At 59.4% G+C, this 139621-nt stretch overlaps 1 protein-coding gene and 1 long non-coding RNA gene across 3 annotated transcripts; one reads left to right on the plus strand and one right to left on the minus strand.

The window, feature by feature from the left end:
- Window positions 1–52242: 52242 nt before the first annotated feature.
- On the minus strand, window positions 52243–71938 carry LOC119254899 (uncharacterized). Of its 2 annotated transcripts, XR_008553689.1 has the most exons (4): window positions 71647–71938; window positions 59947–60138; window positions 56140–56261; window positions 52243–54205 (listed from the first exon to the last, which is right to left on the minus strand). It is a non-coding gene; the product is annotated as an uncharacterized LOC119254899 (long non-coding RNA). The 2 variants fall into 2 exon arrangements; XR_005127414.2 differs by lacking the exon at window positions 56140–56261.
- A 17669-nt stretch (window positions 71939–89607) lies between these two features.
- COPS8 (COP9 signalosome subunit 8) lies at window positions 89608–98955 on the plus strand. Its single transcript, XM_037524263.2, has 8 exons — window positions 89608–89740; window positions 90720–90790; window positions 92119–92167; window positions 93272–93404; window positions 94612–94719; window positions 96468–96530; window positions 97260–97301; window positions 97916–98955. The coding sequence occupies exons 1-8, from the start codon at window positions 89663–89665 to the stop codon at window positions 97993–97995; spliced, it is 624 nt and encodes a 207-aa protein (XP_037380160.1). The 5' UTR covers window positions 89608–89662; the 3' UTR covers window positions 97996–98955.
- Window positions 98956–139621: the final 40666 nt, after the last annotated feature.

The raw sequence follows: 139621 nt of genomic DNA on the forward strand, positions 1-139621 counted from the left end.
TTGTGAGTGGACTCTCCTCAGAGGTAGTCACAGAGCAAGGCCGCCATCTTGTGAGTGGGGCTCTCCTCAGAGGTAGTCACAGAGCAAGGCCGCCATCTTGTGAGTGGGGCTTTCCTCAGAGGTAGTCACAGAGCAAGGCCGCCATCTTGTGAGTGGCCAGTATCCCCACGGACCTGTATCTCCATGCCTCTCACAAGCAGGCAGGGACCTGACAAGATGATGGAGTGGAAGGAGCAGAGCAGGGATGCGGGAAGAGCAAAAAGTCCCTTCCTGAGGCAGCAGGGAAGACAGGCCCTTCAGAGGTAGACGCAGAAGACAGCAGACTGTCCTCTAGGCTGGTGCCTTCTGTTCTTTTGAGGTCAGAGTTGATGTCAGTCTGTGTGAGGGGGATGAGGCTGGAGCCACAAGAAGTTCTGAGGCGATGATGATGATGATGATGGCGACTACAGTGTAGCTAACAGAGCGACTGCAAGTCCTGTTTGCCCTTGACCCCTCTGCTATAACCTCAGAAAACTGCTATGACCCCCCGTTTCCCTCTCGTCCTGTCCTGGTTTGCACCTATTGTGAGATCCCTGCTGGAGGAGCGCCACGCACATTCCTGCCTCCTGCACGTCGGCCACCGGGAGCTGGGGAAGGACCACAGAGGATGGAGATGTCGCGGATCCGTGGGAGGGGTTGTCTGGGGGGGGCAGATGGTCATTTGGGCCCCAGAATGGCAGCAGCACGGTGACACTGTCACCTATCCCTCAGCCTGCGGGGGCATAGCCAGAGGGCCGGGGGCCCTGAAGCAGGTGGCCAGGCCCCAAGTGGTGAGGGCCCTGAAAGTAAAAGGAGGAGCACACTCCGACACTTCTGAACCCCCTTCCTGTCCTTCTGATGGGCAGGAGCCGGCTGAACTGACCGCAGGGTGGACCAGCAGGTAGAGCTGCCATTTACAGTATTTTCCGGGCTCATATCGTCAGCTGCTCCGATGGAATGGGGCGGTGTGGCTGCGTTTGCGGGGTACACTCCCCCTCACCCACACCTTCTGCGAAGTTTTTCTTGTATGGCGCATAGGCCTGTGGGATCTGCACTAGAGACAGTTTATAATTTTTTCACGAAGAATGATGACTCTGACAGGGATGAGGTTGAATAAACATTTATTTATCTCCTGTTTGCACAGCACAGACGGAGCAGTCATTTTATGCTCGGGGAAAAGAAATGATTTTAAAAGCTGCTGTTGGGGATATTGTTCCCAGTTCCTGCTCCGAGCTGTGTCACCAGCCAGATGGTAAATGTCTCGTTTCAGTTTTCCTTGAGGAACATCTGGGAGGCCGCGTGTGCGCCAAGTCCAGCGCTGTGGGTGACGCCGGGGTGGGGGGAGCCGGGCTGTCCCCGGAAGTACCCCCTCCCTGGGCCGGGACGTGGCCGCCTGCAGGCCTGCAGGCCTGCAATTCAGGGTGGACACCACAGAACTCGCAGGCCCCCCGCTCACCTGGTGTTGGGTTTCCGGCACCCGGGGCCGTGCTCTGTGACTACGGCTGGTTTGTGGGTGCCGGGGAGGGCGTTCACCTCATGGCCCCGTGGACACAGATGCCTTGGCGAGTGAGGCAACGAGCAGACAGAGGCCGCGGGGTCACATTTTTGTTAGATGCCCTCGCACCGTTGCAGGAAAACGTAAACCATAAAACAAGCCCCGGCCGCCGGGTGCAAGGCAGCAGGGGCTCACGGGAGCGGGGTCCCTGTTGGTCCCGGGAGGAGAAACGGCCCCCGCCCGCGAGGGTCATTTGAGGGTGGTGGAAGCACGTTGGGGGGACACCTTCACTCCGGGCCCACATCCCCACCCCAGTGTCTGTCTTGTCGTTTTGGAACCGGCATGTGCTCCTGCGGTCAACGCGGCCACATCCTCCGTCCCAGACGCAGCTGTCCCGGCGGCACTGAACACTGCACAGCCCTGAGGACCCCATGGTCCGCCCCCAGCTGATCGGCGCCCCTGGGGAAACTCCCCTCCCCGCCACCCAGCCCGGCCGCCACTCCCGTCCTGGCAGGAGCTGTCAGTGGGGCTGCTGCTTCCTGAGGGCCGTCACGGGCTGTTTACCCCCACCCCAGGGACGCCCCTCTTCTGTCTCTGAGCGAGGACTTTTCTGTGTTTCAGTGGGTGGGAACGCGCGGCACGGGCTCTGCGCTCTTGAGTCGCTAAAGGCACAGAAGCAGCTGTTCCTGCAGACCCGCGTCTGGCTGCAGAGCTGCGGTGTTCCTTCTCCTGAGCGGGCCCCACCCCCACTTCACCTGCTGAATCTCTGACTCTGGTCACTGACCCGAGGCCCCTCGTCCAAGGCCAGACCTCAAGCGTCGTCCCTCCATGGCTGGTTCATCCCACTGGTGCGCCAGCACGTCCCTCGAGCCCGGCCCTGTGTCACGCAGGAGCCCAGGAGCCTCTCCAGGCCGGGCACCAGTCACTGCGTGGGCCTCAGTGGTCACTCCCGTTCGCCCCTCAGTGGGCGGTCAGCAGGTCCTTGGAGAGACGCTCAGCTCTGCTAACTGGCAGCAGCGCAGATCACTCTCCCTGAGGTATGGCCTCACTCATGCATGTGTGTGTACATAGGAGTGAAAGTGTGCATGAGCGTGCAGGTGTGTATGTGTGTGCAAGCATGTGTATGTGAGTGCAAGTGTGTGTGTGCGCACATATGTGTGTTTATCAACAGAGAAGCATCGTGAGGGCGTGGCGAATTGGAGCACCGTCGGTTTGCCAAATGGTGCAGCCTTTCTGGAAACAGCACGGACAGGCCACGTGACGTTAGTGACAGAACCACGCGGGACCCAGCAGCCCGCCCTGCTGGAAACCGGGGCCTGGAAGCGGGTCAGCCTGCCGGGCGCCCTGCAGCACGACCGCAGCGGCCGGGGAAGGGCCTGCGAGGGTCTCCCCGGAGTCACCTTGGGCTGCGGGCTGCGAGCTCCTCCACGTGGCCCACGGGCTCCACCGGCTGACGGCGGCATCTGCTGCCCAGCTGGACTGTCCCCCCGCGGGGCCTGGGCCTCCGAGGCCGCCCACGCTCTGCTGTCAGGAAGGTGCTTGGTCCGCCGCGCACACGGACGCTTAATGGTGCGGAACGCCTCGTCTCCCCTCCGCAGCTGGTCCTGGTGCTCCTCAAGGGTCCGCAGCACCCCCCGACCCCAAACTGGATCCCCCAGAATCCTGAAACCCACCCGCCACTCGCCACCTCACTCTTCTCCTTCCCCCGCCCCCTCTTTCCTCTGCACCTGTGCCCAGGGACTGCCGCTCTTCGCGTCTGTGCTCAGCGGTGCTGTCGGTCTTGGCCGGGCGCCGGCCCCGCAGGAGTTGCTGTCTGTCTGAGCGTGCGGTTCGGGGCGCAGACCCCAGGAGGAGGCGCAGAGAGGGGCTTCCAGGGACGCGGAGCAGACCGGCGCCCCCTTCCAGGCCTCTCCAGACCGCGCGCGTCCTCGGCTTCCTTGCCTGAACGAACGCATGACCGCGGGCCTCGCGCCACGTCCAGAAGTGGAAGCTGGAGCCACCGGGACAAGCCGGAAACGAATCCCACGTGAACGGAGCAGCGTTATCGGACCCGCCCCGTCAGTTTTGTTCCCTCAGCCAGAAGCCAGCCCCGGTGCCGGGGGTTACAGACAACCTAGGGCGACCCCAAACCCTTGCTGTGTCCCGAAAAAAATGAAAAGGAAGTTTTTTTCTCTGTTGCTGAATCCAGACCCCAGGGCTGGCTCCATAACCAGCAGTTCCGGTGCTTTCCAAATAACAGCCCCAGGATCAGCTCATCCGGGACACCCGCGGTTCTCCTGAGAGGGGCAGTTACTGCCATTCTCCGGGGGGAAAGCTGAGGCTCAGATGTGGAAACGGCTGACCCGGACTGCAGAGTGCTCAGTGGCCGGGTCAGGCCTCAGTCAGCACGTGGCTCCCCCCCAGGTTCCACAGCAGCGGGCGTTTCACAGGCCCCTCTGAGGATGCCAGCCGCACCCCCAGGCTCCCACGGCACCCCAGGCTGACCCTGCACCCCAGGCTCCCAGGCACAGGTGGCCTGAGGCCTCTGGAAACACTCAGCAAAGGGCCAGGCCGGCCCCTGCCCACCTGCTCTCCCACCTTCTGCAGCCCTGTCACTGCAGCCCTGGCTCAGCCCGCAGGGCTAGACCCTGAGACACAGAGCAGTGGGGGGCGCCGCCGAGGCCACAGACGTAGCCCGGCCCTGGGGTCTCCCCCACACGCGCCTTACAGACTCACTGGGCTGTTGGCTCCCACAGGAGGCCTTAATCTGCGTGTTCTCCGCGAGAAGGGGGCTCCTGGCAAGCCCGGCTCAGGCCGCTCGCTGAGACATTGCTCCTCCTCTCTCCAGGAAGACCGTGCAGACCGCTCTGGCTGGGCGAGGTGGGCAGGACGCAGGTCCTGGGCACGGCTCCCCCACCCTCCTCACCCCACTCCCTGGAGGACACCGAGCCTGCCGGGGCCGGTGGGGACACTCGTGTCCAGGTCCCCGCTCCCGGCCGGGCTCGCCACTGTGGGAGCACAGACAGCTGCCCAGGCGGGCGTGCGGACGGTCAGCAGCCCCCTCCCCGGAGCGGCACCTGAAAGCCCCAGGATGGGGGCGGGCAGTGGTCACGAGGCTCAGTGCCGTCCGGTGTGGCACCAGAATGAGGTTAACTGGGGAAAATGAAGGAGGCTCTTGTCCACGGGCCTGAGAGCATGGACGGAAATTCTAGCTGCCTCGTGTGGAGGGAGGTGGGGGCCGGTCAGCCCCACAGGCTCTGCCGAAGCTCCATCGGTCTCCTGGTGCCAGTGACGGCACTTTGGGTCCACCCCATGGGGGGAGGGCCGGGATATTTTCGGTCACTTATTTTATTGAAAATAAAGGAAGCATTTTGGCTTTTACTCCTTTTTCCCCCAAGTCAAGTGAGGCCGCCGACAGCCCCCCAGCCCTGTCTCTAATTTTGCTTCCGTTGAAGCTCAGCAAACCACAAGAACAACTCTTGTTTTTTGCACCAAAAATTGCAAGCTGTACTGTCTCCAAAATAGCAGCCACCAGAAAATAATGAGGCCTCCTGAGAACTGGCTTCCTGCTTCCAGAGAGCGAATGCGCTACCGGCTACCGGGGAGCAGTGCTTCCCGTCCCAGCTGGCTCCAGCGAAGCCAACTCCCGTCCAAGTTCGTGGAGGGGTCTTGGCCAGGAAGTCGAGCAGCACTTATCTGGAAGGTGCCCCAAGAACCCATGCAAGGCCCAGAGTCCCCAAGGGTGATTCCCAGCAGCGACGGGCAGGACCCGATGGGCAGCCGATGCCGTGAAGCCCAGCTGCCTCCCTGGACTTGATGCACCAGCCCTGCGCAGCCAGCAGTGGAGAAATAGAAGGGGCCCCTGTGATGAGGGGGGCACTGACACTGTGTCCCTAGAGTGAAATCCTCAGTCCTCTCAGAGCAAAAGCACAAACCCCAGAGCTAAGCAGACAGGTTTTGATCCGATTGGTTATCATTTGACATCATTCCTGTGACCTAGTGGGTGATTTCTCAGAAACCTCCAAATCCTTGGGGATGCTGGGTAATTGTGCTTAGAAAGCTGAACTGGAGAAATGAGCAGGAACCCAGGCCTCCGTGAGAACATGGGCCAAGAACCCCCGTGTTGACTGCAGCACCGTTTGCGGCAGGCAAGGTGTGGATGCAGCCGAGAGCCCAGCGACGGGGAGCGGGTAGAGAGACGTGGCCTATGACACCGTGGAATACTACTCAGCAATAAAAAAGGTGAACGCTCACGATTTGTAACAGCATGCATGGAACTGCCGGGGGTGATGCTGAGCAAAACAAGTCAGAAGGAGAATGACAAATACCAGACAATGTCACCCCTACGTGGGCCATAAAGGGACACAAAAAGGAATGAGCAAATCAGGATTAAAGCTAATCCTTGAAACCCAACTGCGGAACTGAGGCTCCCAGAGGGGAGGCTGGGAGGTGAGGAGCAGAGGGTGGTGAGGCCCCGTGGGCCATGATGCAGGACCTGGGAGAGTTGTGGTGGTGGGTGTGGTGTGGAAAAACTCCTCTGAAGAGGGGTGAACCTGTACCCCTAAAGCATATCCAGTGTTGTAAGCTAATGTTACCTCTATAGAAAAATGCTTTTTCTTTAGAGCTGAGAACAGAGCCTCTGGCGGTCTAGGACCGGAGCTGCAGGTGGCATTCTCAGGTTTCCCAGCTGAACTGAACCTTCTTTCAGGCCCGTGAACAAAATCTGGGCTTTGCACTTTGAAACCCATATGGGCTTTTGTGGCTGGAAGCGGAGAGTCAATTTGTCAGGGAGGAATTACTCAGAACTGTCTCCAGGCCGTGAGAGACAAAAGAAGAGCCTTTGCAACGGGAACAGAGGCCCCTGAAAGGATGCCTTTTAGACCCAGAGACCGGGGCTGACCCTCTCCCTGTCCCCCCATTTGCATTTTAATGGCTTTTTTCAGGCCAGGCCATTGTGAGCACAAGGAGCGCCCTGGACACACGGCCGGCCGCAGGTGTCTGGGGAGACGGATGGGCTCGGGGCTCTTCTTCAGTTTCTTCTGCTTCATGAGCATCTTCCTCTCCTGTGAGAGAGTCATGTCGACAAGGCATTCCTGCTAATAGAGATAGAATTCCAAAGCACATTCATTCACCTACTTGAGAACAGTCATAATAACTGGAGTGAGAACACCCGGTCTCTGCGTAGCTCACCAGGTGACAGGTGAAAGCTTTACAAACCAGGGAACATTCTGGAAAACATGACAAACTGATGTCAAGTATCGTCACCATGTTCTCCACATTGAGTCATTGACATCACCGTCCTGAGCGCCGACTTGTCACGAATCGACAGATTCCACAGGAGGGCGGAGGGACCGGGGAGAGGGCGCTCAGGAAAGCTGGGGTGACCCTCCCGAAAACCCCATTTCAGCAACGATTCTCCCACAGTTTTCACAGAAAAGAAATGATGAGAAAAATCCCCCAACACTCAGAAACAAGGGGCCGTGACTGTCCTCCTGTGTCCTTAGAACAACATCTCGTGACCTAGCCAGCAAGCGTCCGAGCAGCCTCTGCCATTCTAGCCCCAAGTTCCGCTCTGCGGCGGGATCCGGCCACTGACGTGGGGTCGAACGAGGCGCACCCGCTGGTGGCCGTGCAGGGCGAGTCGTTTCTGCCCAACAGAAAAGATAATCAAACCCAAACAGGGTTTTACTTGTTTATTCGTTTTCCAGTCGCCCTTTGCCTTTTGTTCTGTCCCGGAAGCCAAACCACTTTGGCGTCTGACTCGACAAGCTCGCCCGACTCTTGCCCGCTTGCCTGAGGCGCCCGTCTCGCCCTCCGCGGCCCTCGTCCTCCTGGCTTCCTCGCTGGTGACTTCACTGAATCTTCTGGACTTGCTCACATAAAACTGTGTTCCGTGGTCATCCGAAAGCAGCGCCGACGGCTGCGGGCAGCATTTTCAGAAAACATGGATGGTCTTTGCTCAGGGTTGCAGCAACAGACGCTGACAGAGGCGGCGTTCCTGGCGCGTCCCCGAGAAGCGAGCAAAACAGTCTCCGAGGGAACCTGACCGGGGGACGAGTCCCGCAGGTGGCCCCGGCAGCGCGTCCGCGGTGCGCTCACATCAAACACGACTTTATAGGTAACAGCTGAAAGAAATATTATCTCAAGTCTGGAAAGAGAAGGAAGCCGTGGCCGGTCCTCTCTCTCTCTTCATGGGATGATTGCTTAGTCACGGTCTCCACTGCCCTCTCCTCATAAAGTCATGTTATTCTAGAAGGAAAGTAAACAGTAAAAAGAAAGAATTCAGTAAAAACCCCACCTCAGATCTTTTCTATATGGAACAATCGGCACTTTTTTCCAGGAACACGCGGCTTGTCTGCAGTGGCCAACGTCAGCCGCCGGGCGCCAGGGCCTAATGGCTCTAGGAGAGGAAGCTGAGCTTGGCGGTGTCCTTCCCTGGCGTGGAGGGGGTCGGGGCGGGGGCGTCTTGAGCGCATTCCCAGGGTTCTTTTGCTTATCTGCTGCAGCTGTAGAATTTACAGGGTCAGGAAAGTCAAACCACCGGGGCCTGCTCCAGGCCAGGGCCCTCCTTGCTGCTCCCTTCCTATGTGCACCCGGAGACCTGGATGTTTTCTCCAGAGTGTGGCCACGCAGAGGGTAACGGTCTCACGATACAAAAAGTAGGTTCCCCGGGAGGGCCCCTGAGGACAGCGAGGGCGTGCTGAGCCGCCATCTCCCCCAGAGACGGGCGGTGCTGGGGCCAGCCTCGGGCACCCGCAGCTTCATACGAGGTGCGACAGGCCGGCGTCCTGACCACACCAGTGGACTGGAGGCGCCGTCAGGAAGGTCCTCGGCTTTGGGCTGAGGCATCTGCGCGTCCGTGGAGGAGCAGTTCCACCCACCAGGGCTTAGGGCTGAGTTCTGGTTAGGGAAAGGGCACAGGGGTGAGAAGCCAGGTGGAAAGAGAGGGCCGGACACGTCCAGGTGTGAAGGGTGCCCTCAAGGGGCTTTGGGGTGGGACATCAGGTCCTGAGTGACTAATTCTCGCTGGCGGCACCGAGAATAGGGTCATAGCTCTGGGAGGCCAGCCAGGGTCTTGCCTTGGCCCCAGACTGTCAGGCCACTTCACAGCTGCTGCCCACAGTGCTGAAGGCCCGGGCCCGTCCCTGCCGGCCCACGGTTGCCAGCCTTCACCCCTCGTGGGCTGCTGTCCACTTCCTTTACCGCAGCTGTCCACAGCACACACCGGGGGGCTGGGGAGTGGGGTGGGGGCTTCTCCCTCAGTGGACATCACATGTTGGCCAGCCTCCTGTGCCAGGAGTGTCCCCAGATGAAGAGCAGTGGTCAGAGGACTCGTGAAGGCTTCATGCATGAGGCGTCTGCGGCCTGCAGAGCAATTCTGCTGCCCTCTGCCCCCACGGGGGCACCTGGGGTGGGGACGAGGCGAGGAGCCACCCCCGTGCCATCCAGAGCCTCAACATGGGGAAGTTTCAAGATCCAGGACTTCCCGAGCAGGCAAGGAAAACCGATGTCTTTCATGAAAAAAGCTTGGGCTTCCGACAAGACCACATGGTTTGCTGCACCTGTGGCAGCGCACAGATTCTGTCAGAAAAGATCACTTTCTTGGTACTTTCTTCAAAAGTGTGGAGAAATAGCTTCAGAAAAGCTTAGCTCATCCAAACTTACAAAACAGCTGGAAGACCGTCCAGGCGAGAGCAGGGCAAGCACGAGGGCAAAGTGAAGCGAAGGTTTGAGAATTCCTGAGGAAAATTCAAGGGTCTTTTCCATTCCCAGGGTCATCAACGGCCTCCGGGCTCCTCCTCCTCTCTGCCATCACCGCTGTGACCTCAGGGGGCACAATTTGGGATCAAAGTTCAATGGGAATCAATCTAACTGCCATATTTTTGTTTTATTTCAGTGAGCACAGTTTCTCACAAGCACAGGGATAGGACTTCTGTCGTGGTGTGGAACCAGAGCTCCCCAACATGATTTTCTGTGCAGAATCGACCAGTTCACAGTCAATTTTAGAAAGAATCATTACACACGCGGGTGGTACCGGCTAATTGCTTTAAGTAAAGCAAATGTGGGGTTTATCTTTACGAACAACTTGAAATACTTGCTGAGAAGCTACTGAGAGAATGAATATTTAGACGAGAGATGTTAACTAATGAGGGGAAAACATTCGAATTTAGAAAGTCATATGCCTAGCAGTCACCTGTTGCTAAGTTTTAATAAATGCCTACACGGTCCAGAGACATTTGGAGACTTAATACTTAAGATTTATAAGCACAGGGATTTCTTTAGTTTTGAAAAATTTTGTGAATCTTGTTAAGTTCTCACACCGTAGAGGCTGGATCAGTTATTCCAAGCCTTCTCGCCACTTGACTGACATAACATGCTCCTAAGTTTGCATTTGGAATTAAAAGACATAATTTGATCAACAATTTTGTACTTTCTAGAAGAGGAAATCGTGTATCGAGTAGCTTTCATCAAAAAGACAACACAATCCCTTTTTTTTTCCATGCCTTCGAGGTGTGTGAGGCCTCATTTCCCATGGAGTCAGGATTTGGGACATTCGTAGGTTGTCACTTAATGGGGTTTTGTAAATTAGATTTGCAAATCCCACAGACAGGCAGGACCATCCCCAGGCAGGCCCCTATCCAGGACCGTGTGGTTCTCAGCCCGCCGTGCGGCTAAGCAGTTTCACTTGAAGCAGCAGCAAACTTGAAAACCACGTGAGCATTTGGGCATGTTTCGGTGGCAAGAGCGGCCTTTGTGGGGAATGTGCACCCCGTGCTGTTCTAAGTGGCCTCCACGCTCAACTCATGTCGTCTCCCCTCAAATCTGCAAAGTAGGAGGTGGCGCCATCATCGCTGCCACCGTCACCATCACACCATCCTCTTCAACGCTGTCCTAGAGGGGAGGCGGCTCGTGCTCCCAGTCTCCATAACCGCCCAGGACTAGGCAGCTGTGCAGGAGCCCGGCGTGGGGCGGGAACCGGCTGCTGTCCGGCTCTCACTGGCTCCTGCGCGTGGCCCTGCAGGCAGGCACGCCGGGCCGGGTCTCCCTTCCGAGCGCCCCTGGGCTGGGCAGGCGTCCAGGCTGGGAGCAGGGCCGTGGCGGCGGCGCAGACACCGCGGTGTCGGCCCCTGAAGCCCGTGGACACTTTCCTTCCTAAGAAAGACATGACTCCTCATGCCGGGCTCCACATCGTGTCATTTGGGCCTGAAATGTAGGGTTGGGCTCCGGGGGAGTCTGCTGGCGGCGCCCTGCGGTGGGCACGCTCCGTCCTGGGGAGTGTGGGTTTCCATTTGCGTTTTCAAATGACAGGTTTCTGCGGAGCCGTGGCCCACTCTGCGGTGTGGCCGCATGTTAAATTAGACCTGCTGGAAATAGAGGCTGGAACTGGATCGTCACGAGCACTTCCAAAGTGTGTTTCCCCTGTCTTCTTCTGCTCTCAGTGTATTTTAGGGTAAGAGCATGGAGAAAGGAGACAGACCAAACTGTCATTTCCCTCCACATGCCCCTCTTTTTCTGTGTGAGTGGGGCTCGTTAAATTACCTCATTTATTTTTATTTGACCAAACATTCTATAAGTGGTCACGGCTATTTTCTTTTTCAAGATTCTGTCTTCCAATGCCAACATTATTCTCATGCTCGTTCCTTCTCTTACACTTAAAGGTAGACAATTCTCAGTCCACAGCTTGAAATCTGAGAAACGTGGTTTAAGAGTAAAATAACCCAAGACCCACTCAAAGAGCAGTGGGATTATTTACCGAAAGATGATCTGATGCTTTTAAGCTGTTGACCTACTTTCACACATTTATTTTCAACTTGCAAATCTTAAATCCAGAATTAGAAATCTCTAGCTCTGATTGTCACTAGAAAAAATAATAATGGGGGGGCCTCCCTGGTGGTGCAGGAGTTAAAGACACAGCACTATCAAGCTGTGCGCAGCCTCCGCAGCATGAGTTCAATCCCCGGCCAGGGAGGTGAACCACACGGCACAGCAGACCCCTCCTGTCTCCCTGCTGCTCCCCTCAGAAATGGATTTCAGTCAGTCTGCCTGTTCTGCTCCCCACTCTGTCTCTGGTGGATCCTCTCACCCCCCACACCTCTGGCCTGCACCCCAGTTCTTGTATGCATGAATAAGTAAATCTTTTTAAAAGAAAAGAAAAAATAATAATGGAACTTATTAGATGTTAATGATTGGGGTTTTTCCAGTGGATTCAATGACACTGTGGAAGGAGGGAGATGAGTTCAGAGGAGTAGAAATAAATCACGTGGATTCCACAGCTGGTTTAATATGGCAGCTGGACATGCCACACCGAGGTGAGTCAGCTGAGTGCTGCGCCCGGGAGGGCAGCGGGCCCCTGAGCAGAGCGGGAGCTCCCGGGCCAGGGGAGCAGCCAGGAGGGACGAGGGCGGTGAATCGTGTGACCGAGATGCTGTCCAGCCCGCAGCTGGGGCGGCAGGCCCTCCCGCCAGCGAGATTTAGAGAGTCACGAGTAATGGAAAGTGTGTTTCAGTTGTCAAAATAAGTGAATAAAATACATTTTATGGGGTGTTATTTTTAGTTTTATAAGACCAGATGTTCCAGCTGTGCACCGCTTGCGTGCCTGCAGACCCCGGGACGCGCAGCCTCGCTCTGCTCCCAGTCGGCAAATACCGGATTTGGGGTCTGTTCTCCAGAGCCAGCTCTCCTAGAACATCACTTATTTGAACCCTGGAAAAGAAAACGGGGGACACAACAGTCTTCCGAGCAGCCGAAGCAGATGTCAGCGTCCCGCGGACTTTCCCCACTGAACACGGCCCACTGGGTTTTAAGGCAAAACTTTAACAAAGATGATTTGTTTGGTCCGACCCCAGAGCAGCACGCGGGGCCTGCATGGACGTTAAGAGGCAGAGGGACCATCAGTCCCGAGGATGCAGCGCGAAGGGCTGGCAGAGCGCGAGGGGCCGAGCTCCGCGGGCAGAGGAGCGGCCGGGAGAGGACCCGGGCGCCGGGGAGCAAGCCGGGAGCCGCGGCCAGGCCCCCTCAGTCCCGGGAGCTGTTGCCTTCAACGGGCCCTTCGCCCGTCGCCTGAAGCCGGCCTGCGTGCGACCCTGGGCCTCCAGGCCCCGCCTCTGTCATCTCCCCTGCGTCGCCTGCGTCCCTCCCGCAGGTGCAGGAGTGGGACAGCCCCTTGGCGGCCACCGCGGCCTTCCTGCCTCCTGGGCCCACTGCAAGCTCAGGGGACCTTTAAAGGTTTTTACTGTGGTTTAAGGTCAGAAGGCGGAGAGAGAGGGCTGGGAGGGGGAGACAGGGGACGGGAGAGCAGAGGGCGGAGGGGGAGGGAAATAGTGCAAGTTTCACAGACCAAGAGGCTCTCGAAGCAGCCGTTGTTTCTGGCCACAGGAATCGTCTGGTCAGTGAACGTTCGTTTAGGATAAACTCAGCTGCCTGCCCTCCCCAGCCCTCCTGAGCCGCAGCCTCGGCGGCCCCTGCATGTCATGGTGCTTTATTTCTAGACATTTGGGGACATCTCTGGACATTGGGGTGAGGGCGCTGGAGCCCAGTCTCGGGCCCGCACGTCCACCCGCCCTCACCGGGTCCTCCGCCCGGGGCTTTCTCGGCCCCTCCCCAGCGCTGATGCGGAACTGGCTCCTCTGAGAGAATAACTGGCCCCCCAGAAAATCCCTGGCGAGCCCCGACCTGGTCCAGCCTGGCTGTCCCTGGTACCAGGGAGTCAGGTGAGCGTCATGTCTACTTCAGATGAAAGCCTGTGGCACTATTTGCATGTCACTAGGGGGCCACCACCGCGGCCTTCCACGTGGGGAGCGGATGCCGGGGGCCCGGGGCCCAGGCCTGCGGGACTGAGGGAGACGAGGCCCCAGGCACCCGGGCGGGCATTGCCCTGGTCTCGCCCCCGGAGGAGCACAGCCCGTCTGTGTGGGCAGAGTGGCCTCGCCCCGTCGCCTCTGGCTGAGAGAGGGAGCCCCGGCGGCTCGGCGGGGGTCGAGGGCCCGTGACTCTGCCCTCTGGGCGCCTGGAGAGGGCTGGGGGCTCCCCCACATCACAGGGACCCTGAGGATTTATTTATAGCTGATTTTTCTATAGAACCAGAACACACACAAACCACACCCTTTGTGCTGCTGTTCACGTATCATTTGCCTTAAATAAAGCCCATTTATCACGCCCCGGCCAGCTGTCTCCCGACATCGCCCCGCATGTCTGCTGCCTAGTTCTCACCCATCGCCTCACCCGCTCGCGGGGGCGTGAGCGCGGCCGTGTCACAGGGCAGGGCAGCGACAGCGAGGCCGTTGCCGTGGTAACCGCGGGACCACACCTCCCGGCTGAGCGTGGGGTTTGCTTGATTTCAGGTTTCTGGGTGGCAGAGCCGGGGCGGCTGCCAAAGCTGGGCGCGTCCTCTCCCCGCGCGCCACAGCGTGGGTTTGGATCACGTGGTGATCTCAGCGGCCATAATCCCTGATCGTGGCCACCGGCCGCCCCGGGTCTGTCCAGGCCCCAGAAGCCTGCATGCGGGGTGCGTCCTCACTGGCCTCAGGCCTGGGGCTTCGCCCACTTGCAGGGAACTTGGACTCCCTGTCCCTGGCTGTCCCTCCCTGTTCCTCGGCTTCCTTCTCGGCTCCCCCGGCTGCGGGGCGGGGTGGGGTCAGGGAGGCCACCAAGGCGGGAACGGGGTGTGGGCCTGGTGGGCCGGAGAGGGGCATCTGTACATGAGACCAGTGCTGGGCACAGGAACACGGACAGGAGTTCCGTGTCTGCAGCAGGTGTGAGCACAGCCCGGAGGGGTGACCCCCACCGCATGCCCGAGCCCAGGTCCCTCCGGCCCCCGAGGCTGTGCGAGGCTGGGCAGGCACCTGCGGGGATGGCACCGCGCCCCCGACCACGCTTACTGGTAAACATGCTGTATCATCCCCGGCAGGCAGCCGGGCCTCGTCCTCCCACCATCCCGCCGCCGCTGACAGCGGGCAGCCGGAGCGGGGCTGGGAGCAACAGTGGATACGCTTTCTGTCTGGGAAGTGCTGCCGTGAGGAATGGCCATTTCCTTGTGATACACCCACGTGTCCCTCGCAACCCGCTCCGGGCGGCCCTGGCCACGGCCACTGTATCTCAGGATACAGTGGGGCGCAGGGCGAGGCTGGTGCAGAGCGAGGCTGGTGCCGGCTGAGGCCAAGGACAGGGGTGCCCAGGGCATGGCCTCCCTCTGCAGGCTAGCAGCAGAGGCAAGCGTGGTGGGGCCCGGGGAGGTCACGAGGGGTAGGGGGCACCTGGGGGTCTCGACAGGAAGGAGGCGGCCCCTCCCTCCAGAGACATCGTGATGGTGGGAAGCAAAGCTGAGCCCTGTGTGCCGCCGGCGCCCGCCCTCCTGGCATGTGAGGTGTCCCATTTCTTGACCTGCTCTCCAGTGGCCCGGAGCTGCGGGTGGGGCGAGGAGAGGTGGAGCCATGAGCCTGAGGCCTGATGTCCCACAGCATCCGGGACTCCTGCCTGTGCCCCCGTGAAGCCGGCGCCCCCAAGGTCCTGCTGCCGCCAGAGAGGACCCTGCTGCTTGGTGGTGACACGGCCCGGGAAGGGGTCTGTGAGCCAGGCCAGCTCCGCCAGCTCGCAGAGCCCCACAGGCCACCCCACAGCCTGCTTCTAACACAGTTCCCAGGGCGGAGGGCACGCAGGCCCCTCACCATCGAGGGGAGGACTGTTTCCAAGGTCCCAGAGACTGAGCTGTGGGGAGCACCAACCCCTGCCTCTGCTCTAGTTTCACCCGGGCCTCCCCTGCCCTCCGCCTGCCCCCCTATGTCCTTCAAGCCCCGCGCAGACACCCCTTCCCCAGGGACACCGGCTGACCCGGGCAGGAGACACAGCCTCCTCTCAGCTTTGTGCCTGGCTGCCCTGAGCGGCCACAAGTTCAGGGATTTGCAGGAATTCTGCTGCTTAGAATACGGGGTCCTTGAAGACGGGGGCGGGGGGTTTCACTCCTCACTGGCACCTCCTGCGAAACACTCCGGGAGCCGGGATGAGTCGGAAGACACCGCAGGCCAGGGGAGCTCAGCACCGAAGTCTCCTTTTTGGAGAGCCCCCCGGTCCACCCCCCCTGTGTAGTGACCGCCGATCACAGGCAGAGCTAACCCTGGCCCTGGGATGACCCCTTCCCGGGGATAGTTCAAAGCCCAGAAGACGGGGCCAGTGTTTGAATCCGTGGGCTGAGAAAGCCGCTGGGAGGGTCGGCCAGCGCCCCGAGTCAGGAGGAAGGAAGCCTGGTGTGAGCAGAGCGAGATGGGGCCGGCCTGCGCCCCCATGGGGCGGGACCAGGTCATCCCTGGGGTGGACTCCGGGGCTCTATCTGGGTTTCAGTTTTGTCTCCAGTTCTCTGTGCGCCTGCCCGTTTCAACATCCCTCTGGCTCCCCGACCTTGAGTGGGGGAGAACCGGGTGATCCTGGAAGTCGTGCCCCCGCCTAATCCGCCGAGCAGCCATAGCAGATGTGGACAGAGCGTCGCGCGCCAGTGTGTTACCGCTGCGTGACCACTGACTCCAGGACGCAGATCACCTCCCCGATGGAGCCCGGGATAAAATCCTCCTTGCGTATTCTATCTTGAAATTCAGCCAGTTCACGGAAGTACAAATACATGTTTTACATCACACAAGTAAATGCTGTAATAAATAACATTTGAAGCCTGTTCCTTCTAAACAGCAGCATCATTACGTCGTTCCTGTAGTTAGATAAGGAAGGAGACCGGCGGGTGCCGGCCAGGAGGAGGCCAGGTGGTATCAGGAACGAGGATGTTGCAAAGCTTTTGAGCCAAAAATGCCCCCAGACACGCAGCCAGACGTGAGGGCAGGACAGAGTCGGGTCCGTGCCGCCTCCAGCCTGTGTGGAGGTGTGTGGGCGCCAGCGACCACGCCAGGGAGCGAGTCAGTCACTGCCCGAGTCCTGGCTTAACTGCTTCCCACCCGGTCGTGAGTTTTGCTAGGAAAAGTGTCTCTTGAGAGCTCTTCACGTCGCTCGTGGATGAGCAACGCTGGGTGTCGACATTTGCCAACTAAAAATGCCCCATAGCTCAGCCGACGCGAGGCCGTGGGTGGAGGGGCGGCTCTGGGGCGACGGGGTGGGGCGCCCCGCGGTCGCGAGTGGGGACAGGGCAGGCAGATGTCACGTTACACACACGCCGGAGGCGTACAGAATGTTATCAGGCAACGTTATCTCAATTAAAATAATGCACGTCACGCTCTTCGGCTGGTATAATTAATCGAGACACGAAGCGTAGGAACATGAAGGCAGCAGATCCGGCCTGGCCGAGGTCAGTGGGGGGTCGACGCACTCCAGGGCCCCCTCCCCGCTCAAGTCCCAGACGCGCCGCGGGGCGCAGGGAGGGGCTGGCTGGCAGAACGGGGCTCTTCCTGCGGGGGCATCCGCCCCTAACACTACGGCTCCCACCCGTCCATGAAGCGCAGCAACACGTAAGCTTTCATGTGGAAGTGCAAATAGACTTGAATTTGTTCTTTTAACCATCAAAGCCCAGAGGCGTCCATCTTCCCAGTCAGCTGTTCATGGTAACACGAGCCGGCGTGGCCTTTGCCATCACATGGACGCCTCGTCGGTGTGCCCGCGTGAGCATGGGTGTGCCTGTGCACGTGTGTGCATGCGTGTGCATGTGTGCGTGTGCGGGTGTGCTTCTGCTATCTCAGATAAGGTGAACACCTGGGCCAGTGCGCCCCGACAGGCTGCAGGGACCCCTCCTCTTTGACACGGCCGGACCTGCGGTTCTGTTGCCAGAGGTGGTGGCTGAGGGGTGGAGCCCCCCAACCCTCAGGAATCACCATCGAGGTGACCCCAGAGGTCTCCTTCCCGTCCTCATGGTCCTCCACTGCCCCCTGGCCGAGGAGCGGCTTCCGGAGTCTGGTGTGTGGAGCACACACCGCTGCTCATGGCAAGAGAGTTGGGGGTCTGAGGAAGTCTGGGGAGGGCCCGGGAGGGTTCTGCACCCCAGATACAAGGTTGGTTCCCCGGGTGCCCCAAAACCGTGGGCAGAACGTTGTGTGACGATGAGCGTGTGTTTTAAGAGTCTCGTAGCTTCCGTCTCTTCCCAAAGTGGTGAACGACCCAGAAATAGTCAGAACCCACCGCCCAGAGCTGTGACAGGCTCCCCCTTGCCAGCTCGAGGCCGGGACCGGGAAATGCCAGGATGACAGGAAACGCCTGCTCTTCCCTCTGTCCCCGGCAGCCACCAAGACAATGAAATCGTGCGTGGAGGAGCCAGCTCCGGGCCAGGCTGTGGGCGGGGTCACACCCTGGAAGGGACTCACAAGAGCCGAGGGGCCTGTGGCCTGCCGGGGGTCCAGGGGGCCAACCGCTCTGACCCGGCAGTAGGAAGGGCACTCGTGGCTGGGAGCAAAGAGGCTGGGGCTTGGGCCAGACCCACGGGGCAGTAGCTCCGTCCATTCTGTGTCACATGACACCCTGGCTCCCCAAAGAAGACGTGCCAGGGTGGGGCACCCCCCGGCCTCACCCTGGAGGAGCAGGATGGCCCCCGAGCCTCGTGCCCTCTCATCTTCATGGCGCCTGGGGCCCAAACTGGACCAGAGCCTGGACAGCTCACCCACACGACATCATGCAGGTCGTGAGCCTGGGGCTGGCATCGCAGGAGCCGCCCCAGGAGCCTGTGACACCCAAGGGCTTCGCTCAGGGAACATGGCCGTTCGCGGCAATGGAAAGAGGCCAGAGCCGGCAGCAGCAGGCCGGGGCCAGCGCGACGGGCAGCCTGCCCGTGGAGCAGTGATGTCCGGACGTCAGAGACTCTGACTGGCCCATTTGGGCTGTGTCCCCGCGTCCACGTGCGATGCGCTTGGAGCAGGACCGTGGGCGTGGGGGACGTGGGGACGGTGAGAACCAGCCGGTCGGGTCCTCCGCCAGGAGGGGGAGGGCCCTGGGCAGGGAGACGGGCCGCGCCCTCACCACGCCCCACAGGCCACCCCCGTGGGCAGGGCGGCCCCGCACACACCGGCCGCGGCAGCTGACAGGCTCCTGAGTGGCCGTGCCGAGCCTGCCCAGCGCATGGGACGAGGGAGCGACGGGTCTGTTTACGGGAACGGGCAGCCCCGCTCCAGCGCCTGTCCTGCAGGATGTGAGATAAGACCCACAGCGTGTGGGAGGGCGAGCCCAAAGTGCACGTCACCAGCGAGGAATGAGAGAGAAGCAAGGAATTTCCAGTAAGCCCTGAGGCCAGCTCCGCTCCAAAGCCAGCGAGAGTCAGCGGCCAGCCGAGGCCTCCAACGGTCACCACCTTGCGCCTCAGTGTTCTGTTAAGGCAACAAATCTCAGAATTACAAGGAAATCCGAGGCCGAACGACCCAGAAGGCCAGCCTGGGGCTGCCCAGCTGGGAGGCTCGGGCTCCTTGTCCTCGGCGGCAGTGCTCACGCGCGGCTGGATCCAGCGCCCCACGGCCAGCAGCTGGCCCAGCAGTTGCTTTCTCTCTCCCCAGCTTCCTCATGCCCCCTCTCGGGAAAGCAGTGAGCACCTTTACGGAATTTGGGGGTGACATCCTCCTCTTTGGGGACAGGCTGCCGGTTCTCTATGTTGGACCCGATGGCCAGCAGCTGAGATGACCCAGCCCCACGTCCTTGCTGGGCCCCCGGGAGAGTCTGCAGCTCTTGGGGTGCCGAGAGGACACACACTCGGGGTTCCTTTCACAGCAGAGCAGCAGAATCATTCTCAGATAAAGGTGTTAAATGCAAGAAGAGTCCATGCAAATCAATACTTGCTGGAAGCTCCCCAAGAGTCAAAGTCAGGGCAGAAATAATAAATGGACACGGATAAGCTTGACCTCAGTGGACATAAGGCTCCTAAATAAAAAGGCAGAACGATAAATGCATAGAAGACTCTGGAACAAATCTACATCCCACAGAACTGGCTTCTCCCTCTTATGTAAACACTCAGACAAACCAATAAAAAGCTCATGACATCTGAGAACAAAAGGCAGCCCACCCGCTGCCCTCGCAGCGAGATAGGAAAGGCTGGTGTGGACAGACGCCCCAGCTGACGCCAAGGTGCGCCTGATTGCGCAGATGTCACGGGACTGTAACCAAATGCCAGGGCTGGCAGGTCGTTGTGATGGGAGAGAGGAAAATTGTCTGTTTTCACAGAATTTTGTATTTTGGAAAATCTTCTGAAAAGCAATTTGGCGACAACGACGCTCTTCTAGCAGGCCGTCCAGGTCACACGGAGCTTGTTATCAGATTTACTTATCAATATAAAAACCCGACAGTGATCTAGACGTCCAGCAGCCACTGAAACCCCCACACGCTGGCGCACCACGCAGGCCCTACGCATTAAGTCTTGGTGGATTTAAATGACAATTGTCAACATTCACTTACAAAGTAATGTTAAGAATGTTCTGTATGCACCAGGATTTATTTATAAATGAGCACATATATTTATTTAGCAAAACTGGAAGTATGCTGAATCAACTGGAAATCCATATGGGGAAAAGCGCATCATCTAAAAATCACTTCCAGATTTTATAGATTTCAATGTTAGGGGAAAACTCAGAGGACATAGAAAAAAGAAAGGTTTCAGGAGCACGAGGTAGGCAGAGCAACCAGGCAGACCCCAAAAGGGCTGATCTGTGGGGGATGGAAAGACCAGCACGCTTTGGTTTTCCCCAGAGAGTGGAAACACGAGGCCGGCGTCGGGGAGAGACCGGCAGGCATGGGGGAGAGGCTGGTGTTGTGCTGTCTAAAGAGGGGATGTGTAGGAACGCCCGCCATTCAAGAAGGGAAGCGCGAACGCCAGCGCAGCGGCAGCCTCGGGAGGGCGCTCCGCAGCGAGACGGGGGGGGGGGGGGGGGGGGGGGGGGGGGGGAAGGGAGCGGATGGGGTCAGCGTGGCGGGCACCGTGGGTGGCGCGGGCCTTGTGGGGCCACTTGGGAGGCCCCGACCCCTACAGCGTCCACCCCCAGGGCCACCGGCAGGCACGGAGCCGGCTGAAGGACCAGCCATGTGCAGTCACAGCCCCCCAGGGACCGTCACTCCGCAGCCGGGGGCAGCCGTGGGCAACTGGGGCGTGAGCCTGGAAACACGGGCGGAGTGTGGGTGCCCGAGCGCACCCGCAGTTCCAACATAGTGCTGGGGCGAGAGGGGAGGCAGAAGGGCTGAGCAGGCTTCTGGCCACGCGGTCTCCGGGTCTGGGTGCCAGGGGCCCCATGTGTTCAGCCCGTCTCCATGGGCTGCATCCTCAGGACGAAAGCGAGAAGTGGAGCTTGTCCCCTGCGGGACCCGTGGGACGGTCTCCTCCAAGAGACTCCGACTCCTTCTAAGCAAACGACGCGGGCCCCGTGTGGCATGCAAGGCTCCGGGCTTGAGAGGAAAGGGGTTCGCACGAGAGCTTGGGGACCTCTGGGGACCTGCCCTTCCCGGGTCCAGCCCCATCCTTCGTGAAGGCTCCGTGTCACGGGGCAAGGTCTGAGGGGTCTCAACAGCAGGCCAGGAGCCAGGGTGGGCTGTGGGGGGCTGCCTCAGTGCCCAGGGCAGGGGACCCCCTCAACCCCCTTCCTCCTGGGCCTGGCTGGGACAGGCTCTGCGGGTGTCCTGCTTGGCCATCTTGCCTGGTCCAGGGACGTAGCCCCGTGAGGGGCATCTTCTCTCTCTTTAGGTCCCCTGGGAACTACTGTCCACCCCTGCCCCCATGGGCTGAAGAGGGAGGAGGCGGTTTGCTTGGGAAAGACCACGTTATGCAGCCTCTGATCGTCTCCCTGAGTGACCTTTCCTTCCACAAGTTTGGCTTTTTCCACGGTCTGGAGAAAATAACCAGGCACAGCCCGGGAAAGTTCCCTTCAGGAGCCGACCCTGCCCCCTTGCACGCAGCGACAAGGCCCGTGGGGCCCTAGGGTCAGCCTTTAATGGCCAGGTTAACGCAGGCCAGAGCAGGTGGGCCACCCAGGCCCTGGCTGGGGTTATTCCAGCCCCCGGGGTCCGTGGGTCCTGCCCTCACCTTGTCCTGTTGCGCGTTCACAAAGGGCTTAGCAGCAGACACAGCACATCATCCCTACCCCGGGGTGCTGGAAGGGGCTCCCGCCCCAGACTAGTAGGTCCAGCTCCCAGAGGGTGAGGGGCCTCCAAAGCCACTCCTGCCCCGCTGGGATGTGCCGGGGAGGGCAGAAGAGGGGGCCCCTGCAGTGTCAGTCCAGAAGTGGGGCACCAAAGGGGTGAGTGACATGGGAGACCCCAGTGAACGGGCTCAGCATGCTTCCGGGGGCAGCTGTGGGGCAGCTGTGGGGCTCAGGGTACCCTGCAGGCGGGGGGCCGGGAGTGTGGGGAGACAGCTCCCAGGAGGTCTCTGCTTCCAAGCCAGGCCACTTCATCCTGGGGTGACCCCGCCGGTGACCGGCAGGACCGCAGTACAAGGGCTGTTTTCCCTGGACACATCTCGCACTAGCAAGCCTTGCTCCGGAGCTCGCTGAGGCAGGGGAGACCCTCATCCGCCCAGTCTGATGGCACCTCTGCCTGCTGCCACCCCCTGTCCTTTCAAAGCCATGCCCCCGACGGGCACCCGCCCGCGTCTCAGCTTCTGCCTCCCAGAGGGCCCATCGCATCCACCGGAGGCGCCAGGGCCCCGGGCCCACCGGCTTTCTTGTCTGGCTCTCTCAGCAGGACAAGTTCTGAAGTGCCCGGCGCCGGGGGATGGGGCCACGCTGGTCTCAGGTCTGCACTCGGCTTGGGTGGGACACAGGGTCGGACCTCGGGGACCCGTGTCTGCCCCCCGCTCCCCCAGCTCCCGGAGCCGTGGCAGGCCCGGTCCATCACCCCCAGGCTCTTGTGTGCAGTCTCCACCCTCCAGGGCTGCCTCGGGGGCCCCCCCACTTGACCTGTCCCTTGAGGAAGGAGACCCGGGGCAGGGACAGGGTTTGGGGCTGTTCAGAAACTGTGGGGGAGGGGAGGTGGGAGAGGCAATCCCCCGGACTCCAGGCCCCCCTGATTCTCTTCCTCCACGTGGATTCCAGACGCCTCCGGGGGTTCCCTACAGAGGCTGCGTGCGAAATACTCTGGGGTCCGCAGCGGCGCCCCGTGTTGCTGAGCGCACTCGGAGGACCACGATGAGCCTGAGACCCCAGACCAGAAATATCAGACCCGGCCAGGCCGAGGCCTCCGCAGACGCCACCGTGGAGCCCATTTCTGCGTGGACAGAAGCACCAGCAGGGCAGCCTCTGTCGGGGACCCGCGCGGCCAAGTCCCGTCTGCCTGATGGGAGCCGGCCCCAGAGTGTCCACCCCGGAGCCCAGCGCTGCGCCCACCTCCTGTGGAGGGACCCAGGGCACCAGGCACCTCTACCGGCTCTTTGGAGAATTTAGTAATTAGGAAGAGGCTAACATGGGGGAGTTGGGGAGAGCTTTTACCTTCAAGCTCAGCACTTAAGTGCATCAAAATCAGGGGCCCCGCAGCTCAGGCCTGGCTCTCAAATCTAACCCTAACGCGACGCGTGACCCCAAGGCAGGTTTCTTGAACCTCAGCCAGGAAAGAGAACATAAAACCACTTCTCTCTCCGCTGACATTTCTTCGGGGCCTTGGGGCTGTCTTTGATCTGGCAAGTTACCCCGTGAAAATATGTCTCAAAACCAACCAGATAATGGTTTTGTTTTATTTTTATAGGGGGCGGGTTGCAGAAAGCCAGAGGAAATTCTGATTTCTCGACTGCTTATTTTACTTGGAAAGGGAAAATGCCTTTCGATGGGTGTCCTTGAAGGGAATCAAAGCCAAGAAAGGGACTTGCCAAGTTTAAATGGGTAAATATTCCAAAAAGTAACATTTAGCAAATTACGTTCAGGAACAACGCCCATCACCACCATAATTATTTATTAAGGCTTGGAAGTCGGGGTCACTGTAACATTACAACAACATAGGAAACAGGGTAAAATACAGCATAGGCGAGGGGAAAATATTCTTCACAGATAATGCCAGTTAAGAATGTGCTTGTCGCTAAAAACAGCCGAGTTAAGTGGCTTTAAAAGACCATGCTGGCCCCACCGCACAAGCTTTCTGTGCGCAGCCCTGGCTGGGGAAGGCGCGTGACCCTTACTCACCCTCAGATCCGACTGGAAGTTACGAGAGACGATTCATTTGAGGGGAGAAAAATATTTCCAGAGGTAAAAATGAATAGTTCAACAGGAATTTCATATTTTGGCAAAAACAGCTTTGAAAAAGTTCCCCTGAAAGAATCGTGGGCTTAGACTTCCAAGGCGGTCTGGGCGGGGAGGGCTGGGGTGGGGGTGTCTGTGACCCTGGGGGACGTCGAAACGTAATTTAAGAGGGACATTAATTAGAACATTAGGCCACTGGCTGGAAAGCCGAGAGCGATGCAAGGGACACAACACGTCAGCCTGTGCTAGAGGCAACCGCGTTTATTAGTCCTCATGTAAGGAATTTCACATTTTCTAGCACCACATTTTAAGAAGTACGAGGAAATAGGTAAAATGATTTTTAATAATGTTTTATTGACCATATATCAAAAATCAAAAAATACTATGGTTTCAATATAGCCCAATCCAAAGAGAGAGCGAGCTCCTCTACATTCTTTCCTTGTGCTGAGAGTTTGACCCTGTCCTACGCACACTGCAGGTGTGGCTGGTGGCTGACCCCCCAAAACAGCTCAGCACTGGGGGTGCTCTGCTGTGACGGCTGTGTATGGCTCCAGGGAACAACAGTGAGGAGCCTCCATATCTAATACTGGGGGTGCCACAGCACTTGGCACCTCTGGATGTGGCTCTACGCGTTCTTGGTGATCAAAACGATTTTAAAAACCAAACAAAGTTGGCCAAGTCGGCAGCGTGGCCACCGGGTGGACCTGGCCCCTCGATGGTGGGGCTGAGAGGACGTGTGACCTGCTCGCTGAGGCAGGCGGGGCGGGAGGCCGGGGCCCAGCCCCCTCCCCAGAGCAGCACGACTCTGCAGCCAAATCCCCAGCGTGACTCGGGGTCGGGCGGCTGGGCGGGGACACTCAGCAGAAGTATCCAGGCGCACGAGAAGTCCAGAAGGGCATTGACCAGGGCGGGCAGTCTGCCCTCCGTGGACAGGGAGCCACCCTGCAGCGGGAGCCGTGCCCTGGGGGTGCGTGGGGCTCCCTGCAGAGGGAGACGTGATGGAGGGGACGAGGTGGAGGTGGGAGTCAGACGAAATCCTCAGGAGTGTAGGGTGCTTGGGCTGAACCATGTCCCCAGCCTCCTCCCCCTGATAGAAAGCAGCTGCTTTGGAGGCGGAGGGGGGTCTATGAAGAGGGCTCTGGGGTGCATGAGGCATGGGGTGGGGCCCAATTCTGTATGCTGGTGTAAAAGAGGACACTTGGGCCGCAGAAGACCCCGTCAAGGGCAGCGGCCTCAGACACCCCCGCCCTGCCCGTGCTTAGATCTTGGGTGTCTGGATTTCCAGAACTGTGAGAGACAAAGCTCTGTTGCTTAAGCCTCGCAGTCGGTGGGACTCTACTGCGGCCCCCAGGGACCGGCACGGATGCAGGTGGTGGCCGGCTGGGCTGCCGAGCGGTGGCGGGGCGCCCGGGGCCAGCCGGGACCCCTCTGGTCCTAGCCGGGCGGCACATAAGGACTGAGAGTGAATATTAAACGTGCCTGGGGCACTTCACAAGGCAGGAGAGGGGGTGACCCAAAGCAAGGGCTCCCCCAAAATTCAGGACACCCAGTTACATGTGGATCTCAAATAGGCTCCGTGTTTTCCAGGCGGTGTACCCCGACACAGCACAGGGCGCGGGGGTTGCAGGACAGCACGTACCGTCTAAGGCAAGTCCAAAGTCGTGAGCAGCTTGCGGTTTGTCCACTGGTGCAGACAGCCTGCCCTGGGCCCGGGGGGCCAGCAGTTGGCTTTCGGGGACGTAGCTCAGCTGGGAGGTCAAGGAGACTTTCCCTGTCATCGGCCCCAATACTGCACAGGGTCTCCACGTGTCCCCTCACAGCACGGGCCCACGCAGTCCCCCAGAAAAGGTGGGCAGCCGCCCACCTGCCTGCCGCTGCCCAGCGTGGAAGCAGCATCCTTGAGGGTCTGTCGTGAACCTCTTAGGACGGGAGCCTCACGCCAGGCCCTGCCCTGAGGCCTGCCGGGCGGGGAGAAGGTTGTCTCAGTTCCCGGCTTCTGGCTCAAGAGGGTCAGTCCGGAGAAGACGCTCGGCCCAGGTCCCCACTCCCCTGGGCACGGCTGTCCCCCTCCTGCCAGGCCTCCGGGCTCGATGCCACCTCCATCTGCCCTGGGGGCTGGAGAGCCTCATGGCTCCCAGGCCTGGCTCAGTTTCCTTCTAGAGCCATAAGGCCCCTCGATTCCCACCTGTGCCGGCGGCCTCGGGCAGCCCCCCCACACCTGGCCTGCCCAGGCCTCTGACCCCCTCCAGACTTTGCCTCCCATGTTGGGGGGATTCAGACCTGCTCCTTCACCTCCCTTGCTCCCCACCATGGGGTCCCTGGAGGGGGCTCATCCTCTGGCTTCCTTCCCTGCACTTTCTCCTCCAGCTGCCAAGGGCTGGGCTGGGGAGGAGGCCCAGGCAGGAGAGCGGAGCAGCTGCAGCAGAGTGCCCGGGGCAGCCCACAGGGGGCAGGGAGGGGGCAGCTTCCTCCTGCTCAGGGTGGGGGGTGGGCAGGGACAGGGCCCCCCGTCAGGATCCTGTGCTCTTGGGTCCTTGTGAGACCTGGGACACGGGTCAGGAGCCAGCCTGGAGCAGGAGGCTGCACGGCCCCCAGAGGACACGGGCCAGCTCTGTCCGGGTGTTCACTCCGCAAGGAGGTCGGCAGATGTTGTGCAATGTCTGCAGCTGGGAGGCGATTTCAGAACCACGGGAAGCAGGCCAGGCTGTCGCGGTCAGCAGCAGGGCGCGGGCGAGGCGTCGCCCCTCTGGAGAACACGCACCTGATGGATGAAGTCAAGCCTGCCGGGACGGGCTGGGCTCCGGCAGACCGAGGGGCTCTCCAGGCGCCCACCTGCACAGGAGGGCGCGCGCTCTGGGCCTCCCTCACCCGTCTTCATCAGCACAGAGGCTCTGAGACGGCCGATAACATGGCCGTGACTCAGGGGCAGGTGCTGTGACCTGCCACCGGCCAGCGAGCTAGCAGAGACCCGCCCCCCACTGGGAGCCTGGCTGGTGCGCCCCAGCTGGAGCTCTAGGGCAGCCGGGGCGCCCCAACTCCCTGGCCTCCCTTCCTCCTGCTCACTAATCATGATCATTTCTAAAATGAACCAGCACTGGAAAACAGGGGCATGCAGAGAATCGAAGATCTGAGTTCGGCAGAAGGACTGGGGAGCAGACGAGGCCAGGACAGAAGGACCAGGCTGAGCGTGCAGGCCCCGCTCCTGTCCACCAGCTCCCGGAGCCCCTGCGAGCCCCGGCCATTCAGGAGGAAGGGCGAGTTTTGGGGTGCAGTGGAGCTGACCTCTGGCTCTCCCACTGGCTTGGTTGGAGAGAGCCCGTCCCAGCTGGAGAGCTGCCCCCACAGCCCCGCCCCACTCCGGATCCCCTTGGGGGGAACGTGAAATAGAGAAGATCCAGCAGCGGCAGGCGAGGGTCTCCAGGGTCCCCGGAAACTGGCCAGATGTGCAGCCGCCTGGCCCCCCACCTTGGGCTCAGACTCTGAGGGTGGGGCCTTGAAGTGACAGGTTGCGCAGACGCTGCAGACCACCGTCCCGGGTCGCAGCGGCCGAGAAATATGACCCTAGGCTCTATCACTTCGGTTCTTGGCCTAGGGCAGGAGCCTGCGCTCCAGCACCCCCGAAACGCCAGCAGCAGGAGGGTCTGCTCAAGCCCCCACCCCGGCCCTGGGCCCCTTCCAGGGCCCTGCGTGCAGAGAGGCCGGGCTCGGGCCTTTCCCGAGAGCCTTCCCGAGGCCCATCTGTTCTCGGTGAGCACACGTGTGCGGTGACAGCCTCCCTGCGGCCGGGCGGCGGGGCCAGAGGCCGGGGGTTTGCTCTTGACAGGTCTGCGGGAGAAGCACAGACGCCCCATCCAACAAGCCCACCCTCCTGCACAGACAGGCCCCGGAGCTGGGTTGCAGCCCCCGGTGGCCTTGTCTCCAGCCAGGAGCCCTGAGGAGTTGGGACCCCGCCGTGGGGTGGCCTCTCCCACCCCCGCTGTGGGGCCTGCCCGGGCTCCCCTCTCTTGTGGTCTCCCCAGCATCCTGCTGGCTGCTCGGCCAACAAAGGACATAGCTGCCTGACCCTGGGCGGGGGGCCCGCGCCCACACCTCGGGGCTCCCTCAGCCACTTCATCCAGTAGTGCCCTGGGTGCAATTCCACTTGGGGAAAAAAGCTTTGAAAGTTCACTTCTGTAAACTGTGAAATGCACAGAAACCCCATTTTAAATGAGGTCTGGAGGCCCCACATGTGCAGCCAGCAAACCACAGGCCCCAGCAGGCCTCGGGTCTCCTGCAGCTCCCGCCCCGCGGAGGACCCCAGAGCCTCGTCCCCAGGCACAGCCCCCCGGCCACAGCAGGGGTGTGGCCCGTCCCAACAGGGACCCTCGCCCCAGCCTCCCCTGAGCTTGCGCTCTCTAAAGGGCCTTTTTATTGTTGTTTCCCAATAAAGCCATTTTGTTGCTGAGAAAACTAGTTGCTTTTTGTTTGGGTCAGGATCCTCACCTCCAGACAGCCAGGGCACTAAGGAACAGACGCTTTGCCTGGAAACAGGTACACCTGGCCGTGCTGGGCCCTCCAGACCCTGGTGGCTGTCGGGGATGGGGAGAGGGAGAAGGACCCGGCCCCAGGGGGCCCAGATGCTTTACAAACCTGGATGACGCCCCCTCCTCACCCGCAGGAGAGGAGCCGCCGCACCTCCTCTCGGAGCAGTGCTCGTGGCCTGCGCTGGCCTGACGTCCCGGCCGTGTGTCTGGTCAGCTCCGCTCCCCCCAGGCCCGCCCGGGAGCCCAGGCTGAGCCCGGCCTGTGCTGGCCGGGACTGGGCAGGGCAGCTGCCTCGGTCCCCAGCAGGTGGACGCCAGCGAGCACGGGGTGCACTGGCCCAGGGGCCCGGAGCGGGTGAGGACGAGCGTGGCCTCTGGGCAAAGGTGAGCATCAGTGCGAGTCCACTGGGTCAACTCACGATCGTTTTCAGCTGAGCTCTTCCTTCCACCAGCGTCATCACAAAGTAGTTTTTCCTGAAATATGAGTTTTTAGGGCAGAATGTGGGTGGGGGATTATCAGAGAGAGAAGCATTTGGGGGATTCCAATATCGAGGCCCTGGATTCATCTCTTGCTTCACAGTCCCTCGTCCCCCCTGCCAGCCCTCCAGCACCGATGAGCTCACCGGACTTTGACGCAGCCCAGGCCTGGGTGGAAACATCTGCCATTTGCCCTTTGTCTTCCCGAAAGCCTCAGGGGATCACAGCGGCCGCACCCCTCGGGGGGAGGTGGAGAGGCAAAGCGGCCACCCCCTGCACCCTCCTAGTCAGCGCCCGTCCAGCAAGAGGCAGTGGAGCGGGGCCCCCACGCCGCCTTCCAGAAGTGTGACCTTTTAGTCTCCAGAGCAGACTGCATTTCCCATGGTCAAGGGGTACGCCTCCTGGACCCCAACTTGCCCCAACATTTCCTTCATTCCGGTCCGCCCCTCTCTCACGAGTGTGATTCATTGTCTTCAGTCAGAAGTTGGCTCTCAAAGAGAATTTTATTACTGGAGTGGACACACACCCACTTACGTTCACACAGGCGAGCCAACCCCAGTTCCCAGAGCCCCTCTGACTGAAGACAGTAGCCGCGCCGTGTCTTAGCCGTGCCGTCCCCTGGGTGGGAGGCCTCTGGCCACGGAAGGCTCTAGGCCGAGGGCCCGAAGTCCGGAGGGTCACGCGGGATGCTGAGCCGGCCTGCAGCACATGCCGCTGTCAGAGAGCAGGCAGCCGGCTCTTGGGAGGAAGAACCGGGGAGCGAGGGTCGGTATGTGGGGTGCCGGACCGAGGAGCAAGGAGAGGTTCCGGCTGGGGGGCGGTCTGAGCCCGGGGGGGCCGCGAGCTGGACTCCGAAGAGTCGCCTCCGAGTCTGCTTCATGAATCTGCTCCATTTAGACATCCTCCTCGGGCTTCGGCTCAGGCACAGCTGTTTTTATCCGTCGTGCACACTCAGGGTGTGGACGCAGCCACGCTCACTCACGCTCATTCACGGCGCTTGCAGGCACCTTAACACAGTCTTAGTCTCACGTTTAGCCTGTGTCTTCATATTGCTCGTAAGCTTTGTATGTTCATTACACCCTCCCCACCTTGAGGCCCACGCAGCCGGGGGCGCGGTTGGGTCGCAGGACTCCCTGGCAGGCCCGGGACTCGGAGCACAGCTCCTGGGTGCTGCTCCCGGCAGGTGGGCGAGGCTTTGCCCCTCCCCACCCCCCACCAGCTTCCCCAGCACCTGCTGGGTGCTGGGGACCTTTTGTGTTCTTGGGCCCCAGATATAGCGCAGCCTCCTGGGAGGCTCCATCACGGCTGTGACCCACCTTTCCACACCCCGCTCTGCCGCTGCACCCCGGCCCCCTTCTCCTGACCACTGGGCAAGTTCCCGGCTGCAGCCCGCAGAGGCCTGTCAGTGGGTTTCCCACAGAACAGGACGCGAGTCAGCAGCCCGGGCCTCTTCCCTGTGCTTTCCATGTCCCCGCAGTGAACGCCAGCGGGACCCCCGCCCACTAGAGCTTCAGCTCCGTCTGCATTTTCTGGGAGATCAGATCTAAGGCGAGGCCCCGGCCCCCACGGGCCCCACTGGCCCGGCTCACCAGAGCAGAGAGCTCCCAGGTGCTTCCTGTGTGTGGGGTCCAGGGCAGCCACAGGGAGAGGATGGAGGAGCTAGGGACCCCCCACACGCCTGCCAGCCGGAAGCTGCTTCAGAACCACCCAGAAGCCCCAGCCTGGACCATCGTCCCTTTGTTATCTGTTACTGGTCCCCCTTCTGCACCCCTGTTCTTTTCGGGCTCACTGAGTGGAGAAAGTCAGGAGATGGGAGGAGGGTATGTTGGGGGAGGGTATGTTGTGGGGCGGAGGGTATGCTGGGTGCGGGTACATTGGCAGACAGGGCTGGGCTGGCCTCCAAGAGGCTGGGCTCCAGACGCTTCTCTGCCACCGGCCAGGCCTGAGTGGATCACCTCACCGTGCTCTCTGGGGGTCCGTCTCCGCGGCGGACTAATGAGCTCGCAAAGCCAGCGGGTCCCCCTGACGCACAAGGTGAGGCTCTTAGAAGCCAGAGGCCTGACATCTTACTGAGACGCCAGGAGAGCCCAGGACTCCCCGGCCCGGGAGGCACTGGCGACTCTGCCACGAAGCTGCCTCCTGCTCGGGGCTGGTTCAGGTGGGCGAGGGTCCCCGCGGCTGCTGTCACGGCCGCGGAGCTGCGTGCGGAGCACACGCGCTTGTTGATGTTCTCTTTACCCTTGAATCACAGTCAAGGGTTTCAAAAGGGGTCAGACAGGCCATGGGCAGGGGCTGCTGTCCAGCGCAGGCCGCCATCTCGGGCCCATCTGTCATCAGTTCTTGCCCTCAACACCCACTGGGTTCCCGCCCAGCCCGGTTCTGCCTGGCCCGGTTCTGCGCGGCCCCGGTGCAGACCTTGCACAGAGCAGAAGGGAGCTGTCCCTCCGGTGTCTCCCGTCTGCACAGGTGCCCAGAGCCGGCACGGGGCTTCTTTTCTGTGATGAAAGAACCGATAAAGAGATAAGCCTCAAACCTGGGAACCGAGGTGAGTCCTTCTAGGGTGGCTGGTTCCTGTCGTCCCAGGGGAGGAGAAAATCTCGGTTATCTCTGCAGACGGAAGGCCCTGGCTGGGGTGGGTGCACCCCATTTAAGGATGGGCGGCTACTTCCTTCTGCAGGCAGCGCACGTGAGCCCAGAGGTCAGCCTAGAGGCTCGAGCACGCGGAAGGCAGATACTCTTGGCAGACAGAGCCACCTGCCCCCGCCTTGCTGGTGCAGAACAAGTAGCCAGTGGCCTGGAAACAGATGAAGAGCAGAAGAGGCAGCTGCCATCCCTGGCCGGTATATCCTCGTACACCTCAAAGTGTGACCTCAAGGACTTCCTGGTGTCCAGTACAACACCTGGTTTAATGGACGTCCAAAGTGCTTGCTGGGTTATCTTGCTGTAACTCCCTTTAAAACAATCTTCCTTTTTATATTACTTTCTGCAGAGGGAATCTCTTTGCTCTGAGGTCGCCTATTATTTGAGATCGTAGAAAGGGGACTAGACCAAGGGCTGATATGGGACCTGGAGCGGTGCAAACCAGATCTGAATCCTGGTCGGTTCCACACTTGCTGTGTGGCCTTGGATGTGTCTGAGATGTGATGGTTTCAGCTGGAAAATGGGGCGACAGTAGCCTACGAAGTACAGCGCTAGGAGGATTAACCAGTGACTGTGACACAGTCTTGGGCACAAGGAAGCCTCAGGGAGGGTCGCTGCTGGCAACATCAACAACACTGCGGTCGTCATGGTCGTCACCAACAGTGTCCACACACCTTCAGCAGCCTCTTCCCCAAGGCCCTCCGCATCCCGGCAGCCTCAACATCAGCAGCCTCGTCCTCACTGTCATCAGCATCAACGTCATCAACTCATCCCCTTCCATATCAGCAGCAGCACCCCCTTGTCAGCAGCAGCATCGACCCCACCCCCGCTGTCATCAACCTCGGCCTCACTGCCATCAGCGCCGCCGCCATCAGAGTTATTTTATAATGATAAGGTCCGCGCTTTGCCGCTTTCAGTTGTGGGAACTGCTCTCTTCATCTGGATGGCAAGGAGTCACCGTCTCTCCCTGAGACTTCTGGAAGGATACAGCAGGCCCTATTTGTGGGCAAGGTTTAAAAGGGTGGCGGCGGCTCTGGTTTTTCTCATGATTCTTCAGCTTCGCAGCATTGAAAACACATTTTTGAAAGGGAAACAAAGAGACGGGCTTGGCTGCAGAAGACGGAGCTATCCCTCAGCCGAGCTAGAGATAGAGACTCCCCGATACATGTCCCGGGAGCACGGCTCCCCCTCCCCGGGATAACCTTCCAAGCAGGATTTATTAATCCCATTTTGCAAATGAGGAAAAGCAAGCTCGGGGAGATCAAGGAACACACCCAGGACCGCAGAACTAGTAAATCACAGAGCCCAGCACCGAATTCCACCCCTGGTGCGAGGAATGCTCTTCCCGTCTGTCCGCATTCACGCAGCCGCCGCCGCGCGGCCCGAGAGCCAGGCCTGGAGCCCCGCGCCCTGGGAACGTCGCGGAGCAGGGACAGTGCGGGCGCGTCCTGGCGAGGCTTTTCTGCGCTGGCCCCGTCCACCTGGTTTGGGGCTGTAAGTCAGCCTCGCAGCCACTGAGCTGAATTCCCAGGGTGCTCTTAAGATACAGAAATTCCAGCAGTAAATAGCAAAACTGTTAGGCCAGATTAAACCTGCCAAAGTGATTTGAGCAGAACTAGAGAAACGGGCCCCCTCGACAGATACGCTATCAGCCAACAGCAACATGACCCGGGGGGCCTTCCTGTTATTATTCCACACAGGGACGCATGGCGAGCAGGGGCCGGGCCAAAACCCGCATCCACAAGGGTGTGCAAAAGTGAGCTGCGCTTAATTTGCTCCCCTCCCCCTCCCACCCTCCTCCCTCATCGAGGGGTTGCGTGGGAATCGCCCTTGCATGTTTGACGTCTGCAGTGACCGGGTGGTGGTGCAGCGGCTGCTGCGGGGGCCAGAGGTGAGGGGCGCACGCAGACGTGGGCGGGGGGACTCACATGGGGAGGCAGCACCGACGTCAGGAGGCAATTTCGTCTCCATTTTCACTCCATTTTTCTTGTAACAGCTTCAAAATGGAAAACAAATGCTTTGTGGGACTTTATTTTTCTAGGGAATCGATATCACTGGCTTGTTTCTTTTTTTAAATCCCGACGCGTGCTAACACGTACTGCCAGCAGGCCCGCTCTCGCTTTGGTTTTTTTTTTTTTTAATGAGTTTTTAATTTCTTTTTAAAGATTTATTTATTTATACAAGCACTGGGGCACAGGCCAGAGGCGCGGGAGGGTGAGAGGATTCACCAGAGAGAGAGCGGGGAGCAGAACAGGCAGACTGATGAAATGCACTGCTGAGGGGAGCAGCGGGCGAGACAGGAGAGGTCTGCCGCGCCATGTGGGTAGCTCCCTGTCCAGCCGGCTGGATTGAATCTGTGCTGAAGAGGCTGCAGACAGCTTCACAGAGCTGCGCTCAACCCGCTGCGCCACCAGGGAGGCCCCCGCTTTGGTTTTGGTGAGTGAATGCAAACCTTCCGAGCGTCGCACTCTCCTCTGATTTCACGGCTCTGGTACTGTTATAGGACAGGGAGAGGGGCACCCCAGACCCCCACAAACCTGCCTATTCTAAATGGGTTCTGCCATCCGCCGCATCAACACAAAACATATGACGCTTTAATGGGAAGGAACTTTAATAAAAACTAGGAAACAATACAGGTAAGGCAAAGAGTCTAGTTTCTAAATGAAGCACCCAAAGTTACCCATCCCCTCGTGGGTAAAACTCCATCCATATGGGGTCGGCCCAGAGCAAGGCCCCAAAGCCTGCCACAAGTCTAAAACATCTTCCAGTGGGGACCCACAGAAAAGGGTCACAAACAACCGGACAAGCCCGGAAGGAAAAGAGCAAAATCAACATCCAGATAAAAGCTGCCATTGTCACCTCCCCACGGGTCTCACCCACATCTGTGTCACCCAGTCCACAACCCAAAAGACAAGCGCAGTTTCTTCACATGTCTCTAGGCTCCATGTGCCTCCTCCAGGTCTCCTGGCTCCATCCTGCTTCCTTCCTCCGTCTCTTCTGCAGCTTCTTCTCTTGCTGCTCAGCTCCACCCTCCCTTGGGTGGGGCAGGGAACCTCCCCCTTTCCTGGGGACCACCCTGTTGCAGTACCTGGACTTCCACGATGCCCTTGCGCCAGGCTCACACAGTGTGTATCTCTCCATCCAGATGAAGAGCAGACACAGTCTCCTCCTCGGGCCTTTGACAGGATACAACAGGCCGTATGTGTGGCCCCTGGGCCTGTGTGTCATCTCTGAACCCTCCCAGGTGCCGCCCTGCGGAAGGGGCGCCCACAGGTGCAGGCACGGCCAAGCTGGACATCACCCTGCCCCGGCCGCCTGTACCTGGAACAGGCCCGCACCTGCCCAGGGTCAGGTGGTGCTTGCTGTCCTGTGGCAAAGACACCCCTTCTGGAAGCTAAGGGGCTGGGATTCCAATTGCGGGTGCCCCCAACCTCTATCAGGGTCTGGTGTCACCCAGTGGATGACAGTGGCCTGACACACCGCAGCCTGGGAAGTGGCATCCTGCTGAGAGATTGCTCGACCGTCCTCCTGAGGCCACAGCAGAGGGATGCTGGGAGGGCTGCAGAGAGAACAGGTGAGCCCCGGGGCTGCGGGGAGGGCCCAGCCACAGCTGAGGATAAGTAGCAGCAGGTGGGGTCCATAGAGGAGAGCAGGCTGGGCACACCCGCCCTCTTGCCTTGGCACCGATAGTGAAACAGACTCCCCACACGGGTTCCTGAGACTGGCACGCTCCCCGGCCGCCCACCCCCGGTGGGCAGGGCACGCCTCACCCAGTCAAGTGTCCTTTTGGGGGTCTGGAGGGTGCTGGGAGGCCCAGGAGGAGGGTGCAGGCATAGCCCCAGGTGCTGACACAGTGGAGGTCGCTGCCCCCTGGGGCGTTTTTGTCAGGAGCAGCGTTGCCCCGGCTCCACACCCTGTGCAGTCACCCAGGTGACCCCCAGGACACGGGACTCTGCTTCACATAACGCCAAGGGGTGGCGCCTCGGGGGCTCAGACACAGACACGTGCATCCGGCTGGCACAGGCGCCGGCACTTCTCCCCAAGCTCTCTGCAAGGGAGAGGGGTGTGGCGCCCCGGCAGGCAGCAAGCCTCAGGCCAGCAGCCAGATTGGAAGGACGCCAGCCCCAAGCCCAGAGGAAGCCAAACCCCCGCAGGCCAGGGCCGGGGTCGCAGTCCGCACAGCACAGCGGCCCTTGCTCTGCTCACCCTCTGCCGGCGCGTTTGTCGGGGTGGAGGACAGGCCGTTGTCTGGACCACGTCACCTTCGAAGAAAAGCAGGGTCGGGGCTCCTCAAGGGGGGCTCACTGCACTGGGCATTCGCTCCCAGCCCCCTAGGAAAACGCTGGGATTGTTATTTTAACAGAGAAATGCCACCGAGCTCCACGAGGCAGGCTCGCGGGCCCACGGGCTTAGTGAGCGCAGCGCTCCCGCTCCGCAGACCACAGGCCTCCTGGGTTTCCTGAGCCACAGCTCCCCTGTCCTTCTGCCAGCTCCCGCTCCCGCACCCGCAGACGCCTGCTCCGGGCGCTGGCTCCAGGCGCTGACTCCGGGCGCTGACTCCGGGCGGCAGCAAGGCTCCGGGCCTGCAGCTGTGTCCTTTGGAGCGGCGCGTGCCCTCCTGTGGCCTCGCTCACCGCCCCCCAGAGACGCGTCCTCCCAGCCCTGATGGCTCACTCGGCCCCGTCGGGTCCAGACCAGGCAGCACCCAGCGAGCAGCCTGCGGAGCAAGGAGCCCAGAAAACGTCCGCGCCACCCGCAGGGGCCCCGCCACACGGGCCCAGCGTCACCAGAGGTCATCGCGTGTCATTTAAGTAGAACCTTAGGCGCGGTGGCTGGGAAGCGCGGGGGGGCGGGGAGAAGCCAAGCCCTCGCTAATTAAAAGCACGTTTGTGCAAGGCGAGGCCTGCTGGGATAACAAAGGCAGCGACAGTTTCCAGAGTCAGGCCGTTCTCTCTGCAGGCTCTCCCCAGACTCGGCGCGGTCTGCCGCCGGGCGTCCCCCTCCGGAGAGGCCTGAGCAGCAGGGCTGGGGCGAGCCAAGTGCGAGTGCCCTCGGGGTTCCCAAACAAGGGCAACTTCCCCCCAAAGTGACCCCCTCTCCAGCGCAGGGCAGGACCAAGGCAGGTGCCCAGCCCTGCTGCCAGGGAGGGAAGGGCCTGACCTCTGGGCATCTCTGGGGGGCGGGGGGCGGGCCCCTGCTGTGCCTCCCGGGAGTCCTTCTCTCAGGAAACGCCTCCCCCCAGGCTGGATGGGCAGCAGCCAAGGGCTCTGGGTGCAGCCCGAGAGAAGGGCCGTCTCAGTGGTGACCACAGGCACGTCCACCTCTTGGAAAAAATAACAGCACGTTCTTTGTAATTCCAGAAGGCAGACCTCGAGCCCGCGGGGAGGGATGGGGGGCGGAGGGGGGCGGCCTTCTGATGAACGGCACCGCTTTCCAGCAACGGCCAGGCTGACGCTGGAAATCCCGGGGACTGAGGCTGCCTCGCCCCTGAATGTGCTGAGAGAGGGGAAGAGAGCCCCAAACCCAGGGACATTGAGGGGTTCGGCCACCGGGCGGGAAAGGGGCTCGTGAGCTTCCCCCGCTCTGTCCGGCTGCACCGGAGACAGCACTGCCCCGCGTGCGGGGAACACGCGCCCAGGGCGTGCCCCAGACGCGCCGAACCCGCCTCTGCATGGGCCCGGGAGAGCAAAGCCTCTGAACACCCCTGCGGGCCCCGGCCTCGCCCGTCCCCGGGTCCGCACCCGCGCCACGGCAGCTCTCCCGGCCCAGCAGCGCCAGGGCGCGGCCGCGCACGCAGTGGTGCTTCAGGCTGGCCGAGCAGAGATTATTTTTGCTATTAGGGAAATTGATTTCTTAAGACGCCGTGATTAATTATGTCTGTAAAACAGAAAATCCATCAAAGACAAAATACTTTTCTCTTTAGAAAACACAAACTCTTACACTGCTCTGACAGCACTCGACGATCTACTACAGGCGCCTGTCTCCACAGATGCGTCAGGCGGCTCCCCCGGCTCCCCCGGGGCTCTCGGGAGATGGAGGCCGGGACAACCCCCGGGAAGGCCCGCTGCCACGCTGCTGGTTCCGGAGCGTGTGTGCGCGGACGCGCCACCCGGCACCCCAGTGCCCGCTCCGCAGGCGGGGCTCTGGAGAGACCTGGAAGCTCAGCCCCGCCGCCGTCCCAGCTTCTAAGCGGGCCCAGACCCTGCTTCCTCCCGCCCACCTGCTGCCAGTTGCGGGCCCTGCCCAGCATCGCGTGCGCTGGGCGCCCCAGGGCTGTGCAGGCCGTAATCGCAGCACTGCCTCCCGCCGCGCCTCTCCCCTGCGCCACGGCGGCGCCTCCTTACTGGACACCTGCATCCTTCCTGCCCACCTGCAGTCTGGCCCCGGCCCAGCACCCCGAGCGCTCCTTTTAAAGCCCCACTCAGGTCAACGACGACTCGATCCTCCAGGGGCTTCTCCTCCCAACCAGAGCGAAGTCCAAAGTCCAGACCCCCAGCTGCTCCGGCCTGGCTCTCGCTGACGCACACAGCCGCGCGGATCCTCCACCCCGGGCGCTCCCTGCCAGCGCCGCCGGAGACGGCGGACATCCTCACGGCGGGCGCCGTCCCCTCTCGGTCCAGAGCGAGCATCACCTGCTCGGAGGAACTTCTTCCAAACCCTCTTGCCGAGGTGTCACTTGCCCTTCACACCCTGCCCGTCCCCCACCCAGGCACCCCGGTGCTCGTCCACACTGCCTGCCGCAAGCTGCCTGTCCTGGTGGTGTCCGCCTCCCTCACATGCACCAACGTTTTCATTATTTACAAGATTATTAAATGTTTGTTCACCATTTTGCCTCCGCTGCCGAGCAAGACACCTGGCATCTAGCAGGCCCTCGAGGAACACACTTGGAATGAATAAATGGGTGATGGATGGACATGGCAGATGTGGATGGTGGACGAATCGATGAGTGGATGGAAGGAGGAAGGAAAGAGAGAAGGAAATAGATGGCAGAACAGATGGATGGACGGACGGAGGGATGGAGGAGGGATGGACGGACAGACGGATGGATGGATGGATGGATGGGCATAAAGAAGCACAGGTTGGTGCATCAGACGAGACTAAACTTGGTGTTCCTGGGACCACCCAGCGGTGGAGACTGTGACTCAGTGGGTTTGAAACAGGGTCCGGATTGAAGGGGGTCTACAGAGGCTTCGTCAGCCCACATGCCTGGAGAAGTGAAAAGAGCTGTGAAGGCGGCTCCGGAACATTCTCTGGACCTGAGACGAGGTGACCGTGGGCCTCTTTCAACGCACATGGTCGTGTTCCTCCTTCAAGCTTCCTCAAAGTGCCCCCGCGGTGACCGAATTCCAGCTGGGAAAGTCAGAGCAGAGAGCGCCGGGGTGTCCCTCACCCATGCGGACGTGGCTCGTCCCCTCGCGTCCGGGCCGGGAAGGCGATGGTTTGGAAGCGGCGGGTTCCTCGTGGCCCGTCACATGATATCCCATCCCAGCCCAGCCCCTCACTTCACATCCCGCTAGGATAGTTAGGGCCTGCGCTCTGCTCGCACCTCTCAGTGTGCCACTGCATTGCCGTGGCCTGAGGAGGGGTCACTCCACCCGGGACGCTGAGGACAGGCCCAGAGCTCTCCCGGCCCCAGGCTGTGCAGCAGCACTGCGGGTCACTCACCAAAGTCCGTCCTCCTTCGTCACCGAGGCCTTCCTCGGGTGGACTCTCCACGAGCACTTGCAGACAGGGAGGGAGGGGGCCAGGAGCCCTCGGTGGTGCACAGAGTGAGACACAAGCGCCAGTTCAACAAGAAACACAGTACAGAGGAGGACAAGAGGAAGAGAGGAAGAGGCAGCCCTCTCCGCAGATGCGGCCCGAGCTCCTGCCGTCACCTTGGCGCCCTCCGGTCACGGATGTGCCCTTGACTTGTTGCGTGAGCCCCGGGGCCCGCGGGTGGGTTTCCTCTGGCTGCAGGCCCGGCCTGGAGAACCAAACTGGAGGGGAAGCCCCGGAGGATCCTGGGTCATTTGGAAGGGAGAGGGCGGGTGCGTGCCCAGCCTCACCAGCCTCTGGCAGACAATGGGAGGCATGTTCCCGGCGCCTTCCCAGAGTCCTTAGCGAAAATGGCCCCAGATGCCCAGCGGTGTGGCCCGCTCACTAGGACACCTCGAACTGGTTTCCTGCCCTCCCCTGGCACCCGACTCGCTGGCCGATGCGCTTCAGGCTCTCAAAGCTCATGACTTGCACACAGATCACAGTCATGGGTTCGGCTTCTGGGGGACCCCAACTTCGGATAGGGCCAGGCAGGAGTGAGTGTGGGTCATTTTGACAGATGTGAGGCATGGAAAATGTCCCCCCGCAGGGGTTCTACAAATGTGCAGAATTATCAAAACCCTTTCCACGACCAGGGAACCTGCAATCTGGCCCCACACCCACCTGTTGTGAAAACACCCGCTGCCGGTCACGCCTGAGCCGCACGATCCTTCCAGGCCCTGCTCTGCACGGAGGTTTCTTTGAACAGAGGTTTCTTCACCAGGAGGTTCACACATGCAGCTCAGCTCTTGTGTGTTCACCCCCTGGGCAAGGTCAGGACGAGGGCATGGGTGGCCGGGCGTGCCTGGGAGGTGGTGTCTCTGGGGGGAAAGCTAATATTCAGATCTGAAATGTACATATAATGGGTCACGCTCTAAAATCACGGGTGCATGTTGGCTAATTGGCCTGTTTCTGCATGAAATGTACCCCAGTAACGCAAAAGCCCGGTACGTGATGGGCCCGTGTGCGCGAGGCTGGCTTCATCCCAGGGCGCGGGGCTGGCCTGTGCTTCCCTTCACAGCCAGCGTCCTTCGTAGAGAGCCACCTCTAGTCACATCCATGGTCCTCCGCAGAACACCCCTCCTGGCAGCTAATGCGGGGCCGGGTCCCCCTCAGCACCCCCACAACCACATTCGTGCCTGGGGGACGTTCGGGAGATGCTGGTCAAGGAATGCAGGACGGGCGGATGGCTGGACGGAGGGATGCTTCCCTGCCCGCCGCGGGGTGGCAGCGCACACGTTCCTGCAGGGGACTCTCCTCAAGAATCTGTCTTTAAAGGAGACAGCCACGCGCCAGGGGTCACTTCGCAGGAGGTATAAGCTTGAGTCTGATTTTACATCATCTAAGGATCTGATTTTACATCATCCTCTAACAGCCGCACAGTTATTTTGCCAGATTGACTGGCTTCCTGGGGTCAGTTCTGTGTCCGTGGGTTTCTGGGTGTCCCCAGCGCTCTCCGCCCCCACGCAGCAGTGTTCACTCCTCTCCCCGCGATCTGCACATTTTCTCTTTATTTATAGCAGCCATAATGCCTCCGTTTATAAGGCTGGCAGTGATGCCCGATGTATTTATTTCTATCCTAATTAGTATCATAATTTGTCCATCAACATCCATACGCTCCAGCTCCCGGCTCCCCCGAGGATGGGCGCTCGCAGGCAGGAAGCAGCTGAGTTTTTTCTTTCACCCTAACTCCCTAACGCCTCTGCAAGGCGTTGAGCCACTGGGGTTTGGATTTCAGAGGATGATGATAAACATTATTAGATCATTTTTCTATAGCAGATCATTTCTTTTAGCACGGTTGTTGCTTTTACAGTAAGTGGTATGGTCTTGCAGTCAGTTCTTACTCATTGACTGTAACTTCACGCACTTTATTTTACAGCCCAACCCTTCCCACTGGCAGCGGCCATGTTTGATCACTGCCTGGCTTTCAAGACGGCTTTGCTGGCTCCTTGGCTGCGGGGAATGGGGCTCTCCCGAGAGCAGCATCTTCCAGTCTGGGGATGCCGGGTTCCGGCTCTGGGGATGCCTGCTTGGTGGGAAGGAGGCACTGTCCCCAAGCCCCAGACAGTGGGGACAGAGCAATGAGTGTCTTCTCAGCACCAAGGATGTGGCCCCACAGGTCCCAGAGGGGCACGGGGGCAGCCTCGGGAGAGCCCCCGGGAGGTGCACCCAATGGTGGGAGGGCCCCAAGATTCCACGGGACACTGCCTCCCAGAGAGCCCACAAAGGAGGCCCGAGGGCCAGCTGTGCCCCCATACCAGAGCAGGCCCTCGGGGAGCCCACAGCAGGCCCCCAAGGGGGAGCTCCGGGGCTCCCGGGAGGCCACTCTGACAAGCAACGTGGAGCAGGGAACTTGGGGGCTGGGCTCGAGGCTTCCTTTTGGGAAGTCCTCTGTGGGCAGTAAACTCCGAGGGGCCCTGACCCCGGAGTGAGTCAGGACTCCTTCCTGAGAGCCCTGGTGCCCGGCAGGCCTCCCCGCTGTTCGGGAATCTGCTGCTGGGGATTATCGGAAATCCAAGGTGAGGTGCCAAGTGCCCCTCCCCCCCTGTCCCAGGTGGGAAGACTCCGCGGGCCCTCGGGAAGCCCAGCAGCAGCATGTCAGGCTCTGGCAAATCTCTTCCCTGAAAAATGTGGCCGCATTCCTTTGTGTTTCTAATTCACATTTAAACACAGCAATAGCTCATCTTCCCGATTCATTTGAAGTTAGGAGAGTCGTTCCTGTGCGTGTCCTCAAGGAAGGTTACTCCCGGGACGGTCACCGCACCGACATGAGGCAGGACAACGGGCAGAACCAGGCACAGGTCCGAGGGCAGAAATGTGCACGCGGTATTTTATTGCGTCCTCCAGAGGGTCTAGAAAAGGTCTTGACCGCCCACCATGTTAGGTCATCATGTTACTAGCCGCCTCCTGACATTCCCAGGGAGAGACAGAAAGTGGCAGGTAATTAGGGGAGAGCCGGCTGCAGGTCCCGCACCCCAGCGTGGCAGGAGGGTGCCCGTCTCACCTCATTCATCAACGCCTGTTCTCCCGCCCCAGCCAAGTACGCAGACTCGCTCCACAAAGGGAGAGAGAAAGGAAAAGTCATTCTTCACCTTTTGCAGAAATGTATTTTGTTTTGCTCAATTTCCCAAATAAATTATGGTCTTGTCTTAACGGCTGCATTGGTGAAATTCTTGCGAGTGGTATTTAGAACATTTAAAGGCTGTTCGGAACCTAAGGGTGTTGAAAGGGTGGGGGAGTCAGCCGCACTGAACGCTGAATTTTCTGCATGGTTCTGCTGGCTCCAGTTGGAGCTTAATCGTCGTGACCTTTCCGTCCGCGGCGTCTGCTTCGAGGCGCGGCACAAATCACGATTTCAAGCTGCCTGTTTTGCTTTCGTGCAACTGATTAGGCAGCTCCCCGAGTGCGGGATACATGTTTCTCTCCGCCAGGAATTCTCACGCCTGTGGTCGTGACACTTGGTTGTCATCTCTTGTGTGGGGCCTTTCCAGAACCTGCAGGCGGTGGCTCTGAGGGCGCGGGGCGGGGCGGGGGGACCAGGAGGGCAGCCTGGCCCCGTTGTTATCATCCCAGATGTGGCGTCTCCGGCCTCCCGGAGGCTCTGCAGTGACTTCAGAACCCAAATCTGACTTCCCCTTGCAGATACTGAGTCTAAATTGTTCTCGTGGAAAACAAAACACTTTCCTGCCCAAGTAGCGTGTGCCCGGGCAGAACACTGGTTCCCAGCCCAGCAACTGCTCACATAAGACCTATGATGCCATGGACGTCGTGCCAGAACTGCGGCTGCCGCTGGGAAGTCTGGTCTGGAAACAGCTGACGTGAAGGGGGCGCCTGTGTTTTTCGATTGATAGAGATCCCTGCTGGGAAGGAAGACGGGGGAGGAGCGACCAGGAGGAGCAAACCAGGCCAGCAAACAGAGGGTCGCCTCTAAAGAGAAGGCAGAGCAAGGCTTGGCCGGCACGGAGGTGGGCTTCTGGGAGGCAGAGACAGGCCTGTGGCCTTCCCAGCCCTGTCAGCTGCTCGCTCGCTGGAGCACACCGTGAAAATGGATGTTTCGACCAGTAAAATATCTGCCAACTCCGCTAGATGTCAGGCCATATCGTAAGCAAATGATTGAAACAAGAAGGCGCTGGTTTTGTGAAGACGTAGAGCTGCACAGCCAAATAAACAACAATAAGATATCTAGTAAATAAACAGTCCATTTAGGGAAAAGAAGCGCTTACGTGGCACGTGGTACTGGGAAGACTCGTGAGTCCACACCCGGTTTGGACGAGGCTGATCGGGCACGAAGCCGGGCATGGGCGCACAGGTTCTTCTGCCCCGTGGCTTCCGGCTGGCTCGGCCCTCCCTGCCAGCGGCCCCCGCAGCCTGCGTCCCTGCCCCCACGGCCCGTGTGGCCTGGCCAGCGCCCGCCCAGGCCAGGATGCCCGCTCACCCGCGCCAGCCGCGCGAGCCCACTGCTCCTCCTCGTCGCACTGACACTGCGGTGAGGATCCGGAAGCTTCCTTCAGCGCCCCAGCCTAGGGGCCATCTGTTTCCTGAGGTGCTGAGAACACACCTGGGGGCCGCCTTCAGCGCTCCACATCATTTCAGAACCCGAAGCTCTCCCCTACTGCATGCAGGCCCTGGCAACGCCGACGAGCCAGAGGCCCCACTGATGAAGGGACAGCAGCGGCTTCTGCTTCCTGAACCCCTCGCAGCCCCAGGCAATCTGACCTGTCGACCCCCCGATAATCACATCTTCCCTTCTCCAGGAGGCCTGTAACAGGATGGGGTGCAAGGTGTGAGATGCCCGGCCTGGGGCCCGGAGCCCACAGGACATCCACCCAGGGTCAGGGGGCCTCAGAGGCGGACCTGCTCCCACGATGGCGCACTGCTTCACCCAAAGGGGCATGCCAGGAAGAACATCTGGATCCCTAGGCAAGAGGGGTGCTGAGCGAACCCCCCACCTCCTTTCCCCACAGAGACACGTCTAGCACCCGCTTTCCTGTCCTGAAGGGGCAGCTGTCTGCCTGTGGGGCGAGAGGCCTCGTGGAGACGTGCCACTGTCTGCACGCAGCTCCACGCAGAGATGGAAGACAAGGTTCTTGGAAACCTAGAGGTTAACACAAAGACTTGTGTGAAGGAGGCCGCTCTGAGAAAAACACAGCAGCAGCAAAATCATTAATCATGGAAAACAAACCCAAACCACGGTGAACTCAAGATCCCACTCACAACACCGACAGGCCGGAGCTCACAGCAAGCAGGGTCACTGACGGCCCCGCACGCCCGCACCCCCGCCGCAGAGGCCCTAGTCCAGCGTTCCCCACCAGTGGGCAAAATTATAAAGTTATTAGGAGGTTAAAGGAAGATGACAAAGTGAAGAAACTTGTATTCTGCTTTACCTGGATGATGTGACTCCAGTATAAACAGGGCCCGTCTAACGACTCAGCCAAATCCGACCCATTCAGCCAACAAAAGGATCGTTTCCCGCCAAGCTCAGAGGGAAGTCTTGGGACCCCTCATCATTTCTGGTTCTTCTGGGGGTCACTGGACACATACTGTGTTCGTAACTTTGTCTCAGTTTTCGGAACCAGGCCCACTCGTGTGCGCTCATGTCCCGCAGCGCCCGGCGAGCCCCCGGGGGTGCTTTCCCCGGGCAGGTGTAGTAGAGACTTCTCCAAGTAGAAGAAAATGAGCTGGAGGCAAACCTTTTTGGAAAATGGAATAGTTGCTCCCGTAACAATAATATAAAGCTGGGTGGGATTATGAAGAGTGGAAATAAGATGACAGGCTGGAATGGGCTAGCAGAATAGACGCGATCTGATATGACAGGATCTTCTGAAAGCAAAGGATCAGATGAATTATAAAGTAAACAATGTTGGGATAATCTGGTAGCAATTTGGACAAAAACCAAATTCATATCCACACTTTATACCATAATCCCCGAATAAAGGAGACGGCCCGATCATTACCAACATGGTAACAGAGATGAAGCAGTACAAAACACCCCGACTGAAGAAAAGCTAAATCGTGTTGTCTTCAGTACAAACGTGAGGCAGACTGGGGAGTGATTCGATTTTAGAAGTCCTTGACCAGACTGATGAAAATAAAAAGAACTAGAGTAAAATTGTGAAGCAGGGAACATGTCAGATGAAAGGTTTACATGAACTCAGCCAACAATGTGCCAACACCCACGGGGCCCTTTGAGAATGCCTGTGCGTCTTCAGAAGGACGATAAGACCCTCGGGAAAGAGCCGAGGCCAAGGACAAAAATCAGGCGCATGAAAAAAGGCAAAAATGATAAACCAGCCCTTGAAAAAGAAATGAAGATAAAAGCTAAGTGATCGGTGATTTTAAACATAAATCAAAAAACTAGTATAAGCAATAACACCTGCCACTGGGGAAACGGAGCTGAGACCATGTGAGACGCGCGTCCGTGCACACGTGCGTGTGCATGTGTGTGCGATCACGGTGGCTGCATCATCAATCAGCCATGCCTCTTTTACCTTGTTTTTCCATGTATAGAAACTTATCTGATGGGCCTCCCTGGTGGCACAGGCGGTTGAGCACAGCGCTCTGAAGCCGTCTGCAGCCTCTGCAGTGTGGGTTCAATTCCCGGCCGGCCGGCGAGAATCCCACATGGCGCACGGACCTCTCCTGTCTCGCCCGCTGCTCCCCTCAGCAGTGTGTTTCGTCAGTCTGCCTGTTCTGTCCCCACTCTGTCTTTGGTGAATCCTCTTACCCTCCCGCGCCTCTGGCCTGTACCCTTGTTCTTGTAAAAATAAATAAATCTTTAAAAAAAATTTATCTGGAAAGAATGATGGAAAGAAATTATCACATGGAAGATTGACAGTGTACAAAAAGGTACCTTGCTGCACCCTCTGTTAGAGAGACAAACAACAATTGAAATGTCGAAGAGCAGAGAATCAACAGGCACATCTGGGCGCTTTAACCTGGTGGGGGCAGATGGTCGTTAGCTTAACAATTACAGCCCCCACGGCAGGCAGCGTGGGCAGTGCTCGCCAGGCCAGGGGGTGGGCATGAGGGAACAAGTGCCCGCCCCACCCACCAGGCACCGAGCAGAGAGCAGGAGCTCAGTTCAGCATCTGTTGACCCGTGTGTGGTGTGTGGTGTGTGTGTGGTGTGTGTGATGTGTGTGGTGTGTGATATGTATGTGTGGTGTATGTGATGTGTGTGCTGTATTGTGTGGTGTGTGTGGTGTGTGTGATGTGTGTGGTATGTGAGATGTATGTGTCGTGTGTGTGATGTGTGTGGTGTATTGTGTGGTGTGTGTGTGGTGTGTGTGTGATATGTATGTGTGGTGTGTGTGATGTGTGTGGTGTATTGTGAGGTGTGTGTGTGGTGTGTGAGATGTATGTGTGGTGTGTGTGACTGTGTGGTGTGTGTGTGGTGTGTGAGATGTGTGTGGTGTGTGGTGTATGGTGTGTGCATGTGCAGAGGAGGGGAAGGTGCTCCCGACTAACGGGAAATTGCCAGATGCCAAAACCAGCCTGAGTCAGAGAGCAACGAATCCCCGCGCTGGCGGCATAATCCCTCTCCAGCTGCGGTTCTGCGCGCCGCGCCTGTTAGAACCAGGCCCTCTCAACTGTCAAAACGAGGATGGAAACAGCCGTTAGCTGCACACACGCCTGAGCCGCGCGGGCAGTTTTTAAGCATCAAAGGAAAGTCCTAAGAATTCCAAATAAAAACCACAATCTTACTTTCATCTGCGCAGACTTTTTCCCACTCGCCCCTCCGTCCCGGTCTCGGATCCTCACCCCAGGCAGAGCAGCTTCCTGGGGGCGGCGCTGCGGGGCGGGGGGCGGGGGGGAAGTAGTTCACTTTCACAAAACAGACTCGAGGAGACGCTCCAGGGGTCCTGGGCTTCCGTCCCAGCTGGAGGGGAAGGGCGGGAAACGCACCCTGATGCTTGCAGGCTCTTCCCCGGCCCTCAGGCCTGTCCGTGGGCGCGCCCGGCCTCGGCGCCCCATGGGCACCACCCACCAGGCCCGGCGTGGGGCCTCAGGCAGCGGGCGCGCATCCGCATTCAGCCCTTTTGCGCTTTACAACCCACAGAAAGTTCAAGACGGTTCCTGGTGAAAGAGCCGCCGTGTGGCCCCGGGGGGTGAACCACGAGGGCCTTGAGGTGAAGGACTTGCGGGGAGAGGCGGGGTGCGGCCAGCTACTGCCCTGGGCACTGGTCTGGCCCACATGGTGCGCAGCCTTGGCCGGGCCACCTGCGGGTAAAGCTGGCAGGGACCCGGGGCGAAGGGCCGCGTGGGAAGTGGGCGAGCAAAGTCGACTTTATAACCCTGGTTTTTAGGAGAAAGTGAGGCTGAGGAGCCTCGCTCAGCCCACTGCCCTGACCCTGGGGGGCTCCGCTCCCGTGTCCCGTGGGGCTGAAACGGCGGGCAGGGCAGCCGGGCAGGAGGCCAGAGTGGAGGACGGAGCAGCCACCCACTTGCCCGGGCTCCGGGGCCAGGGCCACCAGAGAGCCCCAGGAGGCCAAAGGCCAAACCCCAGGGGCTGTAGCACTGCAACACCCACATGGTAGGGGCCCGTGGGCCGTGGCCAGGACCCGCGGGCAGACAGGTCCCTGTATGTGGGGCTCACCCACGCGCACAATTGCCGGAGACCTCGGGCTCTAGGAACAACTACCCCAGGTTTATCTTACACACGGGGAGACATGGAGCTCACCGTGGCCACCGTGGGGCCGCCTCACCCAGAGAGCATCAGTGATGCCACCGGTCAGCAGGGGTGCTGGACAGCACTGAGGTCCAGTCTCTGCAAAGGTCTTCACTTCTCTTCCTCCTTGGAGGCCGGATGCTGGATGCTGCTTTTCTTCTCTCTTCGCAGCAGGAGCACAGTTGGCATCTCTCTCCCTCAGCTCCCTCCAACCCCGGCTTATCTCCTCTTTCAGGGCGCCCCACCTACATGTCTGATTGGACCATTTTCAATCCTGTAAGCTCACAGCTCGCCTCCGATTGGTCCATTCCACAGTCCAGGGGGTGCTGCTGTTACATGAAAGGGCTCTGAGGCGGCGCAGCTGCCACAACTGACTTGTGGGAGCAGCAGGGAGAGACCAGCCCAGCTGCTGCCTACCCCCTGCTGAGGCGGCGAGCTCCAGTGACACCAGGTGACTTGACCTTCCCCTCTGACCTGAGCACAGTCCGGCCAGGGGTGCGGGCTAGATGCCAGTCAGGAGACACCGAGCTGTGCTCACGCAAGGGGGTTGCTCACAGTGTCCCCCTGGGCCATGTGAGAATGGCCCCTCTAGACTCCTGTGGATGGTCAACAGGCTCCAGCCGCCCCATTCCAGGGGTCTAATATCGGGGTGTGACCAGAGGCATGGGGGTGAAAAGATTCAACAGAGACAGCATGAAGAACAGAAAAGGCGGATTTATCAAAATACCCCACAAGGGAGCAGGGGGCGAGGCGGGACACACCCACGTGTGGGGTGAAAGGTTTGGGGCTCCCCTTTATAACCTGTTTTTGCGGGCTCTCTCATGACCGGGGGTTGGTCTCTGCCAGTTGCTGTCTGGGGGACATCAGGTTCCAGGGGGTCGTCTACGCAGGTTTCCGCATTCCTCAGAATTCTCGGTAGCCCCCTAGTGGTCGCGTGGACCAGCGGCCGGGTTCCCATGGCAACCCCATCAGTATCCCTTTCTGATCCCGCTTGTGTCTCCCAGCATAGTTCAGCTGAGCAAACTGCAGAGACTAAGTTTTAACTCTTAAACAGCACCCTGACACCCCGCCAGTCAGACCAGCAGAACTGGGATGTGGGCTCCCAGCCACAATCACTGGGGCTGCCCAGGTGATGGACCCCCAGACCAGGCTCTGACAACCGTTCACCTCACCTCCTAAACACTCTAAAATCTGTGGCTGTCTCCCCATCCTGCAGTCACCACCAGGGTCACGCGTTCACTGAAAAGCGTCCGTGCAGCACTGCTCTGTCCTGGGTGCTGAGCCAGCCGCAGCCCCAACAGGGAGCAGGCTCCCCGGCGACTTCTGGGTCTTTCCGCATCAACTCTAGGGCACCTGGAACCCCATCTCCAAACCGCCTTCAGGGGACAGTTAATGCTCATGTCACATTGTCACGCCCACTCAACCCTCCTGTGCCCCCTCCTTGCCCCGGGGGCATCTTTACCATGGCCCATGGCGCCTGTCCCTTCATTCCATCTCCCACCACACTCCCCCTTGGCCACTGCACCTGCTGGGTACCGTGCTTCCTCGTAGTGCAGAGAATGTGTCTTTCTGGTCCCCCATTGGGAATGCTTTCCCTGCAGTCCTCACCTGGGTCACTCCTTCCCTGACAGGCTTAAGAAGCCCAGGTCGTCTGCTGACTGCCCCCTGGCGGGATGTCCCCTCCCCTCCGCCGAGTGCCTCCGTGGTTTTTCAGGACGATCAGATCAACCTCTGCCTCCCTTCTTGCCAAATCTATAAGCTCCATTATCTCCCCAGCATCTAGCGCCGTGCTCAATAAATATTTACTGCCCAGGAGATGGACAGGATTTATATTTCAAACGTGAAGAATCGAGAGCCAGGAAGGTGCCATCAGTTGCCCAGTGGCACTTGTCGGGTAAGTGGGTGAGTCTGAGCCGGAAGCCAGCCTGGGCCCCAAGGGCACACGCCGCGGGCTTCCTGCCCAGCGGGACACACCGAGCCCCTTCGGGCGTCACCCCCTGAGCCGCTGCCTCCGGCTCCGCTGCTGGCAGGGTGGGCTGGCCGGGGATGCAGGACGGTGGCCAGACTCCAGACGCTGCGGCGTGGACCACGCCCAGCCTCCGGGGACCGAGGGAAGCCAGGGGCATGTCTCCCTATTTCCACAAACCCCTCTGGTCTTCCATTTTCATTACCTGACACAGAGTCTCCACCACGGAGGAGGCCATTAAGTCCTCGCGTGTTCCGAGGGATCAACAGCTCATGAAATGGGATGTCTTTGTTGGCGCAGTGAAGGGCCGCGGCGGTCAGATTTCTATTAAAAGTGGGTAGTTAAGCCAAAGCCCGCGGCGAGCAAGGGAGTGATGAATGTGCTGACGCGGTGATAGATGATAAACATAATAGAGCTTGAAGGAAATTAATGATATTTTGAATCTTTAATCATGGTACATGACGGTCTAGAAGAGATATCTCCATCACAGCGCACTGCTTCCAAAAGCAGAGGGGGCTCGGCTGACGACGGAGCAAAACCTTGGCAGGAGCGTGGGCCGAGGTGAGCGCGGAGCAGAGCAAACGAAAACCGCCCGACTTGCCAGAGGGTCGAGGGACTTCGGCCTTTGGTCTCCTTCCACAGGGTCCCGACGGGCTGTTGTGCGATAAATTCCTTTAAAAACAAAAAGCAGCGCGAGTCCGTCCAGTGCAGGATTGGAAAGATCAGGTTCATGGGCGCCCCTCTCCCAGCCCCGGCAACAGAGCCGCTCCGCCCTGCTCGGGCCTGCCAATGTGGGTGCCCCGCGGGGCCACAGTTCTTGAGCCTTTGTCCATCGAGAGTCTGGAAAAATCCACACGCGCCCCAAGAGGAAAGGGCGAGAGGCCACCCGGGGGATGTCCGCGGGGACGCGGGCTCACGGTGACACCCAGAGCCCGGTGCAGTGTCCACACCTTAGGGACATGCCGAGCCAGTCCCCGAGATCCCGGGAGCTGGAGGCCGCCTGCCGGGGGGGTCGGCGCTGGGCGCCCGCGAGTGTCTCCCAGGACCACCTGAGCTGGGGGGCAGCAGGAGCCCCGACTCCTCACGCTGGCCGTGCCGCAGCCCAGGCCCAGTGGGAAATGACTTGACGTCGTAGAAAACCCCATGGAACCTCGCCATCCGCCAAATGGGACGTCGCCGATGGGGAGCAAAGCCCAGCAGCCACCAGTGGACCAGGAGCTGACCAGGGGCCAAGGCGGAAGAGCCCGTGGTCAGGCATCTCGGCGCTGTCCAGAAGGACCCACGCGCACGAGCTCACAAAGAGCCCCAGCGCTGCTTTCTGACACGGCAGCAGGCCGGGAGCCGGAGGCAGAGGGTGGCGGAGGCTTGAGGGCGAGGCGCCCACCCCTCCAGGAGGACCGCTCTGTGCCACTCTGAGCCTGTGGCGACCGGGAGGGGAGCGAGCCGTGACACAGCATCTCTCCACCTCGCCCGCGGGGCCCGGCGCCAGCAGCACAGCGGCGGACCCAGTGCAGCCCACATGGAGGGGCCCAGCGCGCAAAGGAGCCCAGTCTGCCGCTGGGGGCTTGGCCGGGGCGGCTCCGGCCTAACTCACCATCTTCTGAGCATCAAGGTTGTGCGCTTTCTTGATGCCAAAAACCACAAGCCGGAGCCCCAGGAAACCAGGCCAGCCTCCTGGAGGAGCCCCGCGGGAATCAGACAGCACAGAGAGAAACAACTGCCAGCACCAGCCAGAGGAAGCCCTCTTCAGCCCACGCCAGGTGGGGGGGGTGGCCTTAGGGCACAGCCCACCTGACTGCAGTCAGCCCAGAGCTGGGGGCGTGCCGAGGGCTCTGTAAGCGCGAACATTCTTCCTATGATGTCAAAAATGTACAACAAACGCTTGGCGGGTGTCTACCTACAATCCAGTTTTCCAGCGGCTGTCTCTGTGCCTAACCAGAGGTAGGAAATGTTTCTTTCACAGCTGCTGAAAGTTTGTACCTTTCACCAGGAGGACAAGAGCCCAGGCAACAGTGTCAGAAAGCGTCTTGTCTTGGTCGGGGACTCTCAGATTGTGTCAGCTTCCTCCAGAGAAGGCCCGCCCAGGACAGAGAAGGGCCTTGTAAAGCTTGTGCTAATCCAGGTTCAATTCGCTGGCTAACGTCCTTTAAGAAGTGAGACATTCCAACAGCTTCGTCTTGCCCTTTGCATCGGAGGCCTCCTGGCCAACACTCAGGAGTGCAGGGGTGCAGCAGAGCAGGGTGCCATCACCCCAACCCAGGAGACAGACTTTCACCCCAGAGCTGCCCTTGAGCAGCTGGACACCCGCAGCACCTGCTTCCCTGCTAAGGGCACCTCTCCAGCTCCGTCCAGAAACCCTGCGTGACTGCCATGTGCAGCTGGGTCTGCTAGCAAACTGGTTGCCAGGATGGCTGGGGCTTCCGCAGCCCCTCCAGCTCGCCCTCGTCCCTGCAGGTCCTGGCTCTGACTGTGCTGCCCCTCACTGGAGCTGGCACTGAGGACAGAGGCACACCCAGCAGGGACCCCTCTTGCTGGACCCTGGTGCTAACTCACCCTCGGCCACAGCCCATTCCTCAGTGGTCACCTGCCAGGAGTGGGATGCAGTGGGTCCAGTGGGAAGATTCACCAGCCACGCTTCCAAGAACAGGCAGCCTTTGCAGGTGGGAGCTCCAGGCAGTTGGGCCCAGTTGGACCGGGCTCCTGAGTCCTGTTGTCACTTTGTCTCCAGCAAGGGCCTGGCATGCTGGGCGCTGGACAAACATTCTTTGAAGAAAGCCTGGATGCATGCTTCAGAACATGGAAGTAGGAGCGGGCAGGGGGAGGTCCTAGAGCTAATTTAGAAGAAGCACTTGCCTTCGGAGCTTACACTTAAGGTAGCGTAGCAAATTAATTGGCTAAAATGAGCAAATGACAACAGCCACCCTGTTCCTTTGAGTTGAGGTGATGCCTTAATTCTAAATGTTGGGAAATATCTGCAAAGAAGGTGTTTGAGCTGAGCCTTACATTATGGATGGGAATTCTGACAGAGTGATGTGTGCTTTGCTCCTCCATCCCAGCCAGTGGCAGACATCATTAGCTGATCACTCAGCAGCAGTGACAGACATGAGTAATTGATGACAGCTCCCTTTCCTACTGAGCTTTGTAATCCTTCTCAACACTGGCTCCCAGGCTCACGTCCCCATGCATTTATTCACAGTCCTGTCCCTTTTCCAGACCAGCACCTGTCAGAATCCAAGCAATCCAGAAGGGGCTCAGTGCCCTCTCAGCCTTAGGCATCTTCTTCTCCTGGGTTTTGGTCTATACTCCGCATCAGCCCACACCCGGACACCTGTCCCTCTATGCCTCCAGCAGAGCAGAGAGAAGAGGGCGTCTCACACTGTCCATGTGACCAAGAGAGCAAGTCCACAGTGTCAATGTCGGGGCAGAACTACAGCCCTGGGGTCCTGGGGAAGGAGAAGGAGGGAAGGAGCCTATTAATCACTAGCTTTTTGGCTTACTTAGATCGGTGAGAGAGAGAATGTTTTAGCCAACAGGCCATTTGCAATGCCAGTACCTGAGCCAACTTGTGTGAGGACGCCACGTTGGTGCGTGTCCGACTGTGTCTCATAGACTTTGGCTGCTATTGTTAACTGCCCAAGGTACCCTCGTGGGCAGCCAGACCAGGCCTAAGATTAGAAATCCTTTGCGATTTGCTATTCAGTCTCTAAACAGCAGGTAGACATCAAATGGGCCATAACGATGATTTAAATACCACGAGATGCCTTTGTCCCTTCTGATTCCCCATTATACTCTTGTATTCTCAACCCAGAGTAACCGTTTGAAGTCCCTAACTTTCTTAACTTCAAAGTTTGCTCAGTGCCTGAGTAACAGGAGGCTCTTGGGGTAGAATAGTAAGTGGGTCTACTACGCGGGGTATAAATAGTGCACATCTGAGAACATCCGTCTTCAAAACCCTCGGCATTCACGGAGGCGGCTGCTGGAAGATTCCACCCTTGTGTGAGGCCCTATTATAAACATCAGAGTGGAGGAAACTTGGGGGGCGGGGGGAGTCTTGTTCATTCACGTGGGTTTTGTCAGTCTTCCTTCCACAATGCCTCCCACAGGCCGTCTGAAGTGCCCCGCAGTCCCTGGTGACCGCGCAGCCATCTCATCAAAGAGAGCTGGTTCTTCCCCCATTACTTTGTGGGGCTCATGATCCCAAATGCTCTCTCAAGGGCCCTCAGCCCCGGGGAGCTTATCAATACTCTCCATCGACACAGGACATCCAGTAGTGATCGGTGAGCTCTTGCTTTCCTTTTGAGGTGGAGAGTTTTCCATTCCGAAATCGAGGTGTGGTCACAGCCACGAAGGGGCCTCTCGCAGTGCCGGGCGCAGGCCACAGGCCTCATCTGCCTGGTCACCAAGCTCTGTGAGCGCCTATTTGCAGACACGCAAGCGGACTGCGGGCTCCGGCAGCTGCCCCCGGGTCAGTGTCCACCAACCGCTGGAGCCACAGGTTTTCCTCTTCAAATTCAGTCTCCTTTTCTTGTTTCCTGTAAACCAGACACACTCCTCAAGTGACATACACAGATACATCTATATTTCCATATTATATGTATTTATCAATAATATATATTTATATAATATACATAATATACTATATAATATGATAATATAATTATATATAATATAATAAGATTATATTATAGATAATATAATATCTATAAAATATATAATATAATATAATATGATATAATATAATATAATATAATATAATATAACAAATATAATTTCTCTAGTGTTTTAAAACCTTGGGCGGTCTCCACTACGCTCTATACTCAAGCAATTATTTCCTTCCTCGCGATGGGAGGCAGCCATAGTTTCGTCTCGCAGGTGGTAAACTCAGTCAGGCAGCATCAAATCCTTTCCCCCGTGTTCAGCCCGGGAAGGCTGCCTTGAGGAATAAAAGCCCCCTTCCTCGGTGTCCCCACAAGCACCCTCTGCCTTTCTACTGGTCCTCTCACGCCGCGGCTGTTCACGGTTTTGTCCCAGATGGTCTTGATTTGGGGGCCCTGCTCCCTGCATGTGAGCCCCGCAGCTCTGGAAATATTTGCCTTCGGTATTTTCCATCGCTCGGAGAACGTGATAGTGTTCACCTCAAACGGCGTTGCAGAATTTTCTTGCTCCTCAGGCGGTTCTGGAATTCGCAGCATGGTGGCGCGTAGCTGGCTGGGGCTGCGTGGTTTCTTCAGCTCTGCTGTCTGGAGGGACAAAGTGCTCTTGGTGCTGCAGGCCCGGGAAGGGCACCTTCCAGCACAGACAAGGGCGACTCACGAATGCATGTTTTTCCAGTTAATCTCTCTTCTGTGCCTGCACCTTCATGTCTGATTTCTGAAGGTTCTGCCAGCTGTCTTCAGTGGCGCCATCTTGATCCAGCCCATTGGGTCGGGGATGTCTCACTGCTCGCTCCCGCGGGCGGTCCCTGGACCCCGGCCCTCGCCACCCGGGCTCAGCCTGCCCCTGCCCGCCATCTTCCTGCCCCCCACCCTGCTTCACCCCGCCCCTTCCTGTAACGCCACTGCTCCCCAGCCACCTTCCCTTGGGTCATGTTAATTAATGTGCCCTAATCACCATGTTAATATTAATACATCATGTTAATCAGCAATACATCAATTGTGTGTCTTCTGAGGACATGCCCACATAACTAATCTTTAAAAAATTATGTTCATTTGAAATGGCACAGATTTTTCTTATTTAGCACTGATTTACGAATTGAGAGCGTAAAAGACAACAACAAATACCTTCCCGCGCTCATTCGCGGAAAGCAGGGGTCTCGCCTCGGGGTTGCATTTCACGTCGCATGAGAAGCGCATCCGCTGTCCTGTGAGAAGCCAGGAGAAGCTGCCGGGGCGCCGTCGTGTGAGTCGAGTGGACTTGGAGAAGCTCGGAGGCTTCCAGGCTGCAGGGAGCGGGGGCTCGAGCCGGGGATGGCTGTCAGGTCGCCCAAACACCAAACACCGGGGCGAGCAGCGAGCCACCAGAGACTCACAGGGTGGATTTTAATAACTTTCTTGGGAAATAATTTGATGTTCTCGTGAGCTTTGCCTGCTGCGAAGGGAGATGCCCCGGGACTCACCGCCGCCTCCTGGGAGGCGCTGGGCTCCGTCGGGGAGGGCCGCGGGGCCTGGCGTGCCCAGCACGGTTTTCACTTCTTCAAATCAGCTTCCACTGCGTCTCCCTCGTGTGGAATCAGGCCCCAAAAGGGAAGGAAGGCTAGTTCCGGATAACCGGGCTCTGAGTCTAGACTGACAGAAATAAAACTCCCGGACAAAGGAAAACTCTTGCAGGCCATGGCGCGCACAGGATAAATCACAGAACAGAAAATGTGAGGTTTTCGTGAGGGACAGTTTCTTGGGGGGATTCCTCTTGTGTCTGCTGAGAGCCAGAGCTCTCCCCGAGTCAGAGCTCGCCCCAAGTCAGAACTCACCCCGAGCCAGACAGCCAGGGCCGGGACTCCTGCTCCCGCGGGCGGCCTCCGCCGTGTTCATGTCTCCTGTGCCCTTCCCGTCACACCGCTGTGGGGAGCTTGAGACGTCTGGGAGCAGAGTTCTGAGCAAGAAATCAGAGAATCGTGTCTGAAGCCCGGAACTGACCGCACTGCCCTAAGGGCCCGGGACTCCAAAGCTTCCACCCGGTTCTGAGCTTGGGGAAAGCCTGACCCTCCACCAGCTGGAAAGACAAGACCACACCCAAAACCAGGCCTGCAGGAAATTAAGGATCCCTCTGGGGAGTGCCTCCTTGGGGTGCCTGGCCGGAGGGCCTTCACGCCCCCATTTTAATCACCCCATTGCATGCATGCTGCCCACCACTGCTGTAACAGGGTGGTCCCAGGAAAGGGGGAGGTTCCCTGCCCCACCCAAGGGAGGGTGGAGCTGAGCAGGGAGAGGAGAAGCTGCAGAGGAGACTGAGGAAGGAGCAGGATGGAGCCAGGAGACCTGGAGGAGGCGCATGGAGCCTAGAGACACGTGAAGAAACTGCGCTTGTCTTTTGGTCGTGGACTGGGTGACACAGATGTGGGTGAGACCCGTGGGGAGGTGACCATGGCAGCTTTTATCTTGATGTTGATTTTGCTCTTTTCCTTCCGGGCTTGTCCGGTTGTTTGTGACCCTTTTCTGTGGGTCCCACTGGAAGATGCTTTAGACTTGTGGCAGGCTTTGGGGTCTTGCTCTGGGCCAATCCCATATGGATGGACTTTCACCCACGAGGGGACGGGTCACTTTGGGTGCTTCATTTAGAAACTAGACTCTTTGCCTTACCTGTATTGTTTTTTAGTTTTATTAAAGTTTCTTCCCATTAAAGTCTCCTATGTTTTGTGTTGATGCGGCGGATGGCAGAACCCATGTAGAATAGGCAGGTTTGTGGGGTTTGGGCTGCCCCCTCCCTGCCCTATAACACTGCCAGGGGCTCCGCACGCTCTCCGGGTCCACCGCCCTGCGGGGCTGGCTGACTGGCGGCCCCCGGGGCCACACCACAGCGAGGTGTTTGAACAGGTGGGATGAGCCGCGCCAGCCTGAAAGCTGCTCGCCTATCTGCCCACCCAGGGGCGCGCAGCAGCGTGACGAAGCTGCCCGGCGGTTTGCTGTGGGTCGCTAGCTCCCCACCCACCCCCACCCCCTCCCCCCGCTCTGCTTTTGGAAAGGCAGGAGTCGGCGACAGCCTTTGGCCCAGGCACGTGTTCACGGAAGAGGAGGAGGCGGCCGGGGGTTGCCGAGGCATCAGCAGGTTTGATGTGAGCCTCTCGCAGGGCAGGGGAAGCTCCTGCCGCTTGGGTAGCAACTGCTCAGGTGCTTGTGTTACCGGGGAGCCAGCAGGCGGCAGAGCCCACGAGACTGTTGCTCGTCGGAGGGAAGAGAGAGGGGCCTTCCTGGGCTGCTTTTGTGACTATTTTAACCCGGGGGCTGGCCCAGGCCGAGGCGCACCCCGAGGCCGGCCCCGCACCGCGGCTGCGCTCTCAGGCCCCGGCACCAGAGCCGGCCCTGCTGTCCCGCAGCAGCTCCGCTGCCCCCTCGACCCCTCTCCACGGTGCCCGAATCCGACGTCCCTGGCTTCTGAGGATGGGGCCTCTGACAGCCCCGTTGACATGCGGCTCTGAGCAGAGAGCAGCGAGTCCCCTGCAGGCCGAGGAGAAGCTCTGTCCTGGCCCCGGTCTCCCCAGTAACTGCAGGAGAGGGTGCCCCACGCTGAGCCGCTGCTTCCCTGCTGGTCAGAGCAGTAATCATGCGCCCCCTTTCTGACCTGGAAGAATGGAGTCTGGGGGCTCATCCGACGGAAGTGTATCATAATCACGTCCTCTCCGTCTGAGAACCTCACCGCTGCTCCCCGTCAGGATGAGCCCCCCCTTCTCTCCCTGGCACCCCGGGTCCCTAAACGCAGGATAACTGCCCTGCCCCCTCCCCCCATCGTGCTTGAGTGCCCAGGCAAGTGCTCTTGTGTGTTACTGAGCTGACCTTTCCTGAGCCCCTGCCTGAGGCCGTTCCGGGGGCGCCCCAGCAGGCAGGAGCCCAGAGGGTGCAGGAGGGTTTGTGCCGCGACCACTTCTTCGAAGGGTAAGTGGGGCTTGTCTCGCTGGAGCTCACCCTCGTCCCGCCCTCCCTTGCTACGTCTCTTCTCTCTACCAATGGCGTTGGAGGGGGGGGGTGTGCGTGTGTGTGCGTGTGTGCGCGCGTGTGTGTGAGATCTACATACATGTGGATAGAAATATTTATCTTCTCCATACTGGAGGAGCCCCCCCCAGCTCCAGGCCGCCCACCTCCACTGGGGGGCTCCCGGCTCGGGCCCTCCCCGCCCACGGCCCGTCTGCTCAGGCTGCGGTAACCGCATCACAGAGGGAGCCGTCTACACCGCAGATACTGGTTCTCACATTTCTGGAAACTGCAAGTCTGAGGTGAGGGTCCCGGCAGGTAGGATTCAGGTCAGGCCCCCCTTCCTGGTCTCCGGGAGACCGCCTTCTCTCTGGGGAGGGGGTGTTCGCATGGCAAGGCAGAGCTTCGTCCTGTAAGGACCCCCGTTCTATGGGGTCAGTGCTCCCCCTTCTGACCCCTTATCCTCAACCACCTCCTTAAAGCTCCAACACAGTCACGTGAGGGGGGTGGGGTTCAGTGTAGGAATTTGGGGGGGACACAGTTCAGTCTATCCCACTCACCCACAACACACCAGGCATTGAGACCTCTCCAGGGTGAGTCAGACCACATGACCCTCAAATTCCAGCCAGCGGGGGCCCCCAAGGGCCCTTCCCTGGCCCCAGGTGTGCACCAACGGCCCCCCCATCCCTAGCAGGTGTGCGCGGAGCTCAGCCTCCTCCTGCACCTCCCGGGTCTCAGTCAGCATAGATGGGGGGACCTAGAGAGAGCTGCTGCCTCCCTCCTCCACGCCCCCTGCAGCGCCCCCCCCCTTCCTGCCGGACGCTGAGCCCCGCCCTGTGCACTGTCGCCTCTGAGCAGAGTCCTGTCTTCACCCCCGTGACGGTCGCATGCACCCTGGAAGCAACGCGCCAGATCATTGGCGTGAGGCTGCGCATCACTCTTGCTTCATTAAAGTACACGTCTGTGCAGAATAGATGCTAACACGGAGTGGATGGTAGAATCATAAGTGATTCTCGTTTTCTTTTTTGCTTCTCTGTATGGAACCGCCCCTCATCACCATGGACAAGTGTTTCCCTTATCATCACAGAAAAACACTGAAATGGTATTTTTCAAACTTGGAAAATGAAGCACACGGAAGACTGGCCTGCGTCGGGTGCTGTCACTCTAACCCGAGTAAGTTCCTTTAGAAGGAAAGTCGCTCTCCCGCATACCTGTGGTGGGCAAACCCTTTCATCACCGGGCTCGCCGGGCGGGCACAAACAGAGGGCGTGCCAGCCCTTTGCTCACCAGCGGCCGGCGTGCAAAAGGAAAGACCTTACAACACGAACAAAATTCACATCAGTGATGCTCATTAGGTGACAGATTGCGCTATTCTGCTAACATGAAATTGCCAGTTCTGGGTTTAATGGTGGAAAAATGTATGGGTGGCTTTTGCTCGCTTGTCATTGACCGGGTGTGTTGTACTGTTCACTTGATGGACCGTCATTTGGATCACCATAGTCTCGTCGTAATTCACCCTTCGGATTTTTTTCATGTATTCCCCTAGTCATTTTTAACTGCCGATCCATTATGTTGACAGACCCATCATTTAAAAAGTGTTTTCCAAAATGTAATAATGAAAAATCAAAACATGCCATTTAATGAACGCTTACCCTGGTCCGTCTCCTGCTTCATTTCCTGCTGAGTGACTGTCGCGATTTTTCTCGGTGGAGCGTGTGGAGTCAGGCCCCAGCGGACACGTGCTGGGAGGGGGCCGTGTCAGGACACCGGCCTCAGGTCCTCTCCACGCCAGGGGCGGGGCCCGATTCCCCCGCCAGGCTCTTCTGCCTGGCCTGCGACCTTCCCTGTGGAAGGAAAATAGAACTTCTCATTTGGGGGCCTGGCGGTGTTGCCTGAACAGCCTCTGCTCTCAGGCATTCAGCGCCGTGAAAAAGACTTCCCCTCAGCCACCCTCGTTTCTCAGCTCTGCCAAATAACTCAGGAAAGTGAGCTCTTTGTGAAAATGTTCCTGGCTACGGAGAAGTCTGGCCTTTATAACGAGTTCGAAAATTCCACTTGAGACAATGGCCAACAGACAGAGAAGCCGCCTGCCTCGTGTCACCTCAGGACACTGAGAGTCGAATGTGCCTCAAAATGACACAGCAAGAGTGATCTTCCAGACAGATTGCCTAGTTCTGGGCGATCTTTTAAAGGCACCATAACAATAAAACACTCGAGGAGAATCTGTGGGTAGCTATAAAATTTCCACAAAAATTTCACTTCTTCCTCATCACCACCCACAACCCCTTCCTCTCCCACCCTTGATCTTGGAGCCTGCGTGGTGTTGATTATGTCTGTTCATTTTTACAAGTATTTTTCTTGGTCAAATTGTTCACAGTGTAAATATGTGACATTTGTCTTTGTCCTTCTGACTTGCTTCACTGCACCTATCCCCTCCAGCACGCTCCGTTCTGCTGTAAGTGGCTGCATCTCATCTTTCTTTCTGGCTGCGTAGTACTCCCCAGCATGGATGTGCCACAGTGTCTTCACTGATCATCTGTCGATGGGCCTTACCTGCTTGCTTGTCCTGGCTGTTGGGAGTAGCACAGCAGTAACACGGCAGAGCACGTGGCTTTTGTGTTGTGGATGTTCTTTGGGTGGAGGACCAAGACCAGGATGCTGGAGGGTAAGATATTTCCAATTTTAGTGTTTTAAGGTAAATTCAAATGGCTTTCCATCGTGGCCGCACCAGGTTACACCCCCACCCTTCTTAACACGTGTGGTCCTCAAGGGTGTGAGGTGGTGCCTTGTCGTGGTGACCCCTGCATCTCTCTTATTGGAAGCAACAGTGGACGTTTCTTCTTTGGTCTATTGGCCTTCCAGATGTCCCTTTGGAGAATTGTCCACACAGATCTGCTGCCCACTTATTAGTTGGGGTGTTTGTTATTCTGTTGTTGCGCTGTGTGGGTTTTTATTTATCTTGGATATTCGTCCCTTGCAGGGTACACATGGTGTGAATATTTCCTCCCACTCAGTAGGATGTCTTCTTAATCTTACATTTTCTGTCACCTTGTGTACAGGATGCACCTCTGAGTTGCTGCCCAGCGCTGTGGGCCCTCGGGGTCCCTTAGCTTAGGATATGACTTGAAGCTCTGTCTTTGCCGTCACAGACCCGCCCTGTCTTTGGGTCCAGACTGCCCTCCCCTTGGAGGACATCATCACGCTGGAAGTAGGACCCGCCCTGTTCCAGAATGACCCCCTCATCCCCTGCACATCAGCCAGGACCCCACTTCCAAATAGGGGCCCATTCACAGGTTCCTTGTGGACATCAACGCTGAGGGAATGTTCTTCCAGACAGTAAAAATATCAATAAATAGTCCTGCTCACGCACAAGACACGGCTCCGCAGCTCTCTAGTCCCCGTATTTCACACTCCGCCGCGAAAGTTCCAAGAGGATGAATGTGAGGCCCAGCCCAGCTCAAGTCATAAAGCGCCTGTCCTGACTGGACAGCCAGCATTCTGGGCTCCTCTCCAGCCGCCACTCACTCCTCACCCAGTTAGCTGAGCACTGGATATTGACTTGCAAATACCTGGTGGGGGCAGGGCTTCCATAGTCATAAAACCCACTTCCTGTCCTTAAATCGCGCATTTTGGTTTAACAGCAACAAGGGGCCCCTCCCCAGGCGGCTCCAGGTCTTGCCCCACGTGCCCCGGGAAAGAGCCCTCCCAGCCTTGCATTTCAGGGCAGCAGAGACTCTGGCAAAGCAAGCCAGAAGGAGAGCAGAAAGCTGCTTCCTTTGGGACGTTGTTTTGCAAATGGAGCCTCTGGAAGCAAACCCCTGGCCTGGGACACTGGGGCGACACCTGGGGCCCCTCCGTGGGGAGAGGGAAGTCTTGCCCCCCTCACAGACAGCCGTGGCTGCTCAGGCTGAGCGCCCTCCTCTGCCGGGAGACTCCATCAAAGCCTGCTGCTCAGATGAAATTGGAGAAGGGGCAGCATGGAGGGAGCCCCGCTCGCCGTGAAGCCGGAACTCGCCCTGGGGAGGCGCGCCTTTGTGGGTTTGCTGGCCAGCTCACCTGCGTCGTGAATCACCCCCTGTTCTCCCGGAAGCTGGCTCAGTTGAAGATTTAATCACTTCATTCCCACCCTAGGCAATATCATCCACCAAAAAACTGGTTGAATGCTCCGATTATATTTTTCTTTACTTTGCATTAAAACAAATACATAACTAGAAAGTAAAAACATGGATCCATCAGCCATGCACAGTTTTCTCCAGCCTCACCCCTGGGATGCTGCCACCCCGAGATACACTGATTTTACACACGCTTGACAGTGCCGGGTTCAGTCTCCCCCCAGGGCCCTGCTGTGAGCACGGGCACTCACAGACGTCCATGGGGGCGCCTGTGGGGCTCCTGTGGGGGCCAAGCACCGTGCTGGGCTCCCAAGCCCACAGCCTCCGTCTGTCCACACGCCTGTGTCACCGGCCGCCTCTGAGTCACTCACACAGGCCTCCATGCACGTTCTCGTCCACGGTGGGTTTAGATACTTTCAATCCCTGTCCTTATTTCTAATTTTCCCATTAAAGATGGCAGAACACTCACTGCCAGAGGCTAATTTTCACATCGCTTCCTGGGCGAGTCCCCATCTCCTGGGGGAGCTGGCGAGGCACTGAGCACGGGCAGTTCCGGCCCTGCCACGCCCTGGAGCCCAGGGGCCGTGGCTCAGGATGCGAAGGCTGACCCGGGGCACGGGGTGAGCTCCTGTGCAGAACACCCTTTGGAAAAGCCACTGTCCCCCAAGCTGGGGGAGATGATGGCACAGGAGGAAGAGGAGGAATTCAAGTCTGCGTCCAAGACGAGGCTGAGACACTCCGGGGTGCCAGGGGAGAACCCCACCAGGTGACCCGTTGAAGAAGTTCATTGCTCCGTAACTCGCTCCATATGCATGGCGACCTGCAGGTCAGCGAGTTTCTTTGCACGAAATCTTTATTGCTACTTGCCCTTGGAAGGAACACTCTGGGGCGTTGTCAGTAGAACAAGGGATGACTGAGCCGCTCGGCTGGCCCTCTGGACCCAGCGCCCACCCGGATTCCCAGCCGCGCGGACAGACGGTTTCATCACACCCAGAACACGCCCCGGCTGCCCTGGGGGACGCCCTGCAAGTGGCCGAGCGTCCAGAGGACCGCTGACCCCGCGCTCCCGTCCCCATCCATCCCCCGGGCTGCAGGCGGGCAGTCAGTGAGTACAATAGTGTTTCAAAATATTTACTTTGCCCATGACATATCATTTACTCCACTGCGCTGCAGAGCGTCACCTGGGCGCTCCCTCTCGGTGGCTGCAATCACGCGATGTAAACACTCGGATTGTGTTTGGATGACCTCGTTTCTTTGAAGTTTGCAATATATTTTTAAATTTCCCTTTCACAAAGGAGCAGGAAATACAGTGCAAGTTAGAATCTCAGTCTCTGTCCAGGGGGAGTTAGGAATGTTTAATGACTTTAGATTTCACTGCTGCAAAGTCCACATTCTTCTCTGCTAGCAGCAGCGCCAAGAATGAAAATCACAGAGGCATCTTTGATGTCAAAGGAAAGTGCCTCGAATGGCAGGGAAGGAGGTCGTGGGTGTCACTTCCTGAGCAGAGAGGGGCGTGGCAGAAGCCGGGACGTGGCTGGAGGGTGCAGGCAGGCCTGGCCTGGGCAGGCCAGCACCCAGCGTTTATTTTATGAAATTCCAAGCAGCAGCCCTAACACAACAAGGCCCACAACACGCTTTGCTTTTCCTGGGGTGAGGTTAGTTCCGGCACGAGATATGAAAGAACCGACCTTCACGGGAGCGTCTAAACACCCAGCACAAACTACCTGTTGTTTTAAAAGAAAGAATCAAAGTAAGATTTGGGGCTCACTACCACCTCCCAAAGGCGTCGGCGGCGCGAGCCTGGTCTGTCAGCCGAGCACCTGGCGTTGAGGCTGATGGTCTGAAGCAGGCTGTGAGGACGCGGGCGACGAGGCTGGTGCGGTTGCAGGCCGCGTCGTGGACTGAGGGGCGCCAGGAAGAGCCCAGGCTCCTCAGCAGCCTCCTCCGGGTTCTCCGTCCTCACGCCCCCCACCCCGGGGCCGACTTTCCGGGAAGGAGGTCAGCCCCAGGAGAGGGGGTTCTTGGATCCCCTCTGTCTGGCCTACGTCACGCCCCCAGCCCCTCCTCTTGACTCGGGCGAGCACCAGGTGTGATTACCTGGCGGCAGCAGGAGCCGGCGGGAAGGAGGCACCGCCATGGCTGCCGGCACAGGTGAACGTTCTGGAAGACAGAGGGAAGAGCACAAGCAAGAACAGCAGCCGCGGCCCGGCCCCCTCTGGGCAGGCGACCGTGCGAGCAGCTGTCGACTGGCGCGAGGGCTGGTCTGACTCACAAAGCCAAGGTGAATGTCCCACGTTTCTGAGTCCTTCTCTGTCTGCTACATTTCAAAGCCCCAGAGAGGATTATGATGTTTACAGTTTTGTTCATAGAAAACTAAGTTCAAGCCCCTGGTTGCTGTTCTTAGGTGAGCTGACGCAGGCTCAGGCGGCTGCGGTCCTGCTGGGGTCTCCCCTACCCCGCCAACAACAAAGGAGGTGCCCCCCGAAATGCTTGCATGGCCCCCCACTAAGACAACCAATCCCAGCAAGTGCCCACTAAGAGGGGTGGGGGGGGGGCTCCCTGCCGTAGTTGGAATGATGTTTCTAGGAACTTCCAAGGGCAGCTTCTCACACATGACATTGGAGAAGCTATTTGGGGTGCGGGCTTGGTCGGGAGACCCACAAGAACATCAGGGAACATGCAAGGGGTAGTTCCTAAAGGAAGATAGGAAGGCTGGTACCAGAAGAAGAGGAGACACTGGCAAAGGCCGCACGTCCACCATGAGCACGATCCAAGGTGATGTCTAGATTATTCTGCCCCTTTCCAGAAGATTATCCCCTGAGGGTCACACTTGAGCCCAAGGACCCTTCCAAACAAGGAGAGAGGGGGACCGGACACCCCTGAATGAGGGGGGCAGGCACCCCGCCAAGCGCACCCACCCGCAGAGACGGGAGGCCAGGTGGGTGAGGGAGAGCAGCGCCGGCCGTGAGGAGCTGCGGCGTTGCTGCTCACTCTCCTCACACTTACTGAATAGTCCTCGCAGTTCTGTCTGAAGCTCTGACTTACTTTTGAGAAGATAAAAGCCATCAAAAGCCAGGGACTTGAAACAAATTTCAAGAGTCACCTTTACCATGTGGCCTTGGGGGTGTTTTGAAACCCTCTGTCGACTCACTAATTTCAGAGAGAGTGGCCTGGGCGCAGACACTGAGTCCTTCTTGTTAAGTGCAGCCGGCGCTGAGGGCGGGAGCCAGGTGCTTCTCTGCCCAAGAATTTGGCAAGGAAGGGAATACCCTGCGATTCACGTAAAGAGGGGGGCCGGCCTCCGTGCACACACGCAGGGGCTGTTTGCCTCCCCGGAGACACGCGGCCAGGCCTGCCCACGGTGACAGAGCCTGTGGCCAAATCCAAAGAGACTGAGCACGGAGCTGGGCCAGGGAGGGACCGTGTTTGTCCAGCGCTTTCCGGGAGTGAGGACACTACGGGGGGCAGGCAGGACAAGGACTGCCGGGGAGACGCCTGGGCCAGAGCGGGAGGGGCTCCCCTCGTGTCCACACGCCGCCCCGAGTCCACGCTGACTTTGCCGCCAGACTCTGACTCCGAGACCACTCCTCCTGAGCAGGGCCCCTGCTGGTAGTCTCTGAAAAAGGAATCTCACCTTCAGCAAACGCTTAAATTGGCTAATTTCATTCGCTCATGAGATCAACATTTATTCTAGCTCTCCTTGCACCAAGCGCTGTGCTGTCGTCTGATGGTGTCCACGATTTTATTGATACAACCCCAGGTCCCAGGAGCAGGTCTCCAAGCTGGGGACTCGTGCAGACACCAGGGCACGGGGCCACGTGGCTTCCAGAAGGGCCGGCCCGCCGAGCCCAAAGTTGGCCAGTGTCGGCGAGGAGGGTTGGATTCACCCAGGAGGTTTTGTGCGGGCTGAGTCTCACTCAACCCAACCTTTTGCAGGTAGAGGGTGGGGGAGGGCAGAGGAAAAAGGAAGAGGTCCTGGAGGCATGAGGAGATATTTGAGACATCTCCAGACCTAGAGCTTGAACTAGCAACTGGTGAGAAATGAGACTAGAAAATTCCGCAGGCAACAGAAGCTAACATGCAACAGCTTCGCAACCCAGGCTGTGGGAGGCCATGGCAGGGTCGGAGCAAGGAGGAAGAGCCGCAGGAAAGAGATCAGTGCAGTTAGGACGCAATCCATGCCTTAAGGTTATGCTTTATTGAAAGACATGAGACCCCCGAAGAAAGGACAGCTCTTGGCGCTTGTGACGGGGAAGTTTCAACACCACAAATAAGTCGTTTCTCCCACAGTTGGTGGCGTGACGCTGGTGGAAGTCCCCTGACTTTGCATCCTCGAAGGCAAGGAACTGGCCCCAGAATTCTGTTGGCTGAAGAACTAGGAAGAAGGTGGCGTGGAGCTGTTCTGTGCCACCTTGGCTGGCCGATAACCAGTGCCTGAGTCCACAGCCTTCCTGGCCATTCTGATGACAAGATGCTCTTCAGCAATAACCATCAGGAAACCATTTGAAAAAGGCAAAGGTCTCTCACCCAAAAGGCCTGGATGTTACACAGCACCCGGCCCACACGGTGAGGTCACTAGCAGAGACACAGAGAGAGCTCGTGGGCTTGGGGTTCTGCTTTCATTGGGGTCGAGGGTAGGGCCTAAGGGATCACTTTTAATCGGCGAATTTAAAATATAAAAATGAGAATTTAGAACATGGGAAGTGGAGGGAAAAGTGGCCCAAATGGGCAGCTATTGAAACAAACCAAAATCTCTAAAATGAAGAAGCGGGTGCGGGAAGGAGACCCGGCTCTTCGCCGGCCCTGTGGCTGGCAGGTGCTCGTCCGAGACAGCCCTCTTTGAAGCGATGTGTATTTGAAGTGCACGTGTATGAAATCAAAGCTCAAGTCAGGTATTTGCATTACAAAAGAGAAAACCTAACTGTCAGAACTTATACTACAAGGCTGAATTTGTTCCCCTCGAAATTCCCATGGTGGAGTCCCAAGCTCCAGTACCTCAGAATGTGACTATATTTGGAGGCAGGGGCTTACAGAGATAATTAACTGAAAATGAGGCCACTAAGGTGGCCCCGAATCCATGCTTGCTTGGTGTCCACACGAGACAGGCATTTGGACAGAGACAGCAGGGCCAGCGGGTTGCGCAGGGGCCCAAGGCGGGATGCCTCCAGCAGATTCCCCCTCTCAGCCCCTCTCAGAGGGAGCCAACCCTGCTCGCACCTTGATCTCAGACTTTAAGCCTCCAGAACTGTGAGAAAGTAAAACTCTGCTGTTTCAAGACTCACTTTGTGAAACTCGATTACGGCAGTGCTAAACTAGTGCAGAACCTTGTCCAACAGATACTAAAATTTAACACAGAGCTGTGTAATTTCAACATTCCACTAGGACCAAGAAACACAAATGGACCAATGCCACAAAACAAAACATCCAGATTCCGTAGAAAGTAAAAATGAAGATGTGAAAACACCAGTGCTGTAGCACCATGGCGACACAAGCAGCACTGAAGGCTCATGGGCCCGTGACCCAGCCAGTCCCTGCTCAGTGAAAATCACATCGCACGTGACAGTGTCGCACAAGAAGCCAGGAGAGGGAAACCGCCTGGATGCCTAGCGGTAGAGAAGTAGACCAGCAAATTCTGGCATCTTCACTTGATGGAATGGCTTTTCTATGTGAAACAGTCATGACACTAAATCCCAGCGTGATGTTGCCGATCAGTTCTTGTAAACTGTAACTTCAAGCAAAATGTGCAATGAAACCACCTTGACCGTACAATAATGGATGTAATCAAGAGTCATTTCCTACGGTGTATTTCTGGTCATTAAAAAAAAAAATCACCAAACTTCTGCATAGAGACCCAGATGCTTGTAATATAAAATAATAAATTGCACGTTTTCTTTCATTTTCCAACACGCTTATCCCAGGTCAGGGTCACGGCTGGCCAGAGCTCACCCCAGACGCTCCAAAAGGATCCAGCCCTGAATGAGACACAGCCAGGTGTGCACACACAGGCACACACGTGCATGTGAACACACACTCCATTGAGACCCAGCAGTGACCCTCACATGCACGTCTTTGGGATGTGGGAGGAAACCAGAGTCCCAGAGAAACCCCAGCAGACGAGGCGCACCGGCCCACCCCCACGGCCCGTGACCAGCCCGGAGTCCACTGTGTTTTCTCTTCAAGATTATAACCACTCAAGCGATGTTGAATGAAGCGCTGTTATTTGAGAGCTTGTCATATTTCCCCTTTGTTTTTTTTGAAAGATAATTTCACTGGGTAAAAAATTTAGTGCTGGTGATTATTTTTTCTTTCAGAAAATCAAATACGTTGCTCCAAGGTCTTCTCGCTGACAGTTTCGTATGAGAAAGTCACGTCCCTCCTCTCCTCCACGTTTCTGTTCCTCTCGGCAATTTTGTCCGGCTGCCTCTCAGATTTATCCTTATCATTGACTTTTGAGCAACTGTTATGTGTCTTGATGCTTTTCTGTATGTTTCTGGTTCTTGGGGTTCTCTGAGTCTCTTGGGTCTGTGGCTTCATCATTTTTTTCACATTTGAGGGAAATTTTTTTGGAAATTTCCAGTTTCCAAATTTGTGTTACATGACTACACATTTCTCATAAAAGTAATCGGACATTTATTCATACAACTAGTTTTCCTCCCAACACTTTGAAGATTCCAATTACATTGTATTAATCTCGGTGGGACCAATGCCCTGCTTTAAATACTCTTGTAAATGAAATCTTGTCTTCTTTTATATCTGTTCTTTTTTATGCTGTTCCATTGCTTCTGCCCTGCTCATTTTTTAAAGTATTTTTCTGTGCGTGTATGTTTCACTTTGGGTTGTTGACATTACGGTGCTCAATGTAGTGCTAATTACTACCCACCAGTTAAGGTGAGGTCATTTGCATTTTCCAGCTAGATGACCAGTGAGGGAGGAAGCCCTCCGACCTGGCTGGTGGAAGCAGGCACTGCCCTCAGACTCCTTAGCAGCAGGCACTGGTACCTTTAGTGGCTCTTTTCCAGAACGGAAAGGTTTCCTTAAATGCATGTGTAATGACAATCCATGTTTCACAGGATCCCGGTCCTTCATGGCCTGACATCAGGTGTCTCGAAAACCATAATTTTAAGCATTTTGTCTGCTTTTTGGCTGTTTTAGGAAGAAGGGTAAATCCTAATCCCACGGTGCCACGATGGCTGTTTGAGCAAGTTCCTCATTTGACAGAAAGGAATATTGCAGCTTCTAAACATGAACTGCGTGAATATGTTTATACATATTAACATCAATCTTGAAATGTACCATTAAGTAAAAAAAAAATCAAATTTGTATAATACATATTGTATCTGAAACCATTTAAAAATATACAAAGTTGGTTATATGTTGGTTTAGGTTACTAAAAGTATAAATGTATAGCTAGAACCAAGAAGCAATAAAAAGGGGGACTTGAAATTTACCTGTAATATCCTATTTTTTAAAAAAGGACATGAATATGAAACAGATATCTGAAAATGTTAATATATTAGTATTACTTAAATCTGATGGCTAGCTAAAAGGATTTTTATTAATTAACTGTTTTTTCTGTTTGAATTATTTTGTAATTCAAAATACCTATCATTTAGGCCATTAGTTGTATCTGCTCAAGATTAGAGATTTAAATTTGCCTTTGGGGCTCACGGTCCTTTGCTTATGTCTGCATATTTAGAAAACTTATCTTCCTGGGGGAAAAAAGATTCTCTTCTAAGATGGAAAAATCCAAGTAAATATAGCTCTGGAGAAGTATTTGACCTCGATGATTAGGGATATTCTACAAGTGTCAGCAGAGCCCTAACTACAAATGCATCATTACAAAATATTTTTCTATGGAAAGGTTTATTTTTCTTTTTTGTAAATATCCATTTAGACTTAACCATGCACATAAATTATTGTTCAGGGAGGAGGGGGGGGGTGTGTTTGCAGCTTATGTCTGTGGGCACACATGTTTCCTGTTCGAGGATAGCAAGAATAGAGAACCACGGAGATCTGGAAAGATGCGTAGACATCCTCAGGATCATAAAAGATCCAGTGATTGCTCGGTATTTGTTATGGAATATTATTCAGCACCAGCCGACTCACACCCAGCCAGCGTGTGAGGGGCCTGCCAGGGCTGGCCCTGGGAGCCCTGAGAGGTTTCCTTGGAGAGATGGGGTGTCCCGTCATCATTCGTAGCAGGAAGGGGCCGATCTGGGGACAGCAGGGGAGGGAGACGGCAGCGTTTGTTTTGGTGGGACATTTCGACCGGGATTTGGGGGGCAGACAGCCCAGCGAATGGGCTTGAGGGGGTGATATGAGCTCAGGAAGAGACAGAAAGGAGCGCAGGAATGCAGAGAAGCTGCACAGGGCTGCCAGACGCCGGGTTGCTTAGCAAGACCAACAGCAGCTGGGCTGGGCAGACCCAATGCCGCTTGGGATCCGGCCACCTCGGGGGCCCCTGCTACTGTGGCAGCCAGACCAGCCGGCCGTGCCCAGAGATGCCATCAAAAGAACAGAGGGGAGATGTAACCTGGCCCCACCTGTCCTGCGGCCCCCCAAGTTTAGCAAAATGACCTGGGTCCTGGAAGAACAGGAGCGGAGAGATGGGTCCTCCGTGAGCAGGGCAAGCATAGGCGTGGTGGAAGAGTGCAGGCGCCAGATGAAACCCAGACGCCCAGGAAAATCTGAATTTCGGGTGAGCAACAAATACTTCCTTTTCGTACAGTTATGCCTCCTGCAATGTACGGCACAGAGTTATACAAAAACTTATTCACTGCTTATCTGACATTCGAATTTGACTGACTGTCTAGTCGTACATCTAGCAGCCCCGCCCGAGCCCACGCAGGACCATGAGGTGAGGTTCCGAGTACAATGCAGACCCTGGAGGAAGACCCCCGACGGCCAGGGCATCACAAAATGCTAAAGGTTGCAAGAAAAAATGAGAACCGGGGAGGGGAGTAGTTAAAGGGTTAATGCGCCGGAGTCTTCAACATCCTTTATGGGCGAGGTCAGGGCAGAGGGATGCCCGCAGATGTTGGACGGGGAAGCCCGGGACGAGGGTTGGGACAGGCTCTGCCCTCAGAATTCTCGATAATGAGCCATGGCCCTAATGGAAGTCTGAAACCAATTAGGGGCAGAAATACGCTTGGCCTCAAAATTCAATCAGAACGAGCAGTGTGAGGCGTCGGTTTTGAAGGATGTGGAGGAGCCAGCTTTGATAGGGCCCCTCCCACCTACCTGTCCTCTGGTGGAAACAGGCAGATCAGCCAGAAAGGGACTGGAGAAAAACACCATCACTTTCCCACTTCCTGGGAGTCCTGGGTGATGGCAACTGCTGCCCTCTGTTCTCGGACAGGAAATTGTGAGGACAGAGCTGCTAACCTGGGGTATTGGATTATCAGCAGGCTGAGCTTACGAGCCCCTACTTCCTAGAACCCTCCTTTGCCTGCTACCTAATCACACGTGCGCGCGCACACACAGGAGGCCGGGAGTTACTTGGAAAGGAGCCTCGCTCCTGCCCAGCCTGAACACTTGCGCCCCTCGTCACCATGGTGCAGGTGAACCCGGATCACAGTGGAGCAGCTAACTCCCAGCTGCTTCCATCATCAATAGCCAAAGTTCTGAGTGAAAGATGGGCCCAGGCACACTCACCGCGGGGCTGCGGGATGACCCTTTGGGGCAGCAGCTGGGACTGGACCAAGAAGAGAGAGCCGCGAAGGGAGTGTTCAGGAGGGGGCTACTTCCCTCTGAAAGCACCTCTTCTAAATATGTCTCCTAAGCGTTTCAACCCCAAACATGCAAGCGAAGGAGTGTGGGCAAAGGCTCAGGCTATTCAAGGGTGTTACCTGGTCTGTCAGAAAGCTTTCTTACCCACCCTAATTTGGGCATGAACATTAAGATTTTGCATGACCAGGAGGCCACGGGGAGTGGATGCAACTTGCCCAGCCTGGGAATTGAAGACCAAACACGGCCACCTTCCCCAGGGCATTACTCTTCCTGAGGTGGTGGCTACAGAGGTTATAGGTAAGTCAGACCCATGCTAAAAGTGACAGGTCTACGCAGTTTGAGATTGAAGTATTGGGACAAATTGCTTAAAGAACTGCATCTCTTAGTCTTTGAGATGTTTGTCCAGCTCTAGCCTCTCCTGGCAAGATGGCCCCATGGGCAACATTTCTACAAAGCTTCCTCCTGAGGCTCCCTATTTGTGGATATCACATACAGGTGCTGTTGCTGCTGCTGTTCCCAGGCAGTCCTTGGACACAAAAGGTGTGCGCACACACACTCAGCCGCCTGTTCAGGCACAAGCCATGGATGGTCGAGTCAGTGACTGCAGAAGTTTGAGGTGTCTTTGGAATCTGTGTCTGTGGTGTGTGAAGCTACCTCTTCTACAGCCAATTTTATGAAACTTAAATACAGTCAAGTCTTAGTCATGACTTTACTGACTTAGTATAAAAATTCCAAAAGATCTCGTTAATGAGTTTACGCCAACCACATGATGAAATGATATTTTGGCTACAACGGGTCAAATAAGATAAAGTATTTAAATTAATTTCACTTGTTACACATTTTCTTTTTTTAATACATTACTAGAAAACACAAAATCCTTGCGTGACACGTTTCCTTCCGCTGGAGAGCACAGCTGTAGATCTCTCCACCTGCACGAGCTCTGTATCTTTGCACACTCATGTGCAGGGCGGACTGAGCCCCACCTGCACCTCGTTCCCTCCTGCCTAACTGGAGGTGCCAGTGCCCGTGGCCGAGCCTAGGGGGCAGGAGCTCAGGCTGAGGCTGCCATCTCCATGGGGGTGTAAGGGGAAGACTTGGGCTCTCTTCCTGCCCCCCTTCTGTCTCCCTCCTCCCAGGATCTTCGGTCACGCAGAGCAAGGAAGCTGAGACCCTGTGAGCATAAAGACGCATCACGACTAGGAACGACCGCTGCTGACTTGAGAAACATGGAGCTGACCCCAGTCGCTTGCCTTGAAGATGCTGGGTCCAGAGCGCTGTGGTCTTCTAGGTCTTTTACCCCGAAGATTTTGGGGACCCGTCACCTCTCCACTGGGCACTGTAAGCCCCGAGCAGGATGGAACCTGGGGGTGATGAGTGTGTGGGAAGCCCTGAAGAGAGAGTGGGGACTAGAGAGCAGAGGGAGGAGATCAGGACAGAGGGCCCAGCGTGGGGGCCTCCCCCGGGCTGCAGGGAGGCCAGGGGCATCTTCCAGGCGAGGGCGTCTGTGATGGAGAGTGGCCGGAGTCGCCTCCCTCCTGGAGATGAGCGGGCACGTCCTGCTGAAGTGCACGTAGCGCGAGCAGTTACTCATCTGGCTCTGGCCCTTGATCGGAAATGAGCTGCAGTCACCCCTCCCGGCTCGGCCAGAAGCCAGCTCTCCAGCGTTACCAGTCACTGGGAGAATCCTCTCGCCTCGCCTTCTCCTGTCTGCCTCACGCAGCCGAGTCTCTGGCCGTGAGGGGCGATCCCATTACCGCCTGCCCTGACTTTCACTTGTCCGGAAACGACGGCAGAGGCTGGACTATGTAAGCTTCGGGGACTGTGCAGCGTCGCGGCGAGCCAGGCCTCCCGTCAAGCCGCGCCGTGTCCGCCTCACCCGCGCACAGTCACACGGGGAGGGGGCTCTCATTACAGGAGCCTGGGCCCGGGGGGCGGCCGAATGGCAGGGAATGAAACAGACGTGGCCTGCCAAGCCTCGCCTCTTGCCAAGTTTTCCTTCCAATGATCCGAAAGGAAAGGGGCTGAAAACTTGGGAGATGAAATAATTTATTTTCTGAACATCCAGATCACTGGCAGGGAGAGCATGTAGTCACCCCAAAGAGCAGTTAGCAGACGAGGGTCTGTTTGCAGACCCTGAGCTGGGGCGCGTGTGGGAGGGAGTTGTGGCCGCGTTCCATTGCCTGCCGCCAGGTGTGGGGTCTGGGCCGCCGCCGCGGGCATGGCTGCTGGGAGCATGAATGCAGAGCGCAGAGTCTTGGTGAAGAGACTCCTGGGCTGGAGCCTGCAGAGGGAGGGACGTAGGAATGCAGGGGATGAGCACAGCCCCAGCTGGAGACAGGTCCCGGGGTAACAGGGAGCCGTGCGCACCCGAGCCCGGGGCACCTGGGGGCTTCAGCTCAGGTAAGTAGGCCAGTCTGGGTCTCTGGCTTTTTGATTCCACCCAGCAAAATGCCAAGTCAGGCCGAGGAGTGGCCGGGAGAGGGGTGGCCGGGGCCACTCTGTCACCCAGAGGCTCAGGAGCCACCACCCCTGTCAGAAGAGCACACGCCCATTCCGTCCCCCAGAAGCCCAGCCCCTCCATCATGACGAGCACAGGTACCTCCACAGGGTACGAGAACCTCCCCGCCAGCCTGGGGCTTTAAAAAATAGGATCAAGGTCATAAGGAAGTTGATTTATTTAGAAAACAAGCATAAAAGGGAAAGTCATTGCAATCCCAGCAGGTGGAGAAAACCACCTTGGAGTGTTTCTAGAACATGCCGTGTAGTCTGGATTTACTGTCTGCCAGGCTGCTGTACAGTGGAGACCCCTGCCAGGGTAACCCAGGAACCCCGGGAGAAGCTCACTGTCCGAGGCCCAGCTCTGCCGTCGGGTGGGCGCAGACGTCCTACGAAACCGCACTGCGTGCGCATCCGACAGGAAAATCCTGGTTTCAGCAGGTTTCACAGCTGTGAAGTTCCGCGGTGCCGCCTTCAGCGGCCCCTGCAGTCGGCCGTGTGCTCTGCATCCCTGGGCAGTGGCTCAGGTGGCCGGGGTATTCCCACCGAGGACACTCTGGGGGTGCCCGGCCAGCAGCCCCATCCCGGAGAGACGTGGCAGGTCTTCAGCTGCACAAGGGCAGCCAGAGCAGGTCCTGCGCCGAGGCTGCAGGTGGCCTCCCCCCGAGGGACCAGGAAGCCGGGGTGCACCCCTCGCCCCCATTGTGAAAGCCCCCTGCCGGCTGTGAATCCCCCCTGAAAGGCCCCCGCACCGAAAGCCCCCACCCCACGAACGAGCCACCCCCCGTGACAGGCAGGCAGTGTGGGCACGGATGTCATGTAACCTTCCTCAAGGACACGGAGCGGCTCGTCTCCCGGCTGAAGGCCCCTCTGGGGACATCTGGCGGGGTCGTCCCTTGCCCTGCCCTCCTGCTTGCTCTGGGGTGACTGGGTTTGGGGCAGGGTGAGAGCGAGGAGGACTTCACGGGCTTGGGGAGAAGGGGGAGGCCGGACCCTGGTGGAGGAGGAAGAAGCAGCTTAGTGCGTGGAAACAGGCCGGTTTGTGCCTAAAGACAAACTCCTCCCCCTAGAAACGTGGGGTGAGGACAGAGCCATAAGAAGGCATCCCCAAGGCTACCCGACTCCTCTCGGATCCTGTGCCCAGCCTGGGGAGCTTACCCGTTTAAGGAAGCACGGGAGGCAGAGGATTGGGGGGCCTGGTGGGGGCGGTGATCCCCCCATCCCGAACCAGACCTTAGGATAACGCAGGCTGAGGTTGTCCGGATCAAGCTGGAAATAATGGAAAAGAGAAGACAAAAATGCCCAGGAAATTCCCAAATGCCTTTGACTTGCATTTTTGTTTTTGTGAATCTCCAGTTATAAATTTGGGGTGAAGCGTGCATGGCCCGGAATCCCCTTGTGGTGAGCGCCACCTCGTGGTCAGTCTTTGCATTCGCCCAAGAACACAAAGTCCGTGAGCCTGTGTACCCCAGGCCTGGCCAGTCCGCTTACCCTTCCCCCTGAGGGCCAGACCCCCCCACCTCCCCTCCAGGCCCCTTCCATTTTCCAGAATTACACTGAGCTTCAGTCTGCTGTCATTACCGGGGGTCCAGAGACCCAACACCACTGTGGGCCACCAGGTCAGCCTCAGGACCCCGCCCCGCCTGACGGGCCTATGCAGTGCCCCTGTCGACCCAAATTTTCCCCAGGGAACCCCCTGTGCCTCCTGGCGGCCAATCCTCCCTCCATATCCAGACCCTCCTGCGGGCCAGGACCCCAAGCTGTTTCAGCAAGGGTGACCCCATGGTGGGGCCAGGAGGGCATGGCTCCGGGGTGGCACCAAGGGGCGTGGTGACAAGCTCCGGTGGAGACTGGAGGCCCACAGCGCTGTAGAGCCACCGCCCAAGGAAGCAGTGGGGGAACAAGGAGCTGGGGCCGGGGGAGTCCCTGCAGGCTGGCCCCTGTTTGCGCGATCCCATTCACCCTGCGCTGACTCCTTGGGAGGGCTGTTTGGCCCCCACGTTACAGATGAGAAAACAGCTCCAAGGTCAATCCACTGACAGGACAGCTCCCACCTTTACCTGAGCAGACGTCGTCACAGGCCCTCAGGCTCTCTTGGCTCATCCCTTCCTGAGGTAAAAGCAGCCCAAGCACCTGCTCACACCCTGGCTTAACCTGGGCATCCCTGGGCGTCTCACCGGCCTCTCCCGCTGCCACCTGTGCACCCGGATCCACAGAGGGCAGACCCCCGCCCCCAGCCCACTGCCGGGCTCTGGGAGAATGTTCTGGACAAACTTCAGAGGGCCCAAGTGTGCTGGGTTCCTCCAGCCCTCCCCAGGCCACAGCCAGGCGTGCTTCCTGCCAAAACGGGCAAACAGTCCTGTCCTCTGGCATCACCTGGTTACCCAGCCAACTGCTTCGTCACTGCCCAGAGCCCTCGGCCGCCTGGCTGGGCCCAGGGCCCCAGCGTGCACCATGCTTCTGCCCTCATCAGCCCTGCTCTCCTGCTCTTGTTGCCATGACAAGTGACTGCACTCTCAGTGGGTTCAAACAGCAAAATGAACCTGCTGGGGAAAGATCTCCCCCAGCTCAGGGCTGGCCTGGCTGTACCAGGGGGAGTCGGTTCCTGTTTCCTCAGGTCTGGCAGAACTTGGTTCCTAGTGGTTGTAGGACTGACGTCTTGTTTTCTCGCTACAAGTCATCTGGGGCAGGTTTCCCAGTTCATTCCCAGTGGGATGAACAGGATGGGCTTCTGGAGAGCGCTGGGCTCTGAGGGTCAGCCAGGAGCACACATGGGCACTGAGTCCCTGCTCTTGGTCCTCAGAACTGTCACTCGACCCCAAATCTCTGGAAGGAGGGCCGGCCTCCCAGGCCGCACTTGTGGAAAGCAGAGCCCTTTCCTTTCCTTCGTGGTCTGTGCTGCTCCCGCCGCTGTGCCCGAGCTCTACCATGTCCGCCGCCTGCTCGCTGGAGGGCTGCTTCCCCTCCCGGTGTGGGAACACCGGGGTCTGGGCTTGGAGGCTGCTGGGTTGGGTGCCCTCACTGGGGCAGCGGGTGTCATCGGGATTCAGGGGAGGTTTGGGGGCGAGAGCCAACAGCTGGAGGACAGCACCTGACGCCGCAGGCCCGGGAGGAAAGGGGCTGATGGCAGCAGGCAGAGGTGGAGCAGCAGCTGGACGGGTCATCGCTGGGGACAAAACTGGAAGTCAGGAGGGCAGGGTGGTGGAGGGGCCCTGGGGATGCCCCTGGGGCAAGTGTTGCTGCCGGCAGCTTGGGACCTCACTGTACGGTGAGAGAAAACCCGCAGGCCGGCCCCCACCCCCTAGGGCTGGGAAGCAGCAAACACCATGGGGTTCCTGCCATATTTGCCATGAACTGCATGTGCCCCCCTCGGTGACCCTCACCTGAGGCAGAAGGTCCACATTCCTGGACGTGGCCCATCCAGCCCCGCACCGCCCAGGGGCAAAGGCAGACTGTCACCTTCGGGAGAACAGGAAGCTTCGGGAAGGTGGGGGGAAGGGAGCTTCCCCCGGGACTGGTCAGCAGCGGTAAGAGTACAAAGTAAAAGCTTTGTACGAAATAAGAGCAGTGCCAGAAAAAAAGGCGTGGACAGTCTGTGGTCCTGGACTGCGAGCGGGGAGGCCGTGGAAGCCTGGGGTGCCTGGGTGGGCACTGCAGGCCCGGTTAAGATGGGGACCTCAGGAGGAGGCTGCTGAGGACACACGAGCACGCTCCTGAGTGAAGAAGCTGGAACTACCGCCCACGGGGCAGACCGAAAGCCCAGTCCTCACGAAGCCTCTACTCGTGGGCCGTGGCCGGGAGTCGACATGCCACCCGCCAGCTGAGCGGGGCAAGGAGGTGCAGACTTTGCCCATCACTGCCCAGTGGCTAGTCCGAAGGGACCCCAGGACCACGGCCTGTGGAATGACCTGTCAGGGCGCCACTTAGGACTATACCCCCGGGCCCAGCTGAGCAGCCCACAGTGGCCGGCTGCTGTGGCTCCTGTTTAGATGGGGCGCAGCCCCTCACTTCCAAGGAGGCTCCTGGAAGTCGAGCACCGGGGGAGACCGGCACCTCCATTCACACCTGGTTAGCCGTGCAGGGCCTGCGGGGCTAACCAGGTGTGAATGGAGGTGCCGGTCTCCCCCGGTGCTCGACTTCCAGCAGAGGGAGGGCAGAGAGCAAACGTGTCACCCCCGCCCCGGGTGAGTTCCCTGAAAAGGCCAGAGGTCCGGCTCCGGACGGGCTCCGAGCCCGAGCTGTGCCGCCGAGCGGCCGCCGTGCCCCGTGTGCGCGGAGGGGCTCACGCGCCTCCCCGCCCGCCCCGCCAGGGACAGCCCCGCGTGGCCCTCCCCGTGCGGCCCGGCCGCCAGCACCGCGCGACACCGGCCTGGCTCCAGGCGCCGGCGCACAGGACAGAGACGTGATGAACACCCGGGCGCGCCGCCAAGTCCGCTTTCGTGCCTGATGTCCACCTCTGGAGACTGGCTCGGCTTCTCTCATTCTCCTGCTCGTAAATTCCTCCGATAACAGCTTTACTTGGGAGTGAACCCAGGTGCCCATTAGTCACTGAGCAGCAGGCGGGCGCGTCCTTGATGTACCGCGCGTGGGTGCCACGCGGGGCCTGGCCGGCTGTCGCGTGACGGGTCCTGGTTCCTCTGTGTTGCCGAATCAGATCTTAAAAGCCTGCGCGTGGTTCCCGGGGCTCCCAGTTCCGCCCGCTCGCCGACCAGCGGGACAGCGGCAGCGAGGGCAGCCCTGGGCTTGTGAAACGAGGACACGCTCCTCTTCCTCGCGCACCGGGCCGACGGGCCGCGGTGTCCACGCGCAGCACCGAGCGAGCGTTCCGAGCCAGCCGCAGAGCTTCGCGGGCCTCCTGGGCGGGGAGTCCCGTCCGCGTTGCTGGGCCAGCGTCTCAGAACCTCAGCTGCAGGCGTCAGGAGGCGCCCCAGGGCCGGTCTGCGTGGGCACAGCGGCCACCCGCCGGGCGCAAGGGGCGACACCAGGAGAGAACTCGGCCTCGCGAAGCCCGCGAGCCCCCACGCTGCTGCCGGCCCGGGGCGGCTGGGAGCTGCCCCCGCTGGCCAGACCAGACTCAGACCGGAGGTTATCACCTGAGTCAGGCGGGGAGGGTCTTCTCCCAAGGGACGGCCTCGCCATCCTGAAGAGAGTTGGGCTTGGGTAGGATTGTTGGTGGTGGGCGCCTGGCGCCCTCTCGAGCAGGGGCGTCACCTCTCCGCGAGGGCAGCTTTCCACCAGTTCGGGCAGAAATGCACGTCTGCCTCTGACTGCACAGCGACCGTCAGCGCGAGGGACTTTCCTGATGACGGCCGCCCGGCAGGTCTTCCGGGAACCGAGTGTCCTCGAAAGCCCTCGCGTGCAGCCCCACCGCGGGACCACCTGGTCGTCCCTTCCCTGCCGGCGGATGCTTCCTGGGAACCAGCTTTCAATCACGAAGTCCCTGTGGGGGGCACAGCGCCGGGGACAGAGGACTCGGGTGTCCCATCGCCTCCCCCACCCGGCCACGAAGCTCAGGATCCTTGCCTTCTCCAGGGAGCCCCCAGACCTGACCAAGGGCCCGCAATTTCAGTGTCCTCGTCCACGCCATCCCCGACCACGCCTCCCCCAACCACGCCGCCCCCGACCACGCCGTCCCCGCGCTGTCAGGCACGCTGGCCCTGGGCCCGAGGGCTCCAGCCTGTTGGGTGATCGCGGGAGAGGAGAGGTAGAGGCTGCCTGGCGTCTTGAATCCTAGTCCTTAGAAGAGTTGGCACAATTCACTTCTGCCTTCTCCCTGGCAAAGCGAGCCCCAGGGGCGGCCCCAGCACCTGACGGCCCCTGACGCGCGCGCAGGGGAGAACTGTGTCCTCAAGAGTCGCTCTTCCGTGGCCGCAGCCTCTGCCGTGTCCGTTCCTTGCCAGGCGGCACCGTGAGAGCCAGGGCCCGGCGTGCAGGACCGTCTCCCCTCCGGGCGTGCACACTCCTCCGTGGCCGGCAGCGCTCAGCGCTCAGCGAGAGGGCGCGGTGCCTGGGGGTCTGCTCAGGCCCTCGCGGAGCTGCTGGCCACGGAGCTGGCGTGCGCGCTGCCTCGGGCTTCGCAACAAGAGGCCGCCAGATGCTGGGGTGTTAAACACAGAGATGCGCCCTCCCAGAATTCTGCAAGTCGGCATGTGGAAGCACGACGTGGCAGAGCGTGCGCTGTTACCCGGCACGGGTCGAAACCCCAGGAAAGACTCTCCACGGGGCTGGGTCTGCTGGGGGGAAGGCTGTCCTGAGCAGACTCCACGCAGGCTGTGTGGACGCCACCCCCCTCCATCTAGACTCTGGAAACTACAAATCCCATGTCCCCAGAGGGAAGGGTGCGAGGGCCTGAGGGCAGAGGGAAGCAGCCATTGTCTCGGTGTGTGAGGATGTAACCGGCTGTGTGAGTGGGTCTCTCTCTCTCTCTGTCTCTCTCTCTCTCTCTCTCTCTCTCTCTCTCTCTCTCTCTCTCTCTCTCTCTCTCTCGGCTCATGCTCTTGGCCAGGCAGGTTTGGTCCTGGCGCGTCATTTGGGATTCCAGGTCGGCGGAACGGGGAGGACACATGTAAGAATTTGTCTCCCTCTTCTCTCCCTGGGTTGTTCCTTTCCTGCCTTCCCCTGCCCTTGGAAATCAACCTTGTCTTCACCTTCTGTGTGTGCCTGCCGTGTCAGTCCCTTTGACGCGTGCGGGGGGGACCCACAGCCAGGCACCCTGTTTTCATCGGGGTTGCCTGCCCTGTAACAGGTCCGGCCACCTGCTGTCACTCTCGCGCCTGACAGGGGCTCCGGTGCAGTCAAAAAATCACTCTCACCAACAGGGTTGGGGGGGGGGTCAGCGAGTGGTCTGAGGTGGAGCTGCAGCCACAGGAGCTGGCCAGCGGCAGAGGCCTGCAGCTGCTGAGCCCCACCCCCACTGCCTGATGGGGGTGTCCTTCTGCAGCAACCCCAGCAAGGAGAGCGCGGCTGCACGCCTGGCTCCTTTTTAAAGACTCACAAAATGGCCGCTCAGCTCCAGCCCTTTCTGAGACCCTCCCCTGCCCTGGGCCCAGCTCTGGGGACAGTCCTGTGACCTCTGCCAGCCAGTGCTGGGCAGCCCATGGCCTCCTCCCTGCGGGTGCACAGCTCCAGCCCCTGCTCCACTGCCCTGACTGTCCCCCAGGGTCTTTCTCCACCTCTTGGGGACACCAGCCTGCTGGATGAGCCACAGCAGCCGTCCTCATCCAGGGCTCTCAGCCTGGCTGCATCTGCAGAAGGGCTGTCTCCGGGGAGATCACATTCAGTGGGTGCAGGTAGACATGAATTTGGGGGTTCACGGTACCCCACAACACTGTAAGTGTATTCCCTGGCTGTGTGTGTTCCATTCCCCACCCCACGGAGCTGCCCTGCTCTCCCCGGCACACGTTTCTCCACAGCTACGCCTGGGGTCGCGACCTGTGTGTGCACAGGGTGCCTCTGGGTCTCCTCACGCAGGCCGGGCTAGTTTTTTCTGGTGTCTATTTGCACATTCTGGGGGGCTGTGCAGATCTTCGGCTGTTTATCAAATAGGTTTTTGGTCTTTTGCCCTCCATTTTTTACACGGGAGGGGCCCAGGATGCCCCTCAGCCCTACTGTGTGGACAACTGTGAGGAGACGCATTTCCCCACGGGAGGAGCAGGGCGCAGCGTCTCCCGCCCACGCTCTCGCCTGTCCCACCAAGTGTTTAGAAGACACAGCAGGCCCCCCACCCCGCTCCAGCCAGCCAGTGCCCACTCCTCGCACCCCCTTGTCCACACGTTCGCCCCTCTCCTCACCCCACTCCAGGGGCACAGGGTCACCCTGGAGGGAGCCACACTGGGTGAGCTTTGAGACTCAGGAGGAGGCGGCCCCGCCCGCCAGTGTGGCCACACGGCGTCCCCGGCTCTAGGCGCCCAGGCCCACTCCCGGCGCTGCCCTCGGCCCCCTGACAGTGAGAGCCCGTCAGCACTTGGGGTCACCGTCAGGTCAGGCGACCTGGCCCTCCTGCTGCGGGCTCTTGCGCAGACTGAAGGACACACGCACATGTCCCCACGCTCTGTGCGACGTGTTCCGGCTGCGTGAGCTGGGGAGTCGTCGCCACACCTGTGGCCTGTGCGCTGGGACGGCCTGCTGCCTCCTGCTCTCCTCCCGAGGCTGCTCCTCCGGCTCCAGAGAGGCCAGCGCTGGACCATGGCCTCAGGCCTCGCACCCGCGCCCCCACCTGCAGGAATGTCTCCAGGACTGCGGGAGAGTCCCGGGGCTCTCCATACATCGTGGCGTTTTCTGCCAGGCTCAGAAGCAACCACACACACCACACTCACCACACCACACCCCCCACATACACCACACTCACCACACCACACACACCACACCACACACAACTCCCACACACACCACACTCACCACACACACACACCACACACACCACACACTCCACACTCACCTCACTTACCACACATACCACACACATCGCACACACCACACACCACATTCACCACACTCACCACACACACACACCACACACTCCACACTCACCTCACTTACCACACATACCACACACATCGCACACACCACACACCACATTCACCACATGCACCACACACCACAAACCATACACACACCACACTCACCTCACTCACCACACATAACACACACACCACACATACCACACTCAACCACATACCACACTCGCCACATACCACACACTCAAACACACACCATACACCACACATGCACTCGCCATACATACCACACACCACATACTCTGCACACACACCACATACACACACACAAAACCACACATAGCACACAGGCCACATACTTACAAACGTAGACTAACAGACTGTGGTGTTTGCTCAGCTGCGTGCATGGGCTTTGGGGCGCATAAGGTTTTTCTTCAGTTCTCATGAGCTCAGTTTTATTCATCTTTTCTTATACTAAATCTGGATTTTGAGTCGTAGTGAAAAAGCCTTTCCCCACAGAGGGCTTCACTCTCGCTGCCTTCTAAACCTGTATGAGCTTATTTCTTGCCCGTGTATCTTCTGGTTCACCCAGCGCTCTGTGGGGGCCGTGGCCAGCGCTCTGTGGGGGCCGTGGCCATCCATCGTCTTAGCATCACTTACTAAAACTCCAGCCACTCACTAGCATGTGAAATGTCGCCTTTACCGTGCGCTCAACTTCCCGATGCACCTGGGTTATTTCTAGACTTTTGTTCTGTCCCATTTATCTGGCTCTCTATTCATGTGCCGATACAATCAGTTTTCTTTTCAAAAAAACTTTCTTTTTACATTTATTATGAAATACAGACACACCAAAGGCTCAGAGACCAGGGCGGTGACGCTGGGCACCCGACACCCACTTGAGAACGAGCTCCTCGCCGCCAACGGGCCCAGCGCACGGGCCCCCTGGTCCTGCTCACGGAGGCCGTGTGGACAGGGAGGGACAGTAAAGGAAGGAGGCAGTTAGGCAGCAAGATTGTACCTGCAGAAGATGGGGGCGAGTGGCACGCCCCTACTGCCTCTGCCGAACAAAGGAAAGACAGTTCAGGCAGAGCTACACGGTAGAATCAAGAGACGCAAACTTGCCCCAGATCCTGCGCCGCATCCTAGAACTTTCAGCAGGCACCTGGCTGAATTTCAGAACTGTTATGGAGCAGTCTCCGCTCTGTCCCCCAAGACCCCTTTTTTGAGCTGGACTATCGACACTGTTAGTGCACAGGGGATGGAGATGTGTCTCCTTGTTTTCAGAACTACAGGCAGAGGGGGCCTGGGCCTCAGAGGCTATGCCCGGGAGCTCAGTCATGCCCAGAGCCGACTAGACGGAGAGGTGGCGCTGAGCTGACACAGTCATGGAAGCAGACACGGGGCGGGGGGGTGTTTTGCATGGGAGGGGGTGTATCTTTGAGGGCCCAGGGGGCAGGCTGTGATGGGAGCCCCAGGGACCCGGACCTTCTGGTATTTACACCCTGTCTGGTGTCTGCCATTCTGAAGTGTGGGAGGGAACTGCTGGCTTGTCCCCAAAGAACACCAGACAGCTCTGAAGGAAGCGGCTGACTGCTGTGCGCTGCTTATGAATGGCCTCATGAGGAGCCTGGGAGGGATCAGGCAACGCCTGCCTGCCTGTGAGGGACCCCGGGGAAGACCCAGCAAAGAGGGGCCTGGACTCTGGACCCACGAATGGAGTGAGGCCACGGCTGTCTGCACTGACCTGCAGAGCATGGGGACCTGTGTTGTGCAGCCGCGGAGAGAAACGCGCCAGTGAATTCCAGGCCACGGGCCCCAAAGAACTGGAGGAATTAGTCCCCGTGACCAGTGTCTGCCACCGCAGCCCTGCCCTTACAGCAGAGCCCGTGCACGGTGGATCCTGGATGTGGGTGCAGCTGCAGGAAGGGAAAGCCCCCCATGGTGGGTAGGGGGTGCAGGACCTGCAGCGGGCAGCAGGCAGAGCGGACCTGGGTGTGGACTCAGCTTGGAGTTGAAGGGAGTATCTGTCAGGCCCTGTGTTTACACAGCACCTCAGGAATTCAGTCACGGCCTGGACACGAGGCCATCGGCACCCATCCAAGGAGCCCCAGGGGCTCTGGACACAGCTGGAACAGGCACCCACTGGGGTGCAGGGTCCCCTCAATCTCTGGGTGATGCTGCTGAGAACATGGGCAGGAGGCAAGAGGCCCAAGCTCACATCCCTGACACTCACTGGCTGTGCGACCCTGGGAAGCTACGAGCCCCTCTGTGCCCTGGGGTGGCTGCAGAGCGGGGAGACTGCGCAGGAGCTTGAGGCACCATCTCCCAAGGTCAGATCAACGCCGTCCACAAACCAGCCGTCAGACTCTGTGGAGGCCTCCAGGACGTGACACAGTGACACTGTCACAGCCTCGCACTCACTCCGCTGCCCCCCACTTCAGCCCCCGGGCCCGGCACTAAACCCCCAGGGGCTCACACTCCCCTGAGCAGGTGCCCCAATCTGGAACGAACAAGACTGTCCTCCCAAAGCTCCAGGGGCAGGGGCAGGGGGCTGTGCTCTGCTGACCTTCCCCGCCAGTGCAGACTCCCCGAGGCCTCACCAGCTTCCTGTCCCGGGACCCTGTCTTTGCTGCAGCTGGGGAGACCTGGGCTGGGGTCCTCACCCCCCAGTGTCTCCTGGGCTCCAACTTAGTGTAAAAGGGGGGGTCCCCAGGAAAGGGGGAGGTTCCAGGTTCCCTGGCCCACCCAAGGGAGGGTGGAGCTGAGCAGGGAGAGAAGAAGCTGCAGAGGAGACTGAGGAAGGAAGGAGCAGGATGGAGCCAGAAGGAGCCTTGGGGGAGGCACGTGGAGCCGAGAGACACATGAAGAAGCTGTGCTTGCCTTGAGGTCGTGGACGGGGTGGCACAGATGTGGGTGAGACCCGTGGGGAGGGGACTATGGCGGGTTTTGTCTTGATTTTGATTTTGCTCTTTTCCTCCCAGACTTGTCTGGTTGTTTCTGACCCTTTTCTGTGGGTCCCACTGGAAGGTGCTTTAGACTTGGGGCAGCTTTGGGGCCTCGCTCTGGGCCAGTCCTCCTTGGGAGGGTTTTTACCCACGAGGGGACGGGTCACTTTGGGTGCTTGATTGAGAAACTATGTTCTTTGCCTTCCCTGTGTTGTTTCCTAGTTGTGTTCAAGTTCCTTTTCATTAAAGTCTCCTATGTTTTGTGCTGACACGGCGGATGGCAGAGCCTATTTAGAGCAGGCAGGTCTGGGGGACCTGGGGGCCCCCTCTCCCAGCCACGTAACATTAGGATGAGCCAAGAGGGGGAACTGGGACAGGCGGAGACAAGGGCTCGAGGAGATGGACTCCCCGGGGGCTCAGCGACCTGGTTTGCCACTTGGGGGAGGAATGAACCGCCCTGGGCCCAAAAGGCCACCGGAGAGTAGCCCGCGGGGGCAGACGGCGCCCCCCTGGTGGGCCAGCCGGGGTGCAGCACCCATCCCACCCCCGAGCCCGCCTCCCCCCGCCCCCCACTCCCGCCCAGCTCCCACTCCCGCTGGGCGCGGAGGCCTCAGGGAGCCCCCGGGGCCCTTGGGCGCTCTTGTCCCGCGGCCCCCGGTGCCAAGAAAGTCGCCCCGCTGTGCGCTGGGAGCTGCTACACCACCAGGCTGTGTCCCGGGGCGCAGGGCCCCGTCCAGGTCAGCCCCGGGGCAGCCCGGTGGCCACCAGGCTCTCGGGGCACAGAGGGGCTCAGGGGGACTCGGGGCTCAGAGGGCTCAGGGGGCTCAGAGGGACGGGGGGGGAGCTCAGTGGGGCTCGCCGGCCCAGGTCCCTGGGACACCCCGGCCCAGCCCTGGTCCCGGTGCACGGCGGAGTCTGTTGTTTGCAGACTGGCCACGGCCCGCCTGAGGCCTGCAGGGGCCCCCCGGCCGCCCCTCGCCCCCCGGCACGTGCGTCCCCGCCGCGCTTTATTTAGCGCCCGGCCTTCCGCCGCCAGCTCTGCAGCATCTTTATTCCTCCAGTCCCTAACAGCTCTCTGCCCTCAGCCCCAGGCCCTTTCTGAAGTTTTGCAAAAATGGTCTCTTTGATTGTTCCCCTGTGAACACAGGCAGTGGCGCAAAGGTGGGGAAAGAAAGCCAGGCCCGCTTTTGAAGTTTGCATTGTTAAGAATGTTTAATATAAAACTGCTCAATGATAAAGCTGTTTAATGATAAAAGTGTCATTAAAATAACTTTATAATATGAAAAGAAATCTTAGAATGGTTTTTGACCCGCAGTCTAGTCCTCTTAACCTACCCCAGTTTTCAGTTCCCCGTTCGGACACCATCCCCAACTCTAGTCCAGGACTCGGGAGAACCAGGGTGTATGTGACGTTGTTTTCCATGTGTTTTCCCGACATATTTCAGAAAGACTACCCTGAATTTAATAGCCTGGAAGCACCCCCTTGAGCCACATGGAAGCCGTGGACATGGGCATGTCCAGCTCTGGACATGGAGGTCAGTTAGGGCCTTTGGCCATTGTCCTTCACGCTGCCATTTTTAGCTACAGTTTCTTCTTTTGCAAAGGCTTCCCCAGTGACTCCCCACACACAAAACAGCATGGAAGGTGGAGATTGCCTGGTGCTGCACGGTGCATTGGTTTGCAAAATGGCAGCATCCACCTGCAGTGCCACCCACAGGGGAGTCTCTCTAAGTCAATGGGCCATGGCAGTAAGTGTGGGTCTGCCTTCCTGTTCTTTGTGAAGCCAGACTCCCCAAGCCCCAACCCCTCTGGGGCCACCCATCTGAATCAATCCACTTCTCTAATCTTTCCCTCCCTCCCTGTTCCTACCCCATCGGCCCAGTCCATGGGGCAGCTGCCTGTGCTGTGAGGTTAGTTCCCAAGCTAAGAGAAGCCCCAGTCCTTGCCACCCACCTGGGAGGGCTGGCCCAGGCTGGTCCTGCAGCAGCCACCCCGAGGGCCTCCAAGGCCCACACGCTCCCCTCGACTCCTGCTGCCTCCTGACAGTCACTTCTGGATTTGCCTAGTCTGGATATCTCATATAAATGGAATCATACAATATTTGATTATTTACAACTGGTTTACTGCACTTAACACAGTGTTTCCAAGAGTCACCCATGTTTCAAGATTGTTTTGGTTGTTCTGTGTTCTTTGTTTCTAGGAGTTTAATGATCATTTCGTCTATATCTGCAAAGAATCCAGCTGTCCTGCATCAGAGCCCTCCACATCGCCTGCCTCTTACTGAATGTTTGGAATAAAAAGAAAAAAAGTGCAGGAACAACTTACACTGAGCATCTGGCCAAGGCCAGGCCTCCCCCAGACGTCCTGAGATGTATCACTTTGACATGTGGATTATTTCAGCCGAGGTCAGTCAAGGCCCAGCAGGCTCTGGAGAACCTTCTTACCCCTCCCTTAGCCACCCAGAAGGATAAAAGCTGGGGTCCTTCCAGAATCAGGATTTTTTACCAGAAATAACCTATTGGAGAAACTGGTCTACACAGCAGGGAAGACATCTCACTATAAAGCATGTTTGTCTAAGTCCCCTCCCAGTGAGCCCCTCCTCCCTCCTCTCAGCCCAGGCCCTGTCCCACTCCTTGGGTCAGGACGCAAATATCCCCTTTTGCCCCATTTACTTTAAGTCTACACCCTGGCAGTGTCCACTGGAGCATGAAGTAAGCCGCATGCAACATGAAGTCTCTGAGCACATGGAGAGATGTTCCCTCCCACCCCCACCCCTACCTGTCACCACCCCGACTCCCGCCCCAACCCCAACCCCTCCATCCCCACCTCCCTGCCACCCCCCCACCCCCGGGGCCAGCGGCTGGAGGGGGGGCACCTGCACAGGCTGAGGCCCACCAGCCTCATTTCCCGCTCTGCATAGCAGCCCTGAGGGAACCGGCCTGCAGTCCGCCCGCCTTTCAACCCCACTGGGGACCAAGGAGCCCCAAAGGAAGACTTGGCGCGCACCAGCCTCTGCCGCCTCCTCAGAATCAGAGCCGCGAGCACCCGCAGCCTCGCCCGCGGTCACGGTGACCTTGGAAAGTGCGAGATGCAAAGCTATAAACAACAGCAGAAACTCCCCACCCAGAACCTCGGCAGCAGGGGCTGAGCACGAGCCCGGAGAGGGCGGGAGTGGCAGCGGGGGGCGGTGGGGGGGAGACGGGGGGCGCGGGGGGAGCAAAGGAGGGGGGCCAGGATGGCCCTGGGACTCCCGGGGAGTGTGGGGTGCAGAGGGCCAGGCCTCGGAGGGCGCTGAAGTAGCAGGTGGAGGGGTCCGGATGCCAGGTGAGCCTTGGCGCGCGCGTGCCTTTTGACCCCAAAGGACTGGAGAGCCCGACGCTCGTCCTCAGGGGCGCAGCAGCGCTCCCGGGGGGGGGGGGGGGGGGGGGGGGTCCTCCAGAGCACCGAGAGCGAGGCCCAGAGCGGCGGCGCCCCGCCCGGCCGCACAGGGAGCGACGCGGCGCCCGGACGCCCACGCGCCTGCGCACAGCGCTCGGCGGCCACGGCCCTCTGCGTCATCGCCCCGCGACGCCCGGGGCACGGCGCGGGGTCCGGCTGTCGGGAAGGCGCGGCGGCTGCGGCGGCCGGGAAGATGCCAGTGGCGGTGATGGCGGAAAGTGCCTTTAGTTTCAAGAAGCTGCTGGATCAGTGCGAGAACCAGGAGCTCGAGGTAGCGGCCCGCGCGGCGCTGGGCCAGCCGCGGGGCCCCCTCCCGGCCCGGGCGGCGCCGGTCTCCAGGGCAACGGGCCTGGGCCCCGCGGGGCGCCGGGCGGGCGCGGGGGGCGGCGGAGCCGGAGGGCGCCCGGGGCTCGGCCGCCCGCACTCGCTGGCGGGCTCGCTCGCCGGGGTTCACCTTGCGAGCCGCAAAGCCGGCGCCTGTTGGCACCCGCTGTGCTGTGGCGCTGCCCCTGGCCGCTCGGCCGGGCCGCCCCCCCGTCCGGGACCCTCGGGAATGCGAACCTCATGGGGGGCCCCCGCATGGACACACGCCACGGAGGGGGTGGCCTTTTGTAGCCTTTTATTAATCCAGAAGTTGCATAACGTCGTCACGTCAGCCGACCGTTTTGTTTCCAGTGAGCCAAGTGACAGCTACCGTGACGCTATTAAACTCATTAGGGTTTGATCCTAGGGAGGTGCTTTAAAGGCATCTGTCCCATGAGTCTGTAAAAGGGGAGCAAAGGAGACAACAGACAGAAGCAGCGTTTCAGGAAAAGTCATTTGGGGACTCCTCCCGAGCGAGTCAGGCTGACCGAGGAGGAAATGTCCATTGCTCAGCTGGGAATGTCTTCTGGTCATCGCTGACCCACCTAGACAAGTCCTTGATATGTGGGCAGGGTTATAGTGCTTGAGGGATCTTGAAAATATGTGTTTCTTCTAATATCGTTTAAAAAGAATTTGGGAACTGAGAAAGGAATGCTCTGGGGACACTCTTGTGTATAGACCCTGAGGCCAAAGGGGAGAAATCGCGGCTGATGACAAATCTAAATGGCCTAGTAGCTTTTCGGCTCTCCACTCTCCTTTACGCTGTTTCTGTGTCTGTAATAGTACTGTAGCATCTGCTTGCTCTTTAGATCCGTCGTAATGGAATACTCTTTTTTAAAAGCAAGATGAAAATACATGAGGTTTATCTCTAGTTTTTGGTTTTCCAGGCTCCTGGAGGTATTGCTACACCCCCAGTGTATGGCCAGCTTCTGGCTTTATATCTGCTCCATAATGACATGTAAGTACTGCGCTTTCCTTGAGGTTATGCACAAGTTATTTGCAGTGGGTTAGCGTCACCAAGCCGGAGACATAGTCAGCTGTATCTTTTATTATAATACTTTATATGCCCGTTTCATATGTTGAGTTATAACAAGTTATGACTGGGCTGCGTTATTATAAATATATCTGTTTTACGTGGACCATCTAAAAAACTTTCAATTTGTTATGAGAAACTATAGTTTCCATAACTTCCTTCCTTTCCATTGACATCTTTTTTGTCCTTTTAATTTTTTTTTGAAGATTTATTTATTTATTTATACAAGCAGTGGGTACAGTCAGAAGCGCGGGAGGGTGAGAGAATTCACCAGAGCCAGAGGGGAGAGCAGAGCAGGCAGACTGATGAAGTACACTGCTGAGGGGAGCAGCTGGGGGCAGGAGAGGTCTGCGCGCCATGTGGGACCCTCGCCCGGCGGCCGGCGGCCGGGGATCGAACCGGCGCTGCAGGGGCTGCAGGCAGCTTCGCAGCCCAACGCTCAACCACTGCAGCACCAGGGGAGGCCCACTTTGTTGTCCTTTTATAGAACTTTTTTTTTTAAGATTTATTTATGCATACAAGAGCTGGGGTACAGGCCAGAGATGCGTGGTTTGAGAGAATTCACCAGAGACAGAGCAGGGAGCAGAACAGGGAGATTGACCGAAGTACACTGCTAAGGGGAGCAGCGGGTGGCAGGAGAGGTCTGCTGCGCCCTGTGGGTTGCTCCCTGGCCGGGGATCAAACTCGTGCTGCAGAGGCTGCGGATTTCTTCATAGTGTGGTGCTTAACCCCTTGCGCCACCAGGGAGGCCCCTTAGAGAACTTTCTTATGTGTAAATAGCCTGTGTATCAGGAGATGGATAGAAGCTGAAAAGGAAAATTGAAAAAGCTCAGAGGAACTTACTCCCAATGTGCATGAGATTTCTTGAAAATTCCTAATTCATGTTCTTTGAAGCAAAGTTAGAAAGCATAACTGAAAGAATAGGAGTGCTCTGTAGTGAACTGTTCGTCACTACTATTCAATTTTGTTTTAAATTCCTATCTTTTAAAAAAACATTTGTATTACACAGCTATATGTCACATAAATTACCTCTTGCCTTATAATCTTCTTATCATGTTTGTTGTAGTTAGCTCTGTATGTGGAAAACTACTGTGACTTCCTCTGGGCAAATTCATATGAAAGCAAATCTCACTGTATTACATAAAGTAAAGTATACTTCTGTGTGTTTGGACTGGAATCTAGAATTTTAAAGATTTACTGAGGTTTTTTTTTTTTTTTTTTAATGACTGTTCTTTCTTGGGGGATATGATTAGGAATAATGCAAGATATCTTTGGAAAAGAATACCACCTGCTATAAAGTCTGTAAGTATTTTTCAATGCGTTTTATTGCTCTGTTGTCATAATGACATTCACTTAAATGACAGCCTCTTAAAAGTTTTCTTTCCCACTTGTGGTTCACAGAAAGAGTTATTAAACTGTACTAATATTTGAGAATAGCTTTGCAAATTATTATTGGAAAAATAATAATTATAATAATCCCAGGGATGTACCTCTGATGTACAGGTACATCCCTGGGACGAGAGATCTGCTCAGGTCCCACTGGTCAGATTTCTTGAGACACTTCTTATAGCTGTGCCTCGCCAGGCCCGCAGTAAGCCAGGATCGGTAAAGGCTTGGTTAGGTGTCTGGTTTCTGTTCTTTTAACTGATGTATGCAGTTTCCTGTAACGATACTTAATTTGAAACTAGTAATATTTAGAAAAGCATTCTTAAAATTATGATTCTTCATGGCTTTAAAATTATTTTTGCTAATTAGGGTTTTAGACTCCTTATTTTAGATGGAAAATTAATGAAATAACTTTTTTCTAAAATAGAATGAAGTATATTTTAATTTCCAATGATTCATGTGCCTAATGAAAACATGGTCATTTTTTAAACAATCCCAAAAGCATGACCAAGAATGCACCTAGAGTTTTTTAAGCAGCACATCAAATTAGTGTTTTTACTCTCTCTTTGTTCCAGATCCCATTAGGTAACACTGGAACGTTCTTTCAGCTTCATGGGCTTAAATAAAAAGGAACTCTCAGTCAAGAGAGTTTTGCTACTTTGCCTCAAAAATTATGGATTTTATGTGGAGAAACCTGCGAATATTATGTGTTCTGTATGTTACATATATGTGAAGTACAAAACACATCTAAAAATGATGTTTAAATTAACTCGTTCTGAGATTTAATTCTGAAATATTTTTGTATTACTTCCTCATGCCTTCGTTTGCCACTGTGCTACAGTCTTATTTCAGGCACATACGTACATGCATTTTGTCTTAACATCACAGCATTAGAAATCACTTTCATGGCGGTGGGGCTGACAAAGAAATTGCATCTTTTAAAGGAAATGTTGAATTTTGTTGGAAGATACGGTAGCTATGCAGAGTGGGGAGCCTGTAAAGCAGTCGTACTCATTGCAGGCAAATTCTGAACTTGGAGGAATCTGGTCGGTAGGACAGAGAATCTGGCAGCGAGACTTCCCTGGGATCTACACGGCCATCGGTGCCCACCAGTGGTCCGAGACGGTCCAGCCCATCATGGAGGCGCTCAGAGGTATGTCCCCGGCCCCCTCATGCTGAGCGCTGCGGTGTGGACACAGACGCCCGCGAGGTGACAGGCAGTGCCTGGGAGCTGGAGCATGTTTGCTCTGGGAGAAATGCAGACGCCTCCTGAGGGCGGTGGGTTCCCAGAGCGTGAGAGAACAGACCTGGGATGGCTCCCGGCACCCCCTTGGCAATGCTGCGCAGATCTGCGAGAGCCCTTCTTGCCAGGGAGAGGCCGCGTGGGGTGTAAACACTGACCCTTGGGCTGGGGTCCCAGACCTCTCTACCATGGGTGTATGGAACAGCCTGGGGGGCAGTGCGAGAGGCAGGTGTTGCAGGCCGCATAGCAGCACAGGCCCCAGAAATGAGCTGGCAGAGGCCCGGGAGCCAGGGCTGGTGGGAGCAGGTGTCTGAGGGCGTCGTGAGGGTGTAACGGATGTCCCGGGAACAGAGAGGGCTTTTCAGTGTATGTGGGGCTGCTGTGGGCGTCCGCTTGCCTGCTAAATGTGGAAAGCAAAGTCAGAAATATTCCCTGAGCATACTGACGGCCAGTGGGCGGAGCCCAGCTGTGGCTGAGGGGCACCAGGTGGGAAGATGCACCCTGACACCATCCCAGCACCCGCTCACGGCCTCCTCGCTCCGCGTGGATCTGCATGGAGCCCTCAGCTGGGGCCTGGCCTGGGGGGCCAGTGTTCAGGCCGCCGCTTCCTATCGGCTCAGTCATTCAGGGCTTGCTCTCGGGATTTGAACCTGAAAGAGGTCACCAGTGTGGAGCAGACTTGGAGGTTAGGGTGGGGCGCCGGGGCCGGGTTGCTCCGCCAGTCCCAGGTGTGACCGTGCCCAAGTAGGGCGCTGGCGCTGCAGTAGGGCACTGGCATTCCCGCGTGAACTGAAGGCTCTGAAGGTGCAAAGGAGAAACGCCAAACGCATAAATAATACTGTAGTCAAATTCTCTTAGGGGTGGAGTCTTAGGTAGTTTAATTTTCTTCCATCTTTACGATGTTTTTGCTTCCCCGAGCAAGACTTTCCATGTAAAAGGAGGCGCATGAGGCGTGTGGTAACTCATCAGTGCATGCACCGCTTCCACGCGGCCACACGCCGCTTTGACTTGATCTGGTCTTGCTTATAAAATGTGGGTGGGAGCAATAATGCAGTTCACTTCCGTGTTCCAAATGCTGGCTCCTGGCTCGCCATCGGCAATCTCACGCCCTCCACAGACGCCACACGGAGACGCGCCTTCGCCCTGGTCTCCCAGGCCTACACCTCCATCATCGCCGACGACTTTGCCGCCTTCGTGGGGCTTCCTGTGGAAGAGGCCGTGAAAGGTACTGGAGCTTGCTTTTTGCTTTCAAGGAAAACAGAAGGTGGAAATGTAAACCACAGCTCTGCAAACGCCCCTGAAATCCTCAGAGCAGAGTCATCTGGGGAATTTAGCTTGTGCCTGTTCTTTGGAAAGACGGTGCGATGCTCGCCCTGCACAGCCCCCAGCGGGGCCCAGGGTGGCCAGCACGAGAGTGGGGGGTGCACAGCTGGGGTGCAGAATCACTTCAGTTTCTGCTCCCAGGTGAGTTCAAGAAAGAAGTGATTTCGAGGGCTTTAGAACTTCTTGGATAAGGATGTTGGACTCGTAATTTAAAGTATGTTTTGCCAACAGTAAGCACCAGTTTGGGTGTGCCAGGACAGGAGCTTGGCAGGGGCGTGCTTTTCCATTTTTATGAAATTAAAATCTGAAGATGTCTCTGGGGGATGCTTGTAGCATGTCACCCTTCCAGCTCTCTGCGGGGGCCTCTTTCGTTGCTTGACATGGCTCCACGTGGGCCTCTGTGCTCTTCACTTCAGCCCGGGGCCCGGTTACATGGAGCCCTCCGGGCTGAACCCTAGGAAGGGGCGCTGGCGCAGCTGTGGGCTGCTCATGGGAGGGGAGAGGAAGGAGGGGAGACCGGGCGTTATTGGAGGACAAGAGCAGGGCAGGGAACCTCAGAATGTATTTGATTAATTCCCACCTCGGAGCCCCGAAGGCCGTGTGGCTCCCACAGGCAGGAGGACGTGTGAGGCGCCAGACTTGGGGGCTGTGCGGGACGGTGGCGGCGCATTCCCAGCTCTAGCTGAGCCTTAGCTCTCCCTTAAATTATTTACTTGCCTCTGAAAATCAACCTGTTGGTAAATTGTTCTTGGTTGCTTGGGTTGCAAATAAGTAATTGTTCATTGACCTCACTGCTCCCCTTCGGAGCTCCTTATTTCACCATTCCTTGGTGAAGGCAGCCTCGGCCCCCAGAAAGCTCTTCGTCTTCCTCACCGTGTCTCCCCAGCCCCCCGGCGCGCACACCTGTGGTCGGCAGGGCTGCCTCGCCTGAGCGCGCGGCCCCTGCGAGGTGGCTGCACAGCAGCTCCTGGCACTGGGTCTCACACCCACGTCTCCAAGGCTGCAGGCGCAGTTCTGGAGACAGACGGCAGGTTAAGGAGACTCTGGAGGCGTCATGCCGTTGCTTACTCGAAGAGCCATTTATTTGTTTTGATTCTTAAAATTGACCCATCATTTATGATTAAATAAATCATATGTCTGGGAGCCTTTAGTCTTCTTACCGTGCTGCCAGGCTGTGAGTCCGGGGGCCCAGCCCCTCCCCATGCAGCCTTGTGATGAGGACAAGGCCCCTGAACTTGCTGCATGCATTGCTTACATCCGCCCACGCCTGCCCTCTGCCCCCCGGAGATGTGAGAGGACGTGGAGTGGCTACAAGCCCCTCGCGCAGCCCATGTGAGCAGCTGCCGCTGCACTGCAGGACAGCCCGGTGGGGCACGCACAGTCCTTACACCTGCTTTAGTGACAGCGAGGAGGTCAGTGTAACCTGGTATAAAACTGACCATCTTAGGGTTCATGCCAGCCTGGTGGGGTAAAGGAGACTCCGCTGTGTTTTAAAAATATTTCAAACAGAAGTATGCCGAGGCCTGGGCACAGCCTCCTCTCCAGAGGACCACGCGGGTGTCCGGCAGGGAAGGCCATCGCGGGGGAGGGGTCTCGCCAGAGTGCAGGGGCTGGATGGTTGTTCACGTGTGTGGTAAATCTCCTTTCCAGGTATTTTAGAACAAGGATGGCAGGCGGACTCCACCACCAGGATGGTGATGCCCAGGAAGCCAGGTAGGGCTCCCCGCCCACGCGCGCGCCTGCACCTCCCCAACCGCTGCTGCTGGGCAGGGGCTGAATGTGAATCATTTGATAAAAAACTCTGCTGTGCTGACAGCAGCTCACGTTTCAGACACCGGGAATGGCGGGCACCTAGGAGTGAAAGAATCCTAAGGATCACCCACTTTCACTTTCATTCCTAAAAATGCTTTCCCCAGTGAGCGTTCCGTCCCCTCATTACAGCTCATCTCTGAGGGGGGGTCGCCCTCGGGGTGCCGTGGGCATCGCGCCCCTCCTGAGCAGGAGCTTCAGGACTTTAACTTCTCCTTTTAAGGCCTTAGTCACATGACCTGTCCTCTTTGTCTTGGTCCGAACCCCCTCCCTGAGCCTTAATCCCCGAAATGAGGCAGACTCAGCCGCGCGGGAGCGTCTCCCTGCCGTCGGCCCAGCGCTGCCTTTCCTGCCAGGCGTTCAGCGCCGGGCTTCGCGCTCACAGCCACGCACCTCTGAGCGGCTGCAGTGGGTCTTCTGCCTGCTCTGGACGTGTGGTGGAGATGCGGCTGAGCACGCACTCAGGCCTTCCACAGACCCCAGCGTGCCGGGCCCTGGGCGGGTTTCCTGCTGTCCGGGCACTGGCCCGCTTAATAGAGCAGCGCGGCTGCCGCCTCTGACACGCGCTACCCGGGATGCCCGCGCCCCGGCCTCAGCTTCCGCCAACTGGACTGTGTGTCTGTTTGGTCGCAGGGGCCCTGGACGTGTCCTTCAACAGGTTTATCCCCCTCTCAGGTACGTGGCTTCATCTGTTCTTTTTAAACTGGTTAGTTTTCTTAATTTCTTTCTTGGAGTGTTTTCCATAGCTGGAGCATTGTACGCGGAGAGGTTAAGTCTTGGACTGGGTATGTATAGCATTCTGTCTGCTCACAAGAGTGAAGTTGAGTTGGGGCTGCCCTGGGAGCCCCTGAGGCAGTGGTGCCCCTGGCCCACCCTGTGGCTCGCCAGCACGTGCTCCCAGGCATCCCCGGGGTTTCGTGCCCGCTCAAATCCAGAGCTCAGATCCCTGAGGCCAGGGTTCTTTGTTTGCTGTTGAACGTTTGCCTGAACCCACACCCGCACTGGCGCACGCTCCGTGCTCAACCTTTGCATTAATTGTCACGTGGGTCGGCACTTTTTCAAGAAGAGCTGTGCTCTCTTCAAGGAAATGTCTAGAGTCAGGTCTTAGCTTTTGAGTGGAAAACGTCAGTAACGGCAGAAAACTAAACTTTGATAAAGTTAGGCGACTTAGTTTGCTTTGCAAAATTGTCCCAAACTGGCAGATGCAAGGCAGGCAGTCCCCCGACTGTGAGGGACATCGTGCGCCGCCCCCACAGTGCTAACTCGGTGTTCCTCCCTGCACCCCACAGAGCCAGCCCCGGTTCCGCCGATCCCCAACGAGCAGCAGTTAGCCAGACTGACCGACTACGTGGCCTTCCTGGAAAACTGAGCCGGCGTCCGGAGGGCGAGTCCACCTTCGGCATCCTTGTACTGACCGATAAAGAAATGTCAAACTTCCATTTCCAGTTTATTGGACGGACTAAGCCCCTCAGCCTTCCTCACTGAGTATGTGATAAAGTGCGTGTGTAACGTAAGGTATTGCTATATTGTTTGTCCTCAAGACGTGATGCTGAAGAGTTGAGACGATTCTCGCGCGTGATATTTGGCAGTTGAGACGGAGCCGTCAGTAGCTCCACTTAGTTCCCATCTCCCAGGGACTCACGAGGCCCAGCCCCCCGCACGCAGAGCCGCGGGCCCCCCATTTCTGCTGCGCCGGCCTGAGTGTCATCGTGACCCCGGGCCGAGGGCCAGTGTCTGAGCCGCTGGGGCCCGACGCCCCTGGAGACGCAGCCTGCAGAGCGCTGAGGTGCCGCAGAGGGGCGGCAGCATCCCCCGAAGCCAGGGGCACCCTCGGGCTTGCCGTGGTGGCAGGATGGGTCCGCTGCTGGGCGGGGCGGGTGTGGGGCACAACTCCCGGGGTGCGCTGTGAGGTGTCGGCTGCAGTGCTGGCTCACAGAAGAGGCGACGGGCTCTGCGCCCTACCCGCAGCCACTCACCACGCCGGGGTTCAGGCCCCACCTCTGGGAGGGATGCTGGCCGCGGCTCCCTGGGGCCCGCCCTGCCTGTCTGAAGTTGTCACTGTGTCTTTGGAGGAGGCACCCCACTTCAGTTCTGCTTTTAGTCAATAAATATTTAATTGAATTCTTCAACTGTTTCGTCTAAGATAGTTTCTGGAAATTTCATTGGTCTTCTATGGACACATTCTAATTTGTTACTTTCTCTCTCAAAATACAAACTTCCAGCAGCCCAATTAGCGGCAATTCCGTGATTCTTGTTTTCACGCATTTCAAATACATTTTCTCATTTTAAAAATGTTGCACCGACTACTTCAGTTTTTTTAACATTTATGGAATGGCTTTTAAATGGCTGACACTGGATTCACCCCCAGGAGCTGAGTCACGTTGCTAAAAAGCCGTGTTTCACGCTGGAGGAAATGGAAATTCGGGGAGTCAGAGGATCGGCCGCTAGAGGGGTGCCACCTGCTTGGACCTGCAGGCTGACGCGAAGTGTGCCCCCGGCCTGGCTCATAAGCAGGTGGGGTCAGCCCAGAGCTCACGCGCGGCCTGGCTGGGCGGCGGCTGCCGTGGAGGGCGAGGACCATCCCGGCTGGACCGGAGTGGGCTCTGGAGAGCAGCAGCAAGCGCAGGGGCTCCTGCTGCGTTGGATGCAGATGTGCAGGCGCCATACTCATCATTTCAAAAAGAAGCCCCTTAAGGATAAACCACAAACTAACAAAAACGGCTCCCTGCGGGGGAAGAGGTGGACAGAGAGCTACAAAGAAAACACTCCTCCGGGGCAGCACAGCCCGCTGACCGCTCCGCCGATGGGCCGTGTGCCCGGACGGCAGCCCCAGGCTGCTGGCGCAGCTTCAGGCTCATTGGCATCTGCAGCCTCACTTGTTACAGGCGCTGTGGGAAGGAGCGAGTCACGGGTGTTAGCCGCCAGCAATCTCAGGTCTGACCCAGAAGCCTCCTGGGCTTTGCTTGCCTGCAGACTTCCAGACTTCCGTAGCTGTGTCTGGTGGAGAAGGCTAAGCGTACGCATAGCCTGATGCCAGCCGTTGTGCCAGGGGGCGGCCTACGAGTCACGTCCAGCTCAGCACGTCAGGGTGCGTTTGCAGAGTTGCCGGCCCAGGCCAGACGGTCATTTTCCAGCGCAAGGCCCGGTGCGCGAGGCCCAGTGCGAGGACCTCCGGCGAGCGAGGTTCCTCCCAAGGTGATCGAAGCTTCCGAATGAGCATGAACGTGTGCGTTTCAGTTTTTAAGCCCCAGGTCACACATGTGCTCGACCTGGCCCTCGCACTGAAAGGCAGGCCAGTCCCACCTGCCCGTACTTGTCACTTTTCAAGATGGTGAAAACAGTCGAACCTGCAGGACAGTCCAGCAGCCGGTGACGGATAGTTGTGTGGGGGGGAGCCCCACTTAGTGAAGGTACAGGGGATTTGAAAACCATTCCTTTGCAGCCTCTGACGAAATAAGGAAGCTGGGCACCAGGGTGAGAAAATGAGCTTAAAATGCGACCGAGGAATGCTCCGGCCTCCTGCTCCCTCCACCCCCGTGGCTGCTGAGATGGGGGTCCCGGGAATCCGGGCTTCCAGCGCACCCTCACCCAGAGCAATGGTGCTGCTGCCCCACTCCAGGGGCGGGTCTCCCCGCCACTGCTGCTGCTGCCAACGCTGCCACACAAGCCTGCGCGGGAGGGTCTCAGCACGGCCTGCTCTGCGGAGACGGCGACCTGGTTCTGGAAAGGGACACCGGCAAGACCCGGCTGTGGTTGCCTGTCGTGACCAGCTCTACAGCGTGGCCTTGGGCTTCCTCCTCACTTCACCCCCACTTCCCCTTTTCTGCCGGGGTAGGTGACCCACAGGTTTCCCCAGTACCTTAAAGTAGCGTTTTCTGTTTTCAAAATCGTTTTCGTGTACCTGCATGGTGATAGCCTTCCCAGGCCCGGGGGGGGACGCCTGAGCAGGAGCACGCACCGTGGGGAGCGGGCACGTGCCGGACGTGCAAGCTGACTGCACCTGAGCCTGCTTGTCCTCCACACCCCTGACCCCTGGCCAGCGGGCAGGCCTGACCAGGTCTGGGGCGGGGCCTCAGCGGGAACCTTGCTCGTCTAAAGAAGAAACACGTTTGTGTGATGGACACCGAGTCCGGGCTTTGGCCTGAACTGCCCACAGCATGAAATGTGGCATCAGCAGTGAGCTCAGCACCTGCTCGGAGCAGCAGCCAAGTCCCGAATGTGGGGCGCGCAGCAGTGACGTGACCTGCGGAGAGGAACGGCCTTGTGAGGAGCTGCGGGAGGTGGAGGCGGGAGGTCCTCCTGGGCCCAAGCACTTTGAAGCAAACTCAACGAGAATTTTCTGTGAATAAGTCAGTCACCCCAATACTCATGGCTGAGCCGCTGCACGGCGTTCACTGGGGGTCCGTGGCTCAGCCGCGGGGTCTCCTCAGGCCTCAGCTGCCAGTCATCCTTTCTGGAGCACCCGCAGTCTCCCCCGGGGGGCCTCATTCAGCCTCAGCCAGCAGCAGGGACTGACTGCTTCCCACCCTGCTCTCGGGGTCTCTCCTGCCTCCCTCTTCATCTTGAGGACCCCGGGGCTGCAGTGCGCTTCCCCGAGACAGGCGGCCATCACTTGTGTTGGGGTGGATGGGCCCCAGCCTGCACCCCCACTGCCCTGCGTGCTCTTCGCTGTGGGCACAACCTGCTGTGGGTCAGACCCGGGCGTCTGGGCCTTCAGCCGCGGGGCCGGCCTAGGGGAGTGGACGCTGCACCAGTGAGCTCCTGGAACCTGCCGCTGGCCCGGGCAGGCCCTACCCGGCCTGAGAGGGGAATGTGAAGCCCCCGCGGCCATTGCGGCCCGTGCTGGCGACACGGCCACTGAGGGGAGACCGGGAAGACTCAGGCCCTGCACCCTGAAGGCGCCGCCACTGCGCCGAGCTGGACTCCAGGGGCGGTGCTGGGAGCGCTGCCCGGCCGCTCGGGAGGACACGGCGCCACGGCAGGAGCCCAGGGGTCAGGGCGTGAGGGCAGAGGGAGGCCGGGACAGCACTCGGGGTCGTGGAGGAGCGACGCGAGCCTGGGCAAGAGCAGCTGCTGTGCGGCTCAGGGTCCTGATCGCTGGAGAAAAGTCGTGTATTTGCTTAGATTAAAAAAAGAATTGCCTGGCAAAATAAGCAAATTAAAAGTCTGGATGGTGCCAACTGAGAAAATAGAGCGTAGGGAGCGCGGCGTAGACAAGGTACTAAAACCGAGGGGATAAATAAAACAAAAAGCCGTGGGAAAAGTGATTTTTTAAGATGAGCAGAAAATTGCTAACGCAGCTCAAACCCGTGACGAGACGCTCCCCTCGCTGGTCGTGGAGACGCGCCTTGGGAGTACGTCGGCGGCGTGGAGGAAGGACACCGCCGGGCCAGAGGCTGCCCCCCTGGGCCGACGTGGTGTGGGGCGCAGGCCCAGCAGACCCACGGGGAGCGCGGCTGCGGCGTGTCCCACCCCAGTGACCCCCCCCCCCAGTAGGAGCTGCTTGGTTGCCTCCTGCAGCCGCTGCCCTCCTGTAAGTCGGAACAGACGCTCGAGGGGGGGAGGGAGGGGGCCTCCCGAGAAGGGGGGCTACGCATCGCAGTAAGGAGCCGGGGCGCCTGGCGTGGCGGGGCCCAGGGCGCGTCCCCGAGGGGAGAGCAGAGTGCGGAAATGCCCGGGGCTGCTGCCTTCTGTGGAAGAAAGAAAGTGCGTGTGTTCACGGATGGGGAGCCAGGGCAGGACGTGGAGGTGTTGCAGGAGGAGCGAGGGGGTGAGAACAGAGGAACTTGGGGGCGGGAGGGGCGCCTCCCCCAGTCCGCTGCTACTTACTGTTTGGCCCATACGTCCCGACGCCCGCGGAGGAGCGACGCGGACCCAGCTGGGCTCAGGGCCGCGGCTGGAACGAGCCTTGGGCTCCTCCTCGGACTCCACACGCGCAGGCCCTGAACGGGCGAGCCCGCGAGCGCAGCCGAGCCCAGCCACGGCCCTCTCGGGAGAGCAGGGCGCGTTCTGCAGCCGTGGTCTGGGCGGAGCCGGCACCTGCGTCGCAGGTTAAGTGGGATCCGGTTCCCACCGCTAGAGGCGGGCTGCGCGGGGAGGATCCCTGTGGTTGGGGCCGGAGGTGGCGGTGGGAATGGATGGAAGGGTGAGCGGATGGTGGGCGGGTAGACGGATGGAGGGACAGGTGGACGGATGGACGGACGGTGGACGGGGGGCTGGATGGAGGGACAGGTGGGTGGGTGAAGGACGGGGGGACCACGCGGACGGCAGGTAGCGGGATGAACAGGTCTATTTCTTCCGCCCGCTGAGAGGGCCTAGAATAATGACACCCGGCAGCAAAAAGCCCACCGAGGCCCAGAGCGTTGCTTCTAGAAGCCCGCGCAGCTGGAAGGAGCGAGCGCTCCCCGCTCACGGGTCTCCTGATGCAAAACAGCGACGAGACTCTGACGTCCCCTCCCAGGTCTTCAAGTCAGAAGCGCGTCCCGACTCCAGGGATGAGGCGCAGACACACCCAGCATGGAGGGTATTTCGTGTCCGATGGGCTGCGTTTGTTTCCCGTGACGCAAACTCTGTGTCAAGTTTGAATTACGAGCCTCGAGTCCCTCCGGTTACGTCCAAATTCAGCACTTGCTGGCTCTGGGCGGCACCAGCCCCGAAAGCATAGCCAAGGGGGTGGTGGCTGCTGTTCCCCGTGAGTCCTCTCCTCCCTGTGCTCTTATTGGACCCCCAGGCTCCCACCGACCGTCTGCATGGACGCCCCCCCGAAGGCTGGGGGCCGGGACGGATCAGCACCAGGTCCCACCTCCCCGCTGAGGCCCGAGGGCTCCAGTCGCAGGGCCCGGCTGAGTCCCGCATGCGCTAGGCTTGGCCCCGGTCTGGCTCTGGTCTCTGACGTCAGGAAATGGTGTGAAATGATGGGACCAGGTGTGAGACTTCACCCCAAATCCAAAGGGGACACAGGTGTGGACACCTGGCTCCTGGCCACCCCTGGGCAGGAGGATCAACCCTCAGCCTGTCCCCCCACCCCATCCTCGCTGGGGTCACCTGAGGCAGGCCCAGGCCCCCTGGGCTCCCCAGGCCCAGCCAGGCCCCCAGACCAGACCTGTCTAGTCTTGAGAACCCGCTTAGGCGACATCTGAGCCCAGGCCCCACGAGGCCCCACCCGAGCGACCCCGTCACATTCCCTTCACATCCCCCCGACTCCTGCTCCACCCCTCACCCCCAGCCTCCAGTTTTCTTTCGTTTTGCTTTCAGAGCCGAAGGCAGCTCCTCCCCCTGGTCCCAGGTGCGCCCGCGGGGATCCAGGTCAGCCGCGGCCTCGGAGAAGCTGAGAGACAACATCTCAAGCTCAAACCGCTCTGTGGGACTCTCGTTTGTTTGGCTTTTGTTTCTCTAAAAGAAATATTTAGTGTCTTTCAAAACCACCTGCGAGACAATTCGATTTGTACCAACTGTGGTTAAGCCAGGAGGGGGCTCAGAGACGATCGCTGTCCCCCCAGGACCGTCCACGCGCCCGGGCCCTGCGCCCCAGCCCCCGCCCTCCCTGTGTCCACACCCGCCGGCGCTGCGGGGTCCTCTCTCGCGGATCGCCCGCCACGCCCGCGCCAGGGCTTGCCTCTGTCCCTCCGGCTCTCTCCTCACGTCTTCCCCACGCGCTCCTCCCCGTGCCTGCCGGTGGCCGCGTCCCCTGTCGTGGGGCCGGCGCCCCGTGGCCCGGAGCCCGTCCTCCGCGGGTGGGCATCAGGCCGCCTCTGGTCCCGGCGGTGGCGCCCTGCGAGCCCGGGGGCGTGTCCCTGCCGCCCTCTCCCTCCTCCGGGGCGCGGAGATCCCTGTTGGCAGCCTCTCGGGCCTCCCCTCCTTGTCTCCTGTGTCCCTTCCTTTGAGGCTGGGCCCGAGCGTGGCGACGCTCCGTCCAGAAGACGCTTTCCCGGAGCCGCCCCTGCGGCTGACTGGAGCGAGCAGAGGCTTCGGCTCCAGGGCCGGCCCCGGCCGTGCGGGCGGCAGCCTGGTCAGGAGATGCCGCGGCAGCGCCGAGTCCTGCTCTCAGCTCCTGAGACGCCGAGGGAGCCCCGCCTGGAGAGGCGCCCCCTTCCGCGCCCCCAGCCCACTCGGGCTTCCCAGTTTTGGGCGCCCCCTCACCCTGCCCCGCCCAGGACAGGGGCCCCGCGGCCCAGCCCCCGTGCTCTGACGTCCCCACCAGCCTCTTGCAGTGGGCAGAGGCCTCCCGGCTGGGCAGCAAGATCAGGTGGGGGGGAGAGGGGGCCCCTTGTCTCCCGGGGGTGGGAGCAGCCACTTCCCTCTCAGAGGCCCTGGGGTCCAGCTCAGGGTGCCGGCCCGTGGACCCCGAGGCCGCAGCTCCAAAGGGAAACAGGCTGGGCTGCCGCCTCCCCTCGAGTCTCGCCTCCATCCACGGGCGGCTGCAGAGAGACCCCGCTTGCCCCCCACTCCCCCCCCCCCCCCCCCCCCCCCCCCCCCCGGCCCCAGAGAGCCCAGGAGGCAAGCCAGCCGGGGCAGCTGAGTAAACAAGGGGCTGTGACGCGAGGCGGGAGGCTGGAAGAGGAGGCGCAGCCCTGGCGCGGCCTCTCCCCTCCGGGAAGCCTGAGTCTGGGCCGGGGTGGGCTGGGGAGGGGGCGCTTCTCGGGGTGAAGACTGAGGGGGCCTGTGTTGGCATGAGGGCGATGGCGTGCGTGAGCGCCTGGGTCCGTGGCGCCTGGGTCCGAGTGTAGGAGCCTGTGCGTGTGAGCACAGGCATGTGTGTGCGTGTGGGCCCGCAAGGGCACGCGTGTATGTGAGTCTGCGCATGGGTGTGAGCTCTTGGGCCCCTGTATGTGTTTATGAACAAATGTGTGAGTGGCCCCCGCCCCCCAGGCCCCCCCAGCCCTGCGTCCACCTGGTGTGAGGGGCTGGGAGCCCCACAGAGCACCCTTCCCAGGCGGCGCCTCGCCTGTTATTTGGGGGCCACTCTGTGAATTCAGGAGCGTCTGCGCGGGCGCCCACCCTGGTTCCAGCAGGGGGAAGCCGTTGGCTCTGGTTCACAGCTCAGAGGAGACGCTGCTGTTCCCCTGACACGTGTCAGGCACACCCTGAGGTGGAGAAATGAGCCGGGAGAGGGGCGCGGGGTGAGCGGCCCGAGCCCCGAAGTGGGACAAGGCGGCCGAGCGCCTTGCAGGCGTGTCTCGTCTCCCTGCAGAGACGCCCCTGCTCTGTTCTGCATCCCGGTGAGGACTCCGTGGCCGGGAAGCGCCACCCCGGAGACGCCCCGGGCCCCGGCCCACTCTTTCCTCACAGCACCAAGTGGCCTCGGGTGTTCCCACAGCGTCGCGCGCACAGAAGCTTCTCCCTGCGTCCTGCAGAGAAACCGTCTCTGCAGCTGGCAGGGGCTGGTGCCTGGTGCGCCAAGGATCCCCGGAACCCCAAACTGGCCCGAGTAGCGGCGCCGCAGGAAAGCTGGCCACCCCGCCAGCCCCACGAGACACTGATACTCAGGCCTGGGGGCGCCCCGATTGCTGAGGGTGAGTCCCCAAGTCAGGGGCTTCTAAGCCAGGGCAGTTCTGCCCCAGGGGTCATCTGGCAGGTCTGGAGGGATCCCCGGTGGCCCCACCTGGTGGTGGGCCCAGAGCCCCAGGGCCGCTGCCTCCCTGCCGTGCACAGGATGGCCCCGCACAAAGAGCTCCCTGGAACTGATGTTTTTTAGGGGCTCTGCGTATGCGGTGAGCCTCTTACCGGGGAGACACAGCGGAGGCTTCTCCAGGGCGTCCGTCTTCACACTCCGTCCCGCAGGCTCTTCTTCGCCCTCTGGCCGCTGACCCGCTGGCTGCTGACCCTCTGGCCGCTGACCCGCTGGCTGCTGACCCTCTGGCCGCTGACCCTCTGGCCTCTGACCCTTGCATTCCTGGCATCCTCTTCCTTAGACACCTCTACTGTTGGTTGGATTTTCCTGTTCCCAGGAATGACACGTGGAAGTCACCGTCCCGATTTCCTGAGGCCCAGCGGGTCTCCGTGGGAACCCAGCCGGGCGCAACTCCCGTCGAATCGGTGAAATGGCCGTCAGGTCGTCTTCCCCAGTCTCGCTGGGCACGTGGACTCAAAGTACTTGCACTTGGTTTCTTTCTGCTTTTTAGGGTTTTCTTTCCTGTTTCTTGAAATGCTTCCGCCTCGCAGCTTCGCTTCCTGGGCTGGCCAGCGGCCTCCGGGTTCATCAGCAGAAACAGCTGAGGTTTCAGCCTCACCCAGGGGATCCAGCCCAGACAAAGGGATGGGAAATGCCAGAATTCCTGACCTTTCCTTCTGAGAGATGTGCAAGGAGGGAGGTGCAGTGAGCGGGAGGCAGAGCTGGGGAGCCCCGGGCAGTCATGGCAGGCCGGGCCCTGAGCCTTTGCTGCCCACTGCGCGCAGCCTGGGGAAGCCACCTAGAGTGTGAGATGGCTCGGGGGTTGGGGGGTTACTGCTCTGCCCGGCGAGACCCCCTCAGGCATTCACCGGGCTGAGGTAGCCCCGCGTGGCTGAGGCAGGACTGAAACTCATTCCCTCTTACCAGTGAGCCCCATCATCTGGAAGATGTAAATGCTCCCCCTTCCCTTCCCTCATTTTCTCCCGTCCGGTTCCATTTCTTGCTGTAAATCACGAGGAGTTTGGGGCTATGGATAATGCTGCTGCCTGGCTTGTCGTGGTCACGGCGCCCCCGCTTCTGTCTAGCGGGCCTTGGAGGAGCAGCGGCTGGGCTAGAAGACGGCGCCGCTGGCGTCATCCTGAAGACGTGTCCGTGGGGCGCTGCCGTGGAAATCACCCCCAGCTCCCGGCGCGCGCCAAGCGGTGAACGCAGGGATGAGGGATGAAACGTGATTCAACCGCCCTTGGTTTCCAGACACTCGGTGGTTGCTCCATTTTCTGGTGAAACCCGCAGCCAACGGGAGAGCCTCCCTCATCAGCTCACTCTGAAATCGCCGGGAATTTACATCTTCCGCGGGACCCGCCGCCTGGGCCTAACTATCCCCGGCATTGAAGTCGGCCTTCAGCGGGGAAAGCTAGTGACCTGCTCCTCGTCCCGGCGCGGGCCCCGGGGTGCTCTCCAGGACGCCGCCGCGCCGCGCGCCTCCCTCCCGCCCCGCCAGGCGGCCCTGCAAGCCAGGCCGGCTCTGCTGCCATCCAGCCGCACGGCAAGGATTTGTGCAGTTCGTTCACCGTGACCTCGCCCTCGCCAGCCGTGTTGACTTCGGATGACTCTCAGCTCCGCTGCTCGCCCCTAAAGCACAGCCCGTTCCTTGCTCATTTCCCTCTCAAGACTTAAATAAACGCGTTGTGAGCTCGTTAGGGTCTCAAGAGGAGACTGTGTTCCGTGCCACGGGGTCGCTGCTGCGAAGACAGCAGTTTTCCTGCAACGTGAGTAATAAGTGCAATTCCCGGGGAAATTCCACAAGGTCAGGCCACCGTTACCTTCTGTTTAGCTTCTCATTTTGATTCAACTTCAGACTCTCAGCTGCAAACAGGACAGAAATCCCACGCTACTCTCCTCGCGGGCTGACGTCTCGCCGGCCCGCCCGTACTTGGTGCGCACCGGAGCCGCCTTGAGAGAAGCTTCGAACTGGACCCCAGGCCGCCCCTGCCCGCGCGGCCCAGCCTCGTCCTTCTCTGGCCCGAGGGCTGACACGAGCCTCACCCGCATTCAGTCCACGGCCTCCCTGCCGCCGCCCGGGCCCCTTCCTCGGAGCCTCTGTCCCCCGCGGCCTTGCTGGAGTGGAGACCCGGCGGCTCCTTCCCGCGGCGTCTCTCGTTTCCTGCCGGATGCGGCCTCAGGAGGACGCCCAGCCTGGGCCGTGCCGCCCCCGCCAGGCCAGGATGCCCCCGGGTCAGTGCAGCTGTGGCTGCCCACGGTGCTTGCATGACGCGGTGCCGGCCACGTCCGCGTTTCTCCACGTCCAGGCGGCGCTACTGGACCCGGCGGGGACACTCGCTGAGGTGAGGGCTCCGGCCTGGACCCGCGCCTGTGGCGGCCTCCCGCGCTCGCGCCCGAGCCTGCCCCCCGGGGTCCGCGCCTCCGCCCCCGCCCGTCCCTCCCGCTCCGGGAGCTGCTCTGCCCCCGGCTCCCTCGGCGATGTGTCTGTCCTCGCCGGACGCTGAGCTCGTCGTTACTCACGATGCTGTCGGCTGGCCCCGGTTTCCTCACGCGCGAGGCCTCCGGCCGGCTCCCGTCTTGGCTGCCCCCGTGCTGCGGCCGTGTGGCCTCCCGCGCCCTTCCAGGGCCTGTTCCTCTCACCGGACAAGGCGGCTTAGAAACCATGATCCGGACGCCAGGAGCCATCGGCTGCCGGGCCCCGAGCCCCCGGCCTGCCGTGCATCCTGCAGGAGTTTCTTCCCGGGCCACACTTGGGCCCCCGCGCGCTGTCGGCGGGGAAGGGAGGCAGCGTCTCCTTCCCGGGGCTGGAGCAGCAGCACCTCCACCCCTGCTGTGGGGGCGCAGCCCTCGCCTGCCCTCCCCCTCTCCGTGGGGCCTCAGGACAGACGGCGGCAGATTTACCCCCTCCCAGGGGCGGCCGCGGAAGCCTCAGGCCTAGAGACGGTGGGCAGCAGCCGGCCGAGGGTCTGGGGTCCAGCCAGGGCCCCCAGACCTGTTGCTTGTGGTTCTCTGTCTCTCGGGGAGGGAAACCGCCGCATCCACAGCCCCGTCCACTCAGCGCGCCGCCCTCAGGTCTGCGGCGGCCCCGGTGGGCAGCACCGCCCGCCCCTGGCCGGCGGAGGGGACGTCTGTGGAGACGCGCGGGTGGGCCCTTCTGACCATCAGCATGTTGCTGGTTTGCCCTCCGTTTGCAGCAATATTTAAGTTTGGGAGCACCCCTCCCCCCCCAAAGCTCCCATCCCCGCCCCTCCCCACTCCATGCCCCCAGCCCTCCCCCCCCGCCCCCCAGGCCCCCAACCCCCCATGCCCCCACACCCTCTGTAACCAGGATGCGCCCCACAGACCCTAAGAATCAGTTTGCTGAGCTCTGCGGTCGTGTTCCGAGCTGTTCCTACTCCACACGCGACGAACCAGCTGGCAGCCGCCTCTCACTTTCCGGCGCTTCCCTGCGCATCGTCACCGCGAGGCCGTCCGTGTCGTCCCAAGTCACCGCTCCTTCTCCTTCACGCCGGGACCTGCTCCTCTCACTGTGTTTCTTCACCCAGTCACCACCGGAGAGCCCCTGGCTGAACCACGACGCTTTCGTGCAGAAAAGAAGCAACAGGGCTGGGCCTCCCCGGTGGCGCAGCGGTAGAACGCTGGGTTGCGAAGCTGCCCGCGGCCTCTGCGGCGCCGGTTCGATCCCCGGCTGCTCCCCGGCCACCGGAGGAGGGTCCCCCATGGTGCGCAGACCTCTCCTGCCGCCCGCTGCTCCCCTCAGCAGTGTCCTTCGGTCCTTCTGCCTGCTCTGCTCCCCGCTCTGGCTCTGGTGAATTCTCTCACCCTCCCGCGCTTCTGACTGTACCCAGTGCATGTATAAACAAAACAAACAAACAAATAAATAAATAAATAAAACATGCCTCTATTTAAAAAAAAAAAAGAAAAGAAGCAACAGCCACAGCACGGCCCTGGGGGGAGACCAGGTGCCGCACGCGCGGGCTCCCCACTCACACGGAGCGAGGAACTGTCCCTCGCTTATCATCAGGAGCTGCACGTGCAAAGCCAGTCCCCTCACCCCGCGAGAACGGCCTGATCCCGAGTGCCTGGACCAGCAGGTGCAGGTGCACAGAGGGGCCCGGCCCGGCGGTGGGGTGCAGGGCGATGCCGCCTGGAGCAGCCGCGACGTGAGGATGGAGACGCTGGTGACGCCCAGCCTGGGGACCCCACGGGGCCGGCCATGCTGCTGGGCGTGTCTGAAGGCCGTGGGGACTCGAACAGGGCTACACACCCCATGTTCGCAGGGGCTGAGCACAACAGCCACGACCCCCACGTCTGGGTGGGGTTGTTTATAAAACAGCAAGTTGGGGGGCTTCTCCCCTTCCCGTGAGGTCTCCCCGAGCCGAGCACCGTGTGTGAGGAGGGGCTCGGCACCCAGCCGAGGGCACAATCGTTTCAAGATTTTGAAATAAATTTTGCATCACATTTTAGGAGGAAAAAAAATGTTCTTTCTCTGTCATTCATGCATTTCCGTTCTGGGAATCTGTTACAATGACTCAACCCAGAAACATTTTCAGTGAGAAACTCATTTCAGCCCCTTGACAGTGAGGAAGTCGAGGGAAGAGACGCGCCAGCCAATCACAGGACGTAAAAGCTATTACAGATGATGACTGTGCTCGGCCGGGACGGGGGCGGCCCGCACCATCACCGGGAAAACCCTTCCAGACCACCTGGGCGCGTAGCCCCAGACCCAGCGCCGGCCCCCACCCCCACCCAGGAGCACACGCGTGCACACGTGTCTGCACACGCAGCACACGCAGCACACGCAGGGCTCGCCAGTGCCAGGGCCGGGACACAGCGCTCACGCTCCGCCACGACGCTCGCCGGCTGAGGGGGCTGGGCTGAGCGGTGGCCCTTCCTCCGGGCCGCGAGGCAGACGGGGCTCCCACGGGCCTGCACTAGCAACTGTGCTGAGGGATAGCTCTAAAGGGGAAACCAGAAAGAGAAAGAAATGACTTAACAGCCAATGTCTCCAGAAGGACCTATTCGCATTTCTTGGTGTGTTTGGTATATGCCAGCCGTGCTGGAAAAAAGGGTATCCGAGGCCTCTAGCAGGGCCGGCGCCTCCCCCCCGGGCCCAGGTGTGAGCTCGGCCTTGCCGCCCGGGGTGGTGGCAGCCTGGGAGACCCAGAGGGGCGGCTCTGGAAGTGATGGGCACCCGTCAGCGTCGGGGGCTTAGCAGCATTGAGTACAAAGGTGGGGCAGGCACGGGAGGGGGGAACGGGACTCGGGGTGTTAGCTGGGGGTGGCCAGGGGCTACTGCCTGGGGGTCCATCACTCCTGCCAGCCTGAGCACCTCTTCTCTTGTCTGACATCTCCTGTTCCCAGCAGGTCCTGCTCCCCAGTGTGCTCCTCGCCCCAGGACTCCTGCCCTCGGGGCGGGCCCCTGCCTGCCCCTGCTCCTGGCTGACCCGCAGGAGCTCCGTGCACCAAGACAATATCCCGGGAACAAGGGGGGCTGGGAACCCGCAGATGCGCTTACAGTGGGCAGCAATCCCAGTGTCCAGAGCCCTCTCGCCTACACATGCCCTGGGATCATTCCTGTGGGAGTGACGGGCTCATGGGTGGCGAGTCTGAGTCAGACAACTGAAAGCCTTGCCAGGACACGAAGCCAAGGCTTCCTCAAATTAATCTGATCAGTAACTTTCAACTGTCGTTCTAGGACGAGGAGCTCAGCAGCCCCTCTCCCCCTAACAGCTATAATGAAGCTGGATCAAGACCCACTTTTTTTTAAAGATTTATTTTATTTATTTATGCATGCAAGAGCTGGGGTGCAGGCCAGAGGTGGGGAGGGGTGTGTGAGAGGAGTCGCCAGAGACAGAGTGGGGAGCAGAGCAGGCAGATCCATGAAATCCACTGCTGAGGGGAGCAGCGGGGGCCAGGAGAGGTCTGCTGTGCTGCGTGGGTAGCTCCCTGGCCGGGGATGGAACTCAGGCCGCAGTGGCTGGCGATAGCGCTGAGACTTAACCCTGCGCCACCAGGGAGGCCCCTGAAACCACCTTTTCAGGACTCTGAGAATTTACCAAAGTCACAACAAATTGAGAAGAATTTATTTAAGAAATATGCGGGTGACAGACAGCTGGACGGCCAGGGGCCGGGAACCTGCCTTGTCGCCTTACTGGACTGGGGGCTGGAGTGGCCGGCCCTGGGGAGGCCCCTGTTGTTTCCAGATGGGTCACCGGGAACCGCCCACACGACGAGCCGTCCTAGCGGACGACCGTGGCGGCAGATGAGGTCGGTGGAGGGCGGCCAGAGCGCCATGGATTTCGACGAACGGGTCCAGGCGGGGCCTTTGGGTGGTGCTGCTCCAAAGACACTTTTGTCCCTTGTGGATACTGCGGATGTTTCGGGAAGACGGGCTGTTACACAGAACCCCAAGGGCTTTGACCCGGTCCTCTCTGCAAGGACAAAGGGCTCCTCTCTTCTCTGAAGTCCTGGAGGCTGGCAGCTTTGTGGGTATGGGGCTGGCGGGCAAAGAGCTCTCCACTTGGCACCTGTCTGCCTGGCATGTCCATCCGTCTGTCTGACCCGTGTGTTTGCCTGTCACATGGCACGGTCGCTGCTGTCTGGGAGGGCTGGACGGCGTCCGTGGGGCCTCCTGAGTCCAGAGTTAAGGTTCGAGCCAAAACGGGGCTGAGGCCTGGTCTCTCTTTTGTGAAGGGCGCCCCCTCTGCCCGCCTGGCTCTGCCCGTGCAGGTGGCCTCTCCCGCCGGCCCGCGGCTCCCCCCGTGTGCTTGTGACTTCATTCTTTATCAGCCTTTCAGCCTGACTGGAATTTTGTGTTCTGTCCCCCAACGCCGGGAGGCGGGATTCTCCCACGCGTGAGCCGGGGCCCTCCCTGGCTGGCGCATCGGTGGTTCTCTTAACCCGCCTTGCTTTCTGGCACCTCGTATTTCTCTGAAACACGTCAGAGCCCAGCAGTTCCGGCGGGAGAGCTCGGTGGGGCTTGCCAAGTCTTCAACTGCTCTCAGGGCTGTCTGTTTCCTGGTCTTCCATTTCCTTAGTGAAAACCCAAATCTGAGGTTGAAAATGGAGTCCCCAGCCGGGGCTTCCTCCTGGGAGAACTTCTTGTCCCGCTCGTGGGAAACGCCTCAAGACACAGATTTGTGCCTCTAATTTCTCCGTGGAATGTGCTTACTGTCTCCACACTCAATTCCCCGGTCTACACCGCAGACCCTGCACCAGGGCCAGAGTCGCCGGGTGGGGAATTTGTTGAGTCACGGGGCTGCTGAGGCAGCGAGCCCGCAAACATCTTGTTCTCATTGTTTTCCTTCACAAACTTGTTTTAGAAAAGTGCCCTACAAGCTCTTGAAAATTCAGTAACTCAAAGATCATTTCTCAGGACAAACGCACCACGCCTGCTCCGTCCCGCACCTGACACAGCGATGGCCTCCACCGCCTGCTGGGGGCACCCCGCGTCCCCCACTGCGCTGGTGCCCTCCAGACAGTGACCTCCGGGGGGCGGGAGCTCGGGGAGCACAGCCCCGGGGCTGCCTCTTATCTCCGCGCCCCATTGTGCCACGCTGTGCCCTCGGTGCTTCCAGCGCTGCTTGGTCTCCGGCCGCTCTGTGGAGCCCACAGGCCACTAAGCCGCCAGCTCACTCTCCGCGCGGCCTCTCGGCCGTCCTGCGGGCCAGCCGCCTCTTCGCCAGTGCTCCGCGGGCCTGAGGTTCTGTCTTTGTCTGACAATCTTCTGCCCAACCGCAGCCCCCCACGGCCCGCGTAGGACATGACAGTATCTGCACAGGACCCTTGTGCGGGAGCTGACCCGGGGCCTCCGGCTAGGGCCCAGCCACGCAGGCGGCGCGGCCCCGCCCGGGGCGGAGGGCAGAAGCCTGTTGCCGTAAAGCCCTGACCCGGGTCCTCTGGGGCCCAGGGCTCTGCAAGAAACTGTGTCTGTGCCGGCCGTGCCGGGGACTCCCCGCAGGAAACTCACTCAAGCTCATTGCTGTCCTGGCAGCAGCTGCTCGCTGCCTCCACCCCCCCAGCGGGAGCTGCCGACGGCCAGGACTGGCACGGAGACGGCGGGTCATGCTGCCGTTTCATCGCCGCTCAGGAAACTGGGCCCAGGCTGTGAGGCTTCTGAGACTCTCCACGTCCCGCACTCGCACGGGCCGGTCAAGGAGGTGGCTGTGCTCCACTGTGGGCCGCGTTCTGCCCGGCGTCTGCTTTGGTCAATAAAGTTTTATTGGCACCCCGCCACGCCCACGGAATGCGCCGTGGCCCACTTAGCTCTGGGCCGACGGAGCTGAGCCGCTGAGACAGAGACGCTTGGCCACTGGGCAGAAGTGACTTCCCGCCTGACCCCAACCCGCACCCCAAGTCTCAGCGGACTGTCACTCGGAGGACGTTTCATGGCTGCTTCTCAGGACGAGAGGCTGCTCTAGATGGGCCACCCCAGCACAGCGTCCAACATTCAGACACCCCGTGAGTCCACACACAACCCGTGGATAGAGGCCACGTGTCCCTGGCCACCCACAGAGGACCCGGGGGCGGGGTCACGGTGTTACCGGAGCCCCCGCCTCAGTGGGGGGAGCCGGCGGGAGCAGCGGTGTCCTTCCAACACCAAGCTCTTTGTCTCCCTGTGTGTAAGATAAACCCCGTGGAGCCTGGGATCTCTTGCTATTGTGAGCGTGGGTGAGGCCCACAGTGACCTGTCCCCTCTCGGGCCCTGGCCATAGCCTGCAGGCCGCTGCTGTGTGGGTGTTGTATTGCTACAGCCCCTGGTTTTGGTTTTGGGCCTTTTGGGGCTTTCTGGGGGCCCTGGTCCTCCCCTCCGGCCTCCTGTTTCCCTTTTGCAGCCCCACCTGCCCCTGTTTCAGCATCCTCTGTGTGCTGACCTGGTGTGACCTCTGGAACGAGAAGCCTGTGCTGAGCCCCAGGTCTTTCCCCGGCGTCAGCGCAGCACCGGACGGCACCCCCACACATGGGCGGTCGGGGGACCCCACTCTTCCCATCCCACACCCGTTCACCTGCTCACAGCCCCCACTTCTCCCCTGGGGAGCCCCTCCTCCAGCCGCTGGCTCAGTGAGGACAATCACTTTGTGCCACCAGACCTGCGGATCACACCCCCACACACACCCAGGACACCCCTGGATGGACTCTGTCCTCCCTGAGGGTTTGACATCCAAGCAAAGGGATGTGGGGGGCAGGGGGGCAGGAAATGCACCTTCGCCCCGATGGGACCCTGTTCATATTTCCGGTATATTATCTGCTGACCTAGCGGCGCCACAGGACGTTTCCAAAATGAAAACAACTCCAGGCTGGTGGGGCTGGAGCCCCTAGCTCATGGCCGCCGCCTCCATAGTTCCTGGGCCTCTTCTCGTCCTCCATGCTCACCACCCACTGTGACTCCACGAGATGGAAGAAACTTCTAGAACCATGAGCCTTCTAGAACCACGCCTGGACACACTGAAAGTTGTGAACCTCTCCTTATTCCTGGGGCCTGCTGACCCCACCTTCTCCCTGGGCAAAAGACACTGAAGTGAATGTCCCCTCGTCATTGACAGTGACATGGACAAGACTGATTTGGACAGATAGACGGACAGACAAACAGAGAGCACAGCAGGGGGCCGCGCCACCTCACCTCGATTCTCTGCCCGCAGGCAGTCACCTGGCGCCCCTGGCTTCTCGGTGTTGGAAGAACGAGCCGAGCACGAGAGGTTTGGAAAGGAAACAGCCCTGCAGCCGACCGTCCACTGAAGCACGGGCAGCGCTGAACACGCTGGGCGAGAAAATCTGAGCCAGGGACGGAGCCGCGGCACAGGCCAGGGGCAAGAGTGGGGTCCACCTTTGCTGGCAACCTAGAGGGCACATGCGTACGTGTGTGCATCTGGGCGTGCTTGCATGGGTATTGTGTGTGTGCAGGTGTGCGCCCATGTGTGTCATGTGTGCACGATACATGGGTGTGTGCGTGCATTAGCACGACACACATATTCACACCGGCACACATCTGTGTGTTGTGTGTAGGCACACATGTGCACTGTGGGTGTGGACAAGCATGGGCACATGTGTGAGCAGGTCGTGCACATGGTGTGTGTGCACATGGACACAGAGAGACCGTTCATCCAGGAGGCCAGGGGCTGCGGACGGGTGAGTGAGAGAAACGCTCCCCAGAGACCGAGGAGGAGAGGCCCTGCCCTGCTCCCCTGCGCGGCCCCCACGGGGCTCTGTCCTGTCTTCCTCGGCGCTGCTGCCGGCAGTTTGGGACCCCAGAGCAGACACCTCCTTCCCACCGCGCGCAGCCTGCGTTCTGCAGACTTGCCCTCTGCCGCTGAGAACCTGAGCCTCAGGGGCTGCCATTAGAAGGCCTGTGTCGGGGCAGGTCATTAGAGGGGGTCCGGGGGTGTTGCCCAGCTGACCAGAGAGACCCCCCACCTGCTTTGGGAGTCCTGTGGCCAACTGGGAGGAAGAAGAGCGACTTCTGAGGTGGGGGTGCAGGCCCCAGGACTGCAGGTCACGTGGGCTTCGCACCCCCTGAGGGTTGGGCTGCCAGGCCTAGGGCTCCCCCAGTGACAAGACGGTGGCAGGACCAGGTAGCCCCCAGCCACAGCCGGTGGCCCGCAACCCCACCACCCGCCACCCTCTGCCAGGCACGACTGGCCCTTCAGTGCTCTCTGGGGATGTGAGTTAGGACAGGTGAGGGGCGGTCGCCAGTCTGGAGGCCCCAAAAAGGCCTGCCGGCATGGGGGTCCCCAAGACAGCCAGAGCTCTGGGGGCACAGGAGCCACTGGGGGGAGAGGAGATTGCAGGAGAGGCTGGAAGGAGAGGCTGTGACCAAGTGGCCCAAGAGCCTGCTGGACAAAAGGCTGCGCTCCAGGTCCAGACCGGGGCTCTGCAGGCCTGGTTCTCCCCGTGGGTGCGGGGGCCCGGGTGTCAGGGTGAGCGCTGGTGCTCGCAGCTGGCTGAACATGGTGCTGTTTTAATTGGTCCTCACAAGCACCTGACAGGCTGTGTTTGTCACCCCGTTTTCTGGGCAGGTGAACTGAGGCCCGCTGCAGTGCCTGCAGAGCCAGTGGGGCCAACCAGGGCTGACCCTGGTCTATCCCACCCAGAGGGACACCCCAGACCCCTCCTTCCTCCTCTTGCATGAAACTCCCTTTTTGGGCACAGCGAGATGCTGGGCGGGCACTGGTGCCTCCAGCTCCAATTTTGGACACGTAGCCGGGCACATCCTGCTGCCTGTGATTAAACCAGAGGCAGCAAAACGTCCAGGAGCTGGGAGCTCCCCACACATGCTTTCCTGATGATTCAGTCATCAACAGTGTCAGCCGGCACAGCCTGCCAGCGCCCCTTGCAACAGGCTCCTGGGCCCCGAGACCACTGGGGAGCAGCTCCAGGGAGGGGGTTCACCAGTGAGGGGCTCAGCGTGAGAGTTGAGGGAGGGGGCTCCAGAGCAGGGTGTTCAGGGCAGAGAGGCCAAGCCACCCTCTCTTGGGGGAAACCTTGCTCACTCAAAGAACCTGGAGATCTGGTGGACTCCCAGGGGTCCCCAGAACTGACAGGGCCCTCCCCAGAACAGAAACCCCTCCGTTTGCTTGCCGAGCACCATGATGACATCCACATTTCCTGGCAGCCATGTCTAGGCTCCAGGAGGAAGCCCGCTACCCCGACCCTCCCAAAGCCCCTCGCCCTTCAGCATAGAGCCCCCCTCCTTCTGTAAGTCTCCCCTAAAGGTCCCCTTCTTTTACTGCACTCCTACCTTGAGCAACTGGTCTACCTTCTCCTCAACCAGCCTCTTTCAGTGAGATACAATAAGGAAGCCCCAACTCTGGAGCTTGCTGTCCTACCTCACCCCTGCCCCACACCGCAGAGACTCTGTGGCCTTGGGCCAGGTGCCTGACCTTGGTGTGTCCCCAGGCCCCCCGCTGCGGGCCTGTGCAGCCAGCGTGAGTGTAAGGCACATTCAAAGTACTCTGTAGAGAGTCGTGTGTGCTTGCTCACCCCCACGGAGCACTTTCAGGGAAGGAAGACGGACCCTCCGTTCCGTGTCGGACCCCTTCCTGGGAGAGCGCTGTTCCGGGCATCCTGCTGACCACCGAGGAGTGACATGAGGCTGAAAAGACCATCTCATTGGCCCCAAAGAACTCAGTTCTTTCAGGGAGGTGCCCTCATCGGGTCTTCCCATCAGCTGTTTGGTGCCTCACTCTGAAATAGGAGCGGGAAGAATCAAGAAAAATTATGGCAAATGAAGACCTGAGATCAAAATCAATAGCGTAAAGGAACTCAGACAAAACAGAGGCACGGCAGGAAGCAAAAGAAAAAAATTATAGCGTAATTGCAGAGAGATAAGAAAACAAAGGTCTAAGAAACAAGAATAAAACTTAAACTGAAAACAAAACAGAATGAAATAACTTTCGAGCCTGAATACAGGCCGGCAGAGTAAGCTGCTCACAGGAGCGTTGCAAGATAAGGCAAGGAAACCCCCAGGGCAGAGCGAGGAAAAGACAGGGGAGAGAAAAGGCGAGAAACCAGGCGACTCGGTGCTGGCCCCTGCCTCCCCTCCAGACACCAGTGCCTCCCTTTGGCCTCTGCTCTGTCCCAGAAACTGACCTCTAGGGTCCATCCCAAGCGAGTCCCCCACTTCCAAGCCAACAGGAAGCTCCAGTCCGAATCAGGGCAAGGGGAGAGAGGAGGCTCCCCCCTCTTATCTTGCAGCTCTCCTTCTGGGAAGGCCTTTCCACACGACTCTTCCTCTGAGTCTGGAAGCAGCACCCACCTCGTCCCTTGGGGCAAGAGCCCACTACTACTACCCCAGAGCACTGCCCACCTCTTTGCAAACGCTTTGTCACAGCTCCTGGCAATGTCCCAATCTAAGCATACCAGCTCTTGTCTCCTGAGGTGCCAACTCATCAGAGCCTAGAAAAAGACATGGTGAGGATGAGGAGGAAGAAATGATCCCTGGACTATCCCTGAAACAGTATCCAGACTGAGGGGGGCCTCCTAGGGCAGCTGCGGCTTGTGCAAAGGAAAGCAGGTCCACGTCCCCGAGGGGAAAGGAAGAAGGCCTTCCAGGGGGGAGCTGTCACATGGCACTGGGGGTCCCAAAAGGCACAGGACCAGTGCTGGGAGCTGGCAATGTCCCAAGTTTTAAAGAAAAATATGCAAAGCTAGAGTTCTGTAACCAGTCCATCTGTCATTCCTTCTGAGGGTACTGCTGCAGTATGGGTCCAGAAAAGCAAGGGTCCCAACTCAGAGCGGAGACCTGGTTTTAGGAAAGAGGGAATCCCAGCACGGAGCTTGGCAGAGTCTGAGCCCTGCTATGACCAGGAGCCCAGGGAGCCCCAGAAGCAGAGTCACCCAGGAAATCATGACACTAGGAGATTTTTTTCAAAATATTCAAACCTTTTGAAAATAATACTGTTGGGTATTTTCCAGATCAGATAGATCTAGGTCATTAGCCAAAAGTTGTGATAGATGCATAGAAAACCAAGACACCAAAAAAAAGTGATGCAAGTGATAACTCAAGGAAAAACAAAGAGTTGTACAAGAAAACCGCTTACATTTTAGCAAATCATGATTTCATCACAATGGGTTAAAAGAAAAGGGAATCAAATTGAGAAGGGGTTGACAGACTGATCCTTATCCATTCTGGATACTCAATAGAGGGCAAATGTCTAATGCTGGGCCACTAAGACATACCAGGGAAAGCTCATGACTTAGACACAAGAAGAAATAGAATTTTCAGCCTGAAAAGTATGAAATGAGGGCAGGAAGCTTTGAGCAACGGGAAAAGCAGCTTATGTTCAATTCTTTTAGCACTGTTTGGTCTCTTTAAATTATGTGACTAGACCAGACTACCTTGAAAAGAATTTAAAATCATTTTTAAAAGCGTGTTGGAAGAGAAGGAGGAGGTCTGGAGGAAGGTTCTGGCCAGCAGATGCCAGATGTTGCCATGTAGACAGAGGCAAAGCCAGCGGTTCTGATTCTCACCAGAAACACTCTGATTTTAAGATGGTGGCTAATAATTAAAACAAGACGTCAAACCCCGTGACGGCCCAAACCAAACACACACACTGCACGTCTGCGGCCCACGTGCACCGAGGGTGCTGGGTGCCAGTGATGCAGAAACATCACCCTCATGGGTGTCCTGGGGTTGCTGGAACAACTGACCGTGCACTTGGGGACATGAACACAAGTTTCAGCTCTTGCAAGCAGTCCTGGAGGAGAAGAGCAAAATCAGTTTGCTGAACTGAAGTCAAAGTGTCAGAGGGACGGATTCTGGAAGCTCCGAGGGGCTCTTCAGCTTCTAGCCGCTGGCTGCGTTCCTTGGCCCGTGGGCCCTGGATCATCCAGGCCAATCCCGTGTCAGGTGCCTGCGCCAGGCCTTCTCCACACACGGTGGTGAGCAGAGGTTGCTGAGCCCGGCTCCAGTGGGCGTGTGTGTGAAGATGCCCCACAGCAGCAATATCTGGCGTCTGCTGGCCAGAGCCTTCGGCTGGACCTGCACCTTCTCTTTTGGGTCTCGACCCTAGAGGAGCATCAGAGCCCACATGTTAAGGTGTCGGATTCTCAGGTCCACCCTCTGGTTCCGAGCCAGGCGCCAGCCCCACGGTTTCCTGCACTCTGAGCACCTGGTGATGCCCTCACGGCAACTGCAAGTCAGGCGGTCACCTGACTGTGAGCCACAGGCTCCAGCCCCGCGAGTGACAGGTCACGTGGGCCAGGCGGCCTGTCCCCCTGGCCGTGGGGACGGGTCTGAGGGACGTGGGGTCCGGAGATTGGGCTTTGTGCAAAGGTGAAGGAGCATGACGACCACGCCAGGATGGCACAGCCCACCACACCTGGGCACCCGGAAGAGCCCGTGGGGGCTGCCGCTTGTGGGCCTGGCGGGGAAGCAGCGCCCCACGGGTCAGCTGCCGCCCTGGCCCTACCGGGCCGCCCTGAACCAAAGGGCTTGGGAGGACGGTTCAAGGATGGCTGCCACCCCCGGCGGCCACTAGATGGCACCATTGAAACGCGGGGCGCAGGCCTCCGGGCGCCCACCCAGGAGGGAGAGGACCCACCCAGGCCGGCTCCCGCCAGCTCCCCAGCTGCAAGGGCCTCGTGAGAAGCCTGGGGCACCCCGACTCCCGCTGGCTCAGCTGCACATTCCTCTGAGCTACCAGGGCCCGCGAATCCTGGCGGCCTCAACCTGCAGGCCACGGTGAGGCAGCCCCAGGAACTGACGCCTCTCAGGGAACCCCGAGCTGCTCAGGCTCATGGGCCCCCACCCCGTCCGCAAACCTGCGTCAGGGGCCCCTGGTTAGGGCGCCCTGTGCTGCACACGCCCTGCGGGGGCACAGGGACTCCCATGGAAAGTTCTCAGGGCGCCTTGCCCGGCTGGGAGCCAGTCCCACAGGGAGGGGAGGGCGGGGGCTCCGCCCGGGGCGGCTTCTCACTGAAGAAAGGGCTCTGCTGGCCAAAGGGGCCGTGTGGCTCTCTGAGAGGCCGCCCCCGGGCCCATTACCCCTCGGTTGATTTCCACCAAACTTCCAACCCCTCGGTCTCCATTATAAAGACAACGCACCCCAAGGCGCCGTCCCCACGCCCAGTCAAGGCCTGGCCTGTCCTTCCCCGGCCCCACCTGGTTTCTAGAAAAAGAGGGTCCTGGCCAGGGGTCCCCCTTCCTGAGCTGCTTCCCCGCTAGGCCCAGGAGGGCCCCTTTCTCGTCTCCAAAAGCAAATCCCGCACCTTTGCTCGTTTCCTGCCAGTTACTCCCCGTGCGGCAGTGTCCACGCCGGTCCCCGCCCCCCAGCTCCTGTGTCCTGGCTCCCGCCGTCCAGTCTCCCCTCAGCCCCTTGGGCCTGCCTCCCTCTGCCGCTGTCTGTCCGTCTGTCTGTGCCCGGGTGCCTGCGGGGGAAGGTCTCGCCATGCAGGGGTGCTGCCCCAGCCTCCTGGCTGTCCATCAGGGTCCTCGTGTGGCCTTTGAGAGGTGGGAGGCTCCCCGCCGGGTCTCCATGGGCCAGGCTTGGGGCCCGGCAAGGGGCTGTCCCGTGTGCCCTTGGTGCAAGCCGCAGGCCCAGAAGCTGTGCTGGTGGGGCCAGCAGAGACAGACACACGCCGTCCCGAGAGGGAGGAGGTGCGAGGCCGTCCACCCCAGGGCTCTCAGGGACCTCTGAAGGGCTCAGACCACGCTGGGCAGTGCTAACAGCAGGTGTCCTAAAGCCACGCGAATTTCACACACTTGCCACTTAGCAATAAAGCCCACCGGCTGCTGTTGGAGGGGGATTCGGGGAGCACCAGGCTGCCCCACAGCCCTCGCAGGCAGGCGGGAACGGTGCCCCAGGACACAGCAGCGAGGTGCCTGCAGCTGCCCTTCCTCCACCCTGGACTGCCCCATTCAGTCCTGGACAACCTCAGAAGGAGCCTTGTCAGCCCCATGTCACGGTGAACACGGCTGGGCATAGCGAGGAGGGAGTCCCCGGGGTCAGCCAGCAGCCGGCCAGACCCCAGCACAGGGGGTGGCCAGCCTGGGAAGAGGCAGGCCCCAGGGTGCAGAGGCAGCTGCAGGCCACCAGGCCCTCTGACCGGCTGCAGGTCACATGAGCGTTTCCTTCGGCCACACACTTGTTAATTTTAGGTTCACAGCAGCTTCTTCCATTCTGCTGGCTTAGACCTGACCGGCGGAGGACACTGTGTTAGTTTCAGGTGGACAGCTGTTTCCGTTCTTTTTTTCAAGCCCTGAATGCTTGATTTATCTGGAAATTTCTTTATCCATCTGCAAGTCCCCAAGAGCAATTCTCCCAGGACAGACACTTGGGCAGCTTGCGAGGCACGTCCCTGCCACCCCGCCCCCCCGTCTGAAGCTTAAACCTGTCGCTGGAGAAGAGTCTGCCCGGCCTTACCCACGCGGCCAGAAAATGGCCTCGGAGCAGTGCGGGTGGGCAGTGAAGACCACGTGAGCCTCTGTGGTGTGTGTGGGAAGCGAAGTTCCCAGGAGAACAGAAAATAAGAAAAATAGAGCCCTCGCCCCAGCCCCCCGGGCCCAGGACCGGGAATCCTGCCGCCCCCGGGGGAAGGGCCCTCGGTCCGTGGGCCAGGGGCTGAGGCGGAATCCTCCCTCCGTCCTCACAGGATTTCAGCTGCCGCCGGGAGGAAGCGGGAGGAGGAGGAAGGCTCAGGAATTCCAGGCTGCGAAGTGCTGGGAGCGAGCAGGAGCATCGGAGCAGCCCTGTGCTCCAGAAGGTTCTCATTTCCCCAGATAACCATGGAAAACTCGCATCAGAGGGCCAGGCCAGGGCTGGCTGGGGTGCGGAGCGGGGGCTCCCGCTGTGAGTCAGAGCCGGGCGGGCTCCCCGGGCTGCCGTGGGAGTGCGGGCTGGTCCCGGCCCTCCAGCCCTGGTCCCCCGGGACGCTGCCCGGGGGGGTGCCAGGACGCCAGGTGCTGCCCCTCGAGGACCTCTCAGCTGCTCTGACCCATGGGGCCTGGGGACCGGCCCCACCTCCTCACAGGCAGAGCTGAGGTCCCTCAGCAAAGCGGCAGACCCCCTTCCAGACTCACCGGGGTCCGCCCTTCATCCCCAACTCTCCTCCCAGGCTCTCTGGGCTCAGGCCCAGCCAGTCTGCGGCGGCCCTTCCTGCAGCAAGCCCGGCCTTCCCCTGTGGAGGTGGACATGAGATGGGGGTATGGTCACCCCGAAGGTGCCTGGAACCAGAGCCCCCTCGGCGGGGGCCGAGGCCAGTGTCTCAGCTTCTTGGGCTCGGACCCTGCTCAGCAGAGAAGGGGCACTGGCCTCGCCTCGCCTCGCCGGCCCCCGCTGGCTGAGAGAGGGTAGACGGCCTCTGTGGCGTCTGAGCTCAGCGCCTCGCACACCAGGTGGCAGGTGGCTGTGGGTCCCCTGCTGCCGGCACTGTGGGCGCCCAGCGAGCGGCCCCCTTCCCTGCCAGGAGGCTGACGCTGGGGAGCCACAGAGACTGCTCAGGTGCCCGCCGCAAGGCAGGGCAGGTGGGGCCGTGCAGCTGCCCCAGAGCCGCGGTCTCTGGTCTCGCCGTCCCGCTTCCCCGGCCCCTGCGGGTGGCCCACGGCCGAGGAGACTGACCCCCGAGCGCCCGCACTCGGGACCCTCTTTAATCACTTCTCTGCGCCCGCCGCTCTGCCACGGGCCGGCCCTCGCCAGACTCGGCCTGGTGTTGGGCTGCTTGCCCGGCCTCGTGGGGACTGTGCTGTGCGGAGCGTGCCTGGGCGTCCTCGCAGGCCTGGATGCCCTCTGCCGGCCTTCGGGCAGACAGACACACGGACGTGGACGCCGGGGCCCACGCGCTGTGTGGAAGGCCGGGGCTCTGAGCGGCGGCTGCTGGACACCAGATAGAAATTAGGTCACACGCCTCGACCCCGGAAGAAGGAATCATCCGCCCCGTGAGAAATCCCACTCGCTAGCCTGGCTGCGCCATCGCGGGGGCGGCTGGTTGGGCCCATGGCCGCCTCCCTGCACCCTCCACGTGGAGCTTCCACCTGGCCGGGGCCTGGCGGCGCCAGCTCAGGCGTGCCGCTTTGTTTCTCCGGGAGAGCTGTTGTGAGATTGTGTGGGGCCCCCTGCCCCCGATATCACAAAGACACCCCAGATTTTGCGTTCAAGCAACAAGTCCAGCAGCACCCACCTCCGCAGGCCTGGCTGGAGGGTGAGGACGGATGTGCAGTCTGGACGCGGAGCCTGCTGCAGGGTGACGGCGAGACGCAGCGCAGGCCCGCGCCACGCCAGCTGCCCGGCCTGGGGAGGTGGCCGGGGGCTGGGCGGGGGGAGGCCCCCACCGAGCCCTTCGCCCTTGTCACACGTGCTCACCAGGGAGAAAGCGGACGGGGCCCCAGCCCCCCATTGGGGGGGAAGCAAACCCCTTCTCTCTGGGGCCACCCAGAAGGGCTTCCTGCCCCCCAACATCACAGGGCGTCGGTCGTCATCAGCCGCGCCTGGTGGGCGGAAACTGGGCACAGATGCAAGTGGCAAACTTGGACCTGGCAAGAGAGACGCTGCTCTCGGAGGCAAGAAGGAGGTGGGCGGCTGGGGCGGGACGGGGCCGGCTGCTGAGGCGAGTGTGAGGCCCTGACCTTGGGGAAACGCTGGGCAGCAGGACCCAACTTGTCCCGGGGCCCTGCCGTAAGGACGAGCCTGAGTTCAGTGGCCTGGTCTCCCTCCCTGCAGCTGCTCCCCGCAGAGGGGACTGCTCGGGGGGCTCGGAGGGTGGGGACAGGGGCCTGGGGGTGTAGGTGGGCTCTGTGGGCGGGAGTGTGGGGAGAGGCCGAGAGGGCAGTTTGGTGTCTCCCTTTGCTCCACATGGTTCTGGGGAGCCCAGAGGACTCCCGCTGACCACTGGGGACGTCCAGGTGTGGGGTCTCCTTCCTGACCATCAGCTGGGAAGGAGGCTTTGGGGGTCTGGCCCTCAGGACCCTCCAAAGGGCTTCTCTGGGGCCTTGTCCAAGTGCCCCCGCTTGTGGACTGCATTTTGGCGTCCAGGTCAGAAGACAGAGGCGGGGCCTGGCGCTGGGGCGGGGGTGGCACAGGGGGGGCGGGGAGCTGGCCAGGCTGCTCAGGTGCTGGGCCCGGCGAGGGCGCGGCCGGCCAAGGCCAGCGGCCCCACAGACCCGTGTCGGGAGGTAAGGGGCCTGGGGCCGTGGGACCTGCCATGTGTGATACGTGCCCTTGCCAGGCACTCACTCTGCCCAGTGGGGTGGCGCGGAGCCCCGTGGAGGGCTCTGTCACAGTCGCGTGTCCAACACGGCAGAGGCACAAGGACGGGCGGCCTGGGTAGGAGGGGGCCAGGAGCGCACGTGGGGTGCAGACGAGGGGCCCCCAGATGCACACACAAAGGCCTTCCCTCCGCTGGATTGGGGCATGGGGCTGTGGGGCGCCCCTGTTCCCTCTTGGCCTCTCTTCTCGGTGAAGACTAAACAATGGTTAAGGGAGGAGCAGAGCGCCGTGTGGGAGGAGAGAGCCCTGGGTGGGGGCTCCCAGCGCCCGGGGGAGACTCCTAACCCAAACCGCTTCTTCCCAGGGCTCCCGCCCGCGGTGGGCCAGGCCTGTGGAAACTGGCAGCCCACCCGCATGCTGTTCGGGGGAGCAGCCCGGAAACCGGGGGCGACAGAGAAGGCGGATCTGCGTGGTCTCAGGGGAGCCACCCGGAGCCCCAGGCCTGGCAGTCACCCCACCGCTGGTCAGGAGGCCCTTCCTCCCCGGGCCTTGCCTGGCAGAGGACGCCGGCTCCCTGCAGCGGGAGCGCGGAGGAGGCGTCAGGGTGGGGGAGGGTCCGGCAGCAGGAAGGGAGGCCCGTTAGACAAAAGCTGAGCTGCAGCTGCCCAGCTGCCGCCTCCCCGGAAGGCAGTGCCCACAGGGGCCCTGAGCCGTGGCTCTTGAAGGGCCTGGCTCCCGACTCCAGGGCCGCCCTCGGCTGAGGGCACCGTTCAGGGAGATTTTCTCAAAGGGTCACCTGCCCTGTAAATGTCCACTCATTGAACTGTCCATTCTAGAGCCCGCGTGGGGAAGTTTCTGGGGACCCCTGACCTGGTGCCGGGGGCCTGGCAGGCCTCCACAGAGCATGCATGTGGCCAGGGACTGAGCCGGACCCCCCCATATCCCAGGGCTGGGGCCAGGCCTGGGGGCCTGTGCTGATAGGGCCGTGGGACCCCAGGGCTGCCCGCTGTGTTTGCAGCGTGGTGACATCCAGGGTCTAAAGAGGTCTGAAAACTTGCTGCAAACTTTTGCCGAATTGGCTTTTTTTGGGCAGCGCCTGATCTTCAACTGCTGTCCTTTGCAGAGACGAGGAGGAGGAGGGCAGCGCTTTCTTCCAATGAGGGGGACCTAGCCCCCCATCCCTGCTGAGATCAAGCGTCCTTTGGAAAGCTGACCAGCCTTTCGGGTTTGTTCCGCTCCCGGGGGTCTCCCCGGTCTGGGGTCCCACGAGGGTGTTTGTCTTGCGCTGTCCTTGAGTTCTGTCTGTCGCGCACAGGGGAGTTTTCCCGAGATCCCAGGCCCGGCCTGGGCCAGCTGTCCACTGCACGCGTCCGCCCGCAGGCTCGGCCCCACCTCAGCCTGTGCTGTTGCTCAGACGCTGTCAGTGTCTAGAGTGTCTGTTGGGAAATGTTCTCTTACCCCAAAGTTACACTGGCCTTTCTGCCAGTCTCTTCTGAAAGAGTTTTCAGGACTCACACCTAAGTCTTTTTTTTAAAAAAAAAAAAAAAAAAAAAAAGATTTATTGATTTATTTACACAAGCACTGGGTACAGTCAGCAGCGCGGGAGGGTGAGAGAATTCACCGGAGCCAGAGCGGGGAGCAGAGCAGGCAGACTGACAAAATACACTGCTGAGGGGAGCAGCGGGCGCTGCAGGAGAGGTCTGCGCACCATGTGGGACCCTTGCCAGCCAGCCGGGATCGAACCCGCGCTGCAGGGGCTGCAGGCAGCTTCACAGCCCAGCGCTCAACCACTGCGCCCAGGGAGGCCCACACCTAAGTCTTTTGTCCGATGGAGCGGCCCTCTCTCCCTGCCCCGGCCTCAGCAGAGCTGCAGCTTCTCCTGCACCGCCAATGCCTCCAGCGTGCTGCCCCGTCCTGTCTCGGCCTGCCTGCACCCTCCAAGCCTTTCTGTAGCCCCTATGCCTGTCCGTAGCCCCCAAGCCTGTCTGCAGCCCCCCAAGGCTGTGTCCCCTGCACCCGTAAGCCACTGTTGTAAACACCAGAGCTTCATCATCCTCTGGACATCCAGCTGGTGCATCCTTCCCTCTCGTTCTGCCTTAAATGACTCGGCCACTTGGGACCATTTACTCCTCCACACAAATTCAGACTCAGCTTGTCACATTCATTAAAAACCCTCTTCTGCATTTTATTGACCTGGCATTAAATTTATGCAGTAATTTGGGGAGAATCTAAGTCTCCAGTACATGAATTCAGTCTTTCTCCTTCATTTTCTCTCGCTCCATTTAAGGTCTACTTTCTATTCTCTGAGGAATTCTAATAAGCTTGTTTCTACCTATTCCAGTATGTTCTGGAGCTCTGTGCTACCATGGATGAGCTCAGTATTTTCAATTTCGTCCTGTGCTTTCCCCAGCCTGGAGGGAAAAAAGCTGTCGCTTTTGTATGTTGATTTTTTGTCTGAGAATCTTGCTGAATTCATCTTTTAAAGAATAATAGTATGTCGAGGAGTCTAATCTTTATGCATCAGCCCTGGCATCCTCTGCCAATAACGACAGCTTGTCTTTTCTTCTCCAATTTCATGTCCTTCACTTAATTTTTCCTTTGCTATTGCGTGGGGCTTCCAGCACAGACAGCGGTGCGGCTGCAGCATGTTCGTGCCTGACGTTTACGAGAAGCCGCAAGACCACCTTCTCGACTTGAGCATTCGATGTGGGTTTGCTGTGCTAGATCCCCTCAATCAGACCAAGAAAATGCTTTGTTCTGTTGATAAATTCTACCAAGTTCTATCTCATACACGTGTGCACACATGTACACACATGTGCACCACACACGTGTGCTGGTCATATGACCGGCTCTGAACCTGATGACACGATGAACTGATGAATGATTTCCTGGTGTTTGGCTCCTACCACACGCATCTCACGTGGGGACGCTTTTAAATCTTTCAGACACATCGCTGGGCTCAGTTCGCTAATACTTGATTTCGGAGTTTGTATTCAGGTCCCTAAGCCAGCCTCGTGCGTGTCTCCCGTCTGCTCGCGACTCCTGCGGCAGGAATCACCCCGACTCCAGGTGAGCGGGAGCGGGCGGCAGCAGGAGGAGGGCAGCCGTCCTCTCGCTTTTGGTCATGGCTTTGTGGGTCCCTCCCACGGGGTGTCAGCGACGCCTTCCTTGCCTCCAGCAAGCCACCCACCGTGGCCCCCTGCGGGGGTGTGCAGGGATGTGCAGGGGCATGGGGGGGCCAGCAACAGCCACCCCCTTCTCGGGGTCTCTCTGCTGACTCAGGGCCTGCGCAGCTGAGATGCCCAGGACTCCCCGCCAGGCTCCGTGCACCTGCAGCCCCCACCCCGGGCGCCCCATGGCTCCCCGCCTCCTCGCTCCCTGGAGAGTCTCCCGCTGCCCCCACTCACCTCCCACTGGCACCAGAGCCTTTGCTCTTCCGAAAAGCACCAGAAATAGAGCGACCTGGATGCTTCCACAGTGTGTGTACAAGAAATCCTCGGCTGCTGCACTGCCCGTGGGCGCAGCCACAGCCGTGCTGGCTCCCCACTGGCCCGGCCACCTCCGAGGCCACATACAGGGGCTGGGGGTCGTGGCCTGGCCTCAGCCTGGGTGCCTGGGAGGAATCGGGACAGGCCAGGAGCAGGTGCAGTTACCGCCCGCTGGAGCAGCTGGGCCGCTACCCAACAACCCCCCCAACACACACCACCCCCTGCTTGCTCGTGAGAGCCCCACATTCCCAATTTTTAAATAAAAGCAGCCTGGAAGACAGAACACTCTCACCCAGCAACATCTGAGCGTGTGGAGGCTGCCCGAGACGGGGCTCAGAAACACTCCATCCTGGAGAGAACAGAGATGGGGCCTGTCGGAGCAGAGTCTCGACCGGCTCGAGCTCCAAGACCACGACGGGACCCCGGCCGCCCTCCAAGAAAGGGCTTTTGACAAATGAGGTTCAGGGCATCAAAGCAGGGACGTGCCTCCCTCTGTGATTGGTCAGTTTGGCCCAAAAAAGGACCAAAGAAGCAAGTTCTCCGGATGACCTTCCCTCTCACCTCAGCCTCGGCGGCGGGGAGTGTCTGCACCGACGTCATCTCCACGTCGGGCAGGGAGAGGCTGCGCGGGCGCCCGGCACGGCTGCTGCGGACACGCGCCCCGGGAGGCAGAGGGACCAGGGCTGCGTCGAAGCTGCTGCCACGGGTCTCACCCCCACACCGGCTCCGGTCACCCGCAGAAACACGGCGATGGGGCTCAGGCGGCTTCAGGCCCCTTCTTCACGCCGGGCGCAGAGCACGCCGAGGCTTCCATGCTGCGATTAGGTCAAAGCTTTTAAGGCTTCATTTTGTCAAGCGCCGTTGGTGGTTCACAGCAGACTGAGGACGAAGGTCTCAGGCTGCCCCCGCCCGGCCTCCCAGAGGGGCGCTTTCCTGGTCTGGTGCCTGCAGGGAATATTCCAGCACCCAAGGGCGTATGTGTCGCTGCAGGTGGGCACCGCCTTGCTTTGGGCACACACAGCAGGGCATGTAATATCAAGTTTTGCGTTAGGGTGAGGCCTCTGTGCCACGGGCAGTTTTGCCCCCAGGGAGACGGGCATCGAAGAAGCCCCGCTGGTCCTGGAGAAGCGCCAAGCTTGGGTTAAAGTGGCCGGAGAAACAAAGCGCTGGTCTGCCTCCCACCCGCCTGGTTCCCAACAGCCTCCCCCACCCCCCGACACCCCTCCCTCCTAACAACCTTTCTTGCCTGACTCTGGGCCTCCAGCCCCAGCTCAGGTGCCATGTCTGCTCTCAATCCGGCAACTAATTCTGGCTCATGTCTGCCTGGTCACTAAAGCATCACAAGCGCTCACACTGTGGACTCTCTAGAAGCCGGGGATAAAGGAGACGGGCAGCAGAGAGGGGCCCTGAGCTGGACACCCGTGGCAGGGCACCCTGACCCACCGCCAGCACTTGGCCCAGCCGCCCCGCCCACCTCCCCGAGCAGCAGCCACAGCTGCACACAGTTGCACGCAGCTGCACACGGCTGTGCTCCCCAAGGCAGGGCACACTCCGTGGGCTCCGTCAGCCGTGCAAGGGGTGAGTTCATCTTTTAAATCGTTCCTGCAAAGCTACATTTCAATGCATGAATTTGCTCATTCAGAGGAGAATCCTCTCAGCCCCTGGAAATGGATTCAGCATTTTCATTAACTTCTCCCAAAAGGTCACAATTTTATCCTGAATGTTGGAAACCTGACTTCCTCAAGTCCTCCCCCTGCCCCCTGGCTTCAGCCTCACACAGACACGCCCCCCCCAAGCGGTCCTGCTGCCCCTCACCCTAGCCCGGAGCCCAGCCAGGACAGAGCCCACCACTGTCTCTGGAGACACCAGCCCACGTACCAGGCCCACCTCCCCCTGGCAGTGTCCTCTCCCAGGGCATCGGGCGTGGGCCAGGACGGGCCCGCATGCCCTCGTCTGGGGTCTCCCTCCAGAGCCTCAGCTCCACCTCCTGGGGTGAGTCCTGAGGGTCACTGTCTCCTTCCAGGCTCCGGGGCTGGAATCGCTTTCGGAGCTTTCAGGCCCGTTCCGAGCTCTCGCTCACCATGGTCTCTCCTGGGCGACCAGACGCGTGAGGCCTTCGAGTCCAGCTTCCAAGGCTGGTGAGCACAGCCACACCCTGACTGAATAAAAGGGGGCCACACTCTAGCAAAGGCCGCAGAAGCAGCCCCAGGAGGGACAGGGGTGGCGCCCCACCTCCTGGGGCCTCCTAGCACGGCTTGGCCAGCTGTGGCGGCCAGGACAGGTGGTGTCCCAGGCCCCGGGGAGCCACGTGGTTTGCTGGGGCTTCAGGTGGAGTCCAGCCACCTGCCTGCCTGCCCGGGAAGCCCCTCCAAACCTGAGCTGGGGTGTCAGAGGCTCCACAACACCCCGCGTGGCGGGCCAGGTGCACCCGCGCCCTGCCTGCGCCGCTCCCTCGGTTTCAGCCGAGGCTGCTCAGGGGTGGCTGACGCTGCCCCCATCGGGGGTGACGACCCTCAATGCCGAGCTGCCCCCGTGACCCGTCAGGGGCCTCACGCTTTGGCCTCCCCTCCTGGTAACTCTAAATATTTTTTAAAAACCAAGATGCCTCCGTGCCGCGTGCTCTCGCTCCTGTGGAGACGATCTCCTGGCCCCTGTGGCCCGGGGGCTCTGCGCTGCGGCGGGGCGGGCGTCTGAGCCGCGTCTCCTTCCGACAAGAGCTCCGGCAGCCGCCCCTGTGGGGTGGCCCCTCGCGGGCCCGGGGTAGGAAAGGAGAAGAGAGGACCCGGCTGCGAGTCAGCGCAGACCCGGGGGGCGGACGCCGGGGGTAGCGTGCGGGGCCCGCGCTGCGGTGGCGGGAGCCTCGGGGCGCAGAGGCGGGTCGTGAGGCGTCTCCAGGAGGAGAGAGGCGCCGAGCCACTGCCGTGAGGCCTCCCGCGGCTGTTGGCCAGCTCATCCCCTGGATCCAGAGACGGATGCAGAGACGAGGGGCTTGGGGAGGGAGGGAGGAGGCTGGGAAATGTGGAAAACAAGGCTCTCTGCAAGAAGTGAAAAAGCAGGGCCCGCCGGAGCAGCACGCGCGCGAGAGAAATGCGGTGAGGAAACAGGAGAGGGTCTCCCCGCGGCAGGGACGAGGCCGGGCGGGCCGGGGAGTAGGAAAAGGGATGCGGGATGGGCCAGCGATGGGCGGGCAGGCGGGGAGGGGTTGGGTGGCTGGAGGGAGGGACGGACGGACAGACTGACGGGAGACGCGGGGACAACTCATAGTAACGGTCCTTGACCCCAAGAACTTGACGTCTTTGGTCTTTGAACTTGAGGGTGGAGACAAAGGCGGCACGTTCAGGTCACGACACGGAAACCCCCCGAGCAGACCGGGGACGCCGGGCTGAGGGGCTGAGGAGACAAACGAGGACGGCGGCCCCATCCGCCCCCTCCGCGGTGCCCAGACTCGGGGGCGGAGGCGCTTCCCGCCACGCGTGGGTCGGGGCCCGGCCTCCCCTGGACATCCGGCCTCCGCCTGGTGGGCCTGGGAGTGCGCGGAGCCGTCAGCGCTGGGCTGAGCCCCCGGGACCGCCATGCTGGGGAGCGGCGGGGCGGCGAGGGGAGGCCTCTTGTGTTTGTTTCGTGTTCTGTTGTCAATGCTCCCGAAGACGTGCCACCCTTGTGGCTACGGCAAGTGCCGGGGGTTCGCTCCCGGGGCAGCGTTGGGCCATGAAGGCTCCTCGCGGAGAGGCCCTCGCCTGCGCGACAGAGCCTGTTCCGGGCATCGCCCACGGCGTCCCGACAACCCTCCACGTCTTGTCTTAAAAAGCCCGGGTGTCAGGCCCGGCACTCGCAGCGCTGGAGGTTGCTCAGGCACCGCTGTCCACCTTGTCCTTGAAGGCAGGGTGGTCCGGGCTGGCGTGGCCGGGGCGCGGAGACGAGGCTGAGAGTGGCTGGTGTGCGCGGGCAGGAGCCCCCAGCCTGGCCGGGAGAGGCCTCTGCTGAGTGTGCACCCCGGCCAGATGCCCACCGAGGCCTCCCCGCGCCACCCAACACTGAACCCGGAGCACCTCGATGCCAGCCAGGTGTCCAGAGGCCCGTCCCTCGCAGGACTCCCGGCCCCAGCGCTGCACAGCAGCAGCCCGAGGCCTCCTGGACGCTGCCGCCCCCACCAGCCAGCGCCGAGGCGCCTGTAGGCGAGGCCTGGGGTAGGAACACCGCGTGGCCCGCACCGGGTGTAGGGCTCCCAGCGCTGCCCTTGAACAAAGGCCTTGGTGGGGGAACTTGGGGGTCTCTCCGCGCAAAACACCACCGGCCTGGCGACCAGCCGCAGGAGCATCTCGGAAACGAGGACGCGGCTCCTGCCCAGCTTCAGACGCAGCGGGAGTGAGGCGCTCTGCTCGCGGCCTCCTCCGGATCTCTCTCATGACTACCTCGTACCCCAAATAGCTACTTGGTGTTTTCTGGAATGCTCGCCTTCCTCAGCAGCATCAGTTGATTTACGAGACAAGTCACTATATTTTGCAGACGAGTGACCTCTGGAATTTTGACGCCTTCATGTCAGTTGTAAACATTTCCTAGGGCCTCCCTGGTGGTGCAAGGGGCTGAGCCGCAGCACTATGAAGCTGTCAGCAGCCTCTGCAGCACGAGTTCGATCTCCGGCCGGCCAGGGAGCTACCCACATGGTGCAGCAGACCTCTCCTGTCTCCCCGCTGCTCCCCCCAGCAGTGTACTTTGGTCAGTCTGCCTGTTCTGTTCCCCACTCTGTCTCTGGGGAGTCCTCTCACTGCCCCCCACCCCCCGCACCTCTGGCCTGTACCCCAGCTCTTGTATGCACAAGTAAATAAATCTTTAAAAGAAAAAAAAGAAATTGTTTCCCAGTGAAGTGTGACAAAGGGTCGGGCTCAGGGCTCGGCGCGCAGGGGCTGTGTCTGCTGAGTGACGCGGCAGCGAGGAAGACGGGTCTCGGCTTGGGGGTGACATGGACATAGACTAGCTTTGACTCGCGTCAGACACGTGGAGAGACGTGGAGAGACACTTGGAGGGGAGCTGGCGGGAGAGCGGGGAGGCCTCTCCCGTCCCCGATAGCCCCTTGACTTGCGCGAGCTTCAGCCTCACAGGCCCTGCTCCAGGTCAGGCTTCCTGGCGGGCATTTGCCCATGAGAGAGGGGTGATTTGGGGCATTTTTCTGGGAAACTATTATTTGAAGGCCTTTCTTCTTTCCTTCTCCTTGACAGCAATTCTATTAAAAACCTTCCACACTAAGAGTCTGCTTCCTTGCTTTGTGCACAGATGACGCACCCCTTGGAGAGCGTGCACTCCCTAAAGTTTGCACCGGCCAACATGGAAGTGAGAGTACCTTGACATGGAAGCTGGACTGGGGGGACTCGATGGTGGACCCCATTCCTTGGGAAGCTCAGTGCCCTCCAGTCACTGGTGGTAAGAGGACAGAGTGGGGACTTGGGGGTGGGAGTGGGGCTGTGTGGCTGGGGGAATGAATAAGTCCCCCCGAATTGAGAAGGTCATTTGAATCTGCAGAAGGCAGCAGGCCCAGCACTGAGGCAGGACCCAGGCACCCCGACAGGGACTTCCTGCACTGTGGCCTCTGTGCAGGACTGACCGCTGTCCCGGGGGTGTGTCACCTGCATCTTTGCTCTGAGGTCACTAATGCGTCTGGATCCCAGGTGCAGGTAACACAGGTGACGGAAATGGTGGAAAGCAGCAGCTCCCAGGGCGGGGCAGCGACGGTTACCAGCCTGGGAAGGCCCCTCCAAGGTGGAGGCTGGCCACAGAGGCTGGCCACGGGCTGGCCATGGACCATGCGTCCAGGTTCCCTCCCCTCGTAGAATGGTCAGCGGGGCTGGAACTCTCCCCGTCCTGCCTGTGTCCTCTCTAGCTCCTTGCCAAGATGAAAGGAGACAAGATTTGGCCAGAGCTGGACTCTCTCTGGCCACGTTTGTGTGATGGCCACATACGCTCCGCGTGTCTGTCCCCCACCCACATGTAGAACCCTAAGCCCCAACACGACCAGGTGCAGAGATAGGGCTGTTCGTAGGTAACCAGGTCGTGGGGGTGGAGCCCGAGCTGGGGCCAGTGACCACCCGTGAGGCCAGGGAGGAGGCAGGTTCCCCAAGCCAGGACAGGCTTGGCGTGACCCCCCAGTTGGCGTCTTGACTGTGGACCTCAGTCTTGCCCCCCCACCCCCCATCTCCAGAATGTGAGCAATAAGCATCCGTGTTCTCAGCTACCTCCTCTGTGGCATTTTTGTCGAGTGGCCTGAACACGGACGGTCAGTGGCGTGGTCAGTGCCCCACACACTGCCTCTCTTCTGACCATGCGAAGACTGCCTGCTGAGTGGGGCCTCCAGACATCGCCTGACCGGGCCTGCTCCTCCAGCTGGGTGGGTCTGGGCTCCAGGTCTGCTCTGCAGACGCGGGGGTGTAACTCCCCTGGGGCTCCTCACTCAGCCACATCCTCCAGCTCTGTCTACCCGAGAACCCAGCTTCTGGGAATAATGAGGCTCCGCACGGCCAGCGCTGCAGCTGGCCCCAATTGCCCCAGCCCATGCGTGAATCAGCGCCCAGAGGGGCATCGGGGAGACAGCACCAGAGCGAGGCCCAGGATTAAAGCTCACTAGGGTAGCTGCCCAAGGAAGCAGATGGCCACGCTGGGCTTTGCATGCTGGCCGCTCTGGCCACACGCCCAGAAGAGACACGGCAGACATCTGGGGGCTTCTCAGCCAGCGCGGCACAAACACAGCAGAGGGGTGGACATGCTGCTGGCTGAGTCACCCAGGAACGCGGCGCTTCGGCACAGCGGCCCTCACACGCGGGGCTCGAGGGGATGGGAGCAGGGACTCCGCGTCAGGAAAGGCTGTGGACCGTCTCCCCGTCCCCAGAACGTGAGCAACAAGCATCCGTGTTCTCAGCTGCCCCATCTGTGGCGTTTTTGTCAAGTGGCCTGAACACGGACGCTCGTGGTATGGTCAGGCCCACACACGCCGCTGTGGGTCCCGGTCAGCTGCTTGTCCACTGCCGCGCCGGCATCTCGGCGTTGTGAGCGCTCTGGGAGGTGTGACAGGACTGTGTCGGCCCTGCGTGAAGTCAAACAGATTTCAGAAGAGTGACCGGTCTGCAGCCGCAGACGACACGAGTATCTCCCGGGGGCGGGCGGGGGAGAGGCCCGTCTGGGGCGCCCTGGAGCGGGGGAGGGAGACGCCGCGTGCAGGTAGAAGATGGACACACTCGTGGCTCGGCGGGTTGTGATCACAAAACGCATCTGTCTAAGCCTCTGGGCGCTCGCGCGGCCCCGCGGGGCTCCCTGTCCAGCCCGGACCCCGGTGCAAGCAACGACCGAGCGCCCCCTGCTCCCTCGCTGGCCGGGGACCGCCCAGGTGTGACGGTGCCTGTGCTCGGCCCCGACTCTGCCGCAGCATGACCGCCGCTCACGGCCAGTCTGGGCCGAGAGATGCCCCGGGCACACCCCAGACACCGCGGGTCCAGGGGCAACATTAGCCTCAGGGCAGGCCGGGGGCACTGGACATTTTAACGGTGAGCGTTGGAGGCCCCAGCTCTCGCCGGTGTCACGTCCACTGCTGTGACGCCCCACACTGCAAAGTCTGAAGCATGTGCCATAAAAACCATGTTTGGGCACAAAATGAGACAAAAAACTGTCACAGACATAGCCGGGCCCCCCTACCAGGGCCGTGAGTGACGGCGGCTCCGATCCGCACGGGCCCCGGGATGAGACGGGTCAGGACTCGGGGCGAGGGCCGGGAGGGAGCCGCTAGGGGCCGGGGTCCTGCACTGACCCACCCAGGGAGGGTGCCTGGGATTGGCAGAGGGGATGCCCCCCAAGGAAGGGCAGAGCCAGGGCGCCGAGGGGACCCCAGCTGCTCTGGGGACAGGGACAACAGGCTGCTGCAAGGGACGGAGAGGCCAGTGGAGCGGTCAGGCCAGAGAGGGGCACTCCAGGGGCAGCAGAGGGGCCTGACACATCACGAGGCTTTGGAAGAGGGGCTCCGGGTCCACGGGGCCGCACGAGAGAGCCCAGCCTCGAAGGGGGCGGGGGTGGCGCAGACCCTGGCCTGAGGGCCGCTGGAGAGTGGTGGCTGGGCCGCGGGCTTGCCTGTCCCCGGAGAGACCAGCCAGCGCACCCCACAGACTGGGCTTCCCAGACGGCACAGCGTGGGGAAGCGGGCGAGAGCCCAAGACAGGACGCCCCTGTGCGCCTCGCCCAGCCTGACGACACAGGCTGTGAGGGAAGCGGCTTGCATGGTCTCACCCCATCGGCCCAGGCACCCCCTTTTGGGGCTGTTTTCCTGGGATGTGAGATAAAGAAATGGAAGCCAGGGGGTTCCAGCCCTCCCCAGTGAGACTTTGCTGCGCCCCCAGCATGGCTGCCGCCTGCCGCACCAGCCGCGCCTCTCCCGGAGCCCGGCACCCTCGAGCAGGGGCTGGTTGCCTCAGCCGCGATCCCCGGGCCGGCTCTCAGCTGCTGCAGGTGCTGCGGGCCCTTGCAGGGGGGCGCTGAGCTCCACGGGAGCGCCCCGCGAGTCTCCTCTGATTCCTCACCATTGGTCACCAGGAAAACGGAAAGAGTAGGCCCTTAGCAGATGCAGAAATCACCCCCATTCCTGTGCTCAGGAGCCCCCCACTCACTTAACTCTGGATTCTTGACACAGGGGACTCAACATTTTGCCAAAAGCCAGGATAAAGGGGCCGGGGTGCTGGTGTCTTTGGTTCAGGCCAATTGCCGGGGCAGAGGTTTCCTTTTTGGAGACCAGCTGTTGATGGGCCAGGACCAGGGGGTGCTGAGCCCATGTCTGGGGGCCTCGTGGCCCCGCCTGTGACGGGCAAGGAGCTGGCACACTGGGCTTGGGATGGGAGCGCTGAAGAGCAGGCCAGAGGGAGCCCCCACGCCCGGGACGGGGCGCCCGCCAGCCTTCCTAGCAAACTCTTCCCATCTGTTCCATTGCCTTCATTCCAGATAACAGTGTCCACACATGGATTCGCTCTTCTCAGAAGTCTCCAAACTGAGGAAATGAAGAAGAACAATATATCCTCGCTTTGAGTCAGGGAACCAATTGGCCACCCCTCAAGAATGCTGAGTGGGGTTCAGTCCAGCAGAGAACAGGATATTAGCCCAGAGTCCCACAGGGAGAGGCATCGAATAACAGTCTGGGAGGGGAGATGCGTCCAGAAGGGGGGTACACTTGGGTTGATTGGGGGTTCATTTGTTCACCTTTCTAGATGCTGGACTTGGATGTCGGCTATAAAATGTTATCATTCAAGTGGAACTTAACCAGATATTTCAGGGCAATACTTTGTTTTCCTAGAAAAGTGTACGTGTGACACCAGAAAGTTCCAGAGGGCACACGTGATGGGCTGGATCCCAGCACCTGCTAGATTTCCAGCACAGAAGCAGATGGCTAAGTTTTCACACTTGCAGATTGTTGACTCTAGCAAGTTTCTTAAGTTTTCTGAGGTTCTTTTCTCACTTAAGACATGGGAACCATCACGTCCCCCCACAGAGCTGCTTTGAGACCCTCACATGATGATTCACGCAAAGAGAAAGTCTCACTTCTACCTGACACTCACTCAGATTCAAATCACGTTGTTGTTTCTCAAAGTCTCTTTTGTGGGTATCATTTTTGACTATAAAGAAGTGAGGAATAAAGCTCTTGATCTGTTGTTTCTCATCTTGAGACGGGTAGAAAAGCCCAAAAGTAAAATGGCCACTGTCTGTTGCCTAGTTTTTCATTGTCATGTCTCTCAGTGAACCTCCACTCCCATTGTCTTCAGAGGCAGCTGCCTAGCAAGGGACAGAACCTTCCTATTTTTCCAAGATACATTTTCATCTATTTAAACCATAATTGCAAATCATAACAGAGCAAAGGAGCTATTTATGTTGGAGGAAATTTTATTTGGGATCCTGGGAAAGTGAGGAAAAATAAAATAAGATAATTATAGTGGTCAAGAAAAGCTAGCTGCTGCAGAACATTCTAATCACTGGTCCTAAGTCATCTGACCATGATATATTTGGGTGGAATTCTTCTCACGTCTGTTGTTCTTGTACTTATTTTGTCCTTGGATTTGTTGAGCTTCTTGCAGCTCAAGTGGTAATTTTGTCTAACATCTGTATAATTGGAGTTTCCCTGGGGACCTTAGAGGAAGAGAGTCGGGGAGGGACACGCAGAGGCGGGAACACAAATAGAGGCAGGTGGGTGCCTGGGACACTGTTCTGATTGCTTAAGCCCAGACAAGAACAGCCAGA

Source organism: Talpa occidentalis, unplaced genomic scaffold (genome assembly GCF_014898055.3).
Source record: "Talpa occidentalis isolate TD23 unplaced genomic scaffold, MPIMG_talOcc4v2.1 talOcc4.3, whole genome shotgun sequence".
Taxonomy (NCBI): Eukaryota; Metazoa; Chordata; class Mammalia; order Eulipotyphla; family Talpidae; genus Talpa; species Talpa occidentalis.

Bases quoted from the DNA above. Each gene is read 5' to 3' on its own strand.
- COPS8 (XM_037524263.2), top strand. From the start codon at position 89,663: ATGCCAGTGGCGGTGATGGCGGAAAGTGCCTTTAGTTTCAAGAAGCTG. The intron at 89,741-90,719 runs GTAGCGGCCCGC...TTGGTTTTCCAG, and splicing joins GCGAGAACCAGGAGCTCGAG to GCTCCTGGAGGTATTGCTAC. The intron at 93,405-94,611 runs GTATGTCCCCGG...CGCCCTCCACAG, and splicing joins CATCATGGAGGCGCTCAGAG to ACGCCACACGGAGACGCGCC.